General features: G+C 38.6%; 2 protein-coding genes across 5 annotated transcripts; one reads left to right on the forward strand and one right to left on the reverse strand.

The window, feature by feature from the left end:
* Positions 1–6246: 6246 nt before the first annotated feature.
* Positions 6247–48548, reverse strand: ACOX3 (acyl-CoA oxidase 3, pristanoyl). Of its 4 annotated transcripts, none has more exons than XR_009818473.1 (19): positions 48485–48528; positions 45625–45798; positions 43947–44180; positions 42894–42965; positions 41299–41388; positions 39126–39269; positions 38396–38484; positions 28828–28924; positions 28011–28193; positions 26554–26676; positions 24887–25007; positions 23836–23955; positions 23049–23162; positions 19274–19389; positions 14975–15149; positions 14423–14490; positions 13630–13716; positions 8532–8725; positions 6247–8252 (listed from the first exon to the last, which is right to left on the reverse strand). XR_009818473.1 is itself a non-coding variant. In XM_061993280.1 (19 exons), the coding sequence occupies exons 2-18, from the start codon at positions 45790–45792 to the stop codon at positions 8606–8608; spliced, it is 2121 nt and encodes a 706-aa protein (XP_061849264.1). In that variant the 5' UTR covers positions 45793–45798; positions 48485–48548; the 3' UTR covers positions 6247–8252; positions 8594–8605. The 4 variants fall into 4 exon arrangements, 3 of the variants coding, with proteins under 3 accessions (XP_061849264.1, XP_061849262.1, XP_061849265.1); XM_061993280.1 differs by having other exon boundaries at positions 8594–8725; positions 48485–48548; XM_061993278.1 differs by having other exon boundaries at positions 6247–8725.
* A 27-nt stretch (positions 48549–48575) lies between these two features.
* TRMT44 (tRNA methyltransferase 44 homolog) lies at positions 48576–66000 on the forward strand. Its single transcript, XM_061993282.1, has 11 exons — positions 48576–49026; positions 50276–50393; positions 51023–51242; positions 52432–52500; positions 55262–55369; positions 56742–56813; positions 60007–60113; positions 60738–60921; positions 61565–61955; positions 62821–62937; positions 65745–66000. Exons 1-11 carry the CDS (start codon positions 48591–48593, stop codon positions 65975–65977), a joined length of 2055 nt encoding a protein of 684 aa, XP_061849266.1. The 5' UTR covers positions 48576–48590; the 3' UTR covers positions 65978–66000.
* Positions 66001–144179: the final 78179 nt, after the last annotated feature.

Here is a 144179-nt window from a genome sequence, read left to right on the forward strand (position 1 = left end):
AACTCAGATGGTGGTACCCTTCCTTGGGTGGGAAAGGTGTTTTTTCTAGAGAAATACTTTGTGACAATTGTGCACTGCCCCATGATTCTGGTTGTGGGACTTACCCATGGCTTTAGGACTGCGACTGGATATGGTTTCCATGGAGCTGGAAGACATTCTTGTAATAAGAATTTGTAGAGAGATCAAAACAAGTAAAAAAACCTAATTCCACCCTATATGTTTAAAAAATAAATTTACAACGGGGACTACTCCCCAGGAGATATGTTTTTCCTGGCTCCTCTGTCTCACTAGTGAAACACAGCCAGCGCTCAGTTCTGGACTTTGGAAACACTCATCATCGATAAACTACATGGAAAAGGCCAAGTGTTTGTGTGGGCTCAAAAAAAAAAAGAAAAATCATTATTTAATGACACTCAGAGAAGCACTTTTTTGGAGAGCGGTTCAAATGGCACCAGCTGTTCTGAAAAGGAGACTTAAAGGATCTTGGTACAGCACGCAACAAGACTGTAGACTGTTGTTTGTTCATCCCAAATGCTGAGTGTATATGCACACATTTTCCTTCAAAGTAAACCATTTCCTTAAGTCTCCCTGTAGTGATTGGACACAAATTAGATTTGACATTCAATATTTTCTTCCACTTTTAGACAAGCCAATTATACAGCAAGTGCATCATATTTTAAGCTCCTCTTTGACATGCTAAACATTGAGTTAATCCAATATTTTGTTGTACCACACTTTTCCTCAGCTTTGAAGTCTTTATTGTTGCTCTTTTTTGCACCCTTTGCTGGTTTGTGCTCTGAGGAAGCAGCAGTCTGCTACCTGGTTTTGTGAGCACAGAGACAGATCTACTCATAGACATTTTCACCTTCCACAGCGCAGTTTCCATTTTCTAGGCAGACCTGAAATTTTACAGGTCTAACTTCAGATGTGGCTTTTTTTAAATGAGAGTTGAACAAGAAACAGTTCTCTGATCAAACCAAGGTTGTCAGTTTCCTACTCCCCCTGTGATGCTCATGTAACCTTTTAAAAATTTTTCAAATACATCATTCTCTCCCAAATACATCATTGCAAGTCAGTTGATGGGAGCAATCAGCCTGCACAGAGAGGAAAGCATTCACCTTGTCTCAGCTCTGTCTGACCCAGAATGACAAAATCTCTCTTTATGCCTATATTTTTGAAAGAGTCGTTGCATGCTTGGGTCAGCAAAACCAGGCTGCTTTAAACTTACTAAGCATTTCAGACTATGCCGTATATCAAGTCTGTTTTCACTTTTATTTACTTGTCCACTGATTCTGTACTTTTTAATAAAGAGATTTTGCAATTATTTCCAGATGGTTGAGGAAAATAATAAGCAGTGGCAGGTCTAGGATTATCCTTAACAACATCCCTAAAGCTCACTCAGTGATTTCTCCACAGACAACTTTCTGTGATCTTGTCAGTCAGCTACTTCCTAATCAGACTAAAGCCTGTTTTACTGATAGATTTAATGCTTATTTTTTATTCAGAGTGTCATGTAACACTCACTATGGTGTCTCAGAGGTTAACATGTACTTTATAAGCCACATATTAAAAAAGCAGAGTTTGAGATTACCAAGAATTAAATCAAGTTTGTCTGACAAAGTCTATTTTCTATAAAATTTGTGATTGATATCTATCTAATACAGATATCTATATCTGTATTAGCATGTGCTAATTGTTATTTGAATCCTCCTTTAGATTTTCCATTATTTTTCTTGTGATAGAACCATGTTTAACACTTCTCTGTCCTTTAAAGATTTTGGTATAATACCCAGTAAACTCTGTTCTGGCAGTTTCTTTGATACTCTTAAATATAACAGAAATAAGCATGAGTAAGCCCATCAAGTCTTCCTAGTCAAGCCTTCACAATCTTTTATGGTTCGTTTTATGAATCTGACGATTTAAAAATGTTTATCATAGTACATGTTGCTTAACATCCTCCTGTGTTACTAAGGGATTGGAAAGTATTTCATCACATCCTGGTAGTAAAAGCATATAAATACAGTGCAGAACTACTTGTTGATTACTTTTTTTTGTGCCTCAAAATAAACAATTTTGTCATCACAGCTCATATTTTTGCTATAGGGAATGATCTTAGAATTACAGAATCATTTAGGTTGGAAAAGACCTCTAAGATCATTGAGTCCAACCATTAACACAGCACTGCCACATAGAATCACAGAATCATAGAATGGATTGGAATAGGGTTGGAAAGGACCATTAGAGATCTAGTCCAACCCCCCTGCCAAAGCCACTAAAACATGTCCCTCAGCCCCAAAAATTCTGGCTATAGATATCTGTCCATAGATTTCTGGTCTGACTCTTAGATGCTATAAAAAATAAACTATTACACTGTTACAGAGGTTTCATTCTCAGGCAATGATTTTCCATTGCTAATATACAGGCTCTCTCTCTGCTCTGCCCTGGCAAAGCCACAGCTGGAGTTCTGTGTCCAGTTCTGGACTCCCCAGCTCAGGAGAGATAGGGAACTGCTGGAGAGAGTCTAGTTGAGAGCTACAAATATGAAGAGGGAATGGGAATATCTCTCTTATGACAAAAGGCTGTGAGACCTGGCACGATTTAGCCTGGAGAAGGCAGAGAGGGGACCTTATCCACACTTGTAAATACCCAAAGGGCAGGTGTCAAGAAGATGGGGTGAGTCCTTTTTCTGTAGTGCTCAGTGACAGGACAAGGGGTAATGGACACAAGCTGGAACACAGGAAATTCCAATTGGACACAAGGAAAAACTTCTCTGCCATGAGGGAGCCCTGGAGGGTGTGTCTCCTTCTCTGAAGTTTTTCAAACCCGCCTGGACACATTCCTGGGCAACTTGATCAAGGTCAACCTGCTTTAGCAGGGGTTTTGGCTAGATGATCTCCAGAGGTCCCTTCCAACCTCCACCATTCTGTGATTCTGTGAATAGGCTGCATGGAGGTGGTAGTTCAATTGTTGCAGCTTACATAACAAAATTGTCATATATTGAGGCATTTTCTCTATCAAAGAACCTACAACTTAAAAATATTCTTTGCCTAAAAGGAGGTATAACAATGGATAGTTTTTGATTTGGCAAAAATGAGTTTTTAGCAAAAAGAGAGCATAGAGATTGACAACCAAGTAAAATGAGTTGGGGAGGCACTCTGCAGGAGCATGGAGGAACACAGGCAGGTGAAGGGGGCTATTTCCCATTGATGTTAGGTCTTTTGAATCTTCTGCAAATCTCATTTGATCATAGTTTTGAAATCAAAATGTAAACAAATATGTAAATTTGCTTCAAGAAATCCACTGGGAGTTGTTCTTGTCACACATTTGCTGGTCTGTTCTTTGACAAACACAGAGAAGAAAATCCCACTGGAAAATGAATTTATTCAAGAGAGATTCATGCTGTGTGAATTCTGAACAAACGCAATCAGACTGCAAAAGCTTGGGAAAGAAAAGGACAAGGTAGTCAGCAGAACTGTTGGTCTCAGCAAAACCTGCATTCCTCCCTCTTTCTGCCTCTGAAAGGAAATGAGATGAAACGCTCCACTTGTGTTTGCTAAACCTGAGGCTTGACTTGCTTGGAGAAAAGTGAAGCCTTGCGCTTCTGTTCCCACTGACAGTGCTGTGGGCAGCCTGCTGCGCTCACAGCTGACCTTCCCTTGGCTAGATCTGCCTGTCTCAGATTATGCCATCACATGGATGTCTCATGCAGCCAGCTCCCCTTTGCTGATGGTGCTCCTTAGGCCAGTGAACCGAGTGAGAATGATCTGGAGCCTTACTCTGACCTCAGACTAATGAGACTTGAGAACAACAAAACATTGCTATGGCCCATGGAGGTACAATGAGTGCTACAAGAGGAAACACAGGGCTCTGTGATGTCCATATGGCTGCACCTGAGAGAAAGACCAGTCATGCTGATAGCATGTGCCAGCATTAAATCACCTCTCAGGTTTGAAAACACATCAAGTCAATAAAGGAAATCTGTGAATAAAAGCACTCAAAAGAGAAACTAGCTACCCTGCAGAATAAGTGCATGATAGATAATTTATCACAGTGGGCAAGAGGCTTTCAGACAGAAATGGTAGTGTATGAGTCTACGTATCTCTGTAGAAAACAAGCACCTCTGGGAAACCTGTACCCACAGAACTGCAGCTATGAAGATGGTAGGGCTTCCTTCTGGCTCCCTGAGTTCTCCTGACACCATCACTCCCACAAAAGGCTGTGTGGAATATTCAGGTATTCATCTTGCCACATCAGCAAAAGAGGTATGTGCATTCAGTGTCCTAGGGCACATGAACAGTTTGTTTCTTTTCTGATAGAAGAGATTTTCTGCTTTAATTGAGTCACATGAGCAGAAAGAACACGTCACAGAAGATATCGCTTTGAAATACCCCTGGGCCGGCAGGTAGTTTGGCAAATCCAGAAAGAAAGAAAATGCCACTGTTTAGGAGATAAGCCATCATGAGCATAGGGAAAGAAGCAGGTTGGAGCTCTTTTGGGCCTACCTGGATTCAGTTTCCTGGTGACAGATTTAGCTGCCTTCATGTGGTAGCTTGAAAAGACAGATTCCCATGGCAAGATTGTTTTGGACTGAAGCTATTTGATAGCCCTTGACTCAGCTCCCCAACCAAGTGAAAATGACACATCCCTCTTATTCAGAATTTGAACTGTGAGGGAAATGACTTTTCTGTACTGCTAGAGGCCTCTTAATGTCCTGTAAAGTGGAACAAACTGCATATAATAATGACATCTTGTGGTTGTTGTTGAATTATTGCCCAATGATTTAGTAGATAATTGGAAGCCAAATTTCATGACATATTTCTCCCTCCATACTTACAGCTCTGCAAGTTCACATAATTTCTGCTGCTATGAGAAGCTCGATGTAGAAGAGCTCAGAACCTCTGGCTTACTGTTGACTTCAGAGGTAAAGGACATTTTGGTCATTTGATTACATAGGTCTGGCTTTACATACAGGTCAGAAATTCCAGGTATTCCTACAGAAAATACTAGAGTTTTGATAATACTGAGTGCAGAGTGGCTCTGTCTTACAGAATGAGCTTGCCTTTGCTTTGTACTGTGGCTTTGTACTGAGTATGAGAAGAAATGGAGATGGCTTTTGCTGGCAGATAAAGCCCAACAGTTGCTGAATACTTGCACTGAGCTTGCACTCTTGGTGTATAGCTGCCATCACCCCATGGCTGGGGCTACAGAGGTGTATGGTGTTACAATGAGGGAATCCCCAAGGCCTCACCCTACCCTTGCTTTGATTTCACTTATTTCAGCTCTGGTGCTCAGGTGTCTATCTCCTGCCATTAACTGTATCCATGTGTATCTGTGGGTATCCAAGGTTCCCATGAAGCTCTAAACTAAGTGCAAGCTATGTGACAGTTCATAGTGGTGTCCATAATCGTGACATTTTACCCAGTATCCTGTTTTGCCTGCCCATAATCACATTCATGCCGCCGCCCCCTCTGCAGTGCTTGCTCTAGTCGAAGCTGGAAGGTTTTCAGAACATACTGCTCACTTTCCTGACAGTTTGTATAGTCCTTATCATCACAGAAGGGCTCAGCTTTTATCAGGGAGTTTGGATGTTGACTAAGTAGTCCTAACAAAGAAGATTAATAGGAACAGCTTAGGGATGTAGTTCTATAGAGATGTCTGTTTATCCTGTCATGTGCTTGGTGGGTATCTTTGGGGCTCACTGGGTCTTCAGTTCTGTTCTGTGGTGCCACAGCTAATTTCTCAGGGATTTTTTTTTTGATGAATGTGGCTTAAGCTACATGCCAATTCCACCCCCCCCCCTTTTTTTTTATTCTTCTGGGCTACAAAAGCCTCATAAATAGATATGCAGTCCATATGCAAGATTAAGATACCACTCTGCTTCTCAGCTGTGGGGAAAGGGGTAGGAAAAAACCCAGATCCCTTATGATGAGCTCAGAGGTGATGGTGAAATGACACATGTAAGACAGTCAAATAATACCATAGATCAACTGACAGTACAGCATGTGGAGCGAGAGATCAGTGCTACTGCACGTTATGTAGCAGGACATCTCTGCCCTGTGCACCCCTTTCACTGCCAGAGATCCTGGCATTCACATAACGTCCTCTGCCTACTTCCTTCCAGTCTGCACAAATGCAAGTAGCTGAGACATACTGGATTCCCTAGAGATGCAGAAAATCCATTAAGATAATCATGAGACTCCATGATTCCATAATATCTAAGGATAGGTATTGATTTATTGATCTTCTATTGTTTTTCATGGGATGATGCCACCTCTTGGACATTATTAAAAGACACACAACAGTCTAATGAAAATAAACACTTTATACTGTGAGTTTTTTTCCGTGAAGAAGGCTAAACTTTGGATGTTTCTTCAGACAAAGTTCTAGCAGCTAGACAAAGAGCAGAGGCTGTTCTCTGTCAATGGAGACATTCTAAATTGTGCTACTTCATTAGAAAAGAAGAAAGAATAGAGGCAGAAAAAACATAGGCAACACTGACTATCTCTGTCAAAGAAAATGAGTACAGGTAAGGTTTAATGAGACAGTTTTTATCTATTTTCCAATGGGACTATAAACAACAGTTTCAGCATTCAGAGTTTTTGTTTGGTTGGTTGTTTCAGCTTTTTTTATTGAAGTGTGTTGAGGGTGATCATCTTTAACTGACTTTGAACTTGTGGTGGTAAAATTATTTAAGATTGAGAGGTTTGGCTAAGAATTTATCTTTACTAAAAGAACATTCTTTTCAACTCAAACCTGACAAAGTTGTTTCAACTTCACTCTTGTGCACTAAAATAAGCCCACTTATGCCACTACTACAGGCTCTACCCAGAGCCATCTCTTCATTTTCTCATGTTACTTACTGTTTGAATCCTTAGAATTGTGGCAGTTAGCAAGGTACCTGAGGAGTCCTTGCCCTCAGGAATGGAGACTTGGCTTTGTTAGCAGGGAAATGATTGCTTTTCCTCACCTCTTTTTTCTCTTTTTCCTGAAACATTATATAGGCTGGGTCTCTGCCATCAGTTGGCTGAGAACAGGGGAGCTGTCTGATGTTTTCTCATTATGGTCACATTTATTAAGGTTTTTGTCTGGCCCATCCTAAACTGTACTTGCGTTACTATGCACTTGGGAGCCCCCAGATTCTCTGATAAACTGCTCTCAAAAATACAATCAAAGTCTTGAAAAACTTCTGTTTAGTAAATAAATATATCTTGAGGTACTCTGAGAAAACTTTTTAACACTGGCCTTTCAATGCATTCTCCAGCCACTTAATGTTTCCTGGATGTTTCCTGAGCTCTGTCAGATTTAGATGGAACAAAAGAAGCCTCTACAGAACCACTTGGTCATATTCTGGCAGCCTAGAAAGGCTTATAAACCTGCATATATTGACACTGCAACAACACGTGACATTACAAAACCCCACAAGGACAAGGGTCTGATTCTGCTCCAGTGGAACTCAATGCTCAAGCACTGAACTCACATTTATTTAAAAGCTCAAACCATAACTCATCCCTGATTAGCCATAAGTAATGCTAAACTTTTTAACTTATAAAATAATCTCTTTGGCTCAACAGGATTGCTCACAATAGGAACAGCAATAGGAGCAGGGTTGTAACAGTATTTAGTTCATAGATACAGCAAAGGAAACCAATGGAATTTGATTTTAATGTCATATCTAAAATATAAAATGAAATTTCCAAAGCATTGTTAGTGTCTCTTCCATTTGTGAATAAAAATATTCAACAGCTAATATAGCTCATGGAGAAAAATCCTAATGCCTTCAACAATGCCTGCCACTGTTGTGTGTTCTTTAAAGACCATATTTGTAATAACTCGTTTAAGTACATTCTGACCTAAAACATAGATATAGTTTCTATGTGTGTCAATGTATTCCAGGCTTGATATTGGTTTAGCAGCACTGAAAATATGATAACCAACAAAGAACATATTTAAGACTTAGAAGTTTGCATTACCATACATTTTTATAAAAAGACATAGAGTCTTCTTCAATTAATTTTATCTCCAGAGTTGCACACAATTCAAAGACAGATTATCTAAATTCCCAGTCTTCTCCTGCACTGCAAGAGCAATCAAGTAGTTTACCAGAGGCATATGAAGTAAATCAGAAGAGCTTCACAGACTTCAAAGAAGCTGTCGGAAATGGTTCTCATCCCTTGATACAGGTTTATCACTGTTGGTGTTCTTGATGCCTTTTTTCTTCAAATTCTCTTCCATGTTCAGCTAATTCATAAGCCCTGGTGGGAAATGTTTTTTGTTTTTAATTATTATTTAACTTCTGTCATATGTCAGTAAAGTCAAGAGGCTTTATAAAAGCTTTGCAAAGCAGTAATCATAATGAATCTTCACTTTTTGAAAAATTTCAGTAAATATCAATAGTGTGCAGATGTGTTGCCCCTGCTCCTGTCACTATTATGTTAACAGACCCTGACCCCTAGTTGTGCTTAATTTCAAAGTTACTTTAAAGCTTGGCACTTCTCTATGAAAATCTCTTTCATTTTCAGTGTTTGACATACGGTCACATTTCCTCCTGATGTTTGAAATACTGTATCCATCTCAGGCCCATCCAGCCTCTTACATGTTGTTTGGTTTACAATCTTGACCTCAGCATGCCTGGAACAGGTTTATTAACACAGAATTCTGCCCACCATGAAGGTCTGGTCAAAGCTTTGTTGCCTTGAAGGATCTCTGCCCACATATTTTTATATATCTGCAAAATAATAAATAAAAAAAGTATTAATTTATAGAGGAAATAAAATCAAGAAAGCTACTGCAAGATAAAGTATCTGACTTATTGGTTGAAATGAGATTGTGAGATCTTATTAACATTTACAAATATCTAAATGGTGGGTGTCAGGATGTTGGGGCATCCCTGTTTTCTATAGTAGCTAGTAACAGGACAAGGGGTAATGGGATGAAGCTGGAACACAAAAAGTTCCATTTAAATATAAGGAAAAACTATTTCACTGTGAGGGTGAGGGAGCCCTGGAACAGGGGAGGGGTTGTGGAGTCTCCTTCCTTGGAGGTCTTCAAGACCTGCCTGGACACGTTCCTATGCGACCTGATCTAGGTGAACCTGCTTCTGCAGGGAGGTTGGACTAGATGACCTCTAAAGGTCCCTTCCAGTCCTACCATTCTATGATTCCATGACTATACACAGGCAAGAATAAACACAAAGATAAAGCACAAAATTTCAAAGTACTGTAAAAAGCAGATATCTATGTAAATCATTCAGACCATCCTTGGTGTAAGTGCAGGGAGTCTTTATAATATCTTGTTTTCAACTTGACATGAGCTGTATTACCAAAGCTAGAAATTTGGAAACAAGATTATATTACGCTAATCTTTGTTCTATCCAAACCTGAAGACTGTATCTAAAACATTCTGTTTTTACCTTTATTTCAACACATTTCTGGAAAGTAACATAAATTCTCTCTCAGATGTAAAACTGAACATAAGAAATTCTCCTTTCATAACCACATTGTTAATTCATCATGTCGATCACCTTGCAGTTTCATGTGGAATGGTTAAAAAAAAGTACATGGGAATTCAATTCTGCAAAAGTATAATTTTAGCAATATTTGGCAGTTCATAATTAACTGAAGCTTAAAACTTTAAATAACAGTATGGAATGATGAGGAAAGGAAGGCCATATTTTCAGCAGTAGGTTGGAGTACAGTATAATGCAATATTAATGTAGTATAAAATCAGTCAGTGATGTACAGTGAAAACCCTTCTTCTACATCAAAAGATGGCTTGGCCCTATAGAATATATATTTAATATTTAATATCTTTTTTATCTTGATTAAATGGGTTAGTGTTAACTATTTATTCCATTCTAAGTTTATCTGGAAATAGATGTGGTGATAACTTCATATACATAAGATGATATTTTAAAGCTTCTGTGGGGAAATGATGTCCACATCATTCAGTTTTCTTTTAAAGAGAAACTGCTCTGATTTTCATCTGTGGCTCATGGTGCAAGGCAGTATAATATAGGTTATCCTGAATTAAATTTGTTTTCCTACTATGCTTGCATAATCTCTTCTTTATCATACTTTAATTTTTACTAAAATGTTTACATTTGATTTTAGAAGTTGCAAAGACAGCAATGAATAGAGAATTGGACATAGACAGCCAGGAGACATGGAGCTTTATTAAGTATTTTCTTTGAGTGAGGCATTGGCAGCCTTTTTCAAACTTCAGCTGAAAATATTTACACAAGTAGAAAACCACAGACTCAGAGGCAGTTCAGAAAACCTTCCTGTGTTCGGCAGAACATGGGTTGGATATCACTGCTTGGTATTATTTTCTCAATATGACCCAGTGAATTTATAAAGAATTTACTGAATATTTAGCACATGAGGAAGATAGTAAGCGTTTTGAGTCCTATCTGCATTTCCCACATATTATCTTGCTAATATTAATCTCTAATATTAATAAGCCTCTGTGGCTTCTGTATTTGTGTGAGCTAAGAACTAGCCAAAGAGGAGCTAGCCAAATCCATGACATGACAGCTTTATCAGCTGCTGACAAAAATCTCCATCTGACTGCTAGAAACTCAAGTATTCCAGAAATATAATAATACATGATATAATATGTATAATATAGTACAATTATTTATAATTTTATATAATTACAGTTAATTTTAAATTGATAAAAACAACATATTTAAAATACAAATGTACTATTTAATATAATATATCATAAAGTAATAATGTATTTATAATATATAATGTAATATATTTTAGAAATATGCTAGAAATTCTAGTATTCTAGAAATGGATTGCTGTGTCCTTGCACCATATTTTATATTCCTGCCTGCAGCACCTGCTCAGAGTTTCTGTAGGAGACAAAGTAATGGGTGAAAATGGCCTTTTGGCCATTCTTACAGATTAACATTCGTACAGATATGCTCCTTCTCTTAGAGTTACCTTTGGAGCTTCCCTCCCATGACTGCTGTCATTAATTTAATCTTCAAAAGTGTACAGAAATGGAAACAAAGTTTCCAGTGATGATGACAGTCCTCTTGCTGAGATGGCTGGATGTGTGGAGCTAACCTTTCCTCCTGTATCTGCAGACACGGTGTTACAGAAGTAATGACTATCTTAGGTCAGTGTCTTGTTAGAAACGTGGGCTGCCTCTGTATTGCTTGATCACCGTGGGACAACTTTAGGCATGAAGACGCAGAGAATATTGGAAAGCAATGAGTACATTTGGCTCAACAATTTTGTCAAAGCACCAGGCAGCCTCCCCAGGCTCTAGTGATTCCCTACAGGGTCTATCTACACAACACCAAACTGTACTATGACACTAGTCTCTAAATATTGGTTATCCCACAGCTTGGCCCGGCTGAGTAAGGCCGGCCACTAAGCAAAAATTTTGGTTTGCCAAGATTTTGGAACAAAATACAGCTCTTTAAATATGTCAAGGAAAAAAAAGAAGCAGAGAGAGACTATGACCTAGTATAGCCAAATCCATGGTGCACCCACATCCTGAATCCTACATGTAGGTCTGGTTATGACACCTCAGAAAGGATAAGGCAGAATACAGAAGGAAAACAAGGGCTGTCAGAAGACTGAAAAGACCCCACAGATAGTAAGTGTATATGGTCTAGGACTAGGAAGTGTTTTTTCACACTCCTCATAATTAGATTACAGAAATGATAGTGTTGTGGAAGCCAAAAGACAGTTGAATTTGAAAGGATACAGGAAAAATGAATGAAGAATAGATACATGTGTGGCTATTAAACAGCATGATTACAAATACAACCTATGGCATGAGATACGTCTCAAACCACCAACTGCCAAATGTTGTGACACCAGGGAACAAGCCTTAACAAGGATTGATTCTATATTCATTAAAGCAAGGAGAGGTGTAAACAAAGCAACAACCTTCAAGTTTGCAGTAGGATTACAGAGATTCCCTGGGTTATGTAGTTGCTTACAGTGGTTAGCACAAGATACTGTGTCATGTCCTGGAATTCCCACTGGCTAAACAGAATTCTCAAGTAATGGTGCAATTTCTGATATATTTTTTAAAAGCAACAAGTTTAAAATTTTCCTTTCTCTCATTAAAATAAAAATGTTGTGAAGTATTAAAAGAAAGAAATAATTTCTACACCTTTTGTATGCACATCACACAACATGGGTGCAATGTGAATACCAGTAAAGGCAGCAAAAGTCCCAGGCAGAGAAGAAATACACCTTACTAGCTCTCCAAGGTATTAAGCTATATACTAAAAACATATCACTTCTTAAGGAATTTTAGGAGATGGCATAATTTTATTTATCTGGTTTTTTATTCAGCAGCAGAGAAGATCATAAGAATAAACTACAGAAATACAGTATGAGTTTCCCACTGAAGCCTATCTCCAGCAAAAAACAAATGTCATTTTCTGCCGGCATCAATTTAACTCTCGTACTTTCCACCAGAAGTGTCTTCCTTTTTTTTTCATAGCCTTGTATGTGTTATGGTTGTTTACAGAATCACAGAATCATCATGGCTAGAAGATAATCAAGTCCAACCACTAATCTCACACTGCCAAGTCCATCATTAAACTGAACCACATCCCTCAGCACCTCATCTATGCATTTTTTTAACATCTCCACGGATGGTGACTCCACCATCTCCCTGGGCAGGCCATTTCAATGCTTAATAACCCTCTTGTTGAAAATTTTTTTCTTAATGTCCAATCTAAACCTCTCCTGGTACAACTTGAGTTCATTTCCAAATGTCCTACCATTCATTACTGGGGGGAAGAGACTGAGCCCCATCTCACTACAATTCCCCTTCAGGTAGCTGTAGAGAGTGATCATTTCCCCTCTCAGCCTCTTCTTCTCTAGGCTAAACATCCACAGCTCCCTGAGCCACAGCTCATCAGACTTTTCTCCAGACCTTTCACAAGCTTTATTGCCCATCTCTGGACATACTCCACCACCTCAGTGTCCTTCTTGTAGTGAGAGGCCCAGAGCTGAACACAGTATTCGAGGTGTGGCCTTACCTGTGCTGAGTACAATGAGACAATCACTTCCTTGGCTCTACTGGTCATACTATTTCTGATACAAGCCAGGATGCCACTGGCCTTCTTGGCCACCTGGGCACACTGCTGGCTCATGTTCAGCCACCTGTTGATTAACACCCCTAGCTCCTTTTCCTTTGAGCACCTTTCCAGCCACTTTGCCCTACGCTTGTAGCATTGCCTGGGGTTGTTGTGGCCCAAGTGCAGGACTCTGCACTTGGCCTTTCTGAACCTCATGCAACTGGCCTCGGTCCATCACTCCAGCCTGGTCAGGTCCTTCTGAAGAGCTTTCCTGCCCTTAAGCAGGTCTATGCAATCCCCCAGCTTCACATTGTCAACAAACTTACAGAGGGTGCACTTGTTTCCCTCATCCAGATCATGGATAAAGATGTTAAACAAAACTGGCCTAAGCATGGAGCTCTGGGGAACACCACTGGTGATAAGCTGCCAACTGGATTTAACTTGATCCATTATGACCCTCTGGGCCTGGCCATCCAGCTAGTTTGCCATCCATATCAGAATAGGTCCATCCAAGCCATGGACAGCTAGTTTTTAATGATTAAATGTTCAAATTTTAAAACAGGATGTCTTACCTCTCCATTAGCTTTGCCAATGGGAGAGTTGAGAATGAAGTCAGGAGGAGCAAAGACATCAACCAGGGCAACTGCATCATCTTTCAACTGTTCGAAAACAGAAGACATACATTTGGTAAATTCTGTAGTTGTCTCTAGATACTTTTGAACTACAGGGCTATACAAAGATTTTTTTCATAAAGTGCCAGCTATTGGTAATTTAAGAGAAATCCACAGTAAGGAGTCTGGATTTATTTTGCTTTTTTTTCTCCCAGCATAATTGCCAAAAAAGATCATTTTTTAAAGGTTTTCCTCCTTTGCTTATGGGTTTAAAAACACATTTTAACCAAGATAGTACTGTTTAGATTCATAAACCCACCTATTTTTATGATTTTTGAACTTTAAAAAGGTAACATCCAGGTTCTTCTTTGAAAGTTTGCTTACCTGCAAAGAATATAATCTGGTTTGAAAAGCTTTTATGTTATATTAATGTTATATTAATGAGGTAACACATTAATAAAAAAAAAAATAGGATTGGACTGCACCTTTTCACTGACTTTCCAACAATGATTACAAGGCCACAACTGTTGGGTGGTTTTTTTTTAAGATACGTTGTTTTTCATTGCTTGGTAAATAAATTAGTACTAGATTCAAGATCAATGAATAAACTTTGAAGAAATTTATTCAGAAACTAGTAATGTAATATCCTGCTAATTCACCCCTTGAAGGACAGGATAACTGCTATATCTCTTCTTTAGTATTTATATATTATATTATAATTATTTAATCCCAATAAACAATATTGAAGGCTTACCCTGTAGCAGAGCTCCAGAATAGCATTCTGAATCAATCTACCAGCTTGTTCACCTGAAGCATAGCCACCTGTAAAGACATTCACAAGCTTATACCAGATAATATTATGCTGTTAAAAACTCTTATACAAAGGATTTTACCAGTTCAGTACTCAAGAGACTACATAGATGCTCCCATGTAATTGTACTGTCTCTCTGTAATGAGTTGACTACCAACCCATTAATCAGAGACTTTTGGAGCCTTTTGCATTAACAAGCTGCACCACAGCATCTGGCTGCCTGTTCTCCCTCCCACATCAAAACTTGTGAACCCTCCATCATCTCTAAGCTTAGAGTGAGTCTTCTGGGTTAATTTGTAGCTCCAGTTTCCTGCTCTCAAAAATTTTGTCCAGAGTACTTTTTTTACATTACACAGGCAATAACAAAATGCTCTAATCTAAATCCCAATTGGGACTCCCTCCCCCTTCCAGAATGCAACATGGGAAAAAAAATCCTCATCTCTAAGTCAGGACTTTAAAGTGGCATGCACAGTATATTCAAGGAGCTGACCTCACCTTGGTAGAGCACAGCCAGATGCTTACTCAGAGACCAGAGTCCATACAGAACACAGAGATTTTTAAGCACTGTCTGCAGAGCAGAGGGTATGTTGGGATCATGAGTGAAGTCATGATATCTTTGTAAGATTGTTTGTTCAATAAATGCAATGGCTAATGATCGACAGTAGTACACCTTAGGAAACAGAAAAGAAAGATATCAGCTAACAAAATACAAGGAACCAATCTTCAGCTCGTGCAAAATGACATTGCTCTGGTTAAGTTAGATTTGCTGATTTAGATCTGCTGATCTAGATGGAGATTAGAGAAGGAGTCTAAGAAAAAATCTCTTTAGAAATCTCTTAGAAATAAGATTCTAACTTTCCACCACATTCTAGTTTGGGTACTCTCTTAGACCAATCCAAAGAGGGGGGCAGATTTTGTGTCCATTACCAATATAATTTAGCAATTGCGTCCAAGATCAATAGGATCAAGAAGCTACATCAGAGAGAAGACCACGCAAATTCAGATTTGCTGATCATTAACAAACCTATAAAACTCTTAAGAAAGTAGGTTTACATTTATTTAATATTTTGTAGATTTTTATGAAGAGGATAAAATTTTCAAAGTGGTCTAGTAACTCCTTGAAAACTTATTACAGTCCATTGAAATAAATATTAAAAACCCGATCATGTCAGCATGAGTGGATTCTCTTTATGAAATGCAATAGACTGTAACGTGTTTTGAAAGAACTATCCAGCTAATCCTTGCCAACTACCTGATCAGAAAGTCACCATTTACTATTACTATGAAGTATAAAACCTTAAATGATTACACTCACATAGGAACTCATCTATTTTTATATACTTCACCTTTGCTGTATAAGGGCATATGTCTGCTGGCTGAAAACACTGCAGCTGGTGAACAGAAGGGGAACAGAGAATCATGGCTTATTGTAGCTAATTTGTTACAATGCTGTAAACTGGTGTTTGGTTGTAGTCCATTTGTTCAGGGTTGGTTTTTTTTTCATTTAGAATTCGTTTATAAGTTTTTATTCTTTTTTCTCTTAAATACTTGCATCATCCCTGCACTTAAATCCACTGTGGCATTTAAAAAGGCATATTCCAAAGATTGCTGTGTTTCTCTTGATACCTTTTCAGTGGCATACTTAGGTCTGAGCCCAGATACAAGTATGAACTGCAAAGTACACATCTATTTTCTGCAGGCTTAGGGAAGATTTCCTCCTTACTAGATGGATTTTTAGATACGAATGTCAATTCCCTAGTCAGAATGAAATAAGTCTTAATGTTGCCAATAAACCATTAAGAATTGATTCCCTATTCTTCTCCCTTATAATTCCATTTCCTTCTTTACCTTTGCTTGCACTTCTGCATTGCTTCTATCAAGCGATCCCCAAACTAAAATAAACAAGGGATAGACTAGGAATCTCTTCCAGGTCTCCCACAGCAAGAACAAATACTATATATTAGTCAGCCACTGGGCTGACAGAAAAGTGCTTCTTCATGCCCAGAAACTTTTAAATCAAATATGTACACATCTTTAAAGCACAGTTTGTAAATAATTTTCAGATGTTTTTGAGGTATGCTATTTAAAATAAAAAAATCCATCTTTCTTAAAGATGAACTGTAGAGAGAAGAGAAAACCTAACGACCACTGATAGGTATATCAATGCCTATCTCAAAAGTAGTTGTGTGCTTAAGTACCTTAAAATTTTAGCATAATTCACATAAAAGAGAAGCAAGGTGAGTAACTTTCTTAGAATCACAGAATTAATTTGTTTGGAAAAGACTTTTAAGATCATCAAGTCCCACCACTAAACCACTAAAGTCTCAGCATCTCATCTATGTGTGTTTGGATATCTCTAAGCATCTCCAATGTCTCCCTAGGCAGCCTGTGCCAGTGTCTAAACACCCTCTTGGTTAAAAAGTTCTTTCAAATCTCTAATCTAAACCTCTCTTGGTGTAACTTGAGTGCATTTCCTCATGTTCTGCCATTCACTAATGGGGAGAAGAGACTGTTTGCCACCTCACTACAATCTCCTTTCAGATAGTTGTAGAGTGATCATGTCTCCCCTCAGCCTCCTCTTCTCCAGGCTAAACACCCTCAGTTCCCTCAACTGCACCTCATCAGACTTATTCTTCAGACCCTTCATCAGCTTTACTGTCTATCTGTGGACATGCTCCAGCACCACAGTGTCCTTCTTGTAGTGAGAGACCCAGAACTGGACACAGTATTTGAGGTGTGGTCTCACGAAAGACGAGTACAGGGGAACAATCACTTTCATGGTCCTGCTGGTCACACTATTTCTGATACAAGCCAGGATGTCATTGGCCTTCTTGGCCACCTGAGCACACTGCTGGCTCATGTTCAGCTACTGTCAACCAACATCCTGAGGTCCTTTTCCTTTGGGCAGCTCTCCAGCTACTATGCCCTACACTTGTAGCACTGAACGGGACCATTGTGGCCCAAGTGCAGGACCCGGCCCTCGGCCTTGTTGAACCTCATCCAATCGGCTTTGGCCCATCACTCCAGCCTGGCCAGGTCCCTCTGAAGAGCTTTCCTGCCCTACACTACCACCAAGCTTGGTGTCATCAGCAAACTTACTGAGGGTTCACTCAGTCCCTTCATCCAGATCATTGTGAAAGATATTAAACAGAACAAGCCCCAGTACCAAGCCCTGGGGAACACCACCCGTGACTGGCTGCTAACTGGATTTAACTCCATTCACCACTACTCTCTGGGCCTGGTCATCCAGCCAGTTTTCCACCCATCTCAAGAGTAGGTCCATCCAAGCCATGGGCAGCCAGTTTCTTCAGGAGGATGCTGTTAGAGATTGTGTTAAAGGCCTTACTAAAGTCTAGGAAGATGACATCCACAACCTCTCCCTCATCCACCAAGCAGGTCATCTTGTCCTAGAAGGAGATCAGTTTCATCAAATATGACCTGCCTTTCATAAAGCCATGTTGATAGGGCCTGAACCCTTGATTGTCCTGTATGTGCCTCAGGACAGTGCTCTGGTTGATCTGCTCCATAACCTTTCCCAGCACTGAGGTCAGGCTGACAGGTCTGTAATTCCCAGAATCCTCCTTCTGATCCTTCTTGTAGATTGGTGTCACGTTTGCCATCCTTCAGTCCACTGGGACCTCCCTAGTGAGCACGGATTGCTGGTAGATGATAGAGTGGCTCAGAGAGCACTTCACCAGGTCCCTCAGCACCCTTGAGTGGATCTCATTTGGCCCCATGGACTTGTGTAAGTCAAGATGTATCAGCAGGTCACACACTATTTCCCCTTGGACTAAGGGGACTTTACTCTGTTCCCTGCCTCAGCCTTCCAGTTCAGGTGGACGGGCACTCAGAGAAGAGATGGTTTTATTATTGACTTGAGGCAAACAAGGCATTAAGTTCCTCAACCTTTTCCTCATCCTTGGTCACTAAACTTCCCTCTGTGTCCATTAAAGGATGAAGATTCCCTTTTTGTTGAGGAGTCCTTTTGTTGCTGATATATTTATAGAAGCTTTTCTTACTGCTGAGCAAACCATCTTCTTCAATACCGGTGAACTGACAGAGCTGGCCAATCAGACTTGAATTTCTGACAATTCTCATTCTGAATTTGGTTCTGAAAAGTTTCTCTAATAAGCTGCTTCTAGGATATAGCCAGGAAAGGTTTCTTCTGCTCTACTAGTGGTTCCACGCAGATCATCCCCTGTTGAACCTATGGTGGCTTCTTCTAGGCGCTGAGCTGAGTGTTCTTTCCTGCTGTTTTTTACTGAGCTTTGCAAATTAGATGAATGAGACTGCCAGATCTCTCTCCTCAATGGCAAATGACAAGTCTTCTTTTCTTGGATGTGAGTCAGTTTTTCTCATGGAGGTACGAGAAGATTTTGGGGAGTTTGGGGATATACAGTGAAATTTGGAGTTAAGCCACTTCCAGCTGTTAAAACTCACTGGTGAAAGAATGGATCTGCTATATGTAGATTGTCAGTTTTTCCTTTTCAGGTTCCAATGCTGTCAGTCTGGTATCCTTCATGACTACTTTGCACTACAGAAACTAGAGATGGAAAGACCTATTAGGTCATCTAGTTTACCTACCTGCCAGAGCAAGATTCTTTCCTACAGTATGTGTTTGGCCATAAAGGCAGATGGAGATGTAATAATCGGATGCTGCAGTAGATTTAATAGTAGTAGATTCAGTCTTCAGAAGTCAGAAGAGGAAATGATACTTCATGACACAAGAAGAAAAAACTAACAAGATTTGACAAGTTTGGATGAGAACAAATAAATAAGCAAGCTGAGTATTACCTGACAATTATTTTTTGCCTCAAAATCACTTCGTCCGGACTGCTTCTCTTTTCTCAGCTTTAGGTCACTTTCTTGGAGCAGGTAGCAAACCAGCCATTTATATGCTGCTAAAGGAACTGTGAAAAACAAACAAAAAAACCCCAAATTATTAACATTCACATTCGTAATGCAAGATGTCAGATGCAGATTCTTCTCCGCTCTCAGTTTTTGTTACCTGACACAAAAAGTAAAAGTGTTAATCGATCATTTCATTACCATGTCATCTCGCCCAGTACTGTAGATGTAATAACACCTGGGTAAGATTTTCATATTGTAACTGTGCACTGAAGATATACTATGACTGAATACACTAATTCAAACTGATCCCAAGCTAGAAGACAAAGTACATCAACAGCTCAGTTTAGACTTGTGACTCGATTGACACTTTTCAGCTTGTTATTTTCATAGAATCATAGAATCATAGAATGGTAGGGGTTGGAAAGGACCTTTAGTGATCATCTAGTCCAACCGCCCTGCAGAAGCAGGTTCACCTAGATCAGGTCACATAGGAACATGTCCAAGCGGGTCTTGAAGACCTCCAAGGAAGGAGACTCCACAACCCCTCTGGGCAGCCTGTGCCAGGGCTCCCTCACCTCTACAGTGAAGTAGTTTTTTCTTATGTTTAAGTGGAACTTTTTGTGTTCCAGCTTCATCCCATTACTCCTTGTCCTGTTACTAGCTACTATAGAAAAAAGGGATGTCTCAACCTCCTGACACCCACTCTTTAGATATTTATAAATGTGAATAAGATCTCCCCTCAGTCTCCTCTTCTCCAGACTAAACAGCCCCAGTTCCCGCAGCCTTTCCTCATATGAAAGATGTTCCAGTCCCCTGATCATCCTGTTGGCCCTGTGCTGGACTCTCTCCAGCACTTCCCTGTCCCTCTTGAGCTGAGGAGCCCAGAATTGGACACAGGACTCCAGATGAGGCCTCACCAGGGCAGAGTAGAGGGGGAGAAGAACCTCCCTTGACCTGCTGGCCATACTCTTCTTGCTGCATCCCATGATGCCATTGGCCTTCTTGGCCACGAGGGCACATTGCTGGCTCATATTTAGTTTATTATCAATCAGGACTCCTAGGTGTCTCTCTGCAGAGCTGCTCTTCAGCAGTTCGACCTCCAGCCATTTAGGACTTAGGTCATAGGTACTCAGTTGTATCTGAGAATACATGAACAGTAGACAGTCCGCATTTCTTGGAAGCACATGATTTCTAACATTGCAAAGGTGGCTGAATATAATCACATTTGAATGACCCGCTTTATACAGAAGTGAGTTATCTCTCTAGAGCTGCCTGGAGCTACTAAGGAAAAAAAGCACCTCAAAAAAAAAGTCTTTGTATGAATCTAACTTGCTTGTGTCTTTGCTTAGGATTTCATGTAGAATATTGTTTAGGCAATTTTAAGTGTTTGCATGGTGCATAAATTTAGGCACCAAAATTAACAGTTCTGTTTCTAACAGGATGGAACAATAAACACATTCAGGTATTTTAAAATATAGTCTGGTTCAGTAGGTATAACTAGATAGGAGAGAACATGTGCTTGGGTATCAGTTTGTGCTCTGATGGATTTCACTAGCTGGAAGAAACAAAGAAGAATGCAAGCAGCCATATTGAATGAGTCTTTTTCCATCATTTTTGCTTGATCACGGAGGACAGGTGAGGCATCTGAGAACTGGAGGAAGGCCAATGTCACTCCAGTCTTCAAAAAAGGCAAAAAGGAGGATTCAGAAAATCACAAGGTAGTCAGCCTCACCTCCACCCCTAGAAAGGTGATGGAACAACTCATCCTGAATGTCGTCTCAAAACACATGAAGAAAAAGATGGTTATCAGGGAGAGTCAACATGGATTCACCAAGGGGAAATCCTGAGGGGACAGTGAGGTGGATCGAGAGCTGGTTGAATGACAGAGCCCAGAGGGTGGTGATCAATGGCACAGAATTGAGTTGGAGGCCTGTGGCCAGTGGAGTTCCACAGGGATCGGTTCTGGGGTCAGTCTTGTTCAACATTTTCATCAACGACCTGGATGAGGGGACAGAATGTACCCTCAGCAAGTTGGCTAATGACACCAAACTGGGAGGACTGGCTGATTCCCCAGAAGGTTGTGCTGCCATTCAGTGGGATCTCGACTGGCTTGAGAGTTGGGCAGAGAGGAACCTCATGAGGTTAAACAACAACAAATGCAGAGTCCTGCATTTGGGAAGGAACAAGCCCATGCACCAGTACAAGCTGGGTGTTGAACTGCTGGAGAGCAGCTCTGCAGAGAGAGACCTAGGAGTCCTGGTTGATAATAAACTATGAGCCAGCAATGTGCCCTCGTGGCCACGAAAGAGGTACTGATGCATCCTGGGATATATCAAGAAGAATGTGGCCAGCAGGTCAAGGGAGGTTCTTCTCCCCCTCTTCTGTGCTCTGGTGAGGCCTCATCTGGATTCCTGTTTCTAGTTCTGGGCTCCTCAGCTCAAGAGGGACAGGGAACTTCTGGAGAGAATCCAGTGCAGATCAGGAGACTGAACCATCTTTCTTGGAGGAAAAGTTGCAGGATGTGAGACTGTTCAGCCTGGAGGAGACTGAGCAGGGACCTCACTAATATTTACAAATATTTTAAAGGTGTATGTCAAGAGGATGGGGAAACACTTTTTTCTGTAGTGTCCAGTGACAGGACTAAGGGTAGTGGACAAAATCTGGGACACAAGAAGTTCCACTTAAACTTACAGAAAAACTGTCCTGTAAGAGTGAGGGAGCCCTGGCACAGGCTGCCCAGGGAGTGTGTGGAATCTCCTCTGGAGGTTTTCAAAACCCACCTGAACATGTTCATGAATGACCTGATCTAGGTGGACCTGCTTCTGCAGGGGAGGTGGACTGGATGACTTTAGAGATCCTTTCCAGTCCTTACCATTTTGTGATTCTGTGGGTTTTTTTATAAGCCTTTGTATTTTGAAGTTAGTCAGATCTCACCCCATAGCTATGACATCATCTCACGTGGCACTATGCATTGCTATCCAAAGTTCAGGTTTTTTGCAATTCTTTGAGTACTCAAGTGGTTACTGAATTCTAGGAATCAATTTGATTGCCTTTAAGACTGGAGTTCCTTCCCGTATTACGTTCTCAGTTTCATAGATTCACTTTTGCCCAACACCCTGTAACTATCTCGTGATCTGCTCATTTCTTTTTTAATTTTTGCCTCAAAGGGACAATCTGGGCTCACAGTGATACAAAAGTAGGAATGGCATCTATGTCATACTTGATGTGATAATAGCAGAATGAGCCAGGAAAATTGCAGGGAAATTTTTTTTTCACCATTACTTACATTTCTCTATGTAACCAAAAGCAACTCTCAAAAGCAGACACATTTAAAGCCTTTTCAATGTACTTTTAAATCACTTGTGCGTGATATAAGGTAGTGGCAATCAGTGCTTCCTTAACAATAGTTTCATTTGAAAACAACAATACAGTGGCAAAATAATTGGATCACAAATTATATTTCTGAGGACCACAAATGGAAAAAAATATTTTATGGTACCCTCCATTGCAGAATTTGGGCTAGGGAAAAAAAGACAGACTCTGAAATGCAAACTATCTTCTTAGTAAACTGAAATGCAAATAATACAAAGAAAGTCATCAAACAGTAATATGATAAACATGTAATAAGTAAAAGAGGTGGAATCTCAAATCTCTTAATCTTTCCCTTTGGAAAGGAATTCAAGAATCTAGAACCAGTTCAATATCAGCAGCCAGCTACCTGAGGAATCCATGCAATCTTCAACACCACGAGCTGTGAACTTCCAGCCAAGGATATGATGGTAGTCTTGCAAAAAGTTAATTGTTCCAAAAGGGGATTCAAAAAGAGCTTTATCTGAAATACCAAAGAAAATAAAAACTATTTAGGAGAAAAGCAATCAGATTTTTGGAATTAAAAGCCTATTAGAAAGCCATGCATACACTCAATAGATCAGATGCAATTAGCCCAGAATATTTGTTTTATTATGGCCTAGTCCAGCCAAATAACAAGTGCTAAGAAACCTGACATTACTGCCTACAAACCCCATAAGATTAGTCTCCTTTTGCTGAATTTTCCAGTGCTGTAAGATGGTGGTGAAACTCACTACTAGATAATTTGAAACAAAATCATAATTATCTAGAGAACTACAAAATCTACTGAAGGATATTGCTACCAAGTGAGGCAATATGTATTGCTTTAAGTACAATAAGCAGAGGGTACCCAGACTTAAAATCCCTTTAAGAGTAGTTCCACTGAACTAAACTGCACTTCTCAGGGAGTATGATATAACTTACTCTGATTAGGGATGGCAAAAGATCTACCTAGATTCTGCAAGACTTAGGAGATAAAGAATATTTCTTGCAGAAAATATCCATGTACTGTGACTGTATCATATGATGGGAGTCTGTAGCACATTATTTATGCTCTACATAAATGACTATCAATTGCTTTCAGTATGAAATTACCTCCTAATTCCATTAACTACACACTGTTGGGTCTGGCCTAGGATTCCACAATTAAAACTTACCTCTTATGCATTTCATCCAGCTCATTAAGTAGTTGCTGGTTTGTTGAAGCAGGACATTGTTATCTCCCTCATATGTGCAGTTTGGATCATTGTCATTTCGGATTTCACCCAGTCGATTCACTTAATAAGAACAAGCACAAAACTTAATATATTGCTACACTAGGTATTAATGGAAGCTGAGGGATGAAATAATTATTCTGTGACCAAATGTGAGTTGTCTCTTCCTGTAGGTATAATTATTGTTACCAACAAATTAGCTTTAAAGTTCACCATTTAGCTTATGAAAATGAATATACTGGGCCTCTCAGTTCAAGGACAGGGAGTGGAACCATCTCCCTTCTGATCAAAGGCTGAAGGAGCTGGGGCTCTTCAGTTTGGAGAAGAGGAGACTGAGGGGTGACCTCATTAATGCATTAATGTTTACAGATATGTAAAAGGTGGGTGTCAGGAGGACAGAGTGATGGTCTTCCCAATGATGGCCAATAATAGTACAAGGGACAATGGGTACCAGCTGGAACAGAAGAGGTTCCAAAGAAATACAAGGAATAATTTCTTCACTGTGAGGGTGAGGGAGCACTGGAACAGGCTGCTCAGAGGGGTTGTTGAGTCTCCTTCTCTGGAGACATTAAAAAGCCACCTGGATGAGCTCCTGTGTGACCTACTCTAGGTGGTTCTGCCATGGCAGGTGGGTTGGACCAGATGATCTTTCGAGGTCTCTTCCAACCCTTAAGATTCTGTGACTGTGATTTTAGAAAAGTGTGGCATTCATCTTACAAGGGGAATTTTCATCTATCAAGTTTGCAGCTTTATTTTTGGAGCTGAGACTGAATCACATGTACAATCTGTCCAAAAGCTGGTGCAGATGCTGCACTGCTTTACTTCTTTTTTTGTCACATGAGGGATAAAATGTACTTTAAAATGATGGATATAAGGAAAAAACCCTTACAAAGATACTGCTAAAATTCAGACACGGTGATGCAACAACAGTCAAGGAACAGGTAAACATAACCATTCCCCTTCTGAGCAGTGTATGCAGTAGTCTGTAACTTACTGGCAAGGTAACCATGTCCTCCACAAGCTTCTCGGCACTCTTGGGCTGCCTGCTGAGCAGTCCAGGAAGACAGTGGTTTGCTGGCAGCAGATAAGGCATGAATCTCACGTCCCAAATCAGCCTTTGTGAAAAACAAGTTCCAAGTGAGTAATAACATTTGCACAAAGTAAGTTTGTGAGTAGTTAAAGACACAGCTATGTGTACTGCCTTACAATGAAGAAAAGAGTAACTGGCAATATATACATCAAATTTTCTGAGATCTATGTAAGGGCAAAGTATATTTTTGCTGCCACAAAAAAAAAAAATCCAACAACCTACTATAACTTAAAAACCTGCAGCACTAACTTTCTTATATGAGACAGCAATAATTTGTGACAGGTAATGGACACATGGGTGCATCTTAGCTCAGAAGTGCTAGCTGCCATGGCATTGCATGGGGTAGTTCACTCCAAAGAAAGCTCCTCTGTAACACAAACAATCCCTCTCTCCAGTCAGCAGGGGATATTTATAACATTTACCGAGTTAATACAGTTTTTACTGATCTTTCAAGCATCAATTTTGCAAAGAGTAGGAAAACTTAAATGTACTTCCTCAACTTTCCAGAAAAGCCTGCATTTAAGCTAACTCTGTTGGCCTGCCTTTGAAAATGTGTTTGGAATTCCAGTTTCTGGAGATAGTGGGTTTTAACTACCAAAGCATGTTTAAGAGAAACTCCCTGTTTTTTTTTGTTGCTTAGTTAGTTGTTTTATTTAAGATCTCCTGTAGAACAGAGAAATTTATGAGGATGATATTCTTAACATTATAAACCATAGGATTTTTTTCAATCATAAAGTCACTGTTTTGTCTAAGGTTAGTAACTGCTCTGGAGAATTCCAGATATAAAATATCAGATTAAGAATATCAAACAGATTCTTCTGTGGTTTTTGCAAAGAGCATACATTAGAATACCCAGCCATTTGTACATAATTTTTTCATAAACTTTATTTCAACTGAAAAAAGTGTATTTACATGAGATCTGAACAACACACAGCCAGTGTATAGGCCCTAAAATATTGTCAATATTTTACAAAAGAAGTAAAATTTACATGCTATAGAAACCCCATAGTGCAGTTATTTTTGTCTAGAATCAGTCCTTGCACAGACAGATAGATCATACTGTTTCCTCTCTAAAGGGGTGACTTGCAGTGGTCTGACTGTGGATGAGAAATTCAGCATTAACACTCAAAAGTCTTTACTTTTTTTTCTCCAAAAATATTTAAGCTAATGCATGGTTATGAATTGCAAACTCAAGCCAGACCCACAGAATTTGTGGAGGAATTAATAGTTTCATTTCAGAAAGTCTTTGACAGATGGTCCCTGCAGTATCCTTTAATGCAGTTGTAAGTGGAATTTGCATTATCATCATACATTTATGATAAACGATTCTGCAAAGGAATATAACCTTAAATCCCATAGAAATAAAAAGATCTTTAACCACTCCAACAAAACTAATTTGGATGCTTTTCTGAAGGCAGTTTAAATAATTACTTTTCATTTTCCATATTTCTGAGCCATTGCTCTATCATTCACAATTTTAAGATGGCTTAAGATTTGCGACTAGGTCTTTTAACAATTTCCAGCTTATTATAGTAAGAACTGAGCTAAGAAGAAATGTGCAAATAACTCACCTGTCTCTGACTCTTTTGCTTTGTCAATACACCTGCATAAAATTCTACAAAGTTCTCAAACAGGGTTTTGGAGAAATAATCTAAGGCATATGCAGCAGCCAGATAAGGAAGAAGACGCCATTGCTAGAAAAAAAAGGAAATAGTCTAGATCACGAATTGACAGGTATTCTTTATGGTTATATATATGTAATTATATTATAATATTGAAGCATTACATTAATTTTTACTTTGTTAAAACTGGAAACCCTTCTATGAAGAAGAAAACTTAACAAGAACCATCTATAAACATACTTAACATCTATACGCAGGTTACGGTAACATTACTCTAGTTCACGCATTTTATGAATTTGTGATAAACATTCTGTTAAACCAGTGTGAAAGTTCACCAAAGCTTTTGGCACTAATGACATATTTTTATCCTGTGTTTAAAGGATGTCTGGCATGCCTGGGCCAGTCATGATTCATGTGTTTTTTCAGTACCAACATGACACAGCTTGTAACTGTTTCACTTGCTTGTTCAAGGCTGAACGTATGTTAGCGCTGGTAGCATTCTATGAAAAATACCCCACACGGCTGAGAAGCAGAGAAAAAAGCATCTTTGCTGGTCCATGCAACTCAGAGCTCATGAAGGAAAGGAGAAACTGATTCAGGAAGCTTTTGTAGTAAAGTGAGAATGAGAGGTTCAGCAAAGAGAGCGCACAGCACAGGCCAAAAGAGAGCAAAATTGAGACTCAAAGATTATTCAGAGGAAATGGAAAGAAGGCAGTTTGTAGAAACTCATGAAATCTTTCAAAGTCGCAAGCCTAAGTGTAAACCTGTGAAATAACAGCCACTTTGTAAGGCCAAACTGTGCAGGTTTGTTTTCAAGACTTCTTATAACTGACCTTTCTCACAGAGCGGATCTTAGTTTTACTTGTTTGAGTTATCCTGCATACTCTTGTTCTATTTTTTTGGAGCAAAAGGTGCTTATGCAGAATATGCGTAACAATGGTTATTTTCCTCTCAAAATTAGTGTTAGTTTGAGACTTCATCACAATGAATGTCACCGATTTCTATACTTTTAAAGAATAAAGGAAAAAAAAGAGGAAATAGCATAGCAGCAAAAGAGGCACTGACATTTTTAAACAAGTGCTCCTCTGCTTCCCCAGTAATTTCATACACGTATAGAACACAAGCTTCCTCTGAAAAGGCTACTATTTTAGAAGACAAACGTTTGTGGATACTTCAGAGAAACAGGAATATTTTGGGTTTTGCTATTCCAAGAACCCGACTATGCCAGAAGAAGTGTAAAGAGGTACGAAGTCACAATGAACCTCTCCAGATGCATTAGAATGACACCTCAGATGACAGACAACCTTAATTTCACTAACTTCAGTATTGTTATTTGGATCTGCAGTAGCTCTGAATCTGAGTTTCATTAAATAAAAGTCTGTAGCTCTGAATTCCAAAGTATTTACCTGTGTTTGGTATTCAAGAATGGGTATTTCTTCTTCATCGGTTGGTCCAAACTGATGGCGAGCTGCTGAGAAGCGAATAGCTATCGATAAGGCAAGCTTTAAATTGGTCACAGAAATTGCTGTGATCAGAATTCTGCCAGTGGACAAGGATCCCAGAGACACACTGAAACGCTCTTTAGCATCCTGAATGAATAAAAGGCACAGACTGAATCGTGAAGCTAACATTTTATTCACTTACCCTGTAAAAAGACAACTCTGGTAGCATGATCAAAGGCCTAAAGGACTGGGAAGAGGAAGGGGTGGGGGGAAGTGTTTTAAGATTTGGTTCTATTTCTCATCTCCCTGTTCTGATGGTTCATTAATAAATCAAACCCTTTTCTTCCTGAGTTGAGTCTGTTTTGCCCGGGATGCTAATTGCTGAGTGATCTCCCTCCCTATCCTTATCTTGACACAAAAACCTTTCATTATATTTCTTTCTCCTCTGTCTAGTTTAGGAGGGGGAGTGATAGCATGACATGGTGGGCACACAGCACCCAGCCAGGCCTAAACCATCACATTTCTCTAAACTATTTTGGGATCAGTGGGGTGGTGCAAAGAGAAAAAAGTCAGTAAAATCAGTAAGGTGAGTGGAGATATCTCTGAAAGGCAATTAAAACCCCAGCATTCTGACTACTTCATGTGAAATTGTAAACAGCCTTACTTAAATCCAGGTCTCTAGTACTTCCCAACTTATGAGTCCCATGCTCTATCTCTTAACCTACTTACATCTTTGCCTATTTAAGGAACTATATTAATGAAACAAAACCTTGATTCATACCTTGACTGAACTTGAGTACTTCCCCTCAGCTGTGACATCTCCAGCTATATTCAGTATGCTTTCCTTAGGTATCCTGACATTATGGAACATGGCAAATCTGTTTAAACAAATGCAAAAGCAATGTAAAATTTACCTTGACACAGTTTGAGGTGTCTACATTACATCAAAAAGGCCACGACAAAGACAGGATTGCACAATGATCTCAGGCATACCAGTGAACTGAAAACAGTAATTTTAGGAGAGTATGCCTGGGAGAACAAAGGCTTTCAGACTCAGGGCAGCAGAAGAAATTGAAGATGGGAAATTATTTGTTAAAACTCTTCAGTTTGTATTTAAAAATAAATTTTCTTTTAAAAGATGCTTTCAAAACCAAAACAAATGCTTCATTGACTCTACGAGACCAGTTCAGTAGCTTTGCAAGTAAAGTAAACAATTAACGGAAGGATGAGCAATCTATTCTGTTTGAAAGGAGTGAGAGGTAAACTTACTTAGTAGAGACATTATACAGAGGTAGTTTGACAGACATAGAAGTCTGAACAGAATTCTCAATCTGCATGAGTTTAGGTAAGTTACTTAGCTTGAGATCTCAGATATCAAAAAGCTTGGGAAGATGAACAACTTCCCTCCACTTAGAACTTGACTCCCAATAATTCCCTGCCACAAACAATTCTGTTGAGCCACATACTTTACTGAGGTGTTGTTCAGTCTAGTATGGATACTGCTTTGGGAGAGAGGCATTATATATTTTTATGAGTCTAAAATATAGATCTGTGAGGATCATTCATGTTATTGCAATACAAACAAGGACATAGCTAAAATAGTGCCCTGAGTGGGACCTGAATGGAGAATTTCCCTTTGTTCAAACTCAAATAAACATTTCTGTTCCCTACAATGTGACATCTTAAAAAAGAAGAGCAAGATGACCTCTTGTAAATTGTAGTCCCCTAGCAGCAATACAAAAATGGAAGCTGTTAGAATAGGCAGAATATCCTCATATTCATGTTCTTCAGGAAGAAAGTGTATTAACAGTTTCACCCACATGGGCAATACAACTTGGCACAGTAACAATAATATCAGCTCTACTCACGAATATCTCATTATCTAATAGCACTTCAGAAGCTGTATTTGTAATCAAAGCAAATTCCTTTTTCCTGCCAATACAGGCTGATATTTTTAATAGGGCTCACGAGAGACAGCTCTTCCACATTAATAAATTACCTAAGGGTTGCATTGCTGCATGTGCTTTAAAATTATGAGTTGTTTCCAAGGAAACATATCTGCATACTGAATTTATTCAGCCATAGAGATACACGGTATTTTTGGACTTTACCATGGAGAAAAGCATGCTAACCTAACCAAGAATCAGCTGCCTGCTGGCCTTAAACATGATAAAAAGCAGTCTATTAAGTGCCAGCTTCAGTAAGACAACATTACTTTCCAAGAGAAGAAAAATACAGAATTTCCAAAACTCTGATTTCCATTTTTATCAATACTTTTCTGTATCACTGAAAAGAAATAATTCAGAAAAGGATCTTTTGGTTCAATTCATTTTCTCTCCCCCGATATCCCCAATAAAATCCTTATCCAATTACAACTCTACATCAACTCCAATATTTTTAACGAATAGAATATATGTGAGACTGAATTTAAGCTTGTAAATTATTATTACTCATTAATTACAGGAAAGTGTGTATGGCAAGGTTTAGGTCCTCAGTTTAGCACTCTCTTTTCCTAGTTACTATACATCCAAATAACTACAAGAAGGTGCTTCATCCTAGGAGATTAAAATTCAAATACCAGGCAAGAAGCTACAAATGTGTCCAAATAAACAGTGAAGCAGACACTAACTACTGAAGAACACTTTCTTTATATGTTACCTGCCAGTCACATCACATCAGTAACTAAGCATGGGCACTTTTTATCAGCTGTTACAGTAAATGAGAACTTTAAGGAAAAATCTGAGTGATGAAGGTAAGGTGGTTTCATGACTGTTTATAAAGGATCTCTCCCAAGTAGGAAAAATGGATGGAAAAACCTCAATTAAATATTATTTTTAAAAGCTACAGAGAGATGATATGATTTTAGGGGTACAGATTAGCAAGAAATTTCAAACGGCTCCTGCTCTTAGGCCTTGTCTTTGCAAATGCATGTTTAGTTCTGTATGTGATGAACCGTAAGATCTCCTGTAGTAATGATAGTAAACAGGATGGTAAATTGTCCCTCCGGGGTTCACAGTGTAGTGATTAGTTCAGTTCATTCAGCAAAGCAGTGCATTTGTAGCAAGTTACTTACATTGAGATGTGCTTGAAACTCTAAAAAGCAAATTCAAATCTACCAATATATTAATCTATATGCTACTAACCTACTTTTAGGAAATTCAAGTCTACTAATATTGAACATGTGGCAGACGTGTGCCAAAGTAAACAGCTCCCAAAATTACCTAAACACTTTTACCTGCTTTCACCTCCTATGATGCAATCCCAAATAGTTAAAACTAGAGCAAGTCTTGCTGAAGAGTTAAAAATCCTCTAGAAAGTTTTATTATAATCTGTCCAACAATGTAGCTAATTCTGTACCATATAAAAGATTACCTAGAATTATTTTGATTAAAATCCACCATCTAAATGGTGGGTGTCAGGAGGTTGGGGCATCTCTTTTTTCTGTTGTAGCTAGCAAGAGGACAAGGGGTAATGGGATGAAGCTGGAACATAAAAAGTTACATTTAGATATAAGAAAAAACTATTTCCCTGTTGAGGTGAGGGAGCCCTGGCACAGGCTGCCCAGAGGGGTTGTGGAGTCTCCTTCCTTGGAGGTCTTCAAGACCCGCTTGGACATGTTCCTATGTGACCTGATCTAGGTGAACCTGCTTCTGCAGGGGGGGTGGACTAGATGATCTCTAAAGGTCCCTTCCAACCCCTACCATTCTATGATTGTATGATTTTTCACAGCCAGTGAACCAGAATACTACATTTCCAATCAGTAACAATCTATTTTCTGAAAATTAGTTCAAATAAGTTTTTGAAAGTTTTTGTCCTTGGTGTTGTCCATTACAGATACATTACTTCTTTTTTCTTTATGCTGTTATCAAAACAAACCCATATAATACTGCGAAAACTTTAGGAGAGAGACAGACCTAGTACTTAAAAATCACATAGAAAATTCCTAAGCATAAAGGTATCACATATATTGCCTATAAGCAACAGTGCTGAAAACAAAAGCAGAACCTTACAGGACCTGGGAGCTACATGACGTGAGATCATTGTCACTTGCTGTTACACTCCTTCTCCTAGAACTTTGCTATTTGAAATTCTAATACACACTGGCCAACTTGAACTTGATATCAGGTTAAAAATAAATAGCAAGATTTAATGAAGTCAACGATCACATTTCTAACAGTTACTAGCCTAGAAAGCATAGTGAATAGATGAGGAGCACATCTGTCAATGCATTTAGGGGAAAAATCTCCTTAAAGAATTGAAGAAATATCTACAGTAATGGAACTGTATACACAGTTATAGTGATATCATGCACCAGTAAGTCTGGAAAATGGCTCAGTTTCACATGTGATGACAAGACCATAGGTTTGAGAGCTCTCCTACTCAGCGCCTCTTCTACACAGCAAACAGGATAACTGAGAAAAAGATCTCTCACCAAGACAGGCAGATAGCTGTCACTTTAAATATACAACATAGGCCTCTATAACAACATGCAATTTTGCATCATCTAGCCTATAAAAAAACAACTGTGTCACTTAGATGTCTACCCAGATTAGCTGAGCAGCGTGAAACTCAATTCCAATAGCAGCATTTCTTGTTTGGGTTCTTTGGCTGGTAGTTTGGGGGACATTTCAAGCAAAGTTAATCTTATTGACTTTAAATCCTATAATAGTAATTCATTTGGTGTGCAGTAATGCTGATAAAAAAGGAGCAGCTGGAAAAGCTACAAGCTCTTTTTGCCAGGACTAAATTAATAGGCTGTTACCTGTAGTACAAATAGCTCAAATACATTTTAGTGAATTTCAGACTCACTAAAATGCCTTTCCTGCCAGCTTTTGTTATTGACTATATTGGAGATGGTGCTGTGACAGTTCTAAAGAGAAAGCAGGTGAATGGCACTGGAGGGCTGTGAGTCAAGTGATCTCATGGTGTTTTATGGGATACAGGAAACCTTGGGAAGAGCAACACTTCAGAGGTTTGGTGAAAAACTTGCAGAAGTACAGAAACTAGCCACATACTCCAGATGAAATTCACAGAGATGATACAGTTGAGAAGAGTCTGAGAGAATCTGGGGAAAATTGTAAGGCAGTATTTCAGCTCTAGTTTCTCCAATCAAGGCTCTAATCTAAGGTGGCAGCTCTGTAGTAATGCTTAATAGCAACAACAAAACAATACAGCATCTTATGTGTTCCTCCTCCTGTTTTAATGGACCTCATGGATGCACATAGACTCACTCACCCTAATGTTCTTATAATCTAAGTGCCAAACTTGCAAGGAGTTCTGGATGTGCAGACTCCTGCAACTGTTGGTAGCTGACAGAGCTCTGCTAATGAAGAAAAAAGGCTCTTTGACATTCACTGCAGATGCCAGGCTGTATTTCTGTGGGTGATAAAACAAATGTGTGATCAGATCTGAATCTAACTTTCCCCATTAGCATCATCAAGTAGCTGTCAGTGTGAACTGGCTATGGCTACACAGTTTTGAGGTACTTGTGAGTGACAATGAGGGGATAAGGCACCACTGTTTAGCAGTGTCACTTCATCTCAGCTACATGCAAAGCACTGTATGTACTCATACAGCGTCTAATCTTGACTATGGAAACTAAGCAGAAAAGGAAAACCAGGGAATTATCAATGACTCTACTGCAGAAAGCACTGTTTTGACTTGAATTCCAAATAAGTAAGATGTGTCTTGAAAAACATTTGGTTTAACTGTGGAAGTGGCACTGTTCACAAGGATTGAAGGTACTCCATTCAGATAACGTAGGTACAAGTACAAGCCTTTTTAAACATCTATTTTATAGTTGCTTCATTACTATTGCAATTGTTTATGACTCTGGTAAGAGGCTGCAAGGCAATAAAAACATAAAACAAGCATAAGTCTGTTTAGTTGAGAAAGGGGACTGATTTCTACACTTGTTTTCTTATTCACATCCTTGTACTGTCCCTTTCCCTGTACTGGAACAGCCTCTTCTGTGTCCTTGCAGTGAACCAGACCTGACTAATGATCTGGATGAAGACAGACAAACTTAGAGGTTTTTTTGTCAACCTAGTTTTCAGGCAGTTGCAGATAACTATCTGAGTCTCCTATGCAGCTACACAAACGTTTGTTGCAGCACAAAGAAAAAGACAGTGTGGGAGTAGAAGCAAACAACCAAAGAAGCTGAATATGGAAATTATCTTTACCAAACTACTGTTTCAGATTATAAGATGAAGCTCCAAGAGACTATTTAGGCTTCAACCATGAATTACAGCTCCTGTCTTCTTGGTGAAATAACTGCAACCATTGCAAAATCTAAATAAGAGTTAAGAGGATAAATACTAGGAGACAAAAACCCTTTGAAGGACTAGACTTTCATTTGTTCTACCCTTAAACTAGCAGCGGCAGAATCTTAATGTATTATTGTCAGTGCTGCTGGAGTAGTAACAAAGGGGAAAACAAAAAAATTAACCATTTGAAAATCATCTGTAAAGGCTTGGAAGTTATGTGATGCATGCCAGCTCTGTCAATACACAAGGAGGGCTGTTCTGAGGGCTTTCGACACCTCTTTCCAAGAGGGATTATTTTAAAACCATTTATTGCTTTTCTGCCCAATAAATCCCCTCTACCCATTTCCTCTTGGATGTCTGGGGTTTTTCTTCAGTATCCAGAAAACTGAATCTGGCCTCAGTGACTGCTAGAGAACCTGCTGAACGTCTCAACATGTTGTGTGTCTGAAGGGATTGATCACATTTTAATTGTACATAGAAGGCTGTGAACAGCTAATAAAAAACTTCAGCTTTTCAAAGTCCATCACTATCATTAGCTTCAGGTAACAATTTCTCTTCCCCTAGAAAGATCCTTTTCTCTCCCACAAACAATTCTGTTAAATAACTTTCTGTCTGGCAGTGGTTTCCTATACCTTTGATACTTTAATTTCACTCGTTCTTCTCTTATCATAGGTTTTTTCTGCTCAACTGTATTCACGTTATCAGTGGATACAGCTGAATGAGCTCAGAGGATGTTTTACACAGACAGGAGCGTTAAGCTCTGCTTCAGAAACACAATTGCAACCGATTGTAAAACTCTTCCCGTATATAGATATAGCTGGGCATCATTTCTATTTCTGGAGTGGGGAAAGCAGCAATTTGCTGCTAGTTACAACTGGGCATGAAACTGGTTCACTACCAATTCAGTGGTAATCATTTACTGACATGCACTGCAATAACGAGTAATTTTGGTAATGTTACATATGCTTGTGCAGACAAAATATCTCCCACAAAACAAAGGGAAGAAATAGAAATGCACAGCAGCGCCTACCCAAGTTCTTGCTTTATGTCTCTACTGTTATGCCTGATGTTCATTTCATTGAAAAGTCCTTGGATTCCAAACAGTCAGAGTTTTTTTCAGTGGCTGCTTTTTTCCTCAGCTACTTCCATTTTGAGAGCTCAGTGAAAAGCACATTTCAAAGGCTACCAGAGCATTAGCAACAGGTGGACATTTTAATATCATAAAAATAAAGACTGAAGCACTTGCATCCCCTGGTGGCAGCCCGAGTCATTTTTTGGTAACAAAACCAGTCTAAAGTCTCCATAAAAAAAACTGGAGTTCTATTTTTAACCATTTAGTTATTGACTAAACAAACTGTTGCAAATAGTAGAGAGAAAGGAAAATATTTTAAAATACTTTAAAGTAATTTTGTCTTTGTCACAGTAGCTGAAGTTACAAAGACTTGCAAAACCCATATGACTTTTGGACAGTCCAATTTTGAAGCTATAAGAATTATTTGGAAAGACAGATTTAGAAGGAGCAGGCTAGGAATTTGGATTTACACTGCCCCACACTACTTCTGAAATTCTTTCTCTTACTGAAAACATTGTAACTCTGCATTACCAGGAAACCAGCCTTCAGCCAAACAACCCTAGACTGTTTTCCAAAACCAGATGGACAACTACAGTCATCTACTCTGTTCTCTTACATAACATAAATCAATGGTATTTTTCAAGGAATCTCTGACTGTAGCTCTCTACCCATATTGAAAATTAGTAGCATAAACTTCTTCAAGTGCAGGAACAAAACCTACCATCTCTGCCAAAGATGTCTGACTCTGATCTTCACCCTGACCATTTATCCTGAGTGTAACTACATGGAAATATATCTGATTCACTAAGTGTCTTTGGTAGTTGAACCAGACTTCATACATACATTCAAAAATCTGGTAAAGCATGCAGTAGAGACTAACACTTGTAGTCACAGCATAACTGAATATTTTCTTGTCACCACAGACAATAGGCTTCCGTGGCAGGCTGTGCTGTCTCTGGGATAAGCCAGGATGTAAGATCACTGAACTGCTTAGAACACCTTGACAATGGAGTGTCTGCTGGCCCAGGATGAAATGTCTCCCTGTGAACCTTGGCATTTTGCAGATCATGCAACCAACAGTCCATGTTCTGCAGTGGCATAGCTTGTCCTCTCTGCAAACAAATGCAGAGCTATGAAGCTCCCACCTCACCAGTCCCTGTTCAGGCCCTCATCTGTATCTGAGAAGCAATGTGTACATGTCCTGACCCTTTTGACAGCTCAGTGAGAGCAGAAAGGTTGCAAAGCGAATAATTCTTCTCTGGTTCTTGTGAACACTGTTGGCATCTAGCCTCAGACCTCTCCAAAGAAAACAGCTGAAGCAGATCACAGACTCCTACAGTTTTCAGCTGAATGAAGAGTATCTAAGGGTAACCCTGGGTGCCCTCATCCCTCTACCTTAATCTGCAGGTGCTATCTTAACCTTTCTAGCACAAGGACTGTCTAAATCCATACTTAAGAGATCAAGATCCATGATTAGGGCTCCTCAGGCAATACTGTTGGCAGAAAACAATTATATTTTTTAAAGCAGCATAAGCAAAGCAAACAGAAAGATTAAAATGCCTTGCAATTGCTTTAAATGACAGGTGATGTCATAAAAAGGATAAGGGACTCCATCTGACATAATGATAGGTGTCTCTTATTAACAGAGAATTCTGTGGATTATCATTCCAGATTATTACTAATATTTTAAGAAGTGCTCTATTTTTTCCCCCAGTAGATCAAAGGATAAATGGATTTTTAAATTATACACATTTTGATGTTATGTGACAAGCACATTATTTTCCTTCCTTGCATTACACCTAACGCTATGTTGCAAATTAAGCAATGAACAGCAGAGTTTGAACATTTCTACAGCCATATGAAGCTGAATTACATTTAGAACACTCAGGCCCGTGTTGCTGTGCCATCTGGTGGCTATTAGTTTGTAATGCAGATGCAGGCAAAAAACCCCACCAAAATCCAATCTCCCTCCTCTTCCAGGCCTTTTCTCACATTTCTCCTCTATGAAACATTATTTTCCGATTTTTTTTCTTTGGTTTTTTTTCTGTGTCTTCAGGCAACAGAAATCCGTGAGAATGAGCTACATAAACATAAAAGTCAGTGTTATTTGTGGGTTGGACTAGATGATCTGTAAAGGTCCCTGTCAATCCTTCCCATTCTATGATCCTATGACCCTATTGGGCTCCCCAGTTCAAGAGGGACAGAGAACTTTTGGAGAGAGTCCAGCACAGAGCCAATCAAGATGATCAGGGGACTGTAGCATCTTCCTTATGAGGAAAGGCTGTGGGAACTGGGGCTGTTTAGTCTGGAGGAGATCGAGGGGGGATCTCATTAATATTTAGAAATATCTAAATGGTGGATGTCAGGAGGCTGGGACATCCTTTTTTCCTATTGTATCTAGCAACAGGACAAGAGGTAATCTTCCTTGAAGGTCTTGAAGACCTGCCTGGACGTGTTCCTATGCGACCTGATCTAGGTGAACCTGCTTCTGCAGAGAGGTTGGACTAGATCTCTAAAGGTCCCTTCCAACCCTACCATTCTATGATTCTATGACTCTTATTTTTGACACTACAGACTCTTTGGGATATCAGGACCAGGCTGGTACAGACAAGAAAATACAGAACACCTATGGTCTTCTGCAAAGCCAGTCAAAGCCATTACATCTGAAAGCAGGATAATTTAGGATGTCTGTGCTTTGTCTGCTGCAATGGCATACTACAAAGGATAATGCACGTATCTGTAATGAACAGAATCAACAGAAAGAGGTAAATTTGAGGCATAAAGAAGTGACTCCTCCATCCTTACTTATCATTTCAGGACTTTGTCTTTGCACAGAGGAGTTTAAATCAGAATTTTTACATAGTGGCTGGTGATGAGCGCACTGCAGTAAAACCGACTGAAATGATTAAATCTTTGTTAAGGTCGTGAAGCTCTGAGCTCACACAGGAGAATATTTGCACTACTACAGTGTTATATCATGTACATTTCCTCCTTCAAATGGATTGACTTACCCATTATCCAACCCATTCTGCCCAAGCTTCTTTCCTATGTCTCCTACCATCACACCTGGCATTGGCAGGAGAGTTTTTGTATCTCGAATCTGCATAGAAGGGGAATGAAACACTGTTTCAGTTGTGGAACAATGAAAGTTACTGGTTGAACTTTTCAAACAATAAAAATATTCCCAACTTGTATTGTTATTAAGACTAAAGAAAGCTCTTTTTCTTCAAGCACATAACCCTGAATATAACTTGTACTTGCATATCCTCTCATTCAGGACATAAATCTCTTAATGAAAATTACTTTGGCAATAGGACTCTAATTACATCATTGTTAAATATGCCTCAACACTGATGACTTGCTCTCATCAGACTAGCACTAAAACCCTCCTCAGGTGTACACAGTCAGTAGGAATCAATGGAACTTTTATGTAACAATCAGTGATAAGATATTCCCCAATTTTGTAATAAATTCTATTTAGTCTGGAATTAGTTCATTTTACTATGTACAATTTCTCTACTACATTGCCCTATTTTTTCTTTACAGAAAACTGACAGTATAAAACTGACTGCACAACTATCACAGAATCAGTGGACATTAAAAGACATTATACTTGTTATAATCTCAATAAATGTTGAAATCATTAATTAAACAATCTGCTGGTCAGATACAAATAACAGCACAACAGGAAATCTTTCATTTGAACCCATTCAAAAGTGGTTAACAATATTTCTACCCTACCTGTACAATAAAAGAATGTAATCCCTGGCACTGTCCATCAGGAGTGTAGAGCTGGGCATAGACAACTGCATGAGTGGCATGTTTCCCCATATTACCAACCCAAAATTTTGCAGCTTCAAAGTCAGGAGTATTGATGATAAATTCCTGTAGTCAGAAAAGAAATGAGCAAATGATATAAATAATCGAAATCAACACATAGCTATTTTTTTTTTCCATGGCCATGATCATGTTTTGAAAACATCCATTAACTGCTAGGGTTTAATTCTGTACTCCAATCCAACAGCTGAGATCTCTCTCACTGTGCTCAACTCCAGAGAGAATACATGTAGCTAGGAAAAAGCTGCGAGCTAAAAAAGTCATTATTTCATTGTAAAGCATGAAATTAAGCCTTTTAATTTCTCAGTTATACAGTTAAAAAAATTAAAGTAAAACAAAGTGATGCACTGAGAAGCACTTCCCATAGGTTAAGGTGAGCTGTGAGTCCACATGAGGGATTGAGGCTGTTTCAGCTGGAAGTGTTGAACTTACACAGGGACCATCTCCTTCTTAGGCAGTCTTGTGTAGAAAGCAAGGCTGATTGGCAGTGTGAGAGGCAGCATCCTTCCTGGTTTGGACAACTGAGGGACCACCAGTACTGGGAATCCTCAAAAAATACATGTATCCTGAAATTTAGACATAGCTTCAGCATTCAGATTTTTAGATTCCTAATAGTATGTTTTTTGGATGTCAAAGAAATCTGAACTCAAGAGTTTCACGACCTTAACAACGATTTAGTAATTTCAGTCACTTTTACTGCAGTGCACTCATCAAGAGCATAAAACTCATTTAAATAGAACCTTCTCTCCTGTCAAACTCACAAGGTTGCTTGTTTTTGGTTTTTTTTTTTTCCTTCTGGAAAGGGATCTGATCATCCATGTTGCAAACACTAAATTGTTTGTATATGAAAAAATGTAGATGGGAATGTTGTCTAACTGAAGAATATAATTCTTAAGCTTTAAATCTCTGATTCTCATTTCCCATTGTCTCAAAGCCACTTCATGATGTACAGATACAAGTGACAGTAATAGCACTCAATTCTGTACATTACAGTGCAATTAAATGCCACAGTCTTTGTGGGAGATGATAAGCGTACCTTCTTGAGACATTCAATATCACATTTTAAATTCAACTTGGCATATACCAAGCATGTACATGACAGAGAAAAGAAGTTCTATCAGCTTCCTCTCTTAACTTCTATTTTCTTCTCCTTTAATGTAAAACTACAATGAGTTCTATTCATTTAGTGGGAAAAAAAAGTTAGGAAAATGAATTTATTTCTGGGGCAGTTCAGAAAACAAATTATGACTAGCAAGAAGTATTCCAATGGAAAGAACAGCTTATTGTTTTGTTCTTTCAGTCTCTTGTTATATAGTCTTGTTATCTCTTTTTCTGATTCTCAGGAAATAAATCTAATTGTCATAAATAAAGCTTGCATGTTTAAAGACAGCAGACAATTTAATCTGCACGTGCAACTCCTCCTTAAGAGACACAGCAAAGGATGCTATCCTTATTTTAGAGCACAACTGGAGCTAAATTAACCACTTGCACAAAGAAATCAGAAATTTCCGGATTTGTTTAAATAGTCATATACAACAGACAACCATTTCATCTTTTTGTATTTTGTTCTGCTGGAATGGAATCACTTTCTTCTTTTAAGAGGAAATAAAAGATAAAAGAATACTTTTTAGTATTCTAAGTATTAAATGCACTGATTTACAGTCATTAAAAATACTAATGCAGAAAACTTTTTGTTACAATAACACTGGAAAGTTCTCATGGAACATGCTTATCTGTTGAAATCCCCACTTTCACCCTTAACTGGATTCTTTGCAGGAATCAATTTGTTTCTCTGAAAAATAAATGAAGAGGAGAATTGTCTCTAAATGGAAGCAACCACAGAACACGAAGTGTGATGCTTGCGTGTTTTGGTTTCCAGAGTTTGCCAAAACCACTCTTCCCTCCAATTTAAGTATCTGACCTTTTAATTTTTTTTTTTTTTTTACATTTGGAGTTGAACTTGATTCTTCCATGTTATTCAAAGAAATTCTGAATCATTCGTTGAATCATTCTGTCCTGTTAGCAAATAACAGAGTTTAACAGTGTCAAACGTTAGGGTTGTGTATTAAGGACTGACCTGAGTGTTCCGATCAAATGTGGCAGTAGTCCGTATGCCCTTGGTATTAGTTCCATGGCTCAGTTCAGTCAGAGCAAAACATCCAAAAATCTAAATAAGGAGATACAAGGCACAGTTTAAGACTACTTAATTACAGCAATTTAAATGGTAAGATGTTAGAATATTTGCAAACATAGCTATTGGAAAGAAACATGCAATTGCAAGAAACCAACCAAATGCAACCCTGAGGGTAGGACATCAAGCCTGCAGGAGGGTAACAGCTACTATTTGCGTTTGCTGAAAGCTGACTCATTTAGGCAGGCACAAATTATTACATTCACTGTCTGGGTTGAAGGAACTGTCACATGGTGAAAATCGCTAAGTCTGCTTGCATTACAAGCTGTTCTGGGAACTCTTATGTCAGGAGAAAAATAGAATGAGGCTGCTTTATTTCCAAAATTGCAAACAGCCTACATTATTCAAGGAGATAAACCTATATCAGATGAATGTATGCACACACTTGGTTCTTAGCAGCATTTGGGAACACTGCCTGCTTGAGTTTACACTGAAATGTGCATGGAGCCTCCTTCCTTGGATGTCTTCAAGACCTGCCTGAACATGTTCCTGTGCGACCTGATCTAGGTGGACCTGCAGGGCGGTTGGACTTGATGATCTGTAAGGGTCCCTTCCAACCCCCTACCATTCTGGAATCCTTTACCCTATACTGGTGTGACCTGTAGTACATATTCTTCAGTAGCACACCTTTGAAAACCAAGTGAGAATAAAATATAAATAAATAAAACTGAAGACTCAGGCAAAATGACTTTGTCAAACACATACACTCAGGTTTTTGTGTACACTGAGAGGGGGTATAAAATCAGAACTATGTAGCAATATATTCCTGTTTATGACCAGACAGAAACAGATAATACCAGAAAATTAAATAAGCCAAGAGTGTGAAAAAAATAGTATGAGTGATAAAAAAGTAAGCATGAATCTCAGTTTGGTTGTGCTTGTATCAAAATCAAGGAGGGTCAGGCCAGACAGTGAATGTTGCCCACATAGCATAGACAGAAGCTGTTTAGGATTGGCTCTTTCTGTATCAGACAGGTAGGCTGTACTTATTCCACAGGATACTTGGTCCTGAGTCTCCACTGGACTCGATGTAGCATTTCTGCAGCATTGAGAAATTATTAATTTCCATTCATAGCATTAGAATGGAACTGCTATGGCAAGGGTTATGTGTTGCACAGTTTATGATGTAGATGTGGGAGGTAGGAGTGGCTGAGCACGCAAAACTTGCTAGGATATATTCTTAAAATGACTGTGGATAGAAACAAAACTGTTGTAGTATCATCTAGATTACCTTTTGGGAGAAGAGCCCAAACTTTATCTGCACGTTAATTTGGACAGTCTGAAATAGATCCAGGAGGTGGCATAATAACTAACAGGGAGGATAGTCAGGGCTTGGTGCTTCAATCTGCTCCTTGGACTTTTGTTTCACTATTTAAAGGACCTATGTACATCCAGAAATCAGAAGTAACACAAGGGTGCAGGAAGCGCCAACAATTCAGATGGGACCCACTTCTCACAAGTTATTAAAAAAAATAAATTACCTTCATGCTATAAACCTGTTCTGCAAAGTCTGCAAATCTCTTAGAAGCACTCAAAATTGCACCTGCAAATATCTGGGAAAACAGAGAATTATGAATGCAATGAGTGACCCCATGACAGAAAGCACAAATTGCACATGCACAATAATTTGTAATAGTGATGTCTATTAAAGATACCAGGGAAAGTAGGCTGTGCAGCAAACCACCACTCGGACTACAGCTGGAGGAGGTAAGTCAGGGTTTGAGGTATGTCAAGGCCTCTTTATAGAGGACTGAAATTTTCACAGCTCTAACCAGTTCAAGCCTTCCCTGTGAACTCTTAAAAATGCTTAATGAGCTCACTTTCCACATGTCCTTACCGATGTGCCCTTGAGTAAAGTAAAACTTAAAGACTATTCCACTTTGGTTTACTGCAAATGCAGGGCAGCTGCTTCAAGATCAGATGAGAACACTGCTTTTAAAGGTATCTTCAGTTTTTCTAGATGCACTTTCACATAACAAAACTATAGTTCCCAGATCCTGCCCTGCTATGTGAGTAATAATATTATTTGACTAACTATGTCAAGTATTCTTTCTGAAAGACCTCATCTAGGGAGCAACTGATGAACAGAATCCCAGCCACTGATGGCAGTGAGAAATTTTACACTCCTTTCTGTTCCTTCTGGATTCTACTCCAAATCAACATATCAAGGATGAGGCAAGGAAAGTTCTGATACCTGTATCTAGAGCAAAGACATAGCCATGAAAACTGCCCTAAGAGAGCAGACGGGTGGAAAAAGGAAGGTGGGACTGTAGACGTCAAAATGCCTTTCTGTAGCTCTGTCTATACTGCTCTACTTTTACTTTGCAGGTGAGATTCCAGTGGAGACCGGGTTTAATGACAAATACCTACTAACTTTATCCCACAGCTCTCTGATTCTTCTAAGCAGTTAAAATTAGTTTCATTTTTGAAAGCAAAGCACCATGAAAACATATAGTTTTAACAAAATTGGTAGAAAACAATGGAATTACAGTATTACAAGACAAACTCAAATATACCTTTTGAACTGTACTTACACCACAATGTAAGAAATACTGGAGACATGGAGACCAATCATACATTCCCATACAGATCACCATATTAAATAACTTTAATGGGTTCTCTAAGATTTCCTGCTGAGTAAGAAAATCATACTCAAAGAACTTTTTACAGCGTAAGAATGTCAGCTCCTGGTATTTCTCACGGCATAAATCTTCTCCGGGATGATGTGCAAACAGAGGATCATTTTCCATAGCAGAGAAGATTCTGTTCTTCAGGAAGAAAAAACTGACATGAGAACCTTAATCTAAAAACATTAATGAAACAAGTTAATGTACTTCTAGGCTAATACTAGGCCTCAAACTACAGTTGTTTGATAGAAAGATGTAAATTTATAAAGCTCAAACTCCAGATAATTAAAAAACTTTATTTAAACAGTCTAAGTAACAAGTGAAGTAATAAGGGTAGTATTGATTAACTCCAAATGTAAGAGAACAGAATGGTAAAACTTACTTGCTTTTTATAACAGCTTCATTATTTCACTATATGAAGCTGCTGGCAAGATCTGAAGGGCAATGGCCCTGCATCTGAGAATAAAGGTAAAACTCCTGGGGTTACATTTGGTTAGAAATATGCCATGATGATAAAGCCATTAAGCTAGCACGACTGCTCTGTGTACAGATGAAAGCAGAAATGTACTCCAGTTAATGTAACCATCAGTCAATATGGGGATGTGCATCTTTTAATGTTTTAATTTGGACCTTCTCTTTTTTAAATTAGATAATACACTATGGCATTTTTTAACCTCAGATCTCTATATCTTCAAGATATCCACATCATCTTAATTGTCTTTTGTGTAATTTGAAAAGAATTCAGTGCCATAGGCAAAATATTAAAAAGGTTTTTAAAGTCCTTTCCTCCTCTCTGAAAAGAATGACATAGTGAGAAGGAAGAAAACCAGATTTCCTGTGCTTTGAAAGGTAGGACCTTTGAAAGGTTCTCTCTATATGAACAACACTGTTAGCTCACACAGCTTTAAAATTCCCTCAGACACAGAGCATTTGCATTTTTATATGCTCTTAAGTGTATCAGTCAGATGCAGAAAAAGGCATTTTTGATTCCTCTGATCCGCCTTCCAAGATTTTAATAATTATGGTGAATGTTCGAGACTAGCTTAAATCCATGTAAATCTACACTACCTTCAAAAAATTCAGTTGTCTCCTTCTACATCTCCAGGTCATGCACTCCTACATCATCTCTCTCAGTGAGGTAGGCATGCTAATCTATCCAACTGCAATGCCACATGCACTGAAGATCATAGGAAACTATGTTAGTCAAAGGAAGACAGACACATTATGTTTGACAGAGGCATGAACTTAGCTAAGTGCATTCTAAAACCATGGATATACAATTTAATGCAAACAGTAGAGTGAAGAAATATGGCACAATATAGCTCTTTCTCAGTCTGAAATGAACACTGAAGTTCTGTAATGTAGCACCTGCTAATGCCCCATGTGCTGATGTTCAGTAATGAAATGAGCCTTAGGAGACAGCAAAGTTGCTTAAAAGTTCAGTTCTGCTCTGAAAATTGGATCTGTGAAAAAAATGTCTTCATGCTCCATACTTACAGAGCATTATTAAAGCCAATACCGTCCCTTTGAATATCATATACTTGCTTCTAATCCAATCTTCAAAATTAAAACATGCAAGGTTTACCTTAAGCTGGATGATATCTTCACCATCTAGGAACACTGCCAACTCCTTCCAGTTAAAAGAAGCTTTCTTACGGTATTTGCAAAGCGGTCCTTTAGGGAAATCTGGTAGCAAAGTTTCCCATGAACTTTGGCTGCCAGTGGCTTCTTTGAGATTCAGTGGGGATGCCATTGTTAACTAAACCGCATCAAACAAGAAAAAATACATCACAAACTGAAGCACTGCAGATGTCTAAGTTTTAATAAAGAAATCAAAAGGGTTGTTAATTAAATCCATACACTTGTTCAAGTGTATTAGAGTGCAGCAATGCAGAGCGAACCAAATACTTGCCCTTCCATTTTTCTAATTCAATTGGCTTGGTACAAGCTAAGAAATACAAATGCTTTTGATCTAATGTAAATGAATTACATGGTCTTTGTTATTAAAATAAGACCTAAATCTTTTAAATAAGCAAATGTCAAAGATACCATTGGATAATACTGCATATTAAGATATGGAGATGTGAGATAAAAGATCCAGGCAAAAGTCTAACAGATCTTAAATAACATAATGTGAATAATTGTTACCTTACTTCTAACTTAAGTGTAGATCAATACAACACAAAAGCACTGAAACATGCATACAAAGTCCTGCTGAAATGCAGCAGATGCCTGTTTTACCTCCACATTACAAAGTAACATTTAAACACTTTTAACTAAACTACAAGTCGATTATACGTTAAGGTCTGGCTTTACATAACTGAAGTGGTGAGCTGTGTTTTGTGCACAAACACGAGACAGAAGACATCAAGGAAATGGTATGAACTCTATCCTTATTTTCCATGCATTGCCTAAGTTGAAAGAGTAAGTGGGTAATAAAACTTATCTTTCATGTACCCCAACTGCAAGAAACAAGTTTCTGTAAAATTCTTCACATTTGTATTTCCTTCGCCTGATTTAATCTTGCTCAAAACTGGGCTAGATCCCACAGATTTACTGGCCATGGGAGCACTCTGCTACCTGGATATGTCCGCTCAGGCATTAGGATTATAGTGCAGAAACAAACAGGTGGCTTTACACAGGGACATAAACACCTCTAGCCCTCTATACTATTTCATCACTTTGATACAGTAAACATTTAGAATTGTGAAACTACAACAGCATCGACATGCACCACCACCATTGGCTTGAACAAAACAGGAGAATGAGATGAACAAGAGGCCCTGTCTGCAATGGTCAGTGAAAGGTACATGTGACACCTGCATAAATTAAGTAAAACAAAACCATCACAGTAGTGAGTCCTACAAAACGCATACAGCTATAGGGGACTTCTACTGTAAACACGCAGCTCTGTGCTTCAAGCATCAGACTGTCACACTCAATACATTTTAAATAATACAGAGCATGAACTTCACAACCAGACTTCGTTTTCTACTCTTTCTTCCCTAATGCCCTCTGTTGCTACTTGCTTATACCACACACAGCAATTTCTGTCACTCCATGCAGATGGCAGGGATCCGTGTTATGATTGTAAGATGCTAACACGATCAGATGGAAGAGAAGCTGTCCCAAATATAACAAGGAAAATGTCTGCAAAAAGCAGTTCTCAAAGGTACTGGGAAGACATCCAGGGCCAGGGCTGGCGAAAGGCTCAGTAAGGACTATGAAGATAATAAAGTACAGAAACTTCTGTATTTCCCCCTCCCCCACACTCATCAATGTATTTCCTTGTTAAATTTCTTTTCTTTTAACCCAGTCTTTTTATGGAGGTAATTTTCTAGTTTTGGACTGTTCAGATATCGCAGAAGAGGACTGTAGGATAGTATCTCTGCACGTGACTTCCAAACTGGTTTTAGGAAGGTGTAGTTTCAGTATTGAACAACTGATTTGGAAAGAAGGTGGCGAAAGGCATTGAGAAAGTACATTTCACCCTGAAGCCAAATACAAAGACATTACTCTTGTAACCAGAAAATAGGCAATGTAGGCAAAAGTTCAAGGTTTTGGACTCATCACATAAGAAATTTACATCAAAATATTGCAGTTATTGCTTCTAACTTTACATTAAAATTCAATTAAACTGCTCAAATGAGAGAAACTAGGCGTTCATAAGAATTCTATACTTAAAAAAAACCCTCTGTCTTCACACAATGTTTTGACACTGTTTCCAAGCAAACAGTTTCAAAACCTATTAGGAAATCAAAACAGAAAGTACTGTGCTAAAGAATAACCTCAGTGTCAGTTTCAGTTTAGGGCTTACATTTTGTAATTTCATGACGGCAGCTGCCCAGAGAGACAACACCAGAGAGGTTAAAGTAACTGAATTCAACTACTCCTCTGAGTCCTTTGAGGTTTCATTGCAAATTTGTTATTAGAACTCAGGAAGACAACTCCTTTTTGCTCGGAAACAAAACAAAACCAAACAAAACAATGTAATATACTGTGGTTTACTACAAAAAAAACCCCACTCCCTTGAAGTGTCGGGCATCTGGGGGCCTGTCAGGTTGTCACTTGTTCCCAGTTCCGAGTCCACTTTTTCTGCGACCTGATCTAGGTGAACCTGCTTTTGCGGGGATTGGACTAGATGATCTCTAAAGGTCCTTTCCATCCCTACCATTCTACGGTTCTAAGGCGTTTCTACGCCGAGATACCGCAAGAGTCGTAATAACGATAGACCTCCCTCAACAAAACTAGAAGTGTGGTAAAACCCCTGCAGCCTACACTTGCTGTAGGCGGTTCCCGTCACAGCACCGCAGCGGTACGGCGCCCCGGGGAGCACTGGTGGGAGGTGCTGACCGCCCGCCCTGCCCGAGGCCGTGAGCCGGACAGCCCGCCTCCGCGCCGCCTGCCGCTTCACAGCCCGGGCCTAGGGCGAAGGCAACCCTTACCTGCCTGCGGCCACTGCCGTCCCCGCCTCAGGAACTGACGAGATCAGCCTGCGACGCGCCCCGCCCCGTCCCACCTCTTCCTCCCCCGGAACGCGGCGGGGCGGCCATGGGGCTTGTGGGGAGGACGACGGTGCGGGATGGCGGCGTCGCGCTGCCTCACGGCTTCTGGGCAGCGGTGCGTGTCTGGCTGGAGAAGCCACAGGTAGCCAACAGGCGACTGTGCGGAGCCGCCGTCGAGGCGGAGGGGCTGGTGCCGCTCGGCGAGTCTGGGGAAGAGTCCGTCCCCCTCGCCGCCGGCTGCCAAGGGGGGAGCGGCGGCGGCCGGGAGGGGCGAGCGGCGCCGGCTGCCGAGCTGGGCCGGCTGTGGAGGGAGGTGCGCGGCCAGCTGCCGGCGGGGCACGGGCAGCTGCCGCCGCCGCCTCTCACGCCCTGGGGCGGGCAGGGCTGCCGCTCCGAGCTGCGCGCCGTGCTGAGGACCCTGCTGCCCCGGGGGCGGCCCGCCGGCCTGCCCGCCCTGCTGCCGAAGGAGCTGGCGGTCCAAGGTGAGCGGGAGCCCGGCCCCGAGGCGGTGAGAGAGGGCGGGATGCCGAGCCCCAGCTCCTGCGCGGAGGGCTGTTTTGCTAATGAGAGAAATACGTTTTGTTGGGTTTTTTTCCCTCCTTCTAATGGGAATGCTGGTGGATTTTTGTCCTTGTGTGCTTAGATTTTATCTTTTCCCGGTAGTTGTTTTTGTGCTAGGCAATGTCAGGAGTTGAAATACAAATTATAGAGGACAAACACCTGTAGGACTCTGGTTTACACGACTGCCGTTTCAGCCTTAAGAAAGGAAAACAGAGTAAGAACTAATGTGTTACATATAAGGTACAGCTGAGATTAGAAAGCTACTTAGGGAAGCCAAGCACTCTGCTCCTGAGGAAGAAGTGTAGAGAAGGCTGATTTTCCGACTGTTAGGAAGGACTGTCATCCTGCAAGCTCCTGTAGTGAGTAAGCTGCCCACACAAGAGCACTGCTTGTACTACAAACCTAATTATGGGCTTGTAAGCAGTGACAGTAGCCCTGGAAAATGCAGTTAATGGAAAAAATGGAGGCAGCTGTGGCACCTGTCTGTCTACTACATCATATGATATAAGGAAACATAGGGTAGAGGCTGACTCTTTTTTAAGATAGAAGAATTCTTGATGTGCATTAGAGTACTAATGTTTTGAAGTGAATTGTAATGTCAGGAACAAATTTACAATTCCAAAAGACCTATAATCTTATATGGAGGACAGCTGACTTGGGATGCTTTTGTAGCTTATGGTTCTTTGATGCTTTAAAGAAAAGTATCGTACTTTCTAAAAAAAAAAAAAGTACATATTGCAGTACTAATAATACTATTTTTTTCTATATTGCACGGAATGTTTATGAAATACTGACATGATCTGTAAGTTTCTATTAATTTGGAATATGCTTCCCAGGACTGGATTTACTGTGGGGCAGGGAAAAGCAGCAGTTTTGTGCTAGAATCGTCATTTTAAAGTAGATTGAAAGTGAGTGAATAGTTTTACGGATCAGCTTTTGATATTTTGGAAACATGATTCATCAGGATGCTGAATTTTGAGAATTCAGGCAGTTCACTAGTTTCAGATGTAAGACACACCCAGAAATTGATCTACTCTTAGTATTTTAGCTGTTCCTGTGTTGTTCTACATCCTACCTCCCTAGTTTGCACTTAAGGTGGTATGGAAACAAAAGTTTACTTTGGTGTTAAGCAGGGTGGAATAACATATCACTATTTGCATATCTTTTCAGATGTTTACAATGGAACTGTCACCTTTCTGCCTTTGGAGGAAAATGGTGAAGGAAAATACCAGATTAAAAAGTGCAATATTTATCAAATTCAACTTACACACTTAGAAGATGAGGAGTGGTAAGTCCTGAGAATTAGAGAAGAAGCAACCACTAAGTTATTGTGAGGATCTATGTTTTAATACTGGTATCTAGGTGATTTGGTTTGTGGAATTTTCTGCTTGATTACCAAATGACTGTGGTGGAAAGGCTGAGGGAGTGGATGCTCTTGAGCTTGGAGAAGAGGAGACTGAGAGATGTCCTAATTAATGTTTACAAATATGTAAAAGATCGGTGTCAGGAGGATGGAGCCAGGCTATTCTCAATGATGGCCAATGAGAGGACAGGGGCAATAGGTACAAGCTGGAACATAAGAGATTCCAAAGAAACACGAGGAAAAACTTCTTCACTGTTCAGATGAGCGTGGGAATGGGCTGCCCAGATGGGTTGTGGAATCTTCTTCTCTGGAGACATTCAAAACCCACCTGGATGAGTTCATGTGTGACCTACTGTAGGTGGCCTTGCTCTGGCAGGGGGATTGGACTATCTATGCTTTTATCTATTACATCTTTCCTTATTCTCTGATGTATTTTTATGTCTCTGATTGATCTGCTGGTTTTCTTTACTTAATTGTTGTTTTCTCTCTCTTTCACATGACTCAAATAATTAAATATACTCTACTTAAACAAAGCTTTAATTTTGTTTTTAAAGGTCTGTGTCTATTGTAGCTCTATATCCAGAAGACTGGTTTTCAGATGGAATTGCATACCCCAAACTAACATGGCTTGGAAATGAACTTTTGTCCAAGCTGGCTAAATGGTCTGTGGAGCAAAAGACCAGTGAGTTTAAAAGTACGCTCTCACTCATTTCTGTAGCAAAATACAGCAAGGTTTATCAAGACCTTAAAGAAAAATACAAAGAGATGGTAAAGGTAAGTTTAGCAATAAATGCAGTAATAATTTGTTTTCATTTTTGGTGCTATTTGTTTAGTGAAATTGCTTATTTCACTATTTTTTATTGTAAAGGAAGTAATGTACTTGAAATGTATTATGGTTTTGTGCTTTTGTTGGAATTATTTTTTAGGGTTATCTGTGTAAAAAACCCTATTTAGTATTTGGAAGAACTGAGCTGGAAAAGCAAATTTTGAGGGCCACAAATCTGGAGAAGCTAGATGGTTTCCAGAATATATCCTTTCTGATAAGTAAGCAGTAGGTCAGTGGATGTAAATACTAAGTCACCCATACTCGAAGGCATAAATAAAGAACTTTCTTCAAAACCTGCTACAGTCTGGAAACAGCACTGTTTAGCAAGTAGATTAAATTTCCAATTATTATTCTTAAATTTGAATGCTATATTATTATGCACTTGAGTTAGAGGGGCTGTGCTGTGTTCTTTTTACCTAGGGATCCTGAAAAACAGTGATCATCTTAAATGTTGTATGAAGTAGTGCCTATGTTACTTCATAATATGCAGTAAATGGTTTTGTTAAACCTATTGTGAAAATGTTGAAAGGTTTCTCTATTAAAAGATACATGTGAGAAAAATTGGACTTGTGAGTAAAGTAGCAGTTCAGTTTTTAGCTCTGAGAGTTAGTGTAGTGTTGAGTATTTTAATCATTGTTTCAGCGATTCATTTACAAAACAGGGATTATATTCCCACTGTCTGTCTTCCTACTTCAAATGTTGATTCTTCCTTTTCTGTGGTGCCATGATAATTCTGTGCCTGTTACATTGTAAGAATAAATCTACAAATGCTCTTGCTATCATCTTGCACACACCAGAAATAATAGAAGCGTTTTTCTTCTGAGAGAGTTCAGCAAAAAGATACATGCTCTGTTACAGAACAGATGCAGCAGTTTACTTGGGACCTGCACATATGGATCCATAATGTTCTTGGAAACTATTGATTGGATGACAGCAGACATTCTTTGTGTCATGGTTGTTTTGTGTGACTCACAAAGTTGGTCTTTATTCTTTGTGTGTATTTTTAATGAGGTTAAAATGGAAAATCCATGAAGTGCAGAAACCTATTGAAGTGGATGAGTATCCAGATTATTGAGTGCTTTTTGAAGTAAGTCAGATGGTGCAAAAAAATATTGTTTACTATTTTTTTTTCTGAAGGTGTGGCCTGAAGTGACAGATCCTGAGAAGTTCGTTTATGAAGATGTTGCCATTGCCACTTACTTGCTGGTAGGGAACTAATTGCCTAATAATATTCTCTAAGATTCTTATTCCTAATAATAGAAACTCTGTAAGAAAAAATGAGTATTTTCATTTTATGACTGTTGCTTTTAAAAAAAAAAAGAAAATACCTGAATTTATTATAGGGATACAAAGCAAAAGGAAAGAGGTAGCAGAAAGGCTGTGTTTTCTGGGTTTTGGAGGTTAATTTTTGGGTTTTTTGTTTGGAGATTCTTTCTTTGCTATTATTTAAGCAGAGAGACGATATTCTTACTAAACTATTTTCAGTTGTAACTTAAAGTAGAATTCATATCTGTAATTATTAAAGTTGTGTTTATATTCTAATGTTCTTTGGTAGTATGGTCAACAGCATTTCAGGAATTTATAATAAATAATTACAGAAGGTAGGCATTTTTTAGCAGGACTGGAAAAAAAACTAATGTGATAAAGCAAGGGGAAAATGAGTAGATTTTGTTTTTTGTACTGCTGTAGGCCATAGAAGTCAGCACAATAACAATGAAAATTAAGTTTAGGGGGATACTAAAACTTCCTTTTAAAGATATGATGAAGATTTACAGTCCTCTGTCACAGGAAGTTTGACCTACATAGACAAGATACATTATTTTTTAAGTGATAAAGTAAAAAGCACTAATATAACAGAAAATTAGTGGTTAGATGGACTGATTTGGAACTTTATACATACTTCTTCCACTTCTTAATTTTATGCTAAAGGGTTTTCATTGCTATGCCTTTCCCTGAGTCAGCTCAAATCCAATCTTCAAATGCAGTAAGGCCAGCTGTAAATGCTAGGGATGCAGGTAAATGCTTGGTGTAGTTTTCTAAGGCACCTACCTACTTAAGAATCTTTGAAAATTCTGCCACCTGCAGTCAATAGAAACTTTCAAGGTTTTACACAGCATCAAAATGTGTTACTATATAGACACATAAATATGTTTGACTACAATCCCAAGTGCAGTAGAAGCACTTGAAGTATAATATAGATACCCCTTATGTCTTCTCTAAATCAGTATTTTTAAGTTAGATCATTCACAGAACTCGTTGAGGACCAGTTTATTTTGATACTTCAGTGCTTAAACTTAGAACCCTGGTTTGTCTTCCCATTAATATTTTTTCAACTTATTTTTTGAGGAAACCTGAGTGACCTAAGCTGCTCTGAAAATCTTGATTAATGAGTGTGACAACTTCTCACATCAGAAGAATTGCCATTATGAAGTCAGATAGTTGGACTGGATCATTGTAGGTCCCTTCCAACTGAGCTATTATGGCTTGTGGAAGGAACTATGTAATAAACTTATCTTTTACCACTCTGATAGTATTAGATGTTGAAAATTAGCAAATTAGTTGAAGCCACAAGAAAATTCTGTGATGACAGAAATTTTATGCGCGAGTGTTAGTTTATAATGGTGATGTATTTTAGTTGATGTAGTCTTGAAAAAGTTATGAGAATTGTGCAATACCTGGCACAGTTATCGATATAAAAGTGATAAAAGAAAGCATAAAGTATGGTACTAATAGTTTAACACCCTTGCAAAATTTTCAGGTCTCTATATGATGGTATATAATAACTGATTATTTAGAAGTTTGTTAAAGAGGTGGTTAAGAGAAGGTGTCAAATTTTTATAGACCATGTTATCTGATCACATTTTTCTCTGCATTCATATTAAGATCACTCACTGTCTAGGAACATGGCCAGAGAAGTAGCTATTCAGTTTGCAGTGTGAGAAACTCAGCAGTGGATAGAGGATAGGTGTCATCCGTGTAGGAGGTGATTAGGGATTTCTGATACACAGTCTGGACTGTAAAAGTGCAATGGTTGGTACAGTAAAAATGTAAACACAGCCTGATAATCTCATGGATAATCTAAAACTTCTTTCCCTTTAGCAACACTGATAAACAAGTTACAGTGTTAGAAATATTAGATTTTGTGGTTAAATACTCTTGAGGATTATTGTTAGTCATAGTAAAAAATAAGTGTGCAGAGTTGATGAATGTGTGCTGTGTGGCTTTCCATTGAGGAAAAGAGAGTTTAACAGTGACAGAAATTAATTTGTGCCTTACAGACAAACTTGGAATTATTAACTGATTGTGAGTTGCATAACTGTAAACTGCATAACTATTCATATAAAGACCAGGGACTACAACTGGGCTAAAAGCTTTTGGGGTACCTTTAGCTGATGTGGATTTTGGGGCAGCTCACTGTTGCTAGGTAGCAAGGTTTACTTTGTTCAGTAGAAAGTAACATTACTAACGTGTACTAATACACAGCCAACTGATTACAAAGAACATTGTTTTGGGTTTATTTTCAGCTCTGCCACCAGTTCTTTCTTTAATACAGTGGATATGAATGCTTCCTCTGGTACTTACAGAGACAGTGGTGAAGTTTACTTGTTACTTCCCTCTCTTCCTTTGTTCATCTCTTGTGCACTTTGTTTTAGAGGCTGGTTTTACGTTTAACCCCAGTCTAGCCCAGGGTTGTATAGCCTTGTGTAATTTCAATTTGCAGTGACTCAGAAGGCAGTGGAAGATGTGCTTAGCACTTTTGTTAATTGCAACATAGTTTCTACCCCTCTCCATAAACAGTTTTAGTGGTTTTGGGTTTGGTTCTTTTCAAGTTATTTTCTCTGTGAGTGAATGCCTTCTGTTACATCTGCATTCTCTCCCAGCTTTCTCCTTTCATGCCAATAACCTTTACTTTCTTGCAGGGAAACCAGAGAGCAGAAATTTCAAAAGTTTTGTTTTCTTGTTTTAGATTCTTTGGGAAGAAGAGAGAAAGGAAAAGGGACTGATCGAGAAACAATCATTTGTAGATCTTGGATGTGGAAATGGCCTGCTGGTTCATGTTCTGAATAACGAAGGGGTAAATAGAGTATTTATTTAAAATAAGAATTTTGAAATTGAGATAAACAATATTCTTATTATGCTTTCCTTTTTTTTTTGGTGTGCAAATAGCAAGAATTCAGTTAATTTATGTTGCTAAAATGGTTGCGAGGAGAGAAGCCTAACAGAGCTTTAGAAACCTTTCACTTATCTATTTTTGGTGCAGGCCAATTCAATTCAAGGCTATTTTTTGGAGGTAAGAAACTGAGGGGGGAAGGAAGTAATGTTGTAATTTAGTTATGCTGTAGACAAAACAAAAAGGAAAGGGAAACCATGAAGATTCTCTTACAATATGTTTTTAATGAACTTAGGAATTGAATTCTACTTGTTATGTCCTGAAAATGTTTTTCTGTACCTTTAAAAACAATCCTGGGATTTGTTAATTGTGAAAATGCCTAACCACATATTGTGCTTGTGGGAGTGAAAATGTGTCAATAGCAAAACTGAGTTTCTTGAGACATAGTTTGTGAAACAACAACAACAAAAGTGAGGTTGAATAAAATCTAGTGATGTTAGATCTGTCTGTTTCAGAAAATTGTATTTTCCACTTTTGGGAGAATGTGTTAAAATTTGTAGAGGAAATTTGTATCTCCTATTTGATCAATAGATGTCGTTGAAGGAGGGGAGGACATCCCAAATTCTCCAACACAAACTATACTTGCATAGCCAGAAAAAATTGATCTAATACAAAATGCTTTGTTCCCTGTAGACTTTCTCTTTGTACATCATTAGGTCATCACTGCTGTAGCACTGACTGTCAAAAAAATCACGTGTGAGAGTTCTATGGGACTTTTTTTTGTAATTGATTCTGGTTAGTACTGCACAGGGCTCTTGTTAGTTATACATTCTTTGTTGCGTTAGTTTCCATTCCTATTTCCTCCTCCCATCAGTCTGCACAGAGAAAATGTGTTTGGACTCAAGCAGCCTTATTGACTTCAATGGTTAAAGGGTGCCTTTCCACTGAGGACTGTTTAGAATAGCACTCTGAGCCCTGTGGATGCTACAGTAATAATGACCTTATGAAAGATTTTGATATTTTAAAACTAAATGAAAACCAATACCTCTGTGTTTGCTTTTGTAGAGATCCACATTTTTAAGAGCATTCTCATTAAGTGTGCCCAGATACAGCTTCAAACCAGATATATTGTTGATGGTTCCTGGCCTTTCCCTTCATGTTTTAGAGGAGAAACAAGGAATTGTATTCAGGTTCTGCCTGATAATGGTGAAACTGTGTTTCGTTGTGTCTTGATCTGAATGAAATAATCTGTGTTAACGCATACAATTAGTGAAACTCTGTAACAATTTCTACTAAGAGTAATACTTTAAATGATTTTTTTTTTCCAATATTTCAGCATTCAGGTAGAGGAATTGATGTGAGGAGAAGAAAAATATGGGACATGTATGGACCAGGAACTCATTTAGAGGTATTATGCAAATGTATGTCGCCCTTACTGATTTCAAACTTTACTCATTTGTTCATTACTTCAAGGTGTGTTGGTGCAAATGTAATCACACATAACAGGTTACAGACAGTCAACTGGACTCATCTGTGGGTTTGATATGATGCCACCCGTATGTCCTTTGGGGCTGTAAACTAAATTGTAAAGAAAGTTGAAAGCAATGCTTTATTATATCCTTGCATATTAGCAGCTTAGTTATTTTTCAGCAAGATTAGTGTGATTTCTTACTGCATGCACAGACATGCACACCACAAAGCAATCTTTGATTTTACTGAAAGATCAATATTAAGCAGCTTTACTTGCACTACTGTACTTCATAAAAAATTAATATCTAAAGTATTTGAGTATAGTATCCGTAATATAATATAGTATCCAGAGTTTTGAGTAGTCTGTTCTTTAAAGTAATCCTGACATTACGTGTTATGTGCTCTTCTGGGGACAAAATTGTTCCTGCACCTGAGAAAAGCCCATCCTTTGCTGTGCTGAATTGTAAATAATTGCAATAATAGCCTTCAAATTAATGAACAGAAAAATTAGTCTGAAAGAGGGATTATACTTCAAGCTCCCCATTAGCATTGTTATGAGAACGGGTATACAGAAACATTCACTGACTTTAGCTGTTCTTGGTCTGATACTCATTAAAGTGTGGTATTGATAAACAGTTGCTTATTGGAGCTGAGGTGTTCCTGGCTTCTCGTTCACTAGACTCCTAAAATTTCTCAAAAAATTGTTCTCTCAGAAAACTCCCAGCTTCCAATATACTAAAAGAGTTTTCCATTTGTCATAGTAGTTTTGTTTAAGTTCAATATATCTTTGAATGCTAACAACTTAGCTTAAATTAATAAAAGACCATCCGTTCTCACAGAGGTGGAGCTTTCACAGGTTTTTGCAGCCTACTCTTTACCACCCTTCCATTTTGGGTACACATTGCCAAAACTGCCAGATTCCTTTGCTGCAGTGTGCAGCTGAATCTTACCAAAAGGCTTCAAGAAACAATCCAAAATGTCAAGCTGTGGTGCTCCTTCATTCCTGTTGTACTGAATTAAGTCACTTCTGATCATACCATAAAGCACCTTCTCTTTTCCTTGGTGTTATGTATTCTTTTTTCTGCCTATGTGTCTGTACTGTAGAACTCTTTGAACTTTGTACATTCATTTCATATTAAGGTCTGGCTGTTTACAGTTTCTCAGATTTCTTGAATCATAGGGAAACTTCTGAGCGTCAGCTGGCACTCTCTGCAGCATGGAGGAGCAAAACAGAAGAGGATGAGTTTTGTCCTTTTTTTTTAAAGGAAATAAAAAATTAAAGAGCCTTGAAAAAGCCAGACGAAAACAACACAAATATCCAAAATATGCATATAAGGAAAAGAGTAATTTGTGTGGGAAGGAGTTATATAACAAACAGGGAAGGTAAAATGATTTTGCAAGGCTCCTGTAGCCACAGGAGCCACAGAAGGAGAGAGCATCTGCTTGCAGCCTTTTGTTAACCCTCAAAGCTAATTTTGTTTTGATCTTTACTTAAAGCATGAGGTTCAGGGTAGATCTTGCCATCTGTGACATTCAGTGCCAATACTAACAATATAAATGCATGTAACAGGTGGCACCAAACTGCTGTCAGACATGGTGAATGCAAATTTGATTATGAGTGACTGTCAAAATGTGGAGTGTGGCACTGATAATTCATGCTAAACCTAAATTGAACAATCAAAACTAGGTAGTGTAGGAGCAACTTGTTTCATCAGCCCTAAGTAAACATTTATGAAACACTTGGTTTAACATCTACTAAGCTGCCAAAAAGAATTTTGTTACATATATTATCTAGGAATGTATATACAGAACTAAAAATGATCAGAGATGTAGTACTCAAGGGAACATTTTAATACCATAGTGATACTTCAAACATCTCGCACAGTGCTTTCTGAAGTGAGTATTTGGGATGTAATAAAGATAGTCTGAGATTTCTGAACTTCACTAATAAGTGGTGTTTGAGCTTTTTAATTCCTATATAGATACTACTTTGCATATACATGTAAATTTTGAGCTTTTGAAACATGTATTTTGTATATAAAAAGAAAGTATGAGCATCATTTTCAGGGCTTTTTCTAAAGCTCTGTGGACATTCAGATGTAAGACTTCTTTTTTTCACATCTGCCAATAATTACTTTGAGATCCATGCATGTTTTTAGAGAAGAGTGTATGCTTCCATAGTATCAACATCTTTAAGTACTTGCTTTGCTGAGCTTAGTTCAAGGTAAGAAAACATGCATAAGAGACAAACAGTGAAGGCCTCTGGAAATTTTAAAAGGGAGAAATCATCCTGTTTGGTGGTTGAGTTTGGGTTTGATTTTTTTTATGTGGGGTTGGTGGTTGTTCTTTTTGAAGAATCTCAGGATTGGGTATTCTTGAGACTAATAACTATTCAGAGAGTCAATACTGTGGTGGCGAGGCTTCTGTGCTGATGTCTCCTCCATCTATATATATTGAATTAACAAAGTACTATTCTAAAGGCCACTGAAGAAGCACTTCTTTCTCTAACCTGTTTCTTATTTTTGCTCCTGATTTTACATGCATCATAAGGTGTTCTTGATACAAATTTGAAGGAGGTGGCATGCAACATAAGAGGGAAAGTGTTAGGCTGGATCAGGTTTATTACATGTGGATGATAGGGAGTGAAGACTGGTTGATGACTTGTATGTTACAATTTTATTTGGGAAGATCCTATGAAAGAAGAGAAGATAGTAGTGAAGCTATGTTCTGATTAATTGCTGTGTGACTCCTAGGACTGTAAGACATAGCAAGTTACATCGTTCTCTGAAAAACTAAGTCCCAACATACGTGTGACATAATGATGATGTCAAAAAATAACCCAATGTATGATATCTGTTTACAAATGTTTAGAATGCTAGATGTCTTAATCAGAATTGTTACTCCACTCTTTGACCAATATTTTGTGGATAGCCGTTGTTAAATTGCTTCTTTGTAGCTAGAAAAATTACTATCTGAAAAAGTGCAGATTGTGGAAAATTTTGTCCTGTGTTCTCATTCACTTTGTACTTGTCAGCTTGTATATTTTATATTGTTGCTTAGTGGTTTATTGACAAATACATTTGAAGAAACCTGTAAGAAAATTCACTTAATGTATTGTTTGTTTTTTTTAGGAATCTACAATCGTGCCAGGTGACAATCATCTCTTTCCAGATACTGACTGGCTCATAGGAAACCATTCAGATGAACTGACACCGTGGATACCTGTAATTGCAGCTAGGTATTTGCAGAGGGAGGGGAGTGGGAGGGAAGGAATTTAAAAAAACCCAAAACAAAGCAAAACATTATTACCTACCAGAGCTTGGTGAAAACTGTCACTTCTCTAGCCACAGCTGCTGTCTGTGCAGGACTTGCTACTTTTTATGCCAATTGATTATTTTAACAAAATGTTTCTCTTCCTATGGAGAGGCACAGGTGTGGTGTTTACTCTCTCATAGAATTCAGTACAGCATTTTCCTTTTGAAGTTCAAAAAGCATAATTCACTTTGATTCTTTAGCTGAGAATCTGATGTTTTTGTTGTTGTTTTTCTTTTTGTAAACACAATTGCTGTTGGTTCTCCCTTTCCTTGAACCATTGTACTCTTCACAGCCAGCTGCAATAATTTAATTTCTAGAGATTTAGTCAAGAAAACAAGTTGGCACAGTCATTTGCTATAGCAAATACTTTGTGATACAGTATTTTTGATTATGCTAATAGATATAGAAGAAAATATAAATATTGTTTCATGAAGTTCTTTCACTTAATACAATTTTTCATAATTGTTTATATCTAATGGTTATTTGTTGAATTTGTGTGTTCTCTGAAATAACTTTCCATTCAGCAGTTCATTATCCTTCCCTGTAGGTCTTCCTATTCATGTTGTTACTTTGTGCTGCCATGTTGCTTCTTTGATTTCCATGGAAAATACAGCCGAAGACAAAGCAAGAAAACTCAGTACAGAGAATATCTTGATTTTATTGCCCAAGTGGGACTTGTGTGCGGCTTTGATGTGGAAGAAGATTGCCTTAGAATTCCATCAACAAAAAGGGTAATTTTTGACTGTGTAGATCTTTTATTCTTTTTTTTTTTAAGCTGCTAGCTGTCTGAAACATATGGGTGTTTGTTCATTACTACTGTTGTAAGATTAGACTATAGTTGGTTGGATCACTTGAGATAACATGCTCTGAAGACAGACTAAAAATACTCATTGTTTTCTCAGGTGTTTTGCTTTTGGTATCATAGGTAGAATCCTAAAAAAAAGAGTAGAAGGTTTTATGGTTATTTCTTGTGCCACTCTAGAGGGTGGAAAACTTGTCAAACTGATTTTTTTGTGCCTTAATTTTTCCAACTGCCTGTGTTGCTTACTTGTACTTAATTTTGCTGTCTTTCATGTCTGAAATGTTTTCAGAATAGGAAGAGGTGTCCAGCTTTAGTTTTGTAATTTGGGAGTCAGAAGCAATCTTTTTGCTCTGTGCTTTTATGGCATGATGGATTATGGTTTGATTACTGGATTTCTTCTGAGACACCAATATCCAAAAGCTAAAGTTAAAAACCCTCAGATGTTAATAAGCATTGAGCTTGAATGGATATCTCCTGTAGGTAGATTTAGAAGCCTCCATGAGACCCGTGGATGCTGGGGAACTGTGTCTGAGACTGTATAAATAGTGATACAACTGTTTCTACTAAAATAGGTATGCCTCATTGGAAAAAAAAGGACCTTTCCACCTACAGATTATGCTCTGATTGACAAGCAGATTACACGGTATATCAATAATCGTCAGACCTGTGCTGTGGTCACATGTGACAGAAGAGTTGGACTGAATCACAGGGATCGCTCAGATGATGTATGCAAAGAAATGGGTTCACAACTTCTTGAAAAGGAAACTGAGACTGCTGATCCAGTGTGGATGCCTGGATTTCAACCCAGAGAAAAAGTAGAACAAATCAGAAATTGTGCTTCCCTCCCTCGGGATTTTGTAGATGAAGTGGTTCTCAGTGTGGCAAACTTGCTGTTAAATGCAGCCCCTCAAAAATCGTGTTCTAATATGGATGGTGGAGATATGAATACCTGGAATCAAGGAGGTGAGATTGTCTTTCCTTTACATTACCTTTTTCTGGTAAAGGATATATTTTCTGATGAATTTACATATTTGTAAATTTAGTAAGTGAAATAGGAAATACCAAGAGCAGTACAGTAGCAATCAAAGACTGTTTTTTCTGCCATGTTTTGTTGCACACTGGGATGCAAACAAGGCATATAAGAATATTTTGAAATTGATATTGGGATAGTACTTAAGTACTATGAGAAAATCAATTCTTATTAATAACCTGAGACAAGAACTCTTCCTCATTTACCAGAACAGAATGCTTCTTTTCGGAGATAATATTAAGTTTCTTTTTGGAGCATCACATAATAATTAGCTGTAATTCTGTTAGGAACTGTGTATTAAATGCTTTGAAATGCCATTTGGTTATGACATTATTAGGAATTTTTAGCTTAGTCTTAAGAAGAAAAAGAATAGAGGTTACTGTTGATATTATGAACATTCCCTTAGTTCTCACTGCTACTATCTTTCCATTTTCCTCCATTTTTGTTATTTATTCACTCTACTTTGTTGTGTTACTGTCACAAGAGATCCTGTGAGTCATCAGACAATGAGGGTTATCCACTACTGGAAACAAAGCAGGGAAAATAAAAAACTGTGTCTTAGTATGGAATACCATTCTATGATTCTATGAAATTTTGACTTGAGTTCTGTAGAATGAAAACTACTATTTTACAGATAATATACATCTAAAACAAATCTCTTGCATGGTGTTGGGAGTACAATGCTGCTGAAGTACTGGTTCATAGATTCTGCTTATATTCATTAACTTCTATATAAGTAAAAATTTCTTTATGTTTATAGATACACTTTTTAAATAGCTATACAATTACTTATTGCAGAAAGCCTTTCGCTGAAGGAAGTAGCAGAACACTTAAATAAAGACACTTTAAAAAGGCTAAAGAGCGAATATGGAGGCCTGCAAACACTACTCAAGAACAATCATCAAGTATTTGAAGGTAAGGAATGTTTTTTCTTCCTTTTATTTTTCCATATTTTATCTTCTCTACATGCTCAACTGAAGAAGCACTATCATGGTGGGTTTTTTAACTGCTTTCCATACCTTTGGGGAAAACTGAATATTGTTCGTGCTTATTACTCCAAGATACTGATAGTAACTTTTTGAATGAGATTGGTAAGGAATCTATCAGCAAAGCATTGGTGTAGACCATCTGTGTCTCTCTGAAAACACAACCCTTCTGAAAGGAAGCCCTTTAGTTAAAGTGGCTAATTTGATGTTATTGTTTGACTTAAAGAATTTTTATTTTTCCTTTAAAGTATCTATGATTTTGGGGCTGTCAAATGCAGAGCAAGTTCACTGAAGCATTTAACTGGGACCTGTTCTGGCCTTACCAAGCCCCATAGTGTAAACGTGGACAGAAAATGAAACTAGTTTCTATAAGAACCTGTAACTGTGAGAATTGATGTGTTTTTTTTCTAGCCTGTGGTAGCATGGCAGAAAGAACTCCATAGCAAGTTTCTGTGGTTGGCTGTCTTTGTTGATAGCTGGTTTTGGGTTTTTTTTTTACTATTGTACTGTGTTGGTGGTGTGTTTTCTGTCTTTGGGGTTTTTTTGTGGTGTGTTGTGTTGGGATTTTTTTTGTCAGTGTGGAGTTTTGCAAAAGTAAGATCTAGCTTTGCAGTAAAACAAAGGTCTTCAAGGTTTTTTTGGTATTAAGGCTGCTCTAAATTTGGACATCTGTTAACTTCTTGTGTCCCAACAGTTCTACATCATCTATAAAATGTTGACCAACTAATCCATAGCAAATGATCCTGAGTATGCAACCTAGTTCCTTCCAGTGGTTAACTTTGGCAAGTGTAGCATCCATTAAGGATTTCTGTACACTTGGCAGTTCTAAAATGTGAAGCCATATTGAAATCCTTTTCAGTTACCATCTATTGAAAAGAGTTGATCATACTGCATTTATTATGTGCCTGAATTAATTCCCTGGCATTAGGGATTCCTCGTACATGGAATGAGCATTTTAATTTGCCATAGATGCTGTCTGCACACTACCCCTGAAAAAGACTAGGATTAAGGCCAATTGACATCAAATGGAAACTCCCTGGGGCTTCAGTAGAGACCATTTGATTCTTTCGTTCAGTAGCATGTCACTGTAACAAGGGGCTTTTGTCAGTGAGTGGTCTGGAAGGACATTGCTCATGCCAAAGAGAGGAACATGGCTATAGCTCTTTTTATCATCTTTACTAAAGTGTTTTCCTTTTAAAGACATGGAAAACAGATGGATGAACACATACACACGCAAAAGAAGGGATTTGGAGTAACTGCTCTGTGGCATATTCTTTTGATTAGGAGTCTTGTCCAGTACAGGATTGATTTTCTAGAAAAAAAAAAAGCTTCATCTTAAGCACTATATCTACTCATTTTTCTTCATCTTTCAAGAGAGATTTTAAAGCTTTGCTGCTGGACACACTTCTTGGATTGATTTTGTATAGGTTTTGATCTGTTTGTGTATCACAAGGAAACCTGGAGGGATGGATTCATCCAGGCTTGAATGTGTGATATGGAGCTTTCAGTGCACTTGTTACCTTTTGAGTAGCAATTATCAGAATGCAGAATGATATCAGTTAACTGTGCCAAGCTGCAGGTGTGTGATACAGAAGGTAGGATTGAAGCAAAATATGAAAGTAAAGCATGGCAACTTAGAAGGGACAGATAGTTCCCTCCTCATTTTCACTGTTGTTTTTATCTACATGTTTTTTTCTCTCTTACTAACTTCCTTTTAATTTGTGTTGTTTACACATTTAAAGAGTTGTAAGAGGTTCACAAGTCTGTGTGTACAGTCTGTGTTCCTAACACAACAAATGAGTTTAAAAAATCCAGAGTGCTGAATCTTTATTAACCAGTGATAATTCACTCTTGATTCATGTGAAGGGTTGGAATTGTCATCTCTTTGACGCAGTCAATGAACCATTGTCTTTGCAAGAGCATGTCTGTATTGAAAGTAGTACAAGACTCTTAGAATTTAAAATGATAGGGGTTGGAAGGGACCTTTAGAGATCATCTGGTCCAACCCCCCTGCAGGAGCAGGTCCACCTAGATCAGGTCACATAGGAAGGTGTCCAGGCGGGTCTTGAAGACCTCCAAGGAAGAAGATTCCAAAATCCCTCTGGGCAGCCTGTTCCACTGCTCTGTCACTCTCACAGTGAAATAGTTTTTTCTTATGTTTAAATGGAACTCTTTGTGTTCCAGCTTCATCCTGTTGCCAGACACCATTGAAAAAACACATCCCAACCTCCTGACATCCACCTGTTAGATATTTGTAAATATTAATAATATCCTCCCTCAATCTCCTCTTAGTAGATCTTTGCTGGTAATCACATTTTAAATGTGAAGTAATAAAGTTTTGAACATGGGAAGGATTACAGTTATTGATGGTTGAAACTTCCTAGTCAGGACTTGCAATCTGAATTTGGAGGATTTTAGTCTAAATGATCCTAACTGCTATATTTAAAACAAATAAACATACATCTGCAAAGAAGATACAAAGGTGCCTCGAACTATTCAGCATTACAGTAAAACATGTCACAAGGAAATCAATCAATTCTTCAGACTGTGTCTGTATTATCTTGGTTTGCTGCGCACACATTTCTGTTTCTGTACAAATGGCACATTTGGTTTTGCCTGAGTGATCCATCTGTAGAATATATATTTTATTCACAAAATGTCACTGTGCATTTTTTCCAGTGTAATTCCCATGGCTGTCTATTAACAGCTGCATTTTTGTTTGTTTTTAAATTTTAGTTCTAAATGGGAGAGTTCATATTCGTGACTGGAGAAAAGAGAAACCATCAAGGAAAACCAAGCCTGAAGTGAAACGGCGTCTTTCAGCTGAAGCATTTAAAACGCGTCTCTGTTGGTTTTTCATTCATCATCCTGATGGTTGTTCTTTGCCTTCTGAGTCTTGCCCATATGCTCATGGGACTGGGGAGTTAAGACAGTCTCAGGTTACTAAAAAGAAAAAACATATACAGTAATAAAATGCTTCCACGTATGCTTACGGTTGTGTACATAACTGAATCCACGATTGACTTTGAGACTGCCTAGACCACGAAGATCTGTATAATATGGAGGGGTTTTCCCTATTCCTGTGCATCAATTTTCCAGTTTGTTTACATGTTCTCCTGTATTTATTTTTTTAATTAACATGTGCTTTCCTGAGTTAGTATTTACCTGTGTAGCCCCTTAAATGGACTTGCAGGAAGTCAACAGTAAGTTGGAAAAAGGTGGGTTGTATTTTTTTCGTAGAATCATAGAATGGTTTGGGTTGGAAGGGATCTTAAAGATCATCTAGTTCCACCTCTCTTGCCAAGGGCAGGGACACCTTCCTCTAGACAAGGTTGCTCAAAGCCCCACCCAGTCTGTCCTTGAGTACTTCCAGGGATGGGACCGCCACAGCTTCTCTGAGCAACCAGTTCCAGTGTTTCACCACCCTCACAGTGAAGAACTTCCATAAATTTAATCTAAATCTACCCTCTTTCAGTTTGAAGCCATTCCATCTTGTCCTGTTACTGACCTTGAACAAAGTCCCTCTCCGACTTTCCCCCTTTAGCTACTGAAAGGTTGTTATGAAGTCGTCTTGGCGCTTTCTCGAGGCTGAGCAACCCCAACTCCCTCAGACTGTCTCCACAGCAGAGGTGCTCCAGCCCTCTGATCATCTTTGTGGCCTTCTCTGGACCCTCTCCAACAGCTTCATGTCCTTTGGATGCTGGAGGTCCCAGAGCTGGATGCAGTGCTGCAGGTTGGATCTCACAAGAGCAGAGTAGAGGGGGAAAATCCCTTCCCTTAACCTACTCCCCGTGGTGTTTTTGATACAGATCAGGATACAATTGGCTTCTGGACTAGAAGTGCATATTGCTGGCTCATATTCAGTTTTGCATCCACCAGGACCCCCAAGTCTTTCTCTACTACACTCTTCTCTATCCACTTATTATGCAGCCTCTAGTTGTGCTTGGGATTACCTCAACCCATGTGCAGAACCTTGCACTTGGCCCTGTTGAACTCAAGAGTTTTGCACATGCCCACCTCTCAAGCCTCTCAAGGTCCCTGGGGATGCATCCTCTCCAGCACGTCAACTGTACCACACATTTTGGTGTTATCTGCAGGCTTGCTGAGGGTGCCCTCAGACCCAGTGTTAAATGCTGCTACTCCCACTACCGACCCCTTAGTAACACCCCTCAGAAGAACACGCTTTGGAAGACCACAAATCTTCAGTTTGATTGGTTTGGTTTTTTTCTCTTTGTAGTAAATGAGGAATGAAGTACCTGTTTGGCTCATTGACGTGACAAATATGCACATAAGTCTAATGAATTAGTTTTAAAGCAACCTTTTTTTGTTATTTGTGCAATGCTGTGATAACTAGTGTAGCATCTTCTATTACTGTAGTATACTGCCTCCTTTGTTTCAGAACTCAGCAGCATGCAGATCTGTCACAGTTGCATGATGGCTGTTCCCCTTCCTGTTTGGCATCACTGCAAGTGGTAAGGCAGCCAGTAAATCTCCTGTAATTACAGAAACTTCCCTGTTGTTTGGAGAAGTGGTAAGAGAACGTTTTCACATCTAAATGCCAGCCTTATAAAATTCTGCATTTAAATGTGAAGGTAGTGAAGGCATAAAATAGCTGTACTTCATTTAAATTCTGTATCTTGCTGCTTTCTCTGTGATCCAGTCTTCAAATGGCTCTTGATCCACAAAGTGTTCAAGCATAAATTCTCAATCATTCAGGTGACACTTTCATTTTACTCCCTAGTTTATTGACGTTGCCACTCATTAGTTAATTTGACTTTGTTTTAAGGATATTTTATAGAAAGAATATGCTCACTGTTGTAGATGCCTCACAAGAATGAGAATATAAAGAGAAGTTAGGTGTCAGATTGCAATCAGAAGTGCTGGGATTTAGAGGTCTTGTATTTCCATCTGTAGATGACCCACAGTTTCATTTAATCTATGGAAATATTCTAGATTAAATAAGAACAAAAAAGCACCTTATGTTTACATTCTCCCTTAAACCTCAGTAAAGGACTGAAATTTAGTTTTTTGTCACATCCCTAAAACAGTAAAAAATATCACAAGGCAGTATTTTAACTTTTGGCTTATCTATATATAGCTTCAGAACAATCTGTTTTCTGACACATTTCAAACCAATGAAATTTTCTGTGTATGTTTCATTTGGATTGTCTGTTTGTGGTGCTATTGTCACCGCTTAATTTTTTAAATTATTAGCCCAGATTTAGAGCAAGCCCTACAAGCCCTACAGCTTGTCTGACAGTGAGTATAGGCCTCTACTTTGTAAATAACATTTGGCTGCTTGTTATGAGTTTTGGTGGATGCTTGTTCAGATTTAAAGTTTTAAATTATTAGGTCTTTGGTAGTGTTAGCATGTTTTTATGAGCTGGAATCTAGCTTTAGATATATAAAGCAGGCAACAGTGAGTAATCAATAGCTTGGATTAGGGCCCTTCTTAGGTATGCACAGTTACACAGCTCAAGGGGCAACTGATTGCACCTTGCCAGGCTGTGGAAACACCCATCTTCAAGCTGCCAGTTGGTCTTCTTGTCTGATAGCTAGCCAAACACAGTACACAATCAGAACAGTCTTCTGGAAAGCCTGCTCTGAATTTTGAATACATCAGTAATTGCTTCACTGTAGTAGCAGTAAGGAAACCATCCTCACCACTAATTGATACTGTGAGTGGGGTGTCCAGAGATACAACAGCTGAGAAATGAGAGTCTTTTTGCTTTTGATTGTAGGCTTCATGTTTGTAGGTTTTAATCCAGTGAATAAACATAGAACTGAGAGAAGTTTGCTTACCCTTTCCACAGGTTCAAAATCTGGAGAGAACAGAGAGTTTTCAAGTTCCCTGTCTTTTGACAGTACATCATACTATTTTTGTTTTCTTTGAACGTGTATCCTTCCCAAGGGCAATGTTTTTACACTGCAGCAGCACAGGATCTTCGCTGGCCTTTGGTGCATCATGAGGAAATCCATGCATTGCTATCTTTATCTCTCTTATATTGTGGAACAGTGTAAATATCATGATTTTGATCTTTTTGTTTTTCATCTTCTGTTTGGTTTATCAAATTGTTTCAGAGACTTTAAATTCCACAGTGAAAACATCACCTTTTAGCAATGGTTTGATAATACCGTGAACATAAATATTGAGTTTAGCTCAGCAATCATATTCTTCTTTGTATTTGGAATCTAAGCAGATAGGGAAGGCTTTCAAGAGTAATTTTTCTTAATACCTGATCAGGTATTTTTTCCCTTTCAGTACTGTTTTACTGGCATGTCTCATCATAGGAGCTGATCTCACTTTTAATAGTAAAGAATGCTGAGAAGCTTCATTAACGACCCATGGAAGTCTCTCGGTGTGAGGGCACAATCACTTGAGTCGACTGTTTTCTTATTACAGAATATATTGATGCTATGCTGTTTTCCAGCATGGCCAGCAGGTGGGGAAAGTGAAAAAGCTGCAGAGAGGCAACTCCAGCAGCAGCTGCATATCGAGTTCAGCGTCCTGGGGCTGCTTCCTCGGTGCTGGCGAAGTTGGACTGATGCATGTGTTACATTTCATTAGATGTTGTAGGCAATTGATGCTTCCCTTATTCTTCCTGAGTTTTCCTGTCTTTTTCCCTTGGCGAGAGAATCTGCATTTACTTCTCCTTAGGATATTCTTTCTGTAGAAGTGCCTAAGTGAAGTAACTGAAGTACTTTGCAAGTAAGTGCTGTTATTTTGATAATTGCCCTAACTTGACGGCAGAGACTAGATTATTTCAAGTAATTTCTTTTCAAGATGTAATGCAAATTATTATTAAGAAGCTGAATATTTAAGTAATGTTGCACCTCTTGGTTTGGCTTTTCCCAGCCCCCACCTCTGAAACTTGGCTTTCTTTTTTAAAACTCCATATGGTGTTTTAGGTCTTGCAGTAGATGGGAAAAGAAGGACACTCTTTGCTAAGTTTTCTCTTGTGGTGAGTTAGAAGGCCCTGGATTGTCCTGATGCGTCCTGAAAAACAGAGAGAAATGTCACAATCTTCCTTTTCAAAAACTTGGAATCTCTGTAGCTGTGGTGACCAAAACAACGAAGTAGGAAAATGCTGCACAGTGGTACAAATTAGTGTCCCCAGGAGTTCTTCTGTGGAGAAAGTGTCTCTATGGTACAGTTAAGTGCCTTTGTGAACTATCATCTTTTTGTTTGCTCAGTCAACTTTTGGAAGTAAACTGACTATTGCAATTGTAAAGGATGTTTAAAGATATTAATGAACTTCATGCCCTCAAAAGAGTAATCTAAAATTAAATGAGTAGATAACTGCTAAACTCCAAGTGTATCAGTAAAAATAATAGACGTGGCAGTTTGCTTACAGATTTTTATGAAGAAAAAGGATCATCAGCAAGATGCTGACTGAGCACAGCCAAAGTTACCTTGTTAAAATGTGTCTCAGACATTAATTACTGGTAGCTCAGCTTACTATGTAAGGGAGCTTGTCATCTTTCTTGCTCATTGCCACCAGATATTTAACATCAATTTGCATCTGACACAGAGACTGCAAATCTGATTTTCATGGTGTCCCAGGCACTGAAGCATTCCCTGTGTTTAAACATTGATGCTTTCCTCGGAAAATATTCACTTTTTTGGATTTATATAGAGAGTCCCTTCAGTTTGTGCTACTGTGATTGGTTTCTTTGATGATACTGTGTCATATTGCTGCTACGGCTTTGGAAAAGGTCGTAAAGATATTAGGAAGCATTAATGTGATGATGAGAGTGAAAGAGAATGGGTGATGTTCATGTTGACTATCATAAAAACAGCCAAGCAAGCAGTAGCAGTCCGTCTTGGAGACAACTGGAGAGGGAACTTCCATAGACAGCAATTCAGCAAAAAAGTGACTTCTGAGTAGAGAGAATCTCTACTTTAGTAATAAGAAGAAATACTTTAAGCCAATATAAATAGCACTTGATAGTTGTGAGAGAAAGTTCCAGTGCTGATCTATCACATAACTCTCAACTTGGAGTCGGGTACATGGAGCCATACTTCAGTGCATTATGGTTAGAATCTGCCCCTTGGTCATCACTTTGAGTGCAGGGCAGAGGTACCTCTGCAGCTGGGCCAGAAACACCACACCACACTCATTTACAACTAGAGCCTGGTGTTGCAGAAAAAGGGGAAAATCACCTTTATTCTCCCTGGATCCAGAAGAGGACCTTTTATTAAGACTCTTCAAGATTTGAGATACAGGAGCAAGCCTTGATGCAGGTTCAGGTTCCTTTGAGCACCTTTGCTGCCATTACTCATCTATCACAGCACTCCACCTCTGCACTTCAGTAGATTATGGGCTTAATTTTGTAAAATCCAGACGTACTTTGTAATTTTGTCAACAGGCAATCAGCTTTGGCTGGAAATACTATTCTTGAATGTGTGCACTTAATGGCAAATGGCTTTTTGTGTGTGTTTCCTCCACAAATGATGATTGGCAATGTTTAATCAGTGATGGAACAACATCTGTCAGCTTCACACCATTTTGATGAATAGGGGACTGATGTTTCTGATGAAAACAACAAGTTATACCTCAGCTAGTTCTGTAAAGTACTTTCTTCTGTGGATTGCTGTTAGACCTTCTATAGAGTCAGGTTAAGTTTACCGCTCTTTGCACAGGAACTAATTTCTGCCAAGCATTGGGATGTTTTACAGATAGCAACGTCTACATCTATGGAGAGTATAACAGGCAGTCAGCCATATGCTTGGCAGGGAAACCTATAGGTTGCATTTCCTCCTCCAAGTGGGTGTGGAAGAGAAAGGAAGATAAGATAGATCCCAGTAGGTGAGCACAACCAAAGGCTTTTAAAGAGGACGAAAAGCAGGATTGCAGTTGTATTCCTTGGGTCTTTCTGAAAGAACTAATCACTGCCTAGATTGCAATGTACATCCCCTGGAGTAGTTCTGGTTGCTGGCTGGCTGACATTGAAAATAAACTGCACTTCTTACTGAATATGTCAACCATTTCAACCTTTCCCACTAACAAGTGGAAAGTGTGCAGGCAGAGATGGGATCTGTGTGTGCTTAATTCTCTTAAAGACTTTCTTTAGTATAAGTCAAGCACCTTTGAACAATTCTCCTTTGAGTCATTAACTGTCAAGAGCAAATGTAGATGAGAGGCATAGAATTGTTTCTTTCAGAAGAGCATAGCTGTAACATTGTCTTACTCCATATGGAAACATCCTTCATATGAATCCAGGCTTATACATAAGCAAGCACTGACACATTAGATGACATTTATAAGAAGACAGGGAAATATATGAAGAACGATTCAAATACCTAAATGTGAAGTGTCATTTGAGATACCGTTGCCTCACCTCATCTCTTGGTATCTCACTAAGTCTGCAGCTTCTGACCCAGAGGAGCATAGTGCCTTCATTAAGTCCTTTATCATATCTTATCACCTGTCCTAGGATGTCTCAAATGGCACAAGATACTTATGCTTAGACTAATGAATTAGGACCATGTAAATTAAAATAGCATGATTTGTTCTTAGCTGATTGAAATGCAACCTCTGGAGACATGTTGTGCTTGAAGGCTGCATTAAGAGTCCTTATGCGCAAGGTGATAGTTTTATAATCCTAATCTGTAAACTTTTTATAAATTATGGGTATTGGAATAAAGATTATGCCTATTACTTTTTCAGACTATGCCACATGGAAAGACATTGTGACCATTTGGAGTGGATGGTGGTAAATGAGTGTTTAAAATAGTGAAGGCAAGGGGGTTTAATGTGAGTTTTGATAACTATATTAATAACAAGAACGAATAAAGGTAGAGAGAAGCAAAAATAAGTGAATAACTTCAGTTATATGTGCACTTTTTCACTGGATGTTTAGAGTTGCTGTGTTTGTGAGTACTTCAGGTCAGAAGCAGGATTAACACACATTCAGTATTAAAACATGCTATGTATGTTTTTAATACACAATGCAGTGGTATGTATATTATAGAAAACTAAATCTTAGTATCTTTGATTTTGAGCTCTAGTACAGTGAATCCCAAGGTGGCTGTATAGTCAGCAGTATCCCAGTGTTGTGCTACTTATTACATTCCTTGAATGAAATTATTTTGATGCAGAACTGAGTTTGTAGCTAGAAAGGACAGTCCTTGGCTGGCAGGAGGCAGTTCCTGGAGGAAGAATGAAAGGGAAAGAGACAATTATCATTTGAAATTATCTTGATTAATTGCATAAGTGATTTGAAATCACTGAGAAGAAATCCAGTAAATTCAAGTGCTGAATACTTGGGGAGAGTTGTGAGTTTGTAGGCAGGGAGGAGGCATTATTAATACAACATGGGGAGATACTGACTGGGAGATGATATTATAATGGATCGTAAACTGAATAGGGACCAACGCTGCAAAAGAGTGAGAAATCTGATTCTGGTAATAATGAATGGGAACATGGTGCATTAGGAAGCAGGAGACGAGACTGCAGGTGAAGTAAAAGGTCTGGTTCTGTGCACTATGACTCAAAAAAGATGTGTGGTGAATGTCAGGAAGTTGGGGCAACGCTTTTTTCTGTTGTATCTAGTGCCAGGAAAAGGGGTAATAGAAATAAGCTGGAACACAAAAAGTTCCATTTAAACGTAAGGGAAAACTATTTTACTGTGAGGGTGAGAGCGCCTTTGCACAGGCTGCCCAGGCATGTGGAGTCTCCTTCCTTGGCAGTTTTCAAAACACACCTGGACGAGTTCCTATGTGACCTGATCTAGGCGGACCTGTTTGAGCAGAGGGGTTGGACTTGTTGATCTCTAAAGGTCCCTTCCAACTCCTACCATTCTGTGATTCTATGATATATATATTAAAAGAAGGCTGCAAGAAATCAGTAAAAATTACCAGCTATTGAAAGATCAAAGGGCATGATCTTCAAGTTTCATAAATCACTTCAGGCTCACTACCTCTCAAGGAACTAAGCTGATTCACACCAGCCGAGCAGCTGATTAAAAGAGTTACTTTTTAAATTTTCTCTCTAATTTTCTTTCTAACCTTAACAATGGCAATTTACATTAAATTCTCAGTGCCATCAAGTTTTCCCCAAGGCTTACAGGAAAGAATTATTTTAATGTCATAATTTAACTTTCTTTTCTTTCATTTTTATTTTAAACTGAGCTATAGCTTTTTTTGCAGTTTCTATTTTAGCATTATTTAAAAATGAACATAGTTAACGTGGAAAAAAAGGATGCACTTTTTAAATACAAGGCACAATTAACCTCTGAACCCTACTGTCTCTTGATATCATTGCTGCCAGAAGCTTAATAGGATCAAAAAAGAGTAATAGATAATGAGAAAGTCTCTTGACGTATTAGAGGAGATTAAAATGACTGTTAGGAAAAAAGACAAAAGCTACATGCTTCAGGACATGAGGCAGCCTTTATACATCTGAATGGAGGAAGCTGCTTTCTCAAAGAGCATGTTGTCCTATAGTTGCCCTCAGTGGGCTTGTCTGTCTTTGAAACATCTTCTATTACCCCTTGATGGATAGAGGATACTGAAGCAGGTAGACAAAGCTCTCAATGAGTCTGGTGATCATAGTTTTTCCTAATTTGACTTCTGTGTGAAATTCAGTGCTCCTGCAGCTTACCTCCTAATGATGTCTAAAGGTGACTTGAAAGGGCTACCTAAAAGAAAATAGCAAAGACGACCATTTTTTGTCAATGTATTCATGTCTATCTGCATATTCATGTAGTATCCTCACCAGCACATTGTTTCAACATTCATTGCGTACCTGTATGTTTAGTTTTTATTGGAGGCTGGATCAGTGGAATGAAGAAAGGTTTCTCCAGGGGCTGATCCAGGAAAATGTGGCCAGTAATAAAGAAAAACAACAAAGGAAGAATGTAACAGCATTTCTTGGGTATTTAGGGACAAAATTATAAGTGACAAAGGCCAGATGCAGGTACAACTAGCAGGGAACATGAAAGATGGTAAGAAGGGGTTCCAAAAATGTCCTAGCTACCAAAGGAAGTTTAGGAAAAACTCTGTCAGTGAACATGAACCTCATGACAGACAGTAGGGAGGAAACTGAAATTCTCCAGAATTCTCCAGATCTTTTGTTTTTCCTCACTGTTCATAGACAAGCTTGCTCCCAGACTTCTGCACATACTGTTGCAGTTTGGGAAGCAGATGGCAACCAACAGGCGGAAACAACAGGTTAGAGAGTACTCAGGAAGGCTGATTGTCTTAAATCTATGAGGCTGGTTGGGATTCACCTGAGGGTGCTGATGTGGTGACGAGGCTGCTGTCTGTCATTTATCAAAATTCATGATAGTCAGGGAAGCAAGATTGGGTCCTGCTGGGCTGCGTTCAGAATGGATGGTTTTCTCAGCAAGGTTTTGCACTAGGCTGCTCCTGCAGATCCTCAACTGAGCTGATTTAATACCATGATTAATTTTTGTGGTTCTTTTCTTCCCCAAAGCCTACGTGTTGCTCTTTGGATTTGTTAGTGACTCATTTCTAATAGCCTAACGCTGTTGGAGCTGTATTCTTGTGACAAGATATGTGGGTTTTGGTTGATTTCTCCTAACATTGAATAGGTCTAACACATGTTATCTTTTGAAGGGAGAGGCTGGATTTTCACCCTTGCTGGCTCTTTACAGTGATCCTCTTTAAACCTTTCCTTAGAATTAAGAGATTACAGTAACAATTGAATAGCCTAAAACGGGATGCCGAGAAGAGTTTTTACCTCTGTGCTTTTTGACATGCAAGTTAAACATTTTATGTGGAGTGTTTCTGATGTAATCTGGACCTTAAGGAAACAAGAAGCTGATAATTGAGTTGGATTGTTTCATTGAATTAACAGATCCTATACGTATTTAATAACTTTTTATAGCTTCTTTCACACTTACTTACCCGGGAAGCCTTTTCAAAGCCACTTGAACAGCATCACAAGGTCTTTTTTGCATCATCCTGTAATTAGTAAAGTAAAATATTTATGCTGCTTCTAGAGTTGTGTGAAAATCATGTCTGGCAAAGCCCTGATTTTGGGAATTACGTGTCTTCCTGTGACACTGATCCAAAACAATGTGCCTACAGTGATTTCTGTTAATAAAGGAGCTGTTCTACTATGTCTGCTTCTGGCATGCACTGAGTAGAGGCTATGTGTCCTTTACAGTGTGGTCTGACTGTTGCCTTTGCTTAATGCTCTTTGCAAATAAATGCCCCAAACCAGAGAAAAGAATGGTCTGAGCTGAAGAAACTAAAGTTTTGGCTTCAATTTTCAGTGTTCCTTTAAATGCTGGAATACTTTGTGAATGCCAGGGCTTTTCATTTTGCAGTCCTTAGCTCAATGGCAAAAGTCTTTGGATGACATAAGCTTCAAGCTGGATCCCTGTTACCTTTGATTGCTTGTTCATTAAGCTATAACAGATTGAAAGAACTAAAGTCTGTAAAAGGTCTGTGACTTTCTTCCAAAGATATGCCCTGTCTTGATTTGAAGGTCTTGGTGCTTAATCAGTGTTGTAGTTGAAACTTAGTCTTCTTTCCAATTTGAATTTGTTGAACTTGATCTGTCTATCACTGCTTCTTGGTTTGCCTCTGGCTCAGCATCCTTGTAGGGCTCTTCTTCAGGAAGTAGGCAATATAAGTTTTTAACTCTTTCATCTTTTTGTCTCTTCAGTTCTATGCCAGGATTTTCCAAATGTGGACACCAGAATTGGAAGGGTCAAATCTTATTTCTCCCAGGTTCATATACTGAAGGAATATATTGGCCTTTCTTGTGTCCTCATAGCGCTCAGAAACTAGTGACAAAATCGTTCCATTTTTTCTTTGTTTCTCCCTTTTAACTCTAGAGATTCATTTTAAGTTGCTACTTTTCCTTCACCCTTCATCCTGTAGGTAGGATTTGCATTTTTCTTTCTGGATATGTAATGTAAATGTGATTTTATTAAAATATTTTGTGGGCTTAATTGTTTCATATGCTGAATTACTTCATATCGTTCTATATAACCGTTCCATCTTTGCTCTTTATCATTCCGCCTGTTTTTGTCAGCTGTAATTATTTTAAGACTGCATTAGCCTTATTTCAAATTTACTTATGAGAATGTTATATCTTCTGAAGTCCAGTGCCGACCCAGAGGAATGATATTAAAATTACTTGAGTTACACAGTGTTTTCTCTTTTGTAACTATTTCTAGAGATCCGTGGGCCATTTTTTAATTCACTTAATGTGAATATTAATAATGTATAGTGTTAATTTTTAGGTCAGATTATCATATACTTACACAGAAGTCAAACACCTTTGTAAGAGTTTAAATATATCCTCATAGATATCTTTTTTTTAAAAAAAAGAAGGTACTGACCTTATCAAACAATAAGATTTGGTCAGCAAGATCTGCATTCTGTAAAATCTTCATAACTGGTATAATGATATTCCAGCACTTATTTTTTTAATTGATAAACTGATATGGGATTTCATTGAGAATTTGCCCACGTTAGATTAATGGTCTGTAGTCATCCTGACTGTCCTATTTCTCTTTCATCAAGGTATGTGCAACAATTAGCAATCTTCTGAACTTATTAAAAATATACAGCAGAGACAGATGTCTCCTCAGGTAGCTGTAATATGTCATTGACATGTAAGAATTTTTTTTTAACACATCATCAAAATATTTATAGTTTAAAAAAGGTAATCTGGAGACCTTTTTTGTCATATGAAAACTTCTCTATTTTAATATCATTTTCAATTGAAGAAAAAAAAAAATCAAGTACCATCAGTTAATAATTAAGGTGTTGTTTATTACCAGCTAACCGAAGCATCTCGTCCTCTAAACAAAATCCTTTGTTGTATGTAAATAAAGAATGTTTTAAAAAGTTTACAGCAAATCAGTGGTAAAAGGAAAATGACAAAACATGGAGCAGAAGGATGATGTAATTATTGTTTCTGTCTCTCTTTTCATGCCCCTTCAAAGTCAAATCAACCTGCATATAATTGAAATTCAGAGCATTTGTCCTTGATTCAAGGATAGATGGAGCATCTGGTAAGAGGGGCAACCTCAGTCTTCATATTGGCAGAAAATAAAACTGAATCTACTTTAACCAGAAAGGGGCAGTGAAAATCAACAGCTCATGACTGAGAACTAGAGACAGCAGGGAGAAAGTCAAATACGAGCCCTTCTGAGGCATCATCAGAGGCAGGTGAGAGGCAGACTGGAACTGAAGGGGAATAAGCAGTCCCCAGAGATGAACAGATTCAAGCTGCAGCTGTCACACATGTGGAGAAGGAATTATCTAAGACAGGAGATTTGGTGCCTTACCAAGGAAAAATGAGCACTAAAGGGGAATTCTTAAAATAGAAGAAAAGACAAAAAAAAACAGCATGGTGGAAGCATACATTGGCAAAGTGAACCCAGAGCTCTTGCAGATCTGTGAAGGGAAAATGAAACTAGGGATGGAGTATGAAACCATAGGCTTCATTTGATGCTAACACAAAATTAATCTGGTTACAACTCTTGACGGAGGCTTCCCAGCAGGAAGAAGACCAGTCACAAGCAGGTCACCAGGGTGCACCAGCACAAGAAGAAAGCTCAGATAGTTGTGGGCTGTGCATTTGAATGCCAGAATATGGGCACCTGTATGAAGCTATCATACTGACATCAGGAAATTATATTGTCCAAGACAGAGAACCCATAACAGCCTGACCCTAAGAAGAACCCCCAGCAGAGAAGGAGGAAAGGCAAAGTCTGTGCTATGCAATATCACTGTAGATTTCACTTTATCTTCTGTATTGCTCTATGATCTTTGGAAACAAGCAGATATATTTCTGTATGCCGATATTTTTTTTCTCATTAGGAAATGAGGCAGGACCAAAGGATTTGAAGTACATTGACACTTAATTCTCTTGTAAATTGAGAGGCTTATGAAGGGATTTGGCTGTCTAGATACTTTTAAAAATCTGTTCTTTCAGTTAAAATTGATTGAAGTGGACAAGCCTGTTGCTGTTTAACAAACTTTGAGTTGGTCCTAAGTTCATCTGCTGGGTTATTTTTTTAGCAATTTTATCATACAAGACCTTTTTTTTTTTTTTAAATAAAGTCAAATCCCAAAAATAGTATTTTATTCAGTGCTCAAAGTAATTTGATGACAGATAACATGTTTCAGAACTGACATGTACCTACTCCTCCTTTAAAGAGAAGACTGTGTCAACCCCACAAAGTTGCTAGGACGACAGGAGGGAACTTATGAGTACTTCTCCTCGAGGAGCAGCACTTTTCTTGCTGATGCATTAATTACATTACTCCACATTTATTGCAGTTCAGGAGAAAAGTGACAATTAAGCTATGACACTTCTCTGGAGAAGTGCCATTTTATTTAGAAACAGAGTGAAGTTAGAGGCTCCTAATCAAAATGAAATGGATAACCTTTCCACACTGTACTATCTGTACTATCAACTATAGATAAAGAGACTTTTTTCCGTTAGTGCTTAATTTAGGAATTAAGGTAGCTTTTGCTTCAAAATTGATAGGAGAAGTTTAGGCAACCAGAGTTTGGATTTAAAAAGAGCACAGGAATCAGCAGTAAAGAGTTACCTAAACTGTTTGCTTGTGCAGATAAATGTAGGATAAGATCCTACTAGCAGGGATACTTGAAAGTGTTCTTTGAACTTCTTTTTCTCCCATCATAAATTATCACTTCATCAGAACTGTGGGAACTTCTTCAAGGATAACCTTTTCTGACTTGAAAAATGTATACAACTTTTCATAACTTATTGAAATATTCTGTTTCACTTCACTTCCAAACTCAGTTTCTTGATTTATTTTACTTTTTTGCAAAAGAATTATTCATTTCGCCTTAGACATCTTTATGGTAATGTTTTGGATAGACCAAATATGATATATTCTGAATGTCTCAAAAGAGGCTTCAGATGATTACTTGGAGAAGATCTGTAGATTTTCAACTTTCTGTCACATGTGGAAAGGAGGAAAAATTGCTAAGGATAGGCAAACCGCCTTCTCAGACAACCTTTCCCCTCTAAGCCCATAGGCATTCCTGTGTGAGCTAAGGAATCGTGCTGTCTGATTGCTGAACATCATCACCAAGATACACACAGGTGGTACTCTATAATACATTTAATTGAAGGTTATATATGCACCTGCTTACTCTCTTTCTGGAACAGCGTGGTAAGGAAGCAATCTTCAGAACTGTTATGACAGTAGGGGGGTACCTTAATTTATTGCTGGGCTAGGCTGGGAGATAACTCTCTTCACAGGGAGCAAGGAGAAAGCAGGGAAAGATGTGCATTTAGATGCTTCCAGAGATAATCTTCTAAAACTTGAAGCATTAAAGCAATTAAACTTGCTTCTGTCCTGTTTGATCATAATTGAAAGAGCTGTGAAAATAATTAAAATTAACATTTTTTTTAACCTGCGACTGATAATCTGGTACTTAAAAAAAAAAAAAGGACATCAAGCAGGGGACACAGGGAACCACTTTTTTTTCAAAATCTTGCTCTATTTTCTCTATACGGCTTATTAGATAGCTCTGAAGCTTTGAATGTGTTGTAAGGGCTATTGTAGTATCACTGCTACTTTTTGCATTCCTTATCTTATTTAACTACTGTCACGTGATACTATATGTAGAATTGCCTCAATGCTAATTGTGTAGAGAGAGAAGATTGAACATCACAAATATTTAGAAAGGTCAAATATACCCAAGCTTTGGGAATAGATTCTAGTTTACATTTTTTGACTATTTCATTGAAAAGTGAGCTCAGTTACTATATTATGTTTACTCAATGAAACAACAGGAAAAAACCCCTTGGCACTGTGCAAATACACTTCTGCAACTGGAGTACTCTGTGGAAATGAAAGTAAAATAATGTTTGTCTCTAACTTACTTTGAGACAAAACTGACTTTGTTTCCTTACGTCTTCAACTTGCATTATCAAGTCAAGTAACAAGACATTATACATAAATAATGAACTTCATAAACAATATTTTGGGGTAATATATAAAGTTTCATATGAACATTTGAAAGTAGTTTTCATTTATGCTCCTAGTTTTCCCTTATCAGTTTGTGACACAAGATTGGCCCTTCTAAGTCTGCTTCAAAAGAAGTAAGATCTGTGCTCCCTAGTTTGGTGTCTGAGAATCATAGGCTTTGAAAGAAGGCACAATTGCAATGAATGACATTGGATTCACTAAATAAATGTGCTTTTACTATTTATAAAGTTTCTGGCCTTAAATTCTTTGAACATATGTGCTGATAAATCTAATGTATTACTCCTAGAGACACTTTGGATGTTCTTAAGTCATGAAATGATTTCAACAGATGGTTAATGTATGACCCCAGAATTTCAATGGATGTCAGCAAAGTTGTACTAGATTAGGTTTATTCTCAATGTAAACCCACTGAAAAAGATCTTGCCAGGTAAGAAATGAAGGTGTGTAATCTATCCAATTGTGGTGTTTATATCAATTTATGCACGTTTAGTGTTCCTATGGAATACCACAAATAATTTTGGTCATTTTTTTCACTGAAAGCCATTATTTTATATGTTTCTCTTCAAAGACCTGTACTTCTACCCTGCATTTTATTTTGCAAATAAAAAGGAAATATGCAACAGTCATGATATTTGCAGATAACATGAACTGTGAAAGAGTTTTGAAAGAGATGGAGAAATAAATCAAACAGGAACAAGAGATCAATCCAGAATACCTGCAGAAGATAGCCAAAAGTTGATTCCACAGGATCAAGTGCAAGAGGAAAAATAAATAATCCAAACAATGCAAAACTCAGAGGTAAGATGGAATTTTACACTAAACATGGAGTGGCAGAGTAACAAATTTAGTTGTTATATTTCTGTAATGTTTTTCACATCAGTATTCACAAACCTCAAAATTGTGGAGAACTAATGTTCATCATACATTGTGTTACAACATCATGGTATTACTTTGTAGATTTTACAACTGAGGAGTTGCCATACATGTAGATGTGTTCTCCAGAGAGCAAAGCATTCTTAAGAGAAGCAATTTTCTGGCTTAAACCAGACAAATTGTTTCAAGATGCATTCTACAAGTGAAGCCATGTACTTCTTTCAGACTAGCACTTAAAGATCCTCTCTTGCACGTCAAGAAAAGAAGTTTTGTTACCTTAGTGCTGATGTGAATCTTTACCATAAAACTGTTCAGTCTCTTTGAAAAAAAAAAAAATCTAGTTGACAGTGAATTATAGGATGTCTCCAGTAGTAAGACATGAGGGTCCTTAAAACTGAATTGAGAAGATAAGCCTCCATTTTCTGTTATTTTTTAAAACAAGAATTTTTCATTTCTGGACATCACAATACCAGAAATAGTCAGACTGTTTTTCAATAGCTAAAGTAAAAAAAAAAAAACTCTTGAAATTAGCAGAAGAGAAGTTAGCAGATAAAAAGTAAGTATGCCAAGAGGGTTTTGTGATACTTAGCACTTGAATTAAAGGTACAGTTTTCAAAAGTACTCAAGACACAACATCTATTTTGCTGTGTAATGGTAGCTTATACGTCTAATAACTTGCTATCACTATTTTTATTCAGTTTGAGCAAAAGAATTGCCATGAACTTCAAGGTATCCAAGATTTCAGATGCATAGTGAGCAGGAAAAGACATGTACCCATGGAAGTACTGGCTTTCTGGCTAGAGCATTTTTTGGGTACATAGGTGACCTGACTTGGTATGCTCAGTTTAGAACAGAAACTTGAGCTGAAATCTACCTTGATTAGAAAGTGGGATGACTGAGTCATCTTTCTACAGGTATTCTTTCTCTTAATCTTTTTTCTTGGCATTTTTCTACTTTATATTAAAAATATACAGTTACTTTTCAATTCATATTATCCCTGAGAAATTAGAAAGGAAATAATTTGCTGTTCTTTTTTTTCCCCCCACAAAAAACCTAAATTTGATTTGCTCTGTTTTAGATATACTTGTAAGAAGGCTCACAAAAGAATGTTTAAAACTTTTTTTTTTTGTTAAAAAAGCCTCACTGATGATTAATTTTCGTTCCTATTTTCATCTTATTGCTGGGACCATTCTGTAAAGAACAGGATCTACTACTCTGCCTGACTGTGCCATGCCCTCCCTTGCTCCCTGCCTTTTCCCTGTGGTAATTGCATTGAGATGAACAAAGGCATTGAGATAAAATTCAGCTTAGGACCAGACTATCAGAATGGGTCCTCACAGTGTTATGCAGAACAATTTGTGAAACAAAGGCAGCTCTGTGCCCCTAGAAACAGCCCAGAGTTGCCCCATTGTGTATTTCCCCCAGAAGTAGGTGCCTCGCCTTGGGAAAGCTCCCTCAGCAGCCAGAATCCTGGGCAGTGCTTCTGCAAGCTCTGCTTGCATTTTTCAAGGAGAGTAATAATTATCTGTTTGCTTTTCAATCAACATTCAAAATCTTTCTCTTCTTTAGTCAAAGGAACAGGATAAAAATTTTCCCTAGATGGCAACCTCACAGATGAGAAGGTGCTACCCATTCTCACTTTGTGATTTATTGAAAGTTTCTTACTCTTTTGCTGCTTTAATTTCATTTTGTTGCCAGTAAACCTGTTTTCCTCATATGTGCATAGTTCTTTTTTGTCTAAACCAAGGTAACATCACTGGTGAATGTCCTCTGATGTAAAGGACTCGTTTATTTTTCTGTTTTGATCAATAGTACTTGTTTTATCTATCAAACATATTTTTATGTGCAGTTTCTCAAAAGGCCAACATAAAAACATCATGTGCACCTCACTCATCAAGGATCTTTGCATCCTGCATCTAGGTCAAATGGTAAGTTTAGTTCACATCTCTTGTCTTTTCAAGGTTTTAAGATAATGGATGTATTCTCAGGTTCCTGAGATGACTATTTCACCTGTTTGTGTGCATAACTGTGCTATTGGCAGATGATGGATATGCATCACCGTGTACAGTTTGCTTATTTCTAGCAATAAAGGGGAAAAGAACTTAAGTTCATCCTGTTGTACATAGAATTAAGGAAGACACAGAGAAAGTACAGAATGTTTTGCCACAGATGTTTATCTTTTGCAGGACTGAACATCTATATTATCTGTTACCTAGTAAAGAGGTTTTAAAGAGGCTCTAGCACAATGTAAAATACCCAAGGAAAGACAAGCTGACTATGGCTGTTCTAGTAAGCAAGTGTGCCAGGGCCTGAGTTGTGGCTTTAATAGCAAATAACATGGTATTGTTTGCGTCTGGATTTTTTGCCTCCCCACAATGGCCCTCAACGCTGTCTGGGAGATTAGTAGTTAGCATAAGACAAAGCTGTACTAGAGAAGCCACCAATTTTGCAACATGGGAGATAATGGCAAACTTGGTCTGTCTTTAAACTATATCTTATTATTATAGGTGGAGCCTCAAAACCATCTGAATTAACTTAGGCTTGATAGTGTGCTATTTAAAAGTAGTTGAGATGTCCGGACAGAAACCAATAGATTCATTTTAGCTTGGCCAATGTCCTGCTTAAGATCTGATTAAGTCCTGTTTTTCCTTCTGTAAGGAAAAAAAAAAGACTTTTTGGAATAGCAATTAAGCCTCCCAGTTGGAGAATGTCCCAGAGGTATAGTAAACCTGTGTCCAGCTTCTTCCTGGACTGACTGATTTGAAAGAAAGATTCAAATCTATGTCTGCTTTCATTTTGGAGGAAGGATTTGAAGAGCTCTTTGTCTGAAGGTCATATTTTGGAGCTATTCTACTTTATATTAAACAATTATCCACTGAACCCAGAGAAGGTGAGAGAATAAGAGAAGAGTCAGATATGTTCCCAAGTGATGAGCCTGCGTAGTTGGATTTGCAGCTGAGACACGATGGCTGATCATGTGTATGTATCCTGTGCGATGCATAGCAAACCGAGAATAAAACTGATTTATTCTCTTTCTTCTGCTGAAGTATGTTTCTAAAAGGTGTGAATTTGACAGGTTACAATTAGGTGATTGTGTAACTGACTGTCAACATTAATGTTTCTTTTTTCTTCAACAGAAATCAATGAGGGAAATTAAACCATTACTGAAGCTCCGTCCTTACTGATACTAGTGGCTTGGGATTTGAACTTTACTTTGCTGTGCACATTTGTCTGAATTCTCATCCAGAGAAACATATATATATATTATTATATATAAATAACCACGGCATAGATTTTCTGACTTCAAGTCTCTGCACATTAACCAACACTTCTTAGAAGATTCTGTCTTTGATTTCATTTAAACAACTTTTTAAAATGTTTAGCGTGCAGAAAATAAAGAGGTTGAGAGATGTGTTTTCTTTTTCTGTCATTAATTCTGTTAGACACAGAAAGACTGTAGCATAATTACCTTATTGATTTAGAGTAAATATAAATTAACTCCATAATTTCTTAGGTGAAAGCCTGGGGAATAAAAGCTTGGTAATAGTGCTAGAAAAATGTTCTGATTTTTCTTGGACGTAAATTTTATGGTAAAGGAATGGGAGTGAGAAGGAGGGTTATACATCAAACACTGACATTCTCTTTCATCTAACAGGTTTCATCTTTCTAGCTTTCAACATCAAGAGCTAAAGACAGACCCTAATGATTGCGATTAAGGTATGCCCTGTTACATCAGGGCTGAAAGTTGTGCCTGGTTATTTGAAGGGGAATAATAAAAACCACATAACTATATTTTACTTGGCTAGAGCTCTCCTCACATTAACCAACATACTGCAGAAAAGTTATGGGGTAATGAATCTTTACATGAAAGCTTTTAAACACAGAATGAGTGTAAATTACTGAAAATTTATGGGTCACTTAGTCAACTGCCATAGTGTTATTTTGGCTAGATCAAACATTTGGCTAGTGGACTAGGACTTAATTATTTAAATTTTTTTTAAGAGGACAAAAGAAATCAATAAGAAACAGTGTTCTCAAGGCTGCGATCGGCATGACTTCTGTCTGTTGTAGATTCTTCTGTTCAGCTATGGAAGTATCATAGGGCTAGGTTCTGAGCTTACAGAAAATCTGTTCACTTTGCTGGAATAAAGAAGCAACAGTGATTATTTTTTTGAGTGTACTCAAACAGCTCTTGTTGATTAAAATGAGACTTATGAGGGGACTGTACCTGGAAAATTAAACCATAAAGGCTAATCTCGAAGTTCTTAAACATTTAAAACTCACTCACAGATGCAGTTAGGATGGGATTCACTTGGGAAAGAATGCTCAGCTTTGCTCATTGATTATTTCCAGGATCTAAATGTATCTTCCAGGATGTAAGACTGGGAACCTAACAGTGTTAATTAGTAGATTTTTTTATCATAATCAAGTAACAAACTAAGTATAAGACTAAAGAACTGCCTGGCTCAGACTATGATCCTAATAGATGCCTGGGAAAGGAGAACAATTAACAAGGCAGGTATTTATCCTTTCTATCTTTTATCTAGTACATATTGTACTCTGTCCCAAAACCATGGATTTCCATTAGTAATTATCCACTAACTGTATTTCCATTAATCATTATCCACTAACTGTAGTAGATGTGTAGTTTATGGAAATTACAGATCCCTTTATGTAGGTGTAATGCAAAAAAAAGGTCACAGGTTTTTTTTTTTTTCCATTTCTATTCTTCTTTTCTTGCTTCAATCTCTCAGCACTTGCCACCTTCCTCATTAGATATGCAAGTGAAGTGATAGGAATGGCTTTGACTTAGATGTTCCTACTCCTTCCTGCCAGGAAGAAGTTCACTGAGTCACATCCCAGATCAGGTTGAATTTGCATATCATTCATAAGAGACAGATGCATGAAGCATTAGCACAATACGTACTCCTGTCCGTAGTGGTGATGAGATGGTGGAACTATGGAAGTGATTCTTCTGGGGCTCTGCATTACCCAGGTGCAGAGCATCCATATATCTTAATAGCTGAGGTGTGATGCAAATAAAACTCAAGAGGGAATTTTTATTGCAGTTTGGCAATTCTGAGGTCACAAAAAATAAAATTATCTGTGGTACGGCACTCAGAGTCTTAAACTCTAGGGTACAGCTTGTGCCTATCCACTCTGAAGCTTATCATGTACTGCACAGAGTCAACAAAGTGAACATGCTTGGGTGCGTGCAGTCACATAAATCTCTGCCCTCATAGACAAAACTGTGGTCCTGCAGTCCAAGCTGAAGCTATATATCTAAAATAAGGGAAAGTGCTCTTCCTGTCCTAGTTCTTTGTCTCATACACTTTAGTGAAGTTAAATACAACTCCATAGCCAAATAAAATAAATTATTGGAGAGCATGAATAAGGATGTATGGAGAGAAAGATATAATTTTGTTTGTTTACTCAAGTCTCATATAAACTCTTCTGAAAATTTAATTTACTTAAATATCAAAGCAAATTCAGTTGGGGTCAGGAGCTCTGAGTTTTGAAGGAAGTTCATGTCAGGACAAACCTACTTTCCAAATACTGTTGCAAACTTAATAAAAAACTTCAACTTGATTCCCCTTCTCTAGGACTCATGCTGCTTTGACTGTATGGGACCTGATGACTGCTCTATAACTACTCCTAGACAGTCTTTCCTAGCAGAGGAAAACTTTAAAAATGTCACAAGTAGTCAAAATATTTGAAATTGCTGGCACTGTTAAACATGAGGTTTGTTAAGGAATATTGAAGAACACCAGCAAATAGCTTCTGTGCAGGTTAAGACCTGGATGGACCAGAGACACAATATTTAGCACAACATCAAGAGATTTCAATGACTGAATGTATACTAGAAATAAACGTGCCTTTATGCAAATAATTTATTGGTCAGGTATGAAATGAGGTTAATCTTAGGTCTGTTTGCTGTTGGAGATTAGGTGTCTTTCTATGCAGCTTTGCCTTTTCCTCCTTCCTCAGATACTAATCCAAGCTGTTTTCATTGAGTCTGCCAGAGTAGCCCTCATCTGTCTGCTTGTAAAAACCTTTTTGTGCAGCTTTTCTGCTGGATTCATCCCCAGACACTCATGTAACAAAAATATTGTTGATGCCATGTTGTGTAACAGTGGCTCTCAAAGCGCGTCCTGGTGAGCTGCCCAGATGGTGCTGGATCTTTCTTGGTTCTACTCACTACTGAGATGCTGGAAAGCAGCTTAAAGTATGTTGCTAAGAGCAGTTTTCTATTGCTTCACAAAGAACCTCATGAAAATGGGTAACCAGGTTTGTTAAACTAGACAGCAGTGCTAGGGATCCACTGTGCTTACTTAATGGATTTCATGATTAACGTATGAGCTAGTTCCCTTAAATTCTTTTTGTAATGAGTAAGGAGCAGCAAACTCTTTAAAGAGGGGTTTCTGCAATCTCTTTTAGCTGTCTGCTATGGGATGGATGAAAGGCAATATATGCTAGAATTGCCTGATTTTCTCTATTAACTCTAAATGAAGTGTATGGTGCTTGGCTCAGGTGTAGCTGTCCATATCACAAGGGATACCAGTCCCCGTCTCTATAGCTTCTTTGGAGAAACAACTAATAAATATTTCTTCACTGTAGGTACTCTCCAGGAATAGGAAAAGAAGCTAAAAATCACTTAGCATGAATGTAAGTGAACTTCTCATGCAATGAAACAGCTTACAAAGCCTTGCTATAGAATGTCCTCTCTAAGCTCACTAACATCTAGACCGTATCAATTCAGATTAAGTGATGAAATCTAACAACAACAAAAAATTAGTCGTAATGCTGTTTTATTTCTTGGTGTGGATAATATAAAAGCTGCAGCAGCTTTAGACACTGTTTTCATTAAAATACAATTTCAAACCTACTAGTGCATCATTTGTTCCTACACAGAGCAAGCATTTCATTGTGAGACCCTGTAAAAAAGCATTGCTAGTTTTTGCAAGTTAAAGCAAGCTACCCAATAATGTGATCTCTGACTAGACCAAAGTTAATTTGGGATGGAAAATAATACTGAGATCTATTTATAGGAGATCCCTGTATTTTTCCATGAAACAGGAAACACAGCTTTTGGAATGCCCATTTTCCTTAAAGCAACAAACAATACATTAAGGAATTATCAAGGTTATGAGAAGTTTAATTTATTCTTTTCACTAGTATAAGTATTTGCAGAAAATTTTGTTCCCTGTTTATTATAAATACTGATCAAGAAATCAGTGTTTTGAAGTCTGAAAACCCTGTAAAGGAAGATCTCAAAGGAATAAAATGCAGGCATTATGTACTTATTGATTATTATCTCTGTGCAAATTTTTCCCATTAAAATCTGAAACCAGATTAGTTTGTTACACAGACTGTGTCTAATGCATAGTTTTCTTGATTTTTTTAAATATATATGTGAATATATATATATACACATGTAGGTATAGATAGTTTACTTAGAAATGCATTGTAATTAAGTTATTCTTAACTTCCCTGTAGCTATCTGACTGACTTTCAAGCAATCACAGGACAGTCCCTCACAAAAAAATTTTATTTATATGCTGATTATAGGAGCATTTGTGCCATTTAAGTACATTGGCTGCGAGCATTATATCAGCTGCATGTATGCAGATTATGTATACAGAGATATTCACTAAACATATGAAGGAAAAGATGGTTATCAGGGGGACTCAACATGGATTCACCAGGGGAAATCCTGTTTGACTAACCTGATAGCCTTCTGTGAGTGCAAAACTGGCCGGCTAGATGAGGGGAGAGCAGTGGATATCATCTACCTTGACTTCAGCAAGGCTTTTGACACTGTCTCCCATAACATCCTCATCAGAAAGCTCAGGCAGTGTGACTTGGATGAGTGGACAGTGAGGTGGATCAAGAGCTGACTGAATGACAGAGCCCAGAGGGTGATGATCAATGGCACAGAGTCGAGTTGGAGGCCTGTGGCCAGTGGAGTTCCACAGGGATCGGTTCTGGGGCCAATCTTGTTCAACATTTTCATCAATGACCTGGATGAGGGGACAGAGTGTACCCTCAGCAAGTTGGCTGATGACACCAAACTGGGAGAACTGGCTGATTCCCCAGAGGCTGTGCTGCCATTCGGCGGGATCTCGACTGGCTTGAGAGGTGGGCAGAGAGGAACCTCCTGAGGTTCAACAAGGACAAGTGCAGAGTCCTGCACCTGGGAAGGAATAACCCCATGCACCAGTACAGGCTGGCAGCTGACCTGCTGAAGAGCAGCTCTGTAGAGAGAGACCTGTGAGTACTGGTTGAGAATAAACTAAACCTGAGTCAGTAATGTGCCCTCATGGCCAATGGCATCCTGGGATGCATCGAGAAATGTATACGCAGCAGGTCAAGGGAAGTTTTTAGGCCCCTCTCCTCTGCCCTGGAATCCTCATCTGGAGTCCTGTGTCCAGTTCTGGGCTCCTCAGCTCAAGAGGGACAGAGAACTTCTGGAGAGAGTCCAGCACAGGGCCACCAAGATGATCAGGGGTCTGGAACATCTTTCATACGAGGAAAGGCTGTGGGAACTGGGGCTGTTTAGTCTGGAGGAGACTGAAGGAAGATTTCATTAATATTTACAAATATCTAAATGGTGGGTGTCAGGAGGCTGGGGCATTCTTTTTTTCTATAGTAGCTAGCAACAGGACAAGGCACAATGGGATGAAGCTGGAACACAAAAAGTTCCACTTAAATATAAGAAAAAACTATTTCCCTGTTGAGGTGAGGGAGCCCTGGCACAGGCTGCCCAGGGAGAGTGTGGAGTCTCCTTCCTTGGAGGTCTTCAAGACCCGCCTGGACATATTTCTATGCGACATGATCTAGGTGACCCTGCTTCTGCAGGGGGGTTGGACTAGATGATCTCTAAAGGTCCCTTCCAACCCCTACCATTCTATGATTCTATGATTTGATGTTAATCAGAGGGAAAGGTGTTTACTGTGTTGTCTGGTCAGATGTCTTTTAAGACTGACCAGTGTTAGATTACAATAGACATCAGAAACAAATCAAGTTAATAACAGAGGCCCATTAGATGCTTCACCAGGAAAAAGCTATTTGGAAAATCATTGCATATCACCAGTGGGGCTGTTGTGCAACAGGTAGTGTGAGATCTGTGAAAAGACTGCTTGAACAGAACAAGGAGCTCTCACCCTCTCAGGATTTTGCTAAGGAACTGAAAAAACAATATGGATAATGAAATTAAAGAGCAGTCCTTTCTTCTACCCACTCTGTTAAGAAAACAACATAAAACACAATAGGCAAAACCACACATGTATTCTTCACTCCTTACAGTTTACTCAAGCACAAAGTCACTGTAAAATTCTTTTTGCTGTGTGATGTTGGGCCATGAACCACCAGAGTAAAAAATGTATTTGGGCAGTGTGAATCACCTATTGCCTCACACAGTACAGCACTACATGCAGACACATACCAGGAACACTGTGCCTGTGCTGCTAAAGCAGTCTGAAAGCAGAAAAACAGCTGAAAATACAATCTTTTATCAGCTGCAGGCTGTTGTCATGAGTGACAAAAGCAAATATGCTTGACTGCCTTGTCTGGCTGGTAACAAACAGCACTGTGGCCCGACAGAAGCATTAAGAATTGCCGTTTCCCTCAGTATGAGAAGGATGTGGCTAGTATTGATGTGAACTGGTAGCAGTACCCAAATTGAAGAGCCCAAGGAGCTCCTGCAAGTTACATGCATTGCTGGCAGAACCTTGGAGCAGGAGAGTATCACAGCTATAAAGAAAATGAAAGTTTTGCACTTATAGGGTGAAAATCTGTTCAGTTGCCTTCAAAAATGAACTGAAGAGGTGAGATTGAACCAGTTATCTACCGGTGTGGATGGAGGGAGCCCTGGCTTGCCATTTAATTTTCAACTGCTCAGTCCTATAGCAGTGAGAAATGTAAGCTGACAGAACAATACAGAGAGTTCTTGGAGGCTTAATGTGTTAGTGTCAAACGAAACAAAACCTGAAATTAGCTTTTTAAAGGATTTTGTCTGCTACAGATAAGAACTGAAAGGCTTTTATAGATCAGCTCTGTTGAATATGACCCTGGGGAGAGAAAGTGGGAGATGAGCATCAAGGAGGAATTGTGACGGAGCAACTGAATGGATTAATGGATGGTAACCATAAAATGGTATATTTGCCTGCATAATTAGTACTTGCTTAGGTTACAGAAACTCAGAGTAATTGACTGAGGCTGTAGATCATGCCTTAAAACGAGAAGGATAAAAAATAGGTTTCTAAGGACTAGAAAAACTTGAAATTGTGCTAAGAATTGTTGATTCTTTGTTTCCACTTTTTGAACTACTTCATATTTGTAACTAAATATTTGTTAGCCAGAAAGAATATATTGCCATATAGAAAAAAATCTTTCAGTTGAAGGGAAGGAGCTGGACCAGGGGTAGACTGACTGTGCCCATAAAGTGAAACAGTTCCAGTAAGAAAGCTGAGGAAAAACCTCATACTGAGTGGCTTAATGGCTGGGGTTGCATCCTTCAATTTAGGAGGTGGCAGTTCTGCTTCAGACAGGGTTAGAGGCCTTGGTAGTTCCCAGTAACCTTTGGCTGCATGCTGTCAGTGCCTGAAGTCTCTTGCCCAATATGAAAGCAGTACACTGTTTGAATTAGCAGTTAGTTTTGGTGAGACCCACCACACAATTGGCTCAGAACTGTACAGGCAGTTTCCTCAGTAGCAGGGCAGCTCTGGATATCTGGGGCATGAACCTCTATCCAGCAGCACTGGAGCTAGGAGAAAACTAATTTCTATCACCTGTCAGTGAAGATCATGAGGTGAATCAAGACAGAGCCTCAAAAAACCCCAAAACCTCAGAAAGCCAAGGGCAAAGTTTGTCTATTCAGACCAAAAAGGGTGTTCATGTCACAGAACTGTTAATAAGCTGTGATAGAGTGAAAGAAATGTCTCTTGGTAATGCCATTCTTATATTTCAGTAGGTAGCTTGGCTTTTGACAAATAGACTCCTTCCAAGCCAAAACTGTTTTGTTAGAAAATCCCCAGGCACCGATAGCAATGACAGGACACACTGAATTGCTTACTATGGGTATCTTCTGTACCATGCTGGAGCAATCATCTGAGGAACAGCTGGTGGTTTCACCAAGGCATATGTGCCCTGGCATAGGCTTAACAAGTCTCCCAGTGGGGAAACTGTAATCTCATAAAGGCTTCTGCATCTTGGTGCCTGTTTATACATAGTGCAAGTCTGTGCTGAGCAGATGGCTTTCTAGCCATCCTCACATTGAAGAACTGAGCCTGTCTTTCTCAAGAGTGGACTTTTCAGTTGTTATTTATATGGTTTGAGAAACCATCAAGGAAAGCACTTTCAATTACAATATTGCTTCTAAAGTACCTATGTGCTTCCAAAAATGCCAGCTGCACTGGAGATCCACACCTAAGTCTGTTTTCTCTTGCTGCATGTAGATAAGGAAGGGATGCTTTTATCTAAGAGTGGGAGAACAATTTCATTTCATTTTGGTATTGCTTCATTTTTCATAGTTCTTCTGGTAAAATTGGGATATTTTGTAGAGGTTGCTATATGGCTTAAGTAGTTAACAGATGATGCCATTTACAAAAATCATAAAAGCTTAACCTGGGAAAATACCACAAAGAATAAAAATAGTCTTTATAGCATTTAATTTTTATTTGATATTTACTTTTCTTCCTTTAACCTTTATTCATCCTGAAGTCCAGATCTTCATAGCTGTTTTGCACTTAATTAAATACTTAAGCAGAAGCCAGTATGAGGGTGTCTCACAAATCTAGTTCTTACACAGCTTTGTTAACTGTCAAACAAGGTAAAATATTTTAATAGGAAACCATAATGTAGCACATAACGTGAGAGAGCTAAACTACCATATGCAACTTGCTTGTTCTTCTGAGTACTTGCATGTGATGACTTCTGAGTGCCAGATTTCTGACGGTTTGTCTGCAGCAGGCCTCTGTCTCATACAGTACTTAATCCTGATTTCATTAAAAAGAATTTATTCCTTCTGTGGATACTTAAATTCAGAATTAAAGTGGCCTTTGGTCAGCTTAGCATGAATGTTAATGATACTAAATGGAAATACATTTTAATCCCAATTAAAATAGAGTTTCTGCCATGGGAATTCAATGTGGGATAGCTTTCCTGCTGTAGATATGCACTGTGTCCAGTATACTGACAGATGCACTAATTACTGCTAGTTGTGTAAGACTGAATTTGCAAAGCAATACTAACTGGAGTTAGCAACCTGTGTGCACACTCCAAGAATTAAGCAGCAGATAAGAGGGGTAAATTATTGTCCATTTTCAGTGTGACAGGAGGACGCACAGCTACACAGCTACAGGAGTTGTTAAAAAGTTAAACTCTGAGTTCAATCTCATCCCCCTTGCACTTCACCTGTGTGTTCATAGCCTTCACTAATTGAAACTGACTTTCTTTGCTGCTTCCAAATAGATGAGCTTTCAATCTTACTGCTCTCATTGTCTGTTCATTTGGAGGTTTTCTTCGTAGGAAAATGTTATGTCAAGTACCTGGTGTTGGTTATTTCCCGTAACAAGCAACTATCAATCAGATCCTAGTTGAAAGGGACAGGCTGTCCCAGGAAAAAACAACTCCCCTTGAATTTCTGCATTCAGACTTCTGTCTACATTGTCACTGAGGGAGTCTGGAATTGCTTGGGAGCTGAATTTGGAGAGAAGCATTCCCAAAACAGAGAAGGAGAGCTGGCACACAGCTCTACTGACAACAACAGCTCCTTTTTTTAGCATAGTAGAAGCCCCATCTGCTTCCAAAATTAAAATACACACATATAATATGCTGCTCTAGCAAATTTGATGGAAGTGACGTGTAGCCACAAAAATTCAGTTTGCAAATATACTTTTTTTTAGCAAAAGTTACCAAAAAAAAGGTGTTTTGAAATATAAGCACTCAGCAAGTCTTTACTTTAGTACTGGAGCTTAATGTTATTGTGTATCATGGTCACTTTTTATTTGATTCCCCATATGTCTCCTAGTAGCTGTGAGATGAGGAAGCATCTGATTCTTTCAAGGTTTTTCAGTTGATTCCAGAAAACCTTTCAAGTCTCTTCAGTAAACAGATTTTTGAAAGGGCATTTATGTAAGTTATGTCTTTTATTACCTAACATCAAAGTATCTTAACTTCATGTCGGCATGCAAAGGATAACCGCAGCTGGCTTGTGCTGTCAAAGCAAAGTGAGATCAATGACAATATCTTCTGCTAAAACTAGAGCCCGTTTCATCCCCCTTCCTCCTATACAGGATAAATCCACACTACCTTAGTTAAAGGTAATGAGGTTCCAGCAGAAGAATATCATGTTAAGGTGGTAGTGATGGTGGAGGGAAATCAAGGCCAAAAAGTACATTTCATGCTTCATTTGGAGATGCAATGGAGAAGGAAGATAATCCATCCACTTGTCTTGTTCATTCATAACTGAAGACTATTTGAATGAACCAGCTAATGTTGGTGTTTCCTTAGCCAGTGTTTTAATGTTTCAAGATTCCCATATTTTACACTAGAAGAGAAAGCCTGTGTATAGTTTGAGCATCCCAGTTATATCTAGGGAAGCAATCTTTTCTTTTTAAGGACATTCTAGTATTATAAAGAACCCGACTTGCATTGAACATAGTTATTCTCTGGCAAGTGGTAACAAATATGCAGAATATTGGGCAGCTGACAGAAAGAAATGAGAGGGGCAAGAATAAGAGTGGTATGAGCCAGCATAAACCAAGCAGTTAAAGGAACAAGGGTAACATAAAGAAACGGAAGCGAAGCCAAAACATCCCTGAAACAACGCTGGAGAGACAGGATGTTAGAGAAGTTGTAAATCGCTCTAAAATTGGGATGAATTTTAGGAGAGTGCTTGTAAATCATATTTAGTGGCCTGTTCCTGTCTGTCTTTCTTTAGTAACACTTCCACTAGATGCACTGAATAATGCCTTGTCCTTACCAGTTAGTATATTTATCTAGCATGACACATAAACATCCCACTCAAAGTTAAATTCCAAAGTTTTGCAGCTGCTCAGATCCTTCTGCTGCCCATTAGTGGCACTGCACATGCACGTGAGCTAGCAAGGACTAGAGCTAACTTCCCCCCTTCAGTACACCTCCTTGTAGTGTGGTTGAACTCAAAGATCTTCACATATATTGTTCTCTTGAGGAATCAGGGCTGTTTCAGAGAGGAGCAAGCTCTGAGATTGCTCTTTGTCCTGGGAGAAGACAATGGTGAACAAGCAGCACTGGGATGATCTGTTTTTCCTGTTCAGATTTAGAGGCCACCGTACTTGGATCAGCTCTAGAAACTGGTCCCAGGAAGGGAATGATCCATGGTACTAAGATTTAACCTCCATTAATACAGGTTTCCTTTTCTGTTCCCCCTCGCCCTTTCTTCTTCTCTTGGCAGTCTCACGAGGGATCTCCATCTTGTGTATCTGAGTCTCACATACAAGAAAACCCAAGGACTTTGTGGGCTGTTGGAGCATAATGAAAAGGATTATTATGGGCTGCTGCTGTTGTTTCTCTGTTAATAAAGAATTAGCTATTTGAAGCAGAGGACATTGTATGGAGTTTCACTATGCAACAAAGTTATCAAGGAGAAATAATGTAGCAGACAATGATTATTTCATAACTCATAGAGAAGGCTAAGATTAAATCTCATGATATGATTTATTGAATTCTGAGGAAAAAAAAAATCTGAGGCAAAGTATTAGAATAAGAAATACCGAATGGGTGATGATTTACAGACAATAAGAAACTGCATCTGTGCTTCTGCCTCAGATGTCAGACTCGGTCATCTTACAGATATGCACCCTTCAGTACCATTAAAGAGAAAATTAAAAGTCATTTCCAGTTTTTTCAGTATAGTGGCATTGCATTTAAAGAAGCTTATGAGTCACACAGTGTTTACTTCATCAGGGAGCCTGACATTTAGAAGACTGTATTTATTAAGAGTGGTTATATAGAGGAAAAGATTTAATTTCTCTTAACTACACTTATAAGTTAAGCACCAGCAATATGTTTAGATGCATGCTAGAGATGAAGCCTAATTTTCTTTTCAGTCATACCTGTGATAATTAGAAGTAATTCTAGTGCAACAACAAAGTGACTTGGTAAAGTGACAGGGAGTACCAGCTTTCTGTTCATACGTTGTTGCTGCTATTGGCAACAGCCAAATCTTGATACATTTATTTACATTAAACAGAACCTTAATGCATTAGACACACCAATAAAATATTTTCTTTAGCAAAGGAGAACTATAGCTTTTTTCCTACTAAAGTAAATGTCTGTGAGGCAAAACACAATTTCAGTCATTTTTGTGGCTTGGCAAAAAGTGCTGTTCATCTTGACTTTTTCAGTTACACATTAGACTGACATTTTACTACAACAAAGGGGATATTTCCTTCTACTTTTAAAGATTTAGATGGTAAGTTTCTCAGGAATTGTGTTTTTTTGTTTTTTTTTTATTACAACAGCAGTGAGAGCTGCAGTACTGATTTGTTTTAGAAGGTTAAAAATTCCATGTTTATGCAACAAAGACAAATCTTTTCAGCAGCAGAGAAGGGAGACCATTGCCAGAGCAGGGATGCAGAAAGCCTACTTTTCCAAGTGTATGGTTGTTTTCTTGTTTGTCACTGTTTGAAGAAGGGACAAACATTTTTCCCTTGGCTTATCTGTGTGATTTATTACACTTTCAGCTCTAGTATCAGTTTTCTAGCTGCTCTAGTCTTTAATGATTCAGGGAAAGGAAATCTACGAAACGCATTCTACTGCCTGGAAGCAAAACCAGTTGAGAAGAAAGATTTTATTTGTGAGATTTCTAAATTCAAGTGCAGGTTTTGATGCCACAGTGAGACTCAGGGCTGAGCAGTTTTCATAAGAAAGCCACGTGTGAAGTTTGTTGTAAATGTTTTCTTTTCTTTTCTTTTACTGCTAAAATTTTCTACTGGCTGAAGAATTTAATTTTCACTGATTTTGCTTCTTTTCCCATGAAGGAAAAGAAACTGTATACTTTGACCAGCTTGACTTCAATTTGCTGTTAGATCAAAGAATATCTTTTTACCGCACTAGGGAGAAACACCGGTGTTGTTGGATAGATGATGCAAAATAATAGCCACATAAGAAGAAAATAAATCCTTTTGTGGCCTTGATTGCTTTTATTTCATACAGATACATACATACATTCCACGTTTTTACTCTGTTTTGTGCAAAGAGTTATTAAATTATGTAAGAAACAGACCCTTCAGTCTTTATCAATTTCCATGAGTGACTTTCACTTTGGACTCCTTAGCGATGCTTCTTTACATTAAGAGATCATAGTTTCTGCAGTCTCTGTTGTATATATGTTTGCAATTTCTTAATATACATGGAAGTACTGTGGTCTTTCTCATTTGGATAAATTTAAAAAATAAAAGGATGTTTCATACTGCCTCTACTGTACAGAGATGGCTGCTCAAGGAGTGACTTGAAGCTAGAGCTCATTCTGCAGTGCCACACAAGGGATCTTGGGTTGGACTAAGGGAAGATGCTTCTAGACTCTTCCACAATGTAAACAATAGTTAGGTCTACACATCTGGGCATCCAGCTTTTGTTCTGATTTTTAGCTTCCACACATGCCAAATATATCTTCAGTCATTCTCGTAACATCAGGGAGGATGTGGAGTTTTCTTCCTCAGAGGTCTTCAAGACCCGCCTGGACACGTTCCTATGTGACCTGATCTAGGTGAATCTGCTTCTGCAGGGGGGCTGGACTAGATGGTCTCTAAAAGTCCCTTCCAACCCTACCATTCTATGAATCTATGATTCTATGCATTCCACACTACAAGTGATTTTTTTTCCCCAGAGATTATAGTGATTATGTACCTAGTTAATGGTGCTATAGTATTTAAGCCAACAAGTGTCAGCTGAGAAGCAGTAAAAACCCTGCATAGCTCTTACAATCTTTTAGCTGTTTTAATAATTTATAACAATGAATCCCCATGACTTTCTCAACATATATACGCTCTCCTCTCCTCTCCTCTCCCCTCCCCTCCCCTCCCCTCCCCTCCCCTCCCCTCCCCTCCCCTCCCCTCCCCTCCCCTCCCCTTCCCACGTATGTTGCACAGTTTTCATCATGCACTCTTTAGTGATTGGACTTGATCTTAAAGGTCTTTTCCAACCTAAAATGATTTTCTGATTCTATGATTTAAAATTAATGAAAAAGTGCATACAGAAGAAAGCTGGGGGTTTGCTGGGGATGTCAAAACTGTTCCTGGTAGTCCTCAGCAAGTGGATAAGTGGGTCTAAAGACTGATCTTCCAGAAACAGATTATGAGGTGGGAAGTCTTTCCTTCTTAGATTCTGTCTGGAATAATAGTTCAGGAAGAAAAAAACGGTTGTCACCTGAGGCATAATAAAGAAGCTGAAAAAAATAAGTAATCAAAGTCTGGAAAACTTAATGGAGTGAGTTGGGACCTTAATACAGCTGGGAGAGGTATGGGAGGGAAAGTGGGTGAATTGGCTTGTTGGTAAACATTTTAGAGTGGAGTTAAGCATAGAGGAGGATGGAGTTTTGAACTAGCTTGAAACTGCCACAATATATCCAGACATATTTTAGAAACTGAGAGTAGACTGAGGTTTCTATGCTCGTGACAGCTTGTGAATCTGACTGCAAGCCTGCATTTCCTACATGGTGTAGATGAAGCTATTGATGTCTGGAGTTATTCCAGGATGAGTATTCAGAGAATCAGATACTCTAGTGAAACATCTCCATGTCATTATTGCATGTGGACAAAGTTTTGGAAATATTTATTGTTTTAACTGTATTTTTCAGTATTTTTTTTCTCTTCAGTGAGAGATGTTCTGCCTGCCCAGTGTGGGCAGCTTAGCTTGGATTTTTGCTTTGTCATGTCATGGTTTCATCAGGTGAAAAAAGCACTACAAAAGTTTGCAATAACAAATAGCTCAGGAATGGAGTGGCAAGTATGAAAGCAATTCCCTTTTGGCTGTCAAGCACAGAACATGGATCACACAGCTAAGCATTTGCTATTTTTTACAGCTATTATACAGTGTAGCACAGAGAATCACATGTTTGGATGTTCAAATTCATGCCTTAGTATCCTTTGGTATTTCAGTTTAAATTGCAAAGATACCTGGAATAAAGATTTAAGTCGAATTCCTCTTTTCTGGAGCAATCAGCTAAACAACTATAGCCTAGCCTGACAATGTTGAGGAGGTACACTCAAAAGTGCAGATGATAATAATGGATCTGTAAAATACAGCAACAGTGACCCAGACTAAACAGAATTTGTCGGGTAGTAGCAGGGTGGCAGCTGTTGGTTGTGGGTTTTTTTAATGGGAATACAATATCAGATCAGTCTGCAAACACACAAAATACAAAATAAAAAATGTCTCACTAAATAAATTGTAACTATTAACAAGGACCATAAAACCAGGGAGAAGTACAAAGTCATAACTCTTCTTCAATACCTTGCACTTCTAAATATTTATGGACATCTTATTTTGTCCTTGAACTCCAGGAGAGAATTCATTCTTTTTCCCAAATCCTTTTTCTCTGGGATTGCATAATAACTGTACTCCTTTCCTTCTTTACCACCGCAGCATACTGGTTACCTTATAGACAGAAATAGCTGTTGCAGTTTTGACCTGGATATCTTATAAATAGCTTCTGCATCTACAGTGTAAGACTTAAAACTGCTTTTTATGTGTGAAGAGGAAAAAAAAAAAACCCTTATGTGGAGAGAATATATTAGTAACGTACTTGAAATCTGAGCAGTCTAATCAAGGATTTATTACTAGCCCAGATCTAATTGCTATAGGTGGAGTGAGAAAATAATGAGATGAATAGAATTACAGAAATAGTCTATATAATACAGATGAAATTGTTACACTGGATGTTTTTAGTCTCTGCCCCTTCTCTGCTGTTGCACTGGCCCCTCTGCTCCTTCTGGTTCCAAGGTTGAGGGCTTCAGTTCCAGAGGATGTTGTTCTGATGAGTTACCACATTCCAAGTCCTTTCTGGGGACAGTGTAACACTGATGGTGAGGATTTCTTCATCTGCTTTACCACAGGAACATAATGTTGATGACTTGCTCTTTAAGAACATCTTTATATATCTTCTACCATGCTTAACCCCTTTTTCTGTTTTCACTGGCTGCGATTTCACGATGCGTCTCAGAATCCCTTATGTTTAGTGTTGTGCAGTACTGGATATTTGCCATTTGTTCACTTTGTTATAACTTAAATTTGTTTTGCACGTTTCACAATTCTTCCTGTCTTCAGCAAAGCACCGTGGGCAGCTCATAGCCTGCCATGTCCAGTGCTGGCCCATGCCCATTCAGTTGTCATCTCCTGCCTGTACTGCTCTGCACCTCATCCCGGGTCCCATTTGGGTTACATCATCCCACATTCCTCTACACCGTTATCGTGTTGGGGTCATTAGTATTTCATTCTACACCAGACAGCTGTTTATTACTCCTAGCCATATAAAAACTAAAATTCTACTATATATAGAAGGGTAGATATATAGACACTATATATAAAAAATTATTCAAACAAGTTAACAATTAGCCACCTCGTCCTTAGGAAAAAATGCTGTGACAGTTAAACTAAACCAAAGTTCCATGCAGTCTAAGCCTGACAGCCTCACTCCTGTAACCCTACAAAGTGAATGTGATGTCTGGGGCCTGTTACTAGCAATGGCAACAGGGTATTTACTGGGCAGCAAGGTTATATCAGGTCTTGCAATCAGTATTATTAGCTCTTACAGTTTTCTCTTTCTTTTTCCCAGCAAAATGTCATATTGACAGGTTCTTCCAAGGGCCCTTAAATAATTTAAGAATGAAGGTGATTGTTCTGTTAAAAATATACATATGTAAATTCATCTTAAAAGCTGCTTGCTCTGAAGGCTGAGTTCTGTAATAATTTAAATCCAGGCACAATCATGGTGAGTGAACACAACAGAAGGGTAATGTTGCTTTTGTGGAGGAAACTGGACACGTTCCTGTGTGACCTGACCTAGGTGGACCTGCTTCGACGAGAGGTTGGACTAGATAACTTCTAAAAGTCTCTTCCAACCCTTACCATTCCATGTTTCTATGAAGTATAAAACCTTTCAAATTTCTTCTTGATGAGGCTGTGTGTGGTCAATTCAGGCTATCAAAAAACCCTAGCACCAACCCACAGCAAGGTTCCTTTAGAGCCATCTGAGTTAGAAGATGTACTGCAACTCTGCTGAAGCAGGGGTGAGGAGGCTCCAGCTGCCAACCACCTACAAGGATAGTTGCTCTAATCCTTGACCAGAACTCACCCTCCTCCCCTTAGTACTATTTTGGAACAGTTTATTTCTTTAGCTGTACTGCACATCTGAAACTTTGAAGTGATTGATATTAAAAAAAAATAAGGCAACAAGAAATAAACAACAGTTAATGTGGCAGATCTAAGGAGGTGATGACCTCTGGTAAGAAGGTAGGGCAAGAATGGTTAGAAGGGCTGGGATTGACAACCCACGGGCCTGGATCAGCACTGGCTGGGCACTTTAACAAATATTACCCTGTTTTAACTGAACCTGATGGGTCTGACTGAATGAGGTTAAGGAGCAGTCATGTGAGCAGTTTACAGCAGATCGTTTGAACGGGTGCCAATTTTTCCCAGGGAGCTGGTGGTGGGATGTAACCTTTTCACCCAGATGAGCTCCAGGACATGGTATGACCAGATCTTTCAGCTGAAATAAAAAAGCATAGATTAGAAGCTGGGGGTAAAAAAGGAAGAAAAAAAGCCAGATTTGGTACAAAATATTCAAATTTTAGTATGTAAAATTTTGAAAATTAGTGAGAATTTAATAAGACTGATTTTTGTACCAGTAAGTCTCTGGGAGTTGTGAAAATTATCTCCATTTGTTTAGTATTTCAAAACAAGTGCTGGGCAGGCTTTCAGCCAGAATCCTCTTCTCTGCATTTTACATCATTCAGCTCTTGCATGCTCGTGTCCCACTCGGTGCTGTTTGTCACCACCAATGCTGGTTGTTCTGATTGTGAAGAGCTATAGCACATCAACAGCTAAACTGCAGCCTCTTTAATCCACTCAAGTGGACTAAGAGTGATCTGCATCATCAAAATTTAAGTCAGAAGAATAATAAATATGTTCATATAGTCTCTTCTTCTATGACAGTCTCTCTTTTTTTTCTTTCCTAGGGCTGATTTTCTGCTTTTGAAACTACTGAACCATGGTGAAATTCAACATGAATTTGTGAGGCTAGGAATATGCTTGTTTGAGTTTTCAAGTTTTCAAATGTCAATAACTCATTTTTTAATAATATAAATACACTATATAACTCCATATGTTTATATATTACAATATAGTAATGTTATATATTTTACTATAAACATATAACATAATGTAACAATATCGTTTAGTGCTTTTAAACATTTTTAAAAATTTTGTATAAGAAAATTGATTTCATAAGTGTTTTAACTGAGGCAATTGCTTCCAGATATCAATATTAGCCTTGAAGATATGAGTTTTTATTCTACCTTTCATCATAATTCCATTGAAGTGTCAACATGAGCTACTATGAAATAACTTCTGATGATTATTTTAAGTAATAACTTTTCCTCATTTTTTTAGAGACAGCTATCCCAACAAGAGGTGACATATGTTACACTAACACACAGCAATAAGTTGCAAGTAGATGTCAGATGTATTAATTGGGCAAAATCAAAAAACATTTGGATTTCCCCTTTTGGTTGCAAATACTCTTTATGTTAGCTGGAAAAGTCACATGACAAAAATAGCACTAAAGCGAAGATGCTGCCTCATTACTATTTGTTAAATGTTTCACGACACTCTTGAAAAACTGTGACAGCTGTGTTGGAAATTAAAGAAGTAAAAATTAATGGACTAGTAGAGCCATTAGTAGGGTTTTAGTTAGCTGTAATTTACCAGTTATCTATAATTTGGTTACCTATAATTTACCAGTTGTAATTAAAAAAACAGAAAAGTTTCTCTGCTTCTTGGACAGCCTTTGCTACAGCAGTCTCACATTATCTTTACATCAGAGGCAATAGGCTATGACTGACAGTATAATTTACAACTAAACTCTATTTTTCGAATCCTGGTCAAGGGCACATTTGATGGGTATATGAGAAGTCAGGAAATCCATAGAATCATAGAATTGTTTTGGTTGGAAAAGGCCTTTAAGATCAAGTCCAACCACTCGTCTCACACTGCCAAGCTCACCACTGAACCATGTCTCTCAGCACCTCATTTATTTGTCTTTTAAATATCTCCAGGGACAGGTACTTCACCACCACCCTGGGCAGTCCGCTCCAGTGTCTAGAAACCCTCTCAGTGAAGAAGTTTTTCCTAATCTCCAATCAACCTCATCCCCCACCTCCCAGAAGAACTTGAGGCCATTTCCTCTTGTTCAATTGCTATTACTGGGGAGAAGAGACCCCATCTCACTAAAACCTCCTTTTAAGCAGTGGTAGGGAGCCATAAGGTCTCTGCTGAGCCTCCTTTTCTCCAGACTAAACATCCCCATTTCCCTCAGCCACTCCTCATCAGACTAGTTCTCCTGATCCTTCACCAGCTCAGGTACCTATCTCTGGACACGCTACAAGAGCCAGCTCTGCCTGCCACTGCAAGCAGTGGATGGTAGCTTTATCAGCCAGCCTAATTAATTGCATTTAGGGCATACCTGCCCTATTTCTGCCACCTGAGCCACTGCCTGCCCAGTGCTATCATCAGAGGGAATTGGTTGGTCATCTCGATTACCACAGCATGTGAGGCCATTTGCTCACATGGAGAGCACCCAATGCGTTGGCAAAAGAGCTGAGTTTGCATTAAATTGGTGTGCCTGCCCTGAGACTTCTAAGGGACTGTTAAAACATGTCATTTACGCATGTATACTCACATGAGTGCTTTAGAGAACCATACTGACAGTTTGGTTTTTTAGTAGCTGATGAATTAAGGGGCAAGAGAAAATTAGAAGGTCTATATTCACAGCCTCTGGGATGTACCATTAACACGGTCTTTTCTTCAACTATTACACTCTGTGACGGTTGTTTTTTAACTGTAAGGTATCTAAGGTGTAAGGCATTTTGAGACCACAAAATAATACCAGCTGCACCTTCAGCAAGCTGAACTTCTGATACATTATCTTGCTTTTTTTTTTCCCCTGAACTGGGTTCTGCAGTGTTATCTCAGCAGTCCTGCTGTGAGTCAGATTCTTTTTTTCCTTTTTTTTTTAAGTGGTTCCTTTCTGATATTGTGACAAGCAATCTGTGAAAATGCAGAACTGATAAAAGAAAAAGAAATTGTTTATGGATAAGCTTGCTTCATCCTTTGCTGTTTTATCAGAACAAAATTGCTTTGTGAGCTTGAAAAAGAACATACATTCTCTAGTTCCTGAAAAGTAGATTTAGAAACAAAGCAGAAATCACAGCATTAAACACACATGAGAAATGAGACCTGTGCTGTTATTATAAAACTCAGCTCTTCATTAGGAGTAACTGTTAATTAACTACTTGGAGCCAAGAAGTCTGACTAAGACCTTTTGGACTTGTATATTGCTAATCAGGATAGCATGATACATATCTACATTGCAGGCCACGGCTTCCAATTGCCTGTCCCTGTCTCTTGCCCAGATGCCTTCTCAAATCTTCTCAAATCAAGATAAACTAAGGGAAAAATAATTAACAAGCAGCATTCACATAATCTAGATTTTTCAGATGAAGAGATGTTGCCAATCCATCTGCTAATCCAAGTTCTTTCACAGAACTAGTAAGAACAGTTTAAGGAAAACTGTCCTTAGATACTACATTCTGGAGGTAACTATCTCGAGGCTGAGCCATGTTTATAGATCACATATTTTTTCCTTAGCTTCTTCAGTGCAAAGAGAGCCTAGTTAAAATAACTTTTAAATGGTTTGAATTAGGTCATCTGCCTGTGAGTTGTAGGAGATGAAGAGCAACTAAATGATCCATTAGTAGATTTGGGATGTAATTAAAATCTTACTTGACTATGACTATGTGACTGTGTGTTAAAAACTAACTAGCACAGCTTAGCATAAGTAATGGATTCTTTGATTGTCATGTGCCTTTCTGAACCTGGTAGAAGACATCAGTGTTGCTTCTGTACATTGGAAAAGCTGTTATTTCTAGTCATGTCCTGTACCTCATCCACCGCTGCTGCTGTGTTCTCATCCTTCCAAGGACAACTTGGTAAAAAATCCCAACTTCTTGCCACATCTTTCTTGGGTGATGGAAGATGCAATCTATTTCTTAGGGCTTGTATCTATAAGACATGACAGGCTCATACAGAGCTGGAAGAAAAGCTACCTGTACTGACACACTCATGCTCTTATATCATTAGAGACTGTGTTTCTTCCAGCTCTGTAACGTAACCCATGGCTTCCCACCACAAACACACATCATCCTGTGTTTACGAGGTGGCAGCAGCTCCCAGGCTTTCAAAGTCCATTGATTTGGGTTTGTTTTATCTGCTGCTTTGTGTTTCTGAAGCTCTCCAGGGACTGATGTCAGTTGTTCACAGTAAAAGCTCCCTTATTTTCATTTTTCTGTTGCAGCAAACAGTGCAGGAGAACATGGTTTTGCTGATGCTGCTGTGCAGTTTAGCAGGAGCCTCTGGAGTGAGGAGCCTGCTGCAAGATGGAGTGGTTGGCCCACAGCAAGACCTGGCAGAGGAACATTCCCAGCCACGGCTACTTTTAGGTTGACACATATCACCTAAGACACTGCAGAACAATTGTTTCTGTACTATGTTTTTGTTTCCTTTAACTGATTTATTACAGAAATTCAATCTGTTTAAAAAAAATTGACAAAAGTTCCTTTGAAGCTAATCAATGATATTCCAGTTTTAACACAAAATGAGAGCTTGATGGACTGTTGACAGTAAATAGTTTATTCATTGAATTTAGCTCTTTTATCTTTCCTAGTTGCCAGTAAAAAGATGATGACAATAAAATCCAGAAATCTGTATGTCACTCATATGCAAATCTGTAAGAAAGTATTTTATGTGGATAAACAGCAATTCAGAGATTGATCTGACCATGAACTCCACAGTCCAGGACTGTTTGTATGTTATTTATTCCCAATTACTGCTATTTTTACTAGAGATTCAGGTACCTTGCATTCTTCCCATGAAGGCACAAGTGCTAGTTTAAGGAGGAAGGCATGATGCAGATAGAAGTAGCTGGAGAATGGAACTTAGTTGCTGGAAAGATATGTTGAAATACTTAGCAATTTCTAAATGAACATTCATATGCCAAGATTTCTTTTTGAAATAAGTTTTTAAAAAACCACCTCATTTCAGTTTCTGAGTGATTTTTAAAGTATTGAGTGATTAGCTTCTATTAACATGACTACAGCACCTAACTGCTGTTAATAGTGAGAGAGGTGTGTTATTTCTGGTGTTACGGTTGAAGGGACTTCTATTACTGAGATTTTTAAGAACTGGCTAGATAAAAGTCTGTGAGGAATGATTTAGGCATGGATGATCTCATCTTAGCATAGAGGAACAGATTTGTGAGATCTCTATTTTCTGTAAGTCTCTCTTCAGAGACTTGTATACTATAGGTCAAATAATGGAAAGCTTGGATTTGATGGTCCAAGCAAAATCATTTATCAGTTTATCAGCAGTAAAATCAGCCTGGAGAGTCCAGTTGAGCTTAGGATCTCAGGATGACTGCAGACCATTCAGGCAGAACTAAAGCAGGGCCTTGCTCCAGTAAATTTAGTCTTTTTTCTCAGGTCCTTTGAAAAGCTCTTGATGAACTCTTCATACCTTTGTAAAAAAAATGAAAACCAACCAAACAAATCAACTTGTCCAATGAACTAGGAAGAGTTTTGCATGTTCAGTAGTAACTGATATGGCCATTTGAAGGCAAGATTTTCACCAAATAAATCATTACTGCTGTTTTGATACTACATTTCTTATGCTGCTGTTAAGTACATTTAATATTGATCTATTATACAATGAAATATGCATACAGCACTATAAATGTTAACCAGGATTTCTCAACAGCACAGTTTTCTAAAGAGTACCTAAAAAATGTGGGTCCTGGCTTGGAAGAAGAGACAGACTTTTTATTTCATGAAAGATTAATGTGTAGTCAGAAGGGAGTGCTTATATTTGGATCATTCTTCACACAAAAAGGACTGACTTTGTTTCACAGTGATTGTCTTTGTTTGACAAATAGTTTCTGGTTGAAATGGAATATGTAAATATTTAGGGGTATAAATAACTCAGTCATGATAATGACTTGTAGACAGTGATATATCAATGCCATTATGGAAATTTGTGTTCAGCATTATAAACAAAAGCTAAGCCACGTAACATGGGAGGATATTTTGGTATAAGGATTCCAGGAAGCAAAAGCTTGTACATGCATGCTGCAGATTAGCCCAAATATCCCAAAGTGAGGTATTATGATAGAAATTGATTCTACAAATATGTGTACTCAAATCTATTGATGTCTGCCCTGGGGCTGCTCTGAGTATGGCTGCAAGAGAACAGAACAGGGTTAATCCTTTAATATTTAAGTAAAATTAGAGTGGCAAAGAACTGCCTAGAAGTGGTAATAGGTGGTACCAGCTTAGTGAGAAAGAAATCTTATGAGCATCTGATGCTTTGAGCTGACCTGGGCTGGCTTTTATGCAGCTGAAACAAAGCTTTGGGTGAAATGAGCACAGAGGTAGGACTTGGGTATTCATCAAAGAACAGGGTAATTTGTCAGGATATGGAGGTTGGAAGGGGCTTGCACTATTTTGTAGAGGACACAGTGTCAGGGCACTGGTGACAACTTCTGCAGTAATCATCCACTGAAAACAAGATGAAGAAGAACACACATATATTTTTGTCTGGGATTGATTGAGATCTGCTGTTGTGCTGTTCCTGTGAAAAGGTTAGGGTTGGCCCAGCAAAAAAAGAGTCTGTTGGGGATAGAGATCAGAGGTGTTGCAGGTCTTTGTGAAACCTGCATACAAATTAAATCACTCATAAGAAATTCAGAGAAGTAGGGCAAAGAATGTGTAAAATTCTAATTTCAACTTTCTAATTTGTATGTAGAATTGGCTGCATGGCGACCGTGCCTTCTCACATTTCTTAACTTTTAGTCCTTCATTTTGTAAACTTTGGAACATTTTTAGCACAGCTTTTGTTTATTTGTTTTGGGTGGAAATATATGCAATGTCTTTAAATGTATGTTACCATCTGGAAACAAGGATGAAAGCCAAAAAACCACAGCCGGCTCTCTTAAAAAGTCCAGGCAGTGCTTTTCAAATCACATCAAGATTTACTGATTTATAGGATAAACAATTGCTGAATACTGTGAAGCACACAGAGCCTGAGGAATGATGAACTTTAGATGAGATTTTGTAGGTTCTCCTGGGATACTGAAATTAAAGTGGCTGCTCTACCCTGTTCAGCAAACTGTGCGCGCCGGGTTCAGACAAGTATTACTGACCGAAATGTGACCTCCAAAGATTACTAGTTAAGCTTGGGATGTACTTTCACATTTCCAAGAGCCACTGAGGGTTCCTTTTTCTTATCAACAAACTTTCACGATGAAAATCAACACAGAACCCTACTGATATATACATTTTCCTGAAGAAAGCAGGGGTTTTTCCATCTTCTTGTTTCAAAAATGCTGCCATGAAAATATATCAAGTGCCTTAAAAAACCCCACAACTATTTTTTTTAAAAAATAGAATAGTTTAAAGACAGTAGGAGGATAAGAGCATTTATCATAGAATCAGAGAATCATAGAATGGTTTATTACCGCTTACTTTACAGTGACGTCTGTATCATTTGCCAAAAACTGTATACACCAGGAGGAAAATCCAATAGCCAAAGAAAATGTAAAGAATACACCTTCCAGTAGCAAACTGCTAGAATAACGCTGCTTGAAATGGGTCATTGCGATGGCTTTTGACTTACCAGAGGTCAAGCATTTTAGACAGAAGACTAGATCTCTTCAGGTTCACAGGTCTCTCTTTATATGGAGCAAAGGAATATATTGTTCTTTTTTTCTGTTAAAGCAATTTTTAACTTCATCTGTTTGCTAATTCACTCCAATGTCATGTTGCCTTTGCTCTCTGGTGAAAGCAATGTGTCTTCAGCTTCCATATAACACTATGTGCTGCAGCAAACTGTGGAGGATATATGCATATAGTGTTCCTCAGGAACTTCTGGGATTTTTCTTCATATGTCTGTATTTTTCCTCCTCTCTGAAGCTTTGAGTTCAAATTACCAAGTTCATTTCCTCTCCCCATCTACACTGTTTGTGGAAAGCTTCTTTTCTTTTATTCCCCTGTACCTGTGATAATAAGGAATTTCTGCATGAGCATAGGAAGCTGTGACAAAGCTGCTTCAAAGAAAAATTAATTACAACCCCAGCTAAAAAAGTCTAAGTAATATTCATTTATTGTAAACTTTCTGCCTGTAAAGGAACAGACTGATGGTGGGGATGGGAACTGGGATGTGACATGTCTTGCTGGAAATCTATTTTATCCAATAATTTACCATATTTTTCTTTCCTCTCAAGTGCCATCCTCTACTTTCCTCCAGGATTTGTGCAAAAGCCTGTGCAGCATTACAACTTGAGTTGTATATAAGCAGGAACAGAAACAGTCATGCCAGAGATGGGAGGTTGAAGCCACAGCACTTCTACTGTGACTGGAGTTCCACACCTCAGGGTTTAGACACAACTGTTTTCTAGACCAACTGTAAAATCAAACTCAAATCTCTGAATTTTCAATGTTCTGCAGCTCAGTGAGACCTGACAGCATTTAAACACAGTTTTATCAATATTAATAAATACAATTTTTGTCATCTATATTTAGATTAGCATAGTAATTAGGTGTTTATTATACAGATGGACAATCAAAGTCAATTGATTGTCAATCAAAGTCAATCAAAGCTTCTTGTCTTCAGTGACAGAGAATGCCTGCATTGTCTTTCACAGCCATGGAGGAGTAAGCTTGCTGAGCTATCTACATGCAAGGCAGCTCAGATTGGAAAAGCTGTAGTTATCCAGGAGGATTTAGCCTTCCAGTAAGGGAAAGCCTCTCCAGCATGGCATCAATCTGATATCTTCAACTGAGTTAGAGCATGAGCTGTATTTGCATGTAGTCCCCTGTGTTGCTGTGGGTAAAGTTCTTTGTGCTTAAACTCTGAAAATCTGTATAACTGAAGGCTCACATGTAAATAACTTGAATCGTATAGAGCAACTGTGAGTACATCTTCATAACCCACTGTCTGTGTCTCCTGTTGTCTAAAATGTAGGTAGTGCAGATCTGGGACAGTCTCACTCTGTGTGTTGTGAACAAGGGATATCAGTCTCACTGGGAGACTCTCAGTTACTGTTCTGCATGAACAAGGCACTGATACTGGACCTCTTAGCACAAAATTCATCTCTCAGAGGAGAGGAAAAAAAAATAATCTGCATTTTGCAGACTAATTTTTTTTGTTCAGGAGTAAGAGAGATGAGCCTTAGTGGGCAAGGAAAGACAATAGTTTTCTAGGCAAACTCTCAGTGGTATGACAAGGCTTTAGGAAGGAAAGGAAGAACACCAGAAGACAAAAAGTGATGAGGGGGAAACAAACTGAAGCCAACTAAATCTCACCTTATTTAAGTATATGCTCCAATGCGCTACCAAAAGAATTCTATCTAAGGAAACAATATATCACAGTAGCTGAAAGCAGACAGATGGGATGAGAATTGAGCAGAAGCAAATGAGGTTTTCCTCTGTATTTGCTGCCCAAGATGAGGATTGTTGCTACATGTAACCATATGTGGGTGACCGAACAACAAGGACCACATCTTCTGTGGAGGCAACTCAAGACTGCAAGTGGAGTTATTTTTAAAACTGTGTTTCTCTTTCACCAGTTCTGCCTGCCAAAGGGACGCTCCTCCAGGACAAAGAATGGACCTTCACTTTGATGTCTAGTGGAGTGGCAAAGAGCCCAGAAGGTAGTTAATGTCACTGTCTTGCTTTGGGAGCAGCCCCATCCATCAGTACTAAGCATGTTCATTGTCAAAAACTTCCATGTCCGCGGTCCAATATGAATTTTCTACACAGCTGTTGCCCTGCTTCTACTCTTTGTCCTCCAAAGTATAGGTTTTTTTAATGGGATTATATTGTTACCACTATTTATGATGAGATTTCAACACATGCAAGTCCTGCAGCTAGTGCTAATTTAGGTGGTGAGTGTATTGACAATTACACAACTACAGTAACCTGGTATCAGCATGGGCTCTTATAAATCCAATGTTAGGAGGTGATTTCAAAGAAGTGTATGATATTCAGGTTTCCTTTTAGTTGGCATACATCTGCCCTTGGTGTATCTAGAGATGCCATGTTGTTACATACACTTTCTGTATGTTTCCCTTTGCTGCTTTGAATTTTCAGTCATATAACAACCAAGCATTGTCTTGTGGATCTCAGTCTAAAAGTAATCTGAGTACCAGAAATAGAGCTATAAGTTATGCAAGGAAGGGAGAATGAAGAGCAGTACTGGAAAGATCATTATTTTTTCTCCTGTATGATAACCCAAGGTCTTAAAGATTCCTTGTTGACCTGAATGAAAACCTCTCTATAAAAATGCATTTGCACCGGTGTTTTTTTTTTCCCTAAAAATGTAATAGAATTGAGTTATGTCCCATTTTTTCTAATCATTTATATTGTGAAAACAATCATGTCCCACCTATCAAGACAAGGTGCTTAATATTGCTTTCTTTAGCTAACAGGGAGGTGTTTTTTTCTGCTGCTTTGGCTGCAGAGAGCTGACCATATTTCTGATGGATTTAAACCCTCAGGTGTTTTGGTTGTTCAATTCACACGCTTGTATATATAGCTTCTGTTAGACTAACAATGAATCTTTGAATATAACCCACCTGTTAAGGTGCACAGCCACAACTCTGAGGACTTTAATTTCTCGTGAATTGCAGTATTCTCAGCTGCACAAGGAAAGACATCTTTTGATCAATCTGCTGCATTATAACTTCTCTTGCAGGCTGATTGTACTTGCAAATGTCCTGATTTGTATTCTTGTGGTGCTTAGGATCTGCATTAAATAGTAACCAGTGTAGTAGCATCACAGGTTCACATGAGACCAACTGAATTATAGAGCGGCAAAAGAGGGTGAGTAAAAATCCTCTCTCATGGCCAGGCCGTTCTTGCCTCAGCCAGCTGAGAAGAGTGACACGTGACAAATTTTTGCTAAGACTGAAGAAAATGTGACATGAAATATTTCTTGAAGACATAAAAACTTTTCAAGGACAAAAATTTACAGAATGAATGAGGCTGAAAGAGTGAGGATGCATTGCTGGCTCATGGCCAACACGATGCACACCAACCCACCCACTCAGGTCCTTTCTGCAGAGCTGCTTTCCAGCTGGCTGGCCTCTAACCTTCACTGGTGCATGAGTTTATTTCTCCCCAGGTAGAGGATTTTACATTTCTCTTTATTAAATTTCATGTGATTCCTGTTGACCTGTTTCTCCAGCACCTTGAGATCTTTTTTCAACAGCAGCACAAATCAAGTCTCTTGGACCTGTTGTCCCTCCAGGTCTGTACTCCATGGGACTCTTCAAGAGGATCTCTGAATAGGCCAAACTGAGGGCCCTAACCTTTCTTTTAGATGTACAAAGTTTGTGCCACATAAAAAGTTTAGATTCAACTCAGAAGTGCCCCAAAATGCTAGGTAGCAGCTCCAGAGAATATCAATCATGAGACTCTTGGCAGAGGGCCTAAGAAAGAAATTTTGTTCCTGTTGTCATTGAGTCTACTTCTAAAATCCTGGCTGGATTTTATTGTCCTTTTTTCAGGCAATTGCCAAACAATTCAATGTCTGAAAAACTCATGGGGTAAAGCCTGACATTAGGCCAAAGTGAGAAACTGGGGAAAGTCTTATATGGAAGTCCGTGGGTTTCTTCCTGTCTGGGAGGAAAAATCATGTTATTTGTTATATTGAATCATAAAATAGGAATAGGCTTAGTTAAAAGTGACATTGCTTTCTCTAGGAAGAGGGAGGTGGCAGGAAAAACTTGAACCGAAAGCTTTGAGTAAGTCCATACATTTCCAAACAAAGTTTATTTTTACATTTCCCTAAAGTAAATTACAAGAAGAATGAGCCTCAAGTAAATGGGAAGAAAATGTTTTGGTTTAGTTTCTATTAGATGTTTTAGTTGGCAAAGAATTTATGCTTGTTTTGTTGCAACTTTTTTGTTCTTCTTGTTCGGTTACTGCTCCAAAAAATAAATTATTCCTAAGCTTAAAATTTTTCTTCAAAAACTGGTGATGGATGAAAAAAAGAACCAGATATTTGTGAAAATACCAGGATTGAGTTGTTTTTTTTTTTTTTTTTGTTTGGAAATATTAACAATATAATGTGATATAGATCTAATTCACTTTAGGAGGGCTTAAATTGTACTGTAATGAGCTCTACAGAGATACGATACTTGGAAAGATGAAAGATAATACAAGTTTTCACAGATTACAAAAAAGCCCCAAACCTGGTTCTATTACATCTGGTGTTAGCTGTTGAATGTGATCAGTTTGCTAAAGAAAAATGACAAGTGAAGCATAAGAGCTACAGCATCAGAGCTGGAAAAGAGATTACCCCTCTGCTGTGCTCCTTGCCAATGAAGAAATGTTCTGTTTCACTTTCAGACCATTTATTGTATTGTGCAGTGTAGGTTTTAATGAATATTCTTTTGCCTCCTGTGGACAACTGACAGACTGACTAATCCCTCTGTCCCCATAACTTTTTTTCTTAAAAGTTTCCTTTCCTCTGTTGCTTATCATTGTATCATCAAAGATTCATCTCTTTCCTTTCAAAAGTGTAAGTCTACACAGCTAAATTTGCAGAGCCATTTATTTAGGGAGTTCTGCTTTATCAAATGGAGTTAAGTGGGTGATCGTTTGCAATTATGACAATTAAAGAAATCCCTCAAATCCCTCAGATTTCACCTCTACCAAGTTAAATTCAAACACTTTCTTTCTTAATATTTTGAAGTTCCTTTTCAAACAGCTTATTTGAAAAATAATTTGAAAATTAGGATATCTCCATGTACATATGAAAGGTATCATCTTTCCAGACAAGTTACACAAGATTCTTTTTCTGTAATTGCATTTCATCTAAGGGTTTGGCCAAGATACTCCAGAAACACAAAGTAACTTTGCATATCTTTTGCTGTATTTTTATTCCTTCCAAACACTTCCAAAATTATCTTTCTTCAAGTCTTTTCCCACTAATCATATTATCCAACAGGGGTATTGTCTGCAATTTTCAGCACTACATCAATGCATGTATTTTTATCTTTCTAACTCTTTTGTGTGCTGTCTTTTCCTTTGCTTATGTTCTTAATCACCTTTTGACACAAAAACTGACTTTCACAGACATTTGGATGCATGCACACTGCTGACAAACTACCTGTCCATCACCTTTTCTTATTGCTGGTAGCAAAAGTCTTAGTGTTATGTTGTGGTTTTCTCCTTTCCTTGTTTTTTCTTTCTGTTGCAGTCATTTTTGTCTTATGAAGTATTTCTCTTTGCCTTTAGGTATTTCTCTTTGGCTTTACTTTTACTTTTTTGGGATATATTTTACCTGGCTCTGTTGCTCAGTTTTGAAAATAAAAGAAGAAAATCATAAAAACATTGCTGAGAACAATATATCTCTAAGTGACACATCAGAAATCCAGTGCTGTGCTTTAGCAAGGCTCTACTCAAGTCTCACTGCAAAGGGAGATACCTGAAGACCAACCTTATAACTTCTCAGGACCATGGAAAATACAAGAAATAAATAGATTGGGTCACTTTCAGAGGGGATCTTTTTGTCTGGGCTATTTTTAATCATAGTTCACACTTATAGGGAATTGGATTATTTGTAAAATAGGCTGCCATCAATAATATATGACATATATATATATCTCCAGTCTAGTGTTCTGATCCAGATAACAAATGAGAACTTCACTTATCAAGTGTTATGGGCTATCAGCTTATGACAGACCAACTTGGATTTCTGTTCTGAATTTTCCCAGGTGTTTAAAAGAATTGGGACATTCAAGCTCCAAAACAGCTACATGGAGTTCATATAATACATAAAACTTATGCAAGAATTGTGCTCTAACATGTCCTCTCTGATGACTTCTTTTGAAGTCTTCTTTTGGAAGGCAATTCTATGAATAAAGAATATTTTTTATGGATAGAATTGCTATCAGCTATTTAGATTTTTTTTTTCTATAGAAATATCATTGCAGAAGGTCCTCATGGACTGAACCAGTTTAATAGCCTATTTAGGAAGGTAGTTTTCAAAACTCTGCAGCATTTTACAGCTAACCCACTAATGTTATGATCGTTATAATTGATTCAGCATCAACAATATCTTTGGCAACATACAGGGAGCAAAAGCCAAGTGGTTTTTTGTACCTGAAAGTTTATAATCAGATCCAGCCAGACACCAAGTACATCTATGGACTATTAAAAAAAACAAAAACAAAGAGCAACAGCCAGATCTTTGGCTGGCATAAGTCAGTGCAATTTCATAAAACCGTCAATTACACTCTTTCCCTGAGAACCTGACTCATTTTTACCTTCAGTCAATGTCAAGGAGTGAAGCTGATACCAAAGTAAAAGGAACTTTCTGGCTCAAAAGGTTTCCTTCCTAATTGACTTAAATTTTCATACTGACAATTTTCATAGTGTCAAGCAAATTGTTTTAGGTAAAATATCAGTCTGTCTTTCAGCAAATATGAAGCTCATATGAAGCTCTGTCTTTCAGCAAATATGAAGCTGAAGTTGTTCCACCAACTTCAGCAGGTAAAAGCAATGCTCAAATTGATAGGATGGAGTCTAGACAACTACTAAGAAATTGCAATTTGGAAAGTGGGTCATCTTGGATAATGCATTGTGCTTTATTTCTTTTGTATATGTTTAATTGATAAGGTGAAATCATGGGTTGTGAATTTTTTATTGAGTTTCTTGTGTTTTAGGAATATTTTTTTTTTCTACAAGAATGTTTTCCTCTGCTTTATAACATTTGTTTTACACCTGAACTTGTGCTGGGGGACACCTGTTTGCAGTCTGGAACCTAATGTCACCACTTTGTGAAAAACAGGCTGTGATATTCACTATTGCTAACACATCAAATTGCTGCATTCAGAAGGGTTAGTTGAAAGCCTTAAATTAACATAACAACATACAGATGGCCTTCAATAAAGAGCAATAAAAGGGTTTGCGGTTCAAAAGTAATTTATGTCTGAAACTGTTGTCCCTGGCAACACACCTACACACTTTGTCTGGGGAATGTGCTACTGTTTTGTCTGCCGGAAGGGGAAAGAAAGAATATTTAATGAAAATAAAAGACAAAAATATACTATTATAAATGGGAGAGGAAAGAATCTAGATTAACACTGTATTTCACTAATTTTGTTCATCCCGATCAAGAGTTGTCATAGAATTATCTGGTATGTTTTAACTTTGTGTAGGAGATGTTCTATCTTGAGATGAGAGGATAAAAAATTTCTGTCTTTAAATAACATCCTCATGGGGACATGTCTTGAGGAGTTTCTAGATATCCTTTATCTCTTTTAAGATAGAAATTCAGAGTTGCTTTCCCTAGTATATAATTGTATAGCTGTCAATCTTCCTTTACAAACCACAGGACAAAATGTTGAAAGTCATATAAAAATTAATGAAATTAAAAAAATAAAATGCTGAGCACAATGGTTCCTAGAAAAGGTTATTACTGGACTAGTTTGATAAGAATATGCTCATTGGACTTTTTTGTTCTTCACCTGGCTATGCCATCTTTTCTAGACTGACATATACATAAATATTTCTCATATGCTCCTGATAACCATGAGATAACGGTCTTGAAGCTTGAGCCTGTCACCTACACTCTGCCCAGTAGCTATGGCTGCTCCTAGTATTTTAAAATGCCTTAAAAACTTTCAGCCAGCCCCAAACCAGAAACAGAATCACAGAATCACAGAATGGTAGGGGTTGCAACCTAGATCAGGTCGCACAGGAATATGTCCAGGAAGGTTTTCAAAACCTCCAGAGAAGGAGACTCCACATCCTCCCTGGGCAGCCTGTTCTGGTGCTCTATAAAACATAAATAGAAGTCTTGGTTTTTTTCCTAGCCCCTTCCCCACCACACTATTTATTCTCTCTCCTTCCACCTGAGCAATTCCAGAGGTTTAAGGCTCACATTTCTGACTGGCTTTGCACAAATTCCTCTTTCTGGGCATGTAACATGCAATGAATATGTAAATCCCATCCCTTGAGGATCTTCAAATGTGCTGTATCCTACAGCAGCAGAGGGATTTCTTCCACTGGACTTCCAGCAGCTTGGGAGGCTAATGGAGCTTTTTATCTTCTTACTAGACAGTTTGGGAGCAGAGAGGAAGACTTACCTGGAAAACACAAGAGACTGATTGCTTTGCAAAAAACATTACTGTGACACCAAAAATAAAGTTCAGTAGCTAAAGAGTAACAAGAGAAATACTTGCTTATGATGAAGAAGGCCTCATGGTTTCACATCATTTTTAAAAGCAATCATCTTTTTTCTGGGTCTGGACAATTCTTATAAGCATATTCTACACGGATACAGGTGCTTCTGAAGGTGAATTTTTTTCAGCCTCAAATGGCAACAGAACCAGGAAAAAAAGAATATGATCACCAACTCAATTTCCAGAGTCACATCATAAATACCAAGATATTTATTTCTGTATTGTGATATGACTACATTTTTTCAACATATCAGAGATAATTCTGTACCTAAAAATATTCTATTCTAAAAATTAGTTTGGAACTTGTTCCTTTTACACTGATCAGACCAAACTCTCCATGCTCTAGCACTTAGGAAATTTCATCTTATTTTCAGCCTAAATGCATTCACAATCTATTTTTGGTATCTATTTATCTGTTTATTCCTCTGCAAGTATTATCTTTTAATAGAAACAGCTCTTCTCCTCCTATATTTGTAGAGGATGATCACATCCCATTTTTACCTTGTATATTTTGAGACTGAACAAATCCATTTATGCCAGTCTTTTTACTCCCAAAATTTCTAATTGTCTATTTTCACACTAGTCCACATTAGGAGAGAAACACTCATACTTCTAAATACTGTGTTGGGTAGTAGTCTGGATTGTTTGCTCCCTTAAAGTATGAAATGACTGTGTGCATTGAAAAGAAAAATAGTTCAAAACTTCCTGGAAAATGCTTAACTACCATACAAATCAAATACAAAGGGCCATCTTTAATTTATGCTGGAAACTTTAGAGGAACTGCAGATCAGTGAAATTTGGATATCACTCAAATAATGGACAGGAAATGCATACCTTGATTATGATCAGAGGAATTTCACAGTATAATTAAAGATTTTTTAAAGGAAATATCGTAGAATCTGCTTTCAATCAATCAATCAATAAATCAATCAATCAATCAAATAATTAACATTTGGAAGTCTTAGAAAACCATCATTAGGAAACAAGTGTTGAAAATTTGGACAGGGACAATTAGATTAAGGATTAAATAAATAAAAAATCCAAACTACACTAACCAGAAGAAAAGGAATAGATTAAAATTGGATTTAAAATGTTTTAAATGCTTTTATGCAACTCTGAAAATTAATTTTCACCAAAAATTAAAAACAAGCTAGAGATTATTTGGTTTTTTTTTTTACATTTTGTTTTTCCCTATCCCCTCTCTGATTAACCTTTTAAATTTCAGTGCTATAGTCAAGATAGCTGAAAGAAAAACAGAAGAGTGTAAGGAAAAAGTTTTCCTTCCTGGAGCTTCTAAATTTGGGACTGAAAGTTTATTGGTGAAAATTACAAAAAAAATTTATTAATTTGTTAATTGAAACTTGTGACTTCTCCAGAGTTAAGAGTCCAAGCAATTAAAGCAGAAAAGTGTAAACAAATCTTTTAACTTTTATTTTGTTCAGCATGTTTGAGCACCACAGGAATTCCTACAATAAATTGATTTCAACAGTTGCACAGTAATGACCATTTCTAGTTTAATTTTAGCAACTTTTTTTTGAAAAGCAGTTTTAATTGAAAATTCCAGAAGCTCATCATGGAAGCTCATCATGGAAGTCAAGACAATAGGAAACAATGCAATCTTCTGGGAATTCTTTTATCACAAAGAACTTTTAACCAAAAGAAACTAGTAATGAAAGATTAACCTTGCAGAAGTCCTCCTTGTTCCCCTAAACAGCATTCCCTGGTTAAAAGTTTGTAAAAGGTGCTCTATCACATTTCTTCCACATATATCAAATAAAAATGCCGTGGAAGCAAGGAAGATAATCTGGCCTGGACTAATGGCATCACCATAAGTGCAGGATGTAAGGCAAAGAGATAAACATGGAACAGAAACAAAGCTTGCTACCTTTGGATAGAAGTGGATGTCTGTAGTGGTTTTGTCTGGGCCAGGTTTTTTGGTAGCAGGGAGGTTACAGGGGTGGTTTCTTTAAACAAAAGGAGTTGCCAGAAGCTTCCCCTGTAGCTGACATGGTTAGGACCAGTCAGTTTTAAGCTGGACCCTGCACTGACCCAGGCCTGGCCTCTGTGAATAACATATTTGAGAAGGAGAAGTTGTGGCGCAGGTGCTAAACAACAGCAGCAACAGGGAGGGAGAATGTGAAAAACATCTCCACAGCCACCAAGGTCAGTGGAGAAGGAGGGGGAGGAGGGTGCTTAGGCACTGAAAAGGCTCCCCTGTGATATGTGGTAAGGACCATGGTGAAGCAGGTTGTCCCCCTGCAGTCCATGGAGGCCCACTGGGAAGCAGAGATCCATTCGCAGCCTATGGAGGAGCCCACGCTGGAGCGGGTGGATGCCTGAAGGAGGCTGTGACTCTGTAAGAGGTTCATCCTGGAGCAAGTTCCTGGCAGGATCTGGGAGTCTGTGGAGGAGGTGCCCACACCAGAGCACCTACTGAGAAGTAGTGACAAAGTCCATCTGTAATGAACTGACCGCAACCCCCATCCTCCATCCCCTGTGCTGCTGGGAAGGAAGGAAGGGGAGTCCTGGGAAGAGGAGGGGTGGGGGGAGATGTTTTTAAGATGATTTTATTTCTCATCTCCCTGCTCTTATTGTTTCTTTACTAAATCAACCCTTTTTCTCTTAAGTTGAGCCTGTTTTGCCCGTGATGCTAATTGCCGAGTTATCTCTCCATCTTTATCTCAACTCACAAGCCGTTTGTTATATTTCTCTCTCTCCTGTCTAGTTTAGGAGGGGGAGTGATTTTATGCCTAGGTGGGCATCAGGCTAAAGCATCCTAGCGTCTCTGTGGTCCTGGAGAGAGCTGAGAAATCCCTATACAGTGGGTGCAATTCAGAGCATTTTCAGTCAGGATCTTTGGGGAAAAGGTTGTCAAGCTTTTCAATAGCCTTTCCCTGGCGACACTAGCCTATGAGAGTACCTTCAATGACCCTCAGCTCTGTCCTTTGGAGATAAAATCACTCTGAGAGGTCTGCTGATCACCAAGGCTGGGGAAGATGAGTGGGACAGTGCCTGGGGAAGCTGGAAGTTGGATGGTGTCTCCCAGGAGCAGTCCCTAAGGTAGTCTTGTGCATGACAGCACCTTCCCCTCTCCCTCTCTTTGAAGAAAGTCTGAGGCTGCCTGTGCTTTAGGTCTAGAATGGCTAGAATAAATGTATTCATTGAAAGCTCCCTTTTGCTGCGTGTTTGATCCCACAGCTGTTTGGTCTTTATTGTCTTTCTGGCATCTCCTCATTATTTTGGTGAGGTGGGAGACTATTTTTGACCTCAGTCCTTCCCAGTTCATGTACCCATAAAGCTGACAATGCTGCAGTAATGCCTATAACTGTCTTCCATGATTAGTTTAATAGCTTTTTCATTTTTCACTTGCCCTGTGTCTTTCTCCACTTCCTTCCTTTACTTTTGAGCATTTTCTCTGATCATTCCTGCTTATAACCCTAGGTATAGCCTGTGTCATTTGTTGTAGCAAAAATCCTTACCACTGTATAGTTTGGCAGTGGTATCTGTAGCAGTACAGTAATATTTCCAGAAAGCAAGGAATAATTGCAGAGCATCATCTTGGTGGTTAGACATTTTACAGATTTAACTTTGAATAAAAACTGTCTGTCTGAAGATTCTTGTTTTCCTGAACCTTGGCTGGAATCTTCCTAATTCTTTATCCCTTCAAACCTCCTGGGTCTGTGAACTCCCTCAAGACAACTGGAAGTCACCTTAACTATTTTGTACTGAGAAAATGGAACTATTCTGTAGGAGGAATATGTTGATTCAAGTGGTAGTAAGGTCCAATGTGCAGATTCCATTTTTCTTTGCTTTAAGACAGTTCTTTGCTTTAAGACAGTTCTTTTAAAACATTATATAAATAATTACCTTCAGTGTGTCTTTCTTACAAAAATGTGCTTGGTTTATCTTCTATTATCTTTTTAATGATTTTTGAGTTATTTTAACTTCTTTGAGATTTTTTTTTTCCCTAGGTTGCCATGTTAGAATGTCACCTGATGTACTATCAAATGAATATGATCAATAAGCTGAGAGATCTTTGAAGTACCATGCCCACATCAACCAGTGGGGGATGTAAAATGTCAAAAGCTTTCAAAAGCTTTTGAAACTTACAATTCAAAGACAATACTCTACCTACATACCAAGAGCCTGCAACACCTAGAAGCTCACATGGATTACAACCACCCTCAGGATAATAACATATTGGTACAAACTGACTAAATCCCTATTTGGATACAGAGTCAAATCTAACTGATTGGAAATGATCTATTTGTGTGTAATTCAACTCTTTCTTGGACCAAAGCTGCCTGCTTAAGAAACACCAAAATCCTCATTAGAAGAAAGCTCTATTGTGAGGCCATCTTTTTAGGGCTTTTAAAACATTAACACTTTCCCTCTTTTGAAGTGAGTTGACTGTCCCGACTGGCTACTTTTTCAAGAGCAAATATGTCTGTAGTGGTAAGGCAAAACATCTACTGATAATGAAAAACACAAGTTCTGTGTAGCATATGAATCTCTATTTTTTTACCTAAAGTGGTTTTGGTAGAGATGGTTAATGATTTTTCTTTTAAAAGTCAAGCCTCAATAGACTGCACTTTCAGAACATCTTAAACTCTTATTTGTCCTGGGGGGGCATTCCTTCTCATGCTCTCCACGTGCAAAGGCTAGTGCACTTTAGGAGACTGATCTGCATCATTTGCAGTATTTAAACATGCTTAGCAAATGTCACTCATGTCTTTGTATTACTTTTAGCTATTACTCTTCAGCTGCTGTTAGAGATGCACTGATATAAAATCCTACCCTGCTATTTCCTGCAAGTAATAGGATTTTTTTAATTATCTGCATAAATCCATTTATTAGCACTGTTAACCTTTAAATAAAATTCCCATTACTGCCGTCAGTCAGCTAATTGGGCTTTCCTAACCTGCTTAGCTCATTACATGTTCTTCCATCTTTCATATCAGCTTCTTTCTGTGGTGGAAAACTGAAAACCCAGCACTGCAGCCAGGGCTCAGCCAGCAGAGGTTGCCTGGGCAACCAAGATATAGCAATTGGACATGTGGATTGTGGCAGGAGGAAAGAAAACCTCTAAAAGGAAATAAAAAAAATCCTAAACACTCTCTAGAAATACTTGACCATTTGTAAAACTGGAAGTATTCCAGGATAGCTCCAGATCAGTGTTTGAGGAGTGAGTCTCTGGCAGTGAGAGGCTATGAGAACTCAGGGAGCAGTTTAGCAAGGGAAAGGTTAGTATGATCACAGCCTAGAATTATCCACAGAAAAAAAAAAAGATTTCTGATACCATACATCTTTCTATTTGGGAAGAAAAGATATAACAGTACCTGACAGCCAGATCTAGCTGAAGCTAAATACATTCAGGATAGCAGTTAAGCTTTGAAGAAACTCAACTAAGGATTTGTCTCTCCCTGTAACTTAATATTTCTCTCTATCTAAAATGTATTCTTCAGGTTCTAGATAAACTATGGATTTCACAGAGGTATCACTCAGTATAAGTCATCAGGCTGCTCTCAAATAGTCCCTAACAGAACTAAAGTTCCTAAAGTCTGTAGGGAGCAAACAGAGACAAAGGAATAGTTTTTAAAAGTATTACTTATTCCTTGTGATGAGTAAATACCAAGATGTTGGATTAGACCAATACTTTAGAGAACTCAGTGGTTTTCATTTCCACATCTTGACTGTGGTTTTTCAGATAATCATTTTCTGCAATAGTTAGTTCTGACAATTCCCTATCTTCAGAATCTGTTTCTTTTCAGTTCTGAAAGGTGAAAGGGTGGCCTTGGTTATGAATATGGTTTATTATTTGCAGTCTTTTCCACAGCTCCGTATTTGCTTCCCTGGTAAACATACACACTCCAAGCATTTTTGTCAACCATATTTTTTAATCCTTAGAGACAAGCCACTGTTTTATACACAGCTTTGTTGCTGAGTTTTGTTGCTAATTGATGAGGCTTTTTTCTCCTTACTAGAATTCAACCCCAGATTGAGAAGGTTTTTTCTCCCTACTAGAATTCAACCCCAGACTTTGATGACTGGTGTTAACCTGTGCATATTTTCAGTGGCCAGAGATCAAATATAACACTGTTTCTCTTTGAATTCCAACTGCACCTCATCTGTAAAGTGTTTTGTAGTTTCCAGTACTGAAATGCTTCTCACATTTTTATTCCTTGTAGTAAGGGAGCTCCATACCATTTTTCCCAAGGTTTCCTGAAGGCTGAGTGCCACAGTAGCTCCTGGGAAGAGCCCTTGTGATGCAATGGCCACAGTGGCACTGAGGGCAGAGAGCTGGTGACAACCTAAGCCACAGTTCAATTGGTGACATGGTTGGCCCAGAGTGGGTGTCTCCTGACTGTCAGAGAGATGAGGGATGGACAAGCTAGGCTGATGTGATGACGGGGAGCCCTGTGCAGGGAGTCAGGGGCTGTTAGCTACATGAGTTTGGATGTTCCATGTCTGTGTATTCTCCTGTTTATTTCAGCCACAGTCCCTGACTAGAATAAAAGGAGTTCCTGGGATGGTCCTGTTCACTCCTTCATGTGCCACTAAGCTGGACAGTGTCATGACTTTCTATATGGACATTTACCTAAGGACTATAGAAATACACATAGGCTTGGCTAAAGTGAACTCTACAACACCCTCTCTCTCTCTGTACCCCATCATGACCCTACAGGCAGCTGGAGGGTCCCTGCAGCCATGTACAAAGGGAGCTCCACACCACTCACCTTCTCTGTGCAAAGCTTGTCTTAAAATAGATTTTCTGATTTGTGAACCCATTGGCTCCTTTGTGCTGGTTTTTTGGAAAAGCTTTTGGGAATTCTCCTTTTACATCAGGATTGCGTAAGTCTCAATTTCTTAGGAATTGGAGACAAAAAAAATCACTGCATGCTAAGCATCATATCTAAGATTGAAGTTTGCAGACGTGTATAAGTGAACCACTTTCGGCCTTAATTGAGTGTTGTAACAAAGGTATATGATAAAGGAAACAGCATAACTGAACCGCACTAGCTCCTTGTGAGTTTGTGAGAATGCTGTTCACGTTCACATGTAGATTTCAAACCTCTAATGGGCTACTGAGGATGCAGGAATGAACAAGTCTTGGGTTTAGCATCAGAAGAGACAGGCTCTGAGCACAGCAGAAAAACTGAAGGACTCGCTTTGATTTATGGACGTCAACAGTCACATCCAATAATAATGAATGTCATTGATAGGGCTGAGATCACTGTCTCCTTGCCAAAAAACTGTCAGGAAAACCCTCAAGTGGAACACTAGAAAATGGCCTCATTACAAGAGTGCAACACCTAGACTGAATCTTTTTTTTTTTTGCCAAGTGAATAGGACAGACAGTGTCACGAGCATCTGAGCCACTTTCTTCTCTGGTAAAATGAGCTGTTTTAAAAGATGGGCAAATGGAACGTACTGTGAAGTTGCACATGAGGACCTGTGCTTTAAAGCATGAGGAATACACTGCATGACAGCCAGCTGACCTACATTTACAGCTGAAGATGCAAAGCTGACCCAAAGGGAGCTGTGTCTAACCTACAAACACAGAAGAACTGCTAGTCAAATGGGCCATGTATTTTAAAATGATAAACTGAGCAGGAGCAGCAACAAGGGGACAAAGTTTTCCTGCTGCCCTATGTAAGAAGCAAATCATATCAATATAGCATGATAAACCACTGTTGGCAGGGAAACACAACTCACAGCAACTCCTTGATGTGCCTTGCTGCAGGTAAGAAAGCATGTTCTTTGAATGCAGAAGCAAACCCAGGCTTGGAGATGCTTTCAGCCTAGATGCCAGCAGTATCTGGGATGGTAGCATGGGCTGAGATGAGAAAAAGTGAAGAGATAATGTGCAAATGCTGCATTATAGATTCGATAGGCTGTAGAGAGGAAAAGACAGTAGCAAAACCTTCCCTAGGCACAGTGGTAATAGTTGCATTACCAAAAGGAGAGAATCACACATGTTTGGGATCAGTTTTTTATCCTCTACCAAAGTAGTTGTGTTGAGATCAACACATTGATGCTTTGTGCTGTATAAGGGTCTCTCACACAGCATAAATCAGCTTTAGAAAACCAGGCTCCATGTTAATTTGGTGAGCTCCCCAAATACATTGGCTTTTTTTAACAGGTCTTTTCCCATCCCTCTGTGGAGCTGAATTGTTATATGACAGGTAAAAAGCACATGAGCAATCACTGCTGCAGTGGAAAAGAAAACGTGTAAAAGAGAAATTGAAAGCTACTACAAAATGAAAATGCTTATGCAGAATCTGACTATCAAAGATGAACCCTGAACATTAATTAAGCCACCTCGTGTATAGTTAAATTATATCACACCAACATTTTCATCCCTGGCAAGCACAAGTAACAGTTCCATACTTTGGAGACAAAAGCTCTTTATTTATAAAGCCCAGTTAGAAAGAGGTCTTCCAGATTCCATTCCCAGTGTTTCTGCAGTGCTTGGAGCAAGTAACACAGCCATTGCACCAGTGGAAATGCCTGATGCAGGTGAAATAACCTCCTAGAAGCCAGTGCAGCTTTACTGCTGTAGGAAGTGGTGACTTACTGCCAAGACATAGACCCTTGGTTTACCTGCAACTTGGAGGTCGTGCTGGTGTAAGTTACTGCAGTGTCTATATGTAGCACAAACTTGACTGGTAAAAGTTTCGTACCTTTGTTCTCATGCAGAAACCATCATCCATGTAGAGTCTTCATGGCATTTCTGGGACACTGATGAAAAGTGTGATGTCTGTATATTGGAGCTGACATACGACACCAGCTTGGAAATAAAACAGTCATGTTTTCAGGTATCATATCTTCGCCCTTTTACTCACATACAGCCTTATATCACAAAAGATGTTAAAAAATTGTCTCATTTTTTTTTTTTCTTAAATTAGTCTTTGTTGGCCACTATATTGAAGCAGGACAAAAGGAGTGAAGTTTGATTTGTCAGCCAAGAACATTTAATATAAAAAGCTACTCTGTTGCGATGGAATTGCTCAAGGAAATTCTTGTTTCTGGCACAGATTTTGTAAGAAGGAATAATAGTTCAAGTGTTCACTGTTTCTTTTCTGAGACAAGAGCATTTTCCCTCCATGCTTAGTTTCAAATGTAATCACTTGTATTATAAAGGTCAGAGCCCTTACCCATGACTATCCCTGACAGTTCAGCAAGTCACTTCCAAGTTGTACAACCCACAGACAACATTTCAGCAACGCTTTGTGGTTGAAATTAGGCACTTTTAAACTTCTTGTAAAAACTATTATTTGTTTGAGGAAAATAGACTAGAATAACATTTCAAAGGTGATTACAGGACTCAACAACTTAAGCCTCCATCTAAGCCATTTTTAGGTAGAAAGTCAGTGGCTTTAAAGCTGATTTAGACAAATTCGAAGATTTTATCCTGATCTTGACCTACAGTGATTTACAAGAACCTGAGGAGATAACAGATCATCTGACATAGCCTGAAACAGCCTGTCAGATGTCGTCTTTGTTAGCTGCATCTCGGAAGTCTGCCATCTCCTCTAAGAACAGAAGTAGTGACCAGTATGTATTCCCCATGGCAAACTACAGCTGCCCTAAAATCTGTACTGGTCTTATGAATTTATGAAGCATTGCAGAACTCTTAGAAGGGAAATCAAAGAAACAAGTGTATAATACCTCCGTGATCTAGCCTGAGAATTCTGAGCATGTAACACCAGATGGAACATGTGTTAAAAAATATTTCCTAAAAGATCAGACGAAAGGAGAACTCAGCTATGTTGGAAGGATTTTACGTATTAGTGTAGAGTAGTGGTTGAAAGATCACAACACTCCTTGTTTTCACAGTTTTAAGTACCTTGATGCTTTAGCAATGTAAACAATTACCTAAACTTTTCAAGAGCTTTTTGCTCCACTTCAGTTACAAGTGTGGTGAACAATTTTTTCAGAATGGTGCCTTGCATGTGAGAGCTTATTCTAACCTAAACTCTCACAAATTGCCACATTTTAATGGTTTCTTCATCAAAGAAGCAATGTCCATCTGGACACACTTAGTTGGCTGCATTTCATCACACACATGAAATGAAGCACAGTAGAGAAATATGAGTGTCCATTAGAGGCAGTCTTACTGATGAAGCTTGCCCAAAGCAAGACCAGAAGATTTTTCCTCTTCTCCTTCTCCCCTGCATGTCCTTGCCCTCAGAAGGATCACGAGAAAACTGTGAGGGAGGAAACCTTGTGTTTTTCTCTTGTGTTCAAGGAATCAGAAGCTTGCATACACATATGCATTGTAAACAAATAAATTTATATCAAATATATGAGCTATACGTAATCAACACCATTTTGTGACAGAAACACCCCAGGAAGGTCTCAAACACTGTCTACCTACTGAGATCAAAGTGGCCTCAACAGCTACATCACAAGGGAGGACATGATCTACTCTGGAGAGATCCTGTCACTCTTCCATTTGCTTTGGCAGTGGGTGTAGAAAACAAGTGGACTGAGTTGTCACCTAGCTCAGTACGGTTCATTTTGCATAGAGAGGGAATAAATAAAAGCTTTATTTAAAATGCATCTGTAGGGTCTAACTTTGGTAACATCGACTTAAAAAGGAAAATCTACTTTTCCCTTAAGTAATGATACGTAGCTATGGAAGGTTTTGTTGTCTAAGCTGAAGAACACATCTCATCTCTTCTAATAAGCCACCACTTCTGCAATATCTTGTCTTCCACACACATGAACACATAGTAATGCTGTATTCTTCTGCTGTAGTTTGATGACAGTTGAAGATCTTTGGAATATATTTTTCAGGTATAGGTACATTGTAAACACATGCATGCATTCTGTGACCTTAAAAAGACCAAATCAGTTCTCCTTCATGCCAGAAATGAAGTGGAATAAATGCAGTGAAAATGCTTGTTTTTCAAATGTATTATTTGTTGGATAACTTGGTTGCTGGTTTGCTAGGAGATCCAGTCCTTACCTTCCCCATTTGAACAGCAGGAAGACAACTTCATTATGAAAATAACAGCACTCCTTCCTCAGAAACCTTACTTTCCTACTCCTGTTTTTGTTACCTCAAGTATTTCTAATCCAGCAAAAAGCAGTAATCACACTCTTCCCCCACCATGTTCAGTAACTGAGTGGATACCCTTATAATTTGGTTTCAGGAGGCCCTGTGAAAGTTTCAGGGCAATTACAAAAAAAAAAATGCAAGCACAAATACTCATGGGGTTCTTTCCCTTCTGATGACAGCTCTCAGGGCTGAAGAAGTTGATCTTAATTAAGACTGATGAATTAACATGAACATATCTGTAATATGCTGCCACTTTCCTCTCCGCTTTCTAGTTCTTTATGGATTCACAACTCTTTTTCATGACAAACTACTTTGGATGCAAGGTTTGTCATGCTACATTTCCATTCCAGAATACTCAGGGCTGAGACAATGTCATCTCTATATGTAGTTGCTATGCAAAAAGAAAATATTTTTCATTCTGCAAGTGTTCAGCCAGGAGCAATATTGGCCAAAGAATGTTAAAATTTTACTGAAATCTTAATATCTAGTTCATTTTTTTTTCTAGCCAAATCTGACCAGATCTGGATATATACAGCAAAAAATGTAAACTTAGAGAATTCCAACATGATGGTGATTTACCACAACCTGAAAATGAAACTAGAAGTTATAAACTAATCAGATGTGAAAAAGAAAAAAAAAAAAAAATCTGTATTTTATGAGAGTAAAGTGGTTATTTTAGCAGAAATTGAGTTTGAAAAGGGAAAAACATAGATGGAAAACAGATGGAAAAAAGCAAACGAAAGGGTAGGCTGAAAAATATTAAAAAGTAAAGATAAAAAGTATTGTGAAGGAAAGCAAAAACAGAAAAGAAGACAGGCTAGAATAACAGAAGCTCAGTAACCTGCAGATATAATTTTTCAGCTAGAAATGACAACTGCTGAGGAGAGCAGAGGAAAATAGATGGAGAGAGGAAAGTAAAATTAAACCAAGGAGAGATAAGTATAAGAAATATAAAAATTACATTTCATTCTTAGCCTGTAAATTGATGGCTTTAGAAACAGCCTCGCTGTAAAAATGGTCTGTTCCATGCCATAGTCATTTATTGATGTTGATCTGCTGCAAGGTAATTGATGAGACACAACCCCTCTCAGTGTCTGCCCTCTCTCCTTGTTAAGGTACTTTTAATATTGATAGATGACATATTCCATGTAGATTAATGAAGCCTACATAGGAAGTGCATATTAATTTGATAGAATACTCAGACTCATCAGAAGTCAATAGGAAGTCTTTGCAAGGAAGAAAGTAAAATTTGTCCCTCAGTCCTGTAGATATATTTCTTGCTGGACCTTTTAAAATGAGCAGATTTGTTGAATTCAAGCTCCAATTATTATTTTTTTTAATTCTTAAAGTTCTAAGAAGCAGCAAGATACTCTGAAAATATTCCACAGTGAGATTCATTTCTAAAAGTATTTTGAAGAGATATGAAACCAAAAGGAGAAATTTTGAAGAAGATAACTGTTATAAAATGTGAGGTCTAAATAAATTTCCCTTGTCCATAAACCTTTCATTCAAATAAGCCATCTTGTTAACTTTAATAAGCATATTGGAAGGGCTCACTAGCCTCAGTTGGAGTTATGTTAATCCTGCTGTAAGTATCTAGGAGAGCATATTAACTTTACATACATCCCACTCTCAAAGAAATGGTCAAAGGAATATTAACATTATGCAGACAGGAGAGTCAAACACTCGGCAATAGAAAACACTGAGAATAAAATTGCCTGTGCAATCTCAGTTCAGGTCTTTGGTGAACAGGCTTCCTTTTATGTGCTTTAGACACATATAATACATAAAGATGCTTTTCCCCTGGGTTCCTGCTGAAATCCAGGCAGAAGACAGGTAGTGCTCAGTCAGTAAGCTTCAGTTCTTCCTCATTGTTAACAACTGGATCTACACTGGAAAGTAAAAGAAGCGTTTTAGAGAAACATTATTTACTTGTACATCTACTGCAATAATACCATCCACATTTTCCATTTTACAGATGGATTGTAAGTAAAAAATGTATAGGCAAACTTAAAGCAAATATACATGTAACTGACTTGCTCATCACATATATGAACACTACTGCAGTAGAGAAAATTATTTTCCTGGCTTTCCCTTAGTAGTATTTTCATTAAAAAAATGACTCTCCTCTATCTTCTGTCATCTAACAAATGTGTAGAGTAATCCAGAGGAGTCAGGAGTAAAGGCCCAGCTTTAGACGAGGCTTCACCAGAGTAGAGTACAGGAGGAGTAGAACCTCCCTTGACTTGCTGGCCACACTCTTCTTGATGCATCCCAGGATGCCATTGGCCTTCTTGGCCATGAGAGTACATTTCTGGCTTGTGTTCAGTTTATTATGAACCAGCACTCTCAGGTCTCTCTCTGCAGAACTGCTCTCGAACAGGTCAATCCCCAGCCTGTCCTGCTACATGGGGTTGTTCCTCCCCAGGTGCAGGACTCTGCACTTGTCCTTGTTGAACCTCAGGAGGTTCCTCTCTGCCCAACTCTCAAGCCAGTCGAGATCCCGCTGAATGGCAGCACAGCCTTCTGGGGAATCAGCCAGTCCTCCCAGTTTGATGTCATCAGCCAACTTGCTCTGTCCCCTCATCCAGATTGTTGATGAAGATGTTGAACAAGACTGGCCCCAGAACCGATCCCTGTGGAACTCCACTGGCCACAGGCCTCCAACTCAACTCTGTGCCATTGATCACCACCCTCTGGGCTCTGTCATTCAGCCAGCTCTTGATCCACCTCACTGTCCACTCATCCAAGCCACACTGCCTGAGCTTTCTGATGAGGATGTTATGGGAGACAGTGTCAAAAGCCTTGCTGAAGTCAAGGTAGGTGACATCCACTGCTCTCCCCTCATCTAGCCAGCTAGTACTCTCATAGAAGACTATCAGGTTGGTCAAACAGGATTTTCCCTTGATGATTCCACGTTGACTCCCTCTGATAACCATCTTTTTTTTCCTGTGTTTTGAGATGGCATTCAGGATGAGTTGTTCCATCACTTTTCCAGGGATGGAGGTGAGGCTGACCAGCCTGTAGTTTCCTGGGTCGTCTTCCTTGCCCTTTTTGAAGACTGGAGTGACATTGGCCTTTCTCCAGTCCTCAGGCACCTCACCTGTCCTCCTTGAATATTAAAAAATAATGAAGAGTGGCTTAGCTGTAACATCAGCCAGCTTCCTCAACCATTGTGGGCATGTCCCATCAAGACCCATGGATTTGTGGGTGTTCAGCTTGCCTAACAGTTCTCTAGCCAATCCTCCTTCACCAAGGGAAAGTCTTCTGTTTCCCAGACTATCCTACTATCTTCCAGGGGCTGGGCTGCCCAAGGGCCACTCTTGGTTGTAAAGTGTGAAGCAAAGGTGGCATTCAGTATCTCTGCCTTCTCTGCATCCTCTGTCACTAAGACACCCTCCTCATTCAACAGAAAGCTCACGTTCTCCCTAATTGTCCTTTTGCTATGGATATACTTGAAGAAGCCTTTCTTGTTTTCCTTTACTTCCTTTGCCAGGTTTCATTCAGAAAGAGCCTTCCTGATTTCACCCCTACATGCTCTGACAACATTCCTATACGCTTTCCAAGCAACCAGGCCCTTTTTCTATCTCCCATAGATTTCATTCTTTTTCTTGCGTTGCTCCAGTATCTCCTTGTCCGTCTACACAGGCCTCTCATATATGATAATACATAGAATATTTTAATAAGTTATTATAATTATTATTATTTAAGTAGAATAACTGGAATAAGGGACACAGCAACTTGAGGTTTGGAATTTCATAACTATTGATTGCATTGTTCTATTTTGATAGAGGATGTTCTTTGCTCTTGTCCTGGTTTTGGCGGGGATGGGCGCAGGGAGCTGCGGCCGCTCTGTGGGGGCCGAGCGTCAGGTCTCACACCATGAACAGTGGCCCCAGCACCACTCCTGGGTGGCACCTTCACAGCTGCACTTGCCGCTGCCACTCACCTTGTGCGCTGCCGTTAAAAGGCCCTTCTCTCAATCCACAAAGCTTTACCTTTCCCTCCTGACTCTCCTGCCCATCCTGCTGAGACCGGGAGCAGGGAAGGAGCGTCTGTGTGGCTTGTCCGTTGTCAGATGGATTTAAACCATGATAGTTCTAAAAGCAATTCTGATTAATGTGAGAGTTTAGAAACATGAAGGGATGGTTTATCTCAGTCATCAGAAAAGTCTGTACAATTATTACTCTGCTCTCCATCACCTGAGAGTGGTCCTTAGTGGCTTTATCTGGTGGCCATCTCTGGAAAAAGAATATCATAGAATGGTAGGGGTTGGAAGGGACCTTTAGAGATCATCTAGTACAAGTCCCCTGGAGAAGAAGGTTCACCTAGATCAGGTTGCATAGGAACATATCCAGGCGGGTCTTGAAGACCTCCAAGGAAGGAGACTCCACAACCCCTCTGGGCAGCCCGTGCCAGGGCTCCCTCACCTCAACAGTAAAATAGTTTTTTCTTACTTTTAAATTGAACTCTTTGTGTTCCAGCTTCATCCCATTACCCCTTGTCCAGTTGCTAGATACCATAGAATAAAAGGATGTCCGAACTTCCTGACACCCACCTTTAGATATTTGGAAATATTAATGAGATCCTCCCTCAATCTCCTCTTTTCCAGACTAAACAGCCCCAGTTCCCACAGCCTTTCCTCATATGAAAAATGTTCATTCCCTGATGATCTTGGTGGCCCTGTGCTGGACTCGCTACTAGATTGCTAACAACAACAAAAAAGAAATGAGAAACCTGATGACTTTGGGAGAGAGCATGGTTTTACAGATTGGACTTACTCCTATCTGAGCTTCTGCTGAGTATTTCAGCTTTAGCTCTGCATCACACCATTAGTCCTATCTCCTGCCTTGGGGTCAGCGTGTATTTTCTTAGCTGTACTGATAGGGTTTTAAACCCCTTTTTTGATTTACAATACAATATCTCTTCTTTCTTTCGTGGGTTTTGGCATCTCTGCTGAGTGCCAGTTCTACTTTCTCATTTTGGAGCTCCACATGGTATGATTTACATTTTGTCCTAGATTTACTATCCAGTCACATCAAATTCTCCATAAAGCACTGAGCTCAGCAGCCAATCTGCCTCCTCATCCTTTGGTTTCTCTGTGCTAATGCCTTGAGAACATGAATGGGCCTTGATGGCCCTGACCAGCCTCACCTGGGACCTCTCCTCACTTCCTGACCTCATTTAAGCTCAGATTTTACTCTGACCTGAGTGATATTGGAGTATCTGGTTTTAAACCTGGGTTTTGGCCCTGTCTCCTGAATGGCCCATCGACTTATGTTGTAACCTTGTCACCAACTCCATCTCTTGCTGTTCCTGAATATCCCATGGAACCTCTAATAATCCAGACAAAACCCTTGCTAGTTGCACTCCTGTCTCAGTAGTGATGACCCAGAAGCTGTGGGAAGTGAAATCACTGAGTGAGTACAGCCAAATAGCAGAAATAAGCTTTGCAGCTGCTAAAAATTGAATCCATATATAAGTATATTTCAATTGCTTATAGTGAAATCCATGATAAGAGCCACTGACTGTTTTGGTATTGCTGGAACAAAATACCTTTTTTAATGTAGTGAGCTCAGTCTAATAGGGACTTACTTGATATTGATCTAGCAGTATCAAAGTACTTAGATTTAGTTGCAAGGCCTGTGTTTTATTCTATATTGTTCGAAAAGAACAGTTAGAAAAACCTCTCTCTACTGAGATGATGAATGTCTTATTGACTTCTAAAGCACTTTACAAGCAATTCTTATTTAGGCCTAGTGACAATTTATACCTATGATGTCCACAAGCTACATGAGTTGGTCTGTATGATTGAGCAAGTGACTGTGTGCAAATTAGTTCCTGGCTTGGGTTAGATCATGATACCATCCTGAGCCAAAAGTCTGTTAACACTGTGGAAAACTAAAAACATCCAAAACCATTTAGAGGAACTTGTTATGAGTTAGCATATAGAAATTAAATCTAATTGGTCACATTAAACTGGACAGATCTAAAACATGTGTTTTGTAATTACTGTCTGATTAACAAGCAGCTTCTTCAAATGATAGTGTCCTGATAACTACTGTTTTAGATGAAAACCAAGGAGTCAGGAAAGAGGCTTCAAACAGAAGATTGTTGCTATACATTCCTGGTTTTGTCTGGGATAGAGTTAATTTTCTTACTAGTAGCTCTTACAGGACTGTGTTTTGGATTTAATGTGAGTATAATGTTCATAATACACTGATATTTTTGTTGTTACTAAGTAGTACTTATCCTAAGTTAAGGATTTTCCAGTTTTGCATGCTCTGACAGTAAGTAGGTGCACAGGAAGCTGGGACATAGTCAAAACAGCTGACCCAAAATAGGCAAAGGGCTCTTCCACACCATAGAACATCATTCACAGTGGAATGTTGGAGTTGGCTGGAAGTGGATGGGCTGGAGTTGGCTGGGGGTTCAGGTGAGCATCTATCAGCAGATAGTGTACATTTTACCTGTGTCACTTGTCTTGGGTTTTATTTTTCTCTCTTTTTCTGTTATCTACCTTTTCATTATTAGTATTTTATTTTAATTAGCCTACAATTTTTACTTTTCGCCAGGTCTCCCCATCCCACCAGGACAGGGTGGGGAATGAGCAGTTGGCTCTGTGGTGCTTAGCTGCCAGCTGGGGTTAACTGATGACATACCCATAATTATTTTCTTAGCAGTAGGATTCTATTATTTCTTTCTATTTTAACTAAATTGCTAAACTTTTATTCCTTAAGCTGTGTCCTGGGTTTGGTGGGGATAGGGTTAACTTTCTCCCAGGACAATCTTTTTGCTGAAAATTAACTAATTACCTAATTAGCTAACATGATTTCCAACACTTCATTCCATGGTACTCAAATGCTCAGTTCCATCATGGGAACTTTAAATTTTATTTAAGGGTTTCAGCCAGTTTCCAAACCATCTACATAAAAATAAGAAAGCTGGCAAACCATCCAAAAATCACTCCTGAAATCAGTGATGAAGCCTGAGACAGACTTTCAGGTGTTTTCTTTCTCCTACTTCCCCTTGAATAGTAACTTCCATTTCTAATTAAGTAACACAAAGACATGACAATGGCTTTTGTTGACAATAGATATCCATAGATCATTATATAGAGTACCACATTTATTTGCAGTTGGCTGAGAACAGCAATGTGATGTTCTTCAAAGGAGCTTGAAATAATTGTTGTGGCTAAAATGTAGCAGACCTTGCAATGACTACAAAATTTTGAATAATATCCTTATATCCTTTGAACAATAAATAATATAACATGTTTCTTTGATTTGACTATAGGTGCAGTTAGTGTTCCAGCTATACTTGATGCTAATTATTGAACATGTAGCATCTGCAGCAGACACTGTTTTTCAACAGTTTGACTTCACCTATCAACAAAAAAATATTGTTTCTATTCATCTAAACAATTTACAAAACTGCTCTATTTCTGAGTAGAAAAAGTGCAGTTATGGAATGAAGGTTGTAAGTCATCCAGTAAAACAAACTCTAAGATTCCTATGGCCAGGTTCAAACAGCGCTTTGGAATGAAGTGCTTTAGGTTTGTTTCTGTTGTCAGCACTGGAGCTGCCTGCACAACCTTGTGCACCAGTGCAAAGGATGCTGGCAGTGTCTCCACTCAAAGCCTTTGCACACCAGGCAGTCTTATTAGACCAGGCTTAAGGAATTTTTTCACACAGAAATACATTATAAGTATTGCTTTTATTCTTTCTGTAGGCAAATGCAACGCAAAGTAATTCAGTGTGGAATGAAATCTGCTGTGGAATAACATGAAGAACTCACACTAGGACAGGAGAAGTCCACTTTTCCTTGAGAAATGTTTTGTGGTAAGGAGTTAGACAGAAATTGCACAGGCCACATTTAGCTTCTTTACAGCACTGCTATACTTGCAAAATTCTGGGTTTAAGGGTAATTAATAATTATACAACCTATATCTAGAGCACTGTACTGGTCACTAATGGGGTGGAGAGGAGCAAGAGAAAACAAATATGTGTGGCTAATGGGGGCTGGAAAGTGGACAGCCTGTTTTAGCAAGGATTTATTACTAGAGAGTAGAAGGAGACCAGAAAATGCCTTTCCCAGAATGGACTTTTTGCCCTTCTTGTCAGCTTTCATTTTCCTCTCAGCTTGTGTCCATGATTTGATTTGGAAGCTGGAATTCTTAACTTGTGTTCCTTCTCTCTCCCTTGTCACTTGATTTCTTAGATTTAAAATAGAAATAAAATCTAAGGGAGATACTTTATCTACTCTTTGGAAAATAATTACTTGCCCTATAATTCTTATGTCTAGAAAGAACTCTTCTTTCAGGCTGCTATGAGTAAGAGTATAAAAGAAAACTGAAGTTTCACATTTTGCTGTTCTCCTGTAGTGTCATTGGGGGAAAGCTTATTTTAAAGTAGATCTTGAGTTTAACACAAGGTATTGTATTTTGTTTGCTCTGATACATGTACTAGAGCTTCATTCCAGAAGGCATGAAAAAGTGTGTGTTTGCATTATTGTCAGCAGTTGGAGGGATGGATTTGGCAGCTGGAGTATTACTTTGGTTTCTCTGATGTTAAATTCACTACACCCCCAAACACATGTAAGTGTTCTCTTCCAGCTAGAATTACTGCATTAGGCTGTGAGTCACACTTGAATCCCACTGCCTTTCAAGACAACTAGTGTGAGTGAGTGATGGTTGAAGGGTGAGTGGGAACAGGTGGATGTGCCCTGGATGTGCCCAGAGTGGGCATGTGAACATCAGAAGGCAAATGAAATCACCTCCTCAGAAGACCATAGTTTACACCTGAAGAGGAACAGGTCATTAAAGCCAGAGGACTGGTGAGCTCACCATAATCCTTAAATTTTCTGTGCTGAGATCCAGGAACCACAATGCAAATTCAGGGTGGGGGAAAAAAGAAGAAAAACCTCAACTGTGTGTTGTCTCTTCACATATCTGTCATCAGGAAGGTGTGTGACACAGCAAACAACTGCAAAGCTCTGTAGCAAATGGTTCAAAATGCTGAGTGGATGGCCCTAGCTCTATGCTAGATTACTTAGATATCTCCCTTTTCTAAACTAATGGTTAAGGTTTATGTAAGAGTAGACTGTAAACTGCCTTTTTGAGGGGTTAATGAAATCTTCAGACTACATGAAGTGATTAGCCAAATTAGAGGGGATATGTATTTGTATATAAGTTGTAAAGTGAATAAATTAACTAAGCAAAGATATGACTCTGGTAAAAAAATCACAGTTGCTCAACAGGATGAGAGAGCACAGAAAAAGGTCTTTGTGACGCAGCCTAAAACCCAGCTGTGCTAGCTTGAGATCAGTCTCTTTGCAAATAGATGGCATGGGCTTTGTGTTTGTGACAATGTCATTTTAAAATGCCTTCCCCTACAAGATACCCTGAAGGTTTTTCCCACAAGGTAAAAGGTAGAGTTGAAATTTAAACTGCATGATGATGGATTAATTGTTTTGCCTGAGCACCTGGCTATGAGTTATATGCTTCTGGTACTTGCTATGGGAACAGCATGGAACTTAAATATCAGCAAAGGATGTTTCATACAGGCAGCACATTGTCACGATCGTTTTGGTCACTGCATGTCTGTTTAAAATGAGTTCCGTAATGGTAGGCTAAGAAATACTTCTTACAGCTTTAGTTTTGGGGAAATTTGCTTTTACCTTGCTGTAATTCTGAGGTGTCAAGCCTTTCTCTCTGCAATGGAACAGTGAGCAACTTCCACTTGTGCTGACTTCTCTGAGGTGTTCAATACAGTGCCTTGCAGCACTGTACTCTTTAATTAGGAAAGTGCTGTTATTAACTAGTTTTGAGAGGGGAAAAAAATTAGGAGGTTGAAGTTGTTACCAGTTGGCAAGAGGTTTTCGTATCTTCATCTTCCCTCTGGAATAATTAAATGAAATCAGTTATATTTACATATAGAATAGCCTGTCTTTTCCCTCATCTGAAAATAGGTATTATGAGACTCTTCTCTTTTTCCTCAAAAGAATTCACATGAGGATTATTTAATTGCAAAGCTTAAACCTATTCTTCTAAAAACAAATAGAAAATGAGATTTTTTAAATTCATTTTTAATAGTATTCACAAATGGGAACTTCAACAGCTTGATAATCTGTAGAGAAGTTGTATTTAATACTTTAATGGATTTATAATGTTTTATGAAGATATTTGTGCTCATTAATTTAAAAATAAGATTTAGATATTTTAAAGTAATCTTATTAACTAGTCTAGACAAATGAAAAAGAACTCTTACTGCAGAAGCAAGGCCATCTTTCCAAACTCTTAAACTCCTAAAAAATTGTCAGTACTTTTTTTTTCTTAATGCTTCCAAACTACTTTTGTAAGTTAAGATTAACTTTTAAGTCTTAGAACTGAGTTATGAGCCACAAAATAGCAATAAATCTCATTCATTTATTTGGGTAGATAGTTTTCTAATCTTAAAACTCAACCTATATGTTATTTTATACCCGTTTCTGTGTTTCCTTAATGCTATAAAAACAGCTCTTTTCTACTTCACCTGTGTTGCACCTCACTACTACTTGGAGCAGGATTTGAAGTCTCTTTTTTTACAGTGATTCACAGGGCTGACTCCAAAGCTCCTGGACCACTTCTATGTTAACATGTAATTTAGTTCAGTGGGCATTTTTACAGTTTGGTTAGTGGGTCTGTGACTGATAAGCTATTGGCTAAATAAGTATTTACTAGATGAGGAACTTTAGGGCTAAACATGTGAGATGTTACTGAGAATTAAACTCTATAGCTGTAAATCTGTGCAATTTTTTATCTAGGTGGCATGAGTTTGCCTTGGGGCACATTCAGTTTAACAGGGAATTTGCTCATCACTAGGAGGACTGTTGGGTAACTCAGTAGGACAAGTGAAGAGTGCCAAGAAAGCTGTGAAACCCAGGGTTTTACCAGTCTGGTTCTATCTTTGTCTAGAGGGGTCTTGCTGGACTCATCTGTGCCTGTTTCCCTGCAGGATCCCCTCCTGGCTCTGTGAACCGCACCCAGGATTTTGGTAGCTCTATACGTGCAAACTAGAGTCCTGACACTTCTCAAAGTTGTCCCACCTTATGGTACATCTTGAGGACATCAAGACTGAAACAAAATAGATGCCCCAAGTTGTACTTTCTCAGAGTGGAACAGACCTTTTATATCTTTGCCTCTAAAACCAAAGCCTTAACACTTTGCCCAAAGTACACTTTTTAGCATAGCTGTTTGACTTGAGAAGTTATAGTCCATATGTCAGCTGTGAAAGAACTATTGAAGGCAGCCAACTGCTTTTTCTTTCCATGTGTGAAGTTATGGTACACCTCTGCTTCCAGGATCATAGAGTTTTTTACTTTTTTTCATTGCAAAAACAGAGGAGAGCTTGGAATTAGAAGTGAGGCTGGAGATAAATTTTGTCCACGTCTTTACTCGCATTGAGCCTGACTTGTTATGAAAGCAATGGCTGCCTTTCCTTGAGAAATAGAACCTGATTAATTTACTGCCTATGTAGCTTTTTGATGCCTCTTTGCCATATGAATGACCTGCTGAAACGTGTGTTTTTCAGATCTGAATAGGAGTCCAACATTTGAAGCATGGCTTGTGTGGAACTCAGCAGTGCTAAGACCTGTAAGCCCTTTACTAGAAATGACTATTGCAGAGGGAGAATAAGGTCGAGGAATAGAGCAGCAGCACTAGCAGATCGATGCCTGAACTTTGCTCAGACATACTACACAGGCATCCCAGTTCTTCTAGCTTCCAAAAGCTCTGGCTTTTTATTAAAGTTGGGCATAATATGTTGTTTTCTTCCCCACCTTGTGACTTTTATAAGGAAAGAAAAGTTACTCACACACTGTTTCAGAATAGTCTCTTTCAGTAATAATACTCCTAACTCACTGATCAGCTTCCATCAAATCTGATAGAAAGGTAGGAATGTCAAAGATTTGTGGATGCCAGATCTGCCTGAGAAGCCCTCCCCGTGCAGACCTGAGGCTGCTGACTTTGTGCTCAGCAGTGCTGTTGGCAGTGGCCAGCTGGCCAACCGACACACCTCTAGTTCCAGTGGCACATGGAGTTCCTGTGCCTTTGCATTCCTTGCTGAGGCAGTTGAGGACATGGAGGGGAGCTGAGGTTACTGCAGAGGAGGGAGGAATGAGTGCAGAGCTGGGGAATTGTACTGTAACTGCAGTAGGAAATCAATCTTCATTAGTTCTGCTGCAAAAACTTGGAATGATTCTTCTCTGTCTCTTGGGAGACCCTCTTAATCATCTGGGACAGGAGAGTTCAGTATCTTTCTTCTGATTGTCCCTCCAGAGGCTGCTTCTCTTGTATGGCTGATCCACTATCTGGTATGGTAACGTCAAGAACTTGATAGAGAATACCAGGAGAATGCAACAGCTACTGTACTCCTTGACCTCCTGAATATTTAAATGTTTTATACCCAGTTTCAAATGGAAAAAGACATTTCTCAGAGAGTAAAGGGTTCAGCACTGTGAGGTGAATAACTCTCCCCTCTTCTTGAAATTGTTGCTGTCTCTGCTTACATGTTGCAAGTCACTTGAATTTAAAACAAAGGGAGAAAAAAAAGTCCTCAAAGTTTAGGGTAGTGGAGATTCAGAATGGTAACACAGTTCAGAGGAGGAAAAAAGGAAATTATTTTTTTCCTTCCACTCAGAAACAAGGTCTGAACCAATGACAATGAGATGCTTTGGATAAGTGTTGCAGGACAACTTTCTTAGACCCTTTGCTGTGTCAAATATTTGAGTACCCTGAGAAATATCATAGTCATTGCTAATTCCTCCAGCACTTCAGGTCTTGGAAGAAGGGTTCTGTGGGGAGTCCCTGCTAGAAGCTGCTCAACTTTCTGTTGATTTCTCTGCTTTGGTTTTGTTAAAATTTGACTTTCTTACAGGGATAATTTGATCCTTCGAAAATCAAGTGATCCCACTGAAACAGTATGTTGTTAGCATTTTATCAGTCACCTTCAGATTTCATCAGGTTTCTACAAAATGCTCTTGTCAAGCCTGACAGACTTTTCATTCTCATTTGAAACTAATTAGAGCCTCTGCTTTGCTTTGATTTTATGAAAGGCTGTGACTGGGAAGAATTGAGTTACTCTTACAGCCCTATGAAAATATCTCTCTATAATATAGTAGACTTCTAGATGTAAAATATCCATTTTGCATAATGTTTATGCACAATATAGTGAGACATTTGCCATTTTAAAAATACAACCAAGCAGTTGCACTGCTTCCTTGTGTGCAGATCAACTCATACTGATTCCAAGACAGTAGAACAGGATTAATATTCTGGTAATTATCTGTTTCCAATTAAAATACCATTGTGCAATGAATAATAAGAAAAGAGCCAAGACTTTCAAATGTTTGAGGTTGAGTGCCTTGAATTAATATTTATGAACCAAAAGTGTCCTGACTTCATAAGAGTGTTGTGCACTCAACAGCATCTTCTGCAATCAACAAAAGCATGAATGCAGCACAGAAGAACCTGACTCCCTCCTGCATTTTAATTGAGGATAGGACTTGCTGCCTTTTTAAGCGCACAAGGCTGCGGCATCTGGGTCAGGCTTAAGCGAGTTGGAGTTTCCTTGGTTAATGATGACAGTCTGCAGTAATAACTAGTAGATGACTCTTTGAAAAGCACTTAGCAGATTCTCCTGAAATCTTGCATTCTGAAATACAGACCACTTAGTTGTGAGTTTTTTGTTTTGTTTTTTTTCTTTTTAGCTGTCAGTCCATGAGAGTGATTTGTTTGAGTGTTAGAAGCTTTGTCTTTAACTCTGTGGTGCTTTTGTCTGTCTGAAGACCTTGGGAATACAAAAGAACAAATTGCTACCATCCATTTCCCTCAATAAGTTTGCTTAAGCTCTTCCAAGGGCTATAGGATATCTTTTTGTACTTGAAAGCAGTGGTTCTGTAAAAAGATACATGTTCCTTCACCTGCATTTGCTGTCCAAATGCCTTCCTGGGAGTTTGCTTAACCTTTGTAAAGGCCAGAGAAGTACAAGAGAAGACAGCGGTGGTAGTATGTTCTACACCCAGATCTGTAGTGCTGATAAGCAAGGTGTAGGTGGCATGGGATGGACCAGAGAAAAATGCAAGGTATTTGACCCTTCTCCCTGCATCTCCTGGCTTTCCATGGAACATGGTGTTCCAATGATGTCTGTGAAGATGCTGAGAAAATACTGGCACCAGTTGATAGATATTAAGGGCTGACACACTAGCTTCTCTGTTTAGTGATGTCATCTGTGTCCCTTTTCTAGTTGGGCTTTTGTAGATATGTGCCTCAATGATGTTCTCAACTTTATAAGAGTCTTTGAAAAACTGCCCAGTTCAGCTATTTTCCTGTTGCAGTCAGAGGTGATCCTTTTATAAACAAATTTTCTATATCATTCTTTTGCTCATCTAGTTGATTGTTTGCTGTTGGCTGTCCAGCCAAGAATAATTTCCATAATTTCTTAGCCTTGACTAGTATGTTATCTCAGGCCCAATGGAATTGTCCCAGACAAGATTTATAGTGTATGTATTAGCTCTAACTCTTCCGTGGGACTCTACAGCTCTTTCTGATGCAATCCCACAGTGATGAGTTATAGAAGTATTTTAATATCCTGAGAGGTGGGGTTTACATTTTTCACTTCCACTCAACTGGATGTCTACCTGGTGATATAATAAAGATTTATATGAA

Source organism: Colius striatus, chromosome 3 (assembly GCF_028858725.1).
Source record: "Colius striatus isolate bColStr4 chromosome 3, bColStr4.1.hap1, whole genome shotgun sequence".
Taxonomy (NCBI): domain Eukaryota; kingdom Metazoa; phylum Chordata; class Aves; order Coliiformes; family Coliidae; genus Colius; species Colius striatus.

Coding starts and splice junctions, on each gene's coding strand:
- ACOX3 (XM_061993280.1), bottom strand. CDS start 45,792: ATGGCATCCCCACTGAATCTCAAAGAAGCCACTGGCAGCCAAAGTTCA. Junction 41,389..42,893: donor AACAGGTTTATAGCATGAAG/GTAATTTATTTT, acceptor CTCCTTATTTAG/ATTTTTGGATGTTTTGCTCT. Junction 15,150..19,273: donor AGGCAAAAAATAATTGTCAG/GTAATACTCAGC, acceptor CTGTTTCCTAAG/GTGTACTACTGTCGATCATT.
- TRMT44 (XM_061993282.1), top strand. CDS start 48,591: ATGGGGCTTGTGGGGAGGACGACGGTGCGGGATGGCGGCGTCGCGCTG. Junction 49,027..50,275: donor GAAGGAGCTGGCGGTCCAAG/GTGAGCGGGAGC, acceptor ATATCTTTTCAG/ATGTTTACAATGGAACTGTC. Junction 51,243..52,431: donor AATACAAAGAGATGGTAAAG/GTAAGTTTAGCA, acceptor TTTTTTCTGAAG/GTGTGGCCTGAAGTGACAGA.